This window comes from Lolium perenne, chromosome 6 (assembly GCF_019359855.2).
Source record: "Lolium perenne isolate Kyuss_39 chromosome 6, Kyuss_2.0, whole genome shotgun sequence".
Classification (NCBI taxonomy): domain Eukaryota; kingdom Viridiplantae; phylum Streptophyta; class Magnoliopsida; order Poales; family Poaceae; genus Lolium; species Lolium perenne.
Window position 1 is genome coordinate 44,705,860 of NC_067249.2, and position 144,179 is coordinate 44,850,038.

General features: G+C 43.3%; 1 protein-coding gene and 1 long non-coding RNA gene across 2 annotated transcripts; both read left to right on the forward strand.

Annotated features, from left to right (window-relative positions):
• Positions 1 to 59,843: 59,843 nt before the first annotated feature.
• Positions 59,844 to 60,297, forward strand: LOC139831912 (uncharacterized). The gene is made up of 2 exons (XR_011746306.1): positions 59,844 to 59,880; positions 59,960 to 60,297. It is a non-coding gene; the product is annotated as an uncharacterized lncRNA (long non-coding RNA).
• Positions 60,298 to 73,845: 13,548 nt separating this feature from the next.
• Positions 73,846 to 77,640, forward strand: LOC127321025 (exosome complex component RRP4 homolog). Its single transcript, XM_051350076.2, has 7 exons — positions 73,846 to 74,055; positions 74,178 to 74,279; positions 74,829 to 74,874; positions 75,317 to 75,406; positions 75,676 to 75,741; positions 76,444 to 76,512; positions 76,963 to 77,640. The coding sequence occupies exons 1-7, from the start codon at positions 73,898 to 73,900 to the stop codon at positions 77,392 to 77,394; spliced, it is 963 nt and encodes a 320-aa protein (XP_051206036.1). The 5' UTR covers positions 73,846 to 73,897; the 3' UTR covers positions 77,395 to 77,640.
• The last annotated feature ends 66,539 nt before the right edge of the window (positions 77,641 to 144,179 follow it).

The window sequence follows — 144,179 nt, forward strand, 5'->3', positions numbered from 1 at the left end:
AACATATATTTGCAATAGTTTAGACTAAGTTTATTACAAATTGAGTTCAAATTTTAATTCAACATAATTAAAAACCTAAGTGAACTCCCACTCAAAACAATATCCCTCGCATTGTCTTAGTGATCACACGAACCAAATCCACCGCACCTAAACCCGATCATCACGAGAAAAGGTGTGATTTCAATGGCGAACACTCAAAGTGTTCATCATATCAACCATATGATTCATGCTCTACCTTTCGGTATCACGTGTTCCGAGACCATGTCTGTACATGCTAGGCTCGTCAAGGCCACCTTAGTATCCGCATGTGCAAAACTGTCTTGCACCCGTTGTATGTACTTATTGAATCTATCACACCCGATCATCACGAGGTGCTTCGAAACGACAAGACTTGGTAACGGTGCTACTAAGGATGAACACTTTATTATCTTGAGATTTTAGTGAGGGATCATCTTATAATGCTACCGTCGCGATCTAAGCAAAATAAGATGCATAAAAGGATTAACATCACATGCAGTTCATATGTGATATGATATGGCCCTTTTGTCTTTGCGCCTTTGATCTTCATCTCCAAAGCACGGATATGATCTCCATCATCTTCGGGCATGATCTCCATCATCGTCGGCGTAGCGTCAAGGTCAATGGCGCCGTCTTCATGATTGTCCTCCATGTAGCAACTATTACAACTACTTTGAAATACTACTCAACATGAAATTTAAAGACAACCATAAGGCTCCTGCCGGTTGCCACAATACAATAATGATCATCTCATACATATTCATCATCATATTATGGCCATATCACATCACCAAACCCTGCAAAAACAAGTTAGACGTCTCTAATTTGGTTTGCATATTTTACGTGGTTTAGGGTTTTCGAGAGAGATCTAATCTACCTACGAACATGAACCACAACGTTGATACTAATGTTTTCAATAGAAGAGTAAATTGAATCTTCACTATAGTAGGAGAGACAGACACCCGCAAAGCCTCTTATGCAATACAAGTTGCATGTCGAACGAGGAACATGTCTCATGAACGCGGTCATGTAAAGTTAGTCCGAGCCGCTTCATCCCACTATGCCACAAAGATGCAAAGTACTCAAACTAAAGATAACAAGAGCATCAACGCCCACAAACCATTGTGTTCTACTCGTGCAACCATCTATGCATAGACACGGCTCTGATACCACTGTAGGATAACGTTGCATAGAAAACAAAAATTTTCCTACCGCGAACACGCAATCCAAGCCAAGATGCAATCTAGAAGACGGTAGCAACGAGGGGGTATCGAGTCTCACCCTTGAAGAGATTCCAAAGCCTACAAGATGAGGCTCTTGTTGCTGCGGTAGACGATCACTTGCCGCTTGCAAAAGCGCGTAGAAGATCTTGATCACGATCGGTTCCGGCGCCACGAACGGGCAGCACCTCCGTACTCGGTCACACGTTCGGTTGTTGATGAAGACGACGTCCACCTCCCGTTCCAGCGGGCAGTGGAAGTAGTAGCTCCTCTTAAATCCGACAGCACGACGGCGTGGTGTCGGTGGTGGTGGAGAAGTCCGGCGGAGCTTCGCTAAAGCTACGCGGGAGTTATGGAGGAGAGGGGGAGGCTAGGGTTTGGGAGGGGGTGGCCGGCCACTTCAAGGGGGGCGGCCAGCTTGTGGTCTTGGGGTGGCCGGCTCCCTCCCTTGGCCCCTCATTATATAGGTGGATCCCCAAGTGTTGGTGTCCAAGTCTTCGAATAAGACCCGAACCAAAAACCTTCCATAAGAGGGGGAAACCTAGCCCAACTAGGACTCCCACCAAAGGTGGGGTTTCCACCTCCCATATGGGGGGGGGGTGGCCGGCCCCCTAAGGGGGAGTCCACTTGGGACTCCTCCCCCACTAGGGTTGGCCGGCCATGGAGGTGGAGTCCCATGTGGACTCCACCTTCCTTGGTGGTTTCTTCCGGACTTTTCTAGAACCTTCTAGAACCTTCCATAGAACCTTCCGCGACATTTTATTTCACATAAAATGACATCCTATATATGAATCTTATTCTCCGGACCATTCCGGAACTCCTCGTGATGTCCGGGATCTCATCCGGGACTCCGAACAAATATTCGAACTCCATTCCATATTCAAGTACTACCATTTCAACATCCAACTTTAAGTGTGTCACCCTACGGTTCGTGAACTATGCGGTCATGGTTGAGTACTCACTCCGACCAATAACCAATAGCGGGATCTGGAGATCCATAATGGCTCCCACATATTCAACGATGACTTTAGTGATCGAATGAACCATTCACATACAATACCAATTCCCTTTGTCTCGTGATATTTTACTTGTCCGAGGTTTGATCTTCGGTATCACTCTATACCTTGTTCAACCTCGTCTCCTGACAAGTACTCTTTACTCGTACCGTGGTATGTGGTCTCTTATGAACTCATTCATATGCTTGCAAGACATTAGATGACATTCCACCGAGTGGGCCCAGAGTATATCTATCCGTCATCGGGATGGACAAATCCCACTGTTGATCCATATGCCTCAACTCATACTTTCCGGATACTTAATCCCACCTTTATAACCACCCATTTACGCAGTGGTGTTTGGTGTAATCAAAGTACCTTTCCGGTATAAGTGATTTACATGATCTCATGGTCTTAAGGACTAGGTAACTATGTATTGAAAGCTTATAGCAAATAACTTAATGACGAGATCTTATGCTACGCTTAATTGGGTGTGTCCATTATATCATTCATACAATGACATAACCTTGTTATTAATAACATCCAATGTTCATGATTATGAAACTAATCATCCATTAATCAACAAGCTAGTTTAAGAGGCATACTAGGGACTTCTTGTTTGTCTACATATCACACATGTACTAATGTTTCGGTTAATACAATTCTAGCATGATATATAAACATTTATCATAAACATAAAGATATAAATAATAACCACTTTATTATTGCCTCTAGGGCATATCTCCTTCACTTACTAGATGACATAAGATGACTATGTGCATTGGTTTTTCATTTTTTTGAATTTTTATGCCCATTTGAATCTTGGTCAAATCCTAGGTTTGACCATGATTTAATCAAGTTTAAAACATGAATATGAAAAATTAAGCATCTATCCTTCTTAGTCACTCCAATATGTAGCTCTTGGGAGGGTTTTTGAAATTTCCATGCTTGAAAACAAAAAACCACGTACTTCTCTTCATGCTAGACTTCATAAGACAGAGTTTGGGGTTAGGGGTAGCTTGATACATAAATTTTCTGGTTTGAATATGTCTAGACCTTGTTTATCAAAATAATTGAATGCTTACTATATAACATAAGAAGACCTTGTTTTATTTGAATTTTTATACCCATTTGAATCTTGGTCAAATCCTTGGTTCCACCAAGATTTGAATAAGTTAAAAACATGAATATGAAAAAGTAAGCATGTATGCTTCTTAGTCACTTCAAAATGAAGCTATTGGGAGGGTTTTTGAATTTCCATGTTCGAAACTAAAAACCACATATCTTCATGCTTGACTTCATGAAACAGAGTTTAGGGTTAGGGGTAGATACATGCATGATTTTTCTTGTTTGGATATGTCTAGACCTTGTTTATCAACTTAATTGAATGCCTACTATATAACATAAGAAGACCTTTTTTGTTTTTTTTTAATTTTTATACCCATTTGAATCTTGGTCAAATCCTAGGTTTCACCAAGATTTGAATAAGTTTAAAACATGAATATGAAAAAGTAAGCATGCATGTATGCTTCTTAATTAATCGCTTCGAAATGAAGCTCTTGAGAGGGTTTTTGAAATTTCCATGTTTGAAACCAAAAAAACCACGTACTTCTCTTCATGCTTGACTTCATAAGACAGAGTTTGGGGATAGGGGTAGCTTGATACATGAATTTTCTGGTTTGAATATGTCTAGACCTTGTTTATCAACTTAATTGAATGCTTACTAGATGACATAAGATGACTATGTGCATTGGTTTTTCATTTTATTGTTTTTTTTTGAATTTTTATGCCCATTTGAATCTTGGTCAAATCCTAGGTTTGACCATGATTTAAACAAGTTTAAAACATGAATATGAAAAATTAAGCATGTATCCTTGTAGTCACTCCAAAATGAAGCTCGATCTTGAGAGGGTTTTTGAAATTTCCATGTTTGAAACCAAAAAACCACGTACTTCTCTTCATGCTAGACTTCATAAGACAAAGTTTGGGGTTAGGGGTAGCTTGATACATAAACTTTCTGGTTTGAATATGTCTAGACATTATTTATCAACTTAATTGAATGCTTACTAGATGACATAAGAGTTTTTGAAATTTCCATGCTTGAAAACCAAAAACCACTTCTCTTCATGCATGCTTGACTTCATAAGATAGAGTTTGGGGTTAGGGGGTAGATACATGATTTTCCTGCTAGTTTGAATATGTCTAGACCTTGTTTATCAATTTAATTGAATGCTCACTATATGACATGAGCAGACCTTGGTTTTAATGGCTTGTTCAAAACATTAATATGAAAAGGTAAGCATGTATGCTTCTTAATTAGTCACTCCAAAATGAAGCTCTTGGGAGGGTTTTTGAAATTTCCATGATTGAAACCAAAAACCACTTCTCTTCATGCTTGAATTCATAAGTCAGGGTTTAGGGATATATAGGGGGTTGATACATGATTTTTCTGGTTTGAATATGTCTAGAGCTTGTTTTTCAACTTGAATGCTTACTATATGACATACGAAGACTATTTGCTAACGGAGGGAGTAAGCACTCTAGCTATGAAAAGTACCAAACGATGCATACCAAAATGATTTTTTAGAGGAATACTAGTTCGGATTATATAATTTTATATTAGCAGGCCAAAATCGAACCCCGTAGTTGGATTTTCAGAAATTGATCCGTAGTACTGGGCAAAACCCTAGTTTAGCTTATTTAATAATAGATTCGTAGGTCGATTTTTTTACGTTATTATTATTATTACTAGGCAGCACATGTGTTTGCCCGTCCAGTGAAACTCTTTCATTTCATTTTTCTTTTCCGCAAGGTCGGGAGTCGGAGGAAGAGGGATCACACGGGAGGAGACGAAGGGAGAGCAACACGGGGCCCCACTTATTTATGGTGTCTATCCTTTTTCCGGTGATGTTGGATCGTTGTGCAGGGTTGTCAGTGCGCAGGAGGGTGCGAGCGAGCGAGAAAGGCCGAGAATGAGAGAGATGTTTTTTTAGAGGGACAACCGAACGATCCTGAAGGACCCAGATTTCCAATACGCATCAGAGCGCAGTTTACAGCAGGACACAAAATAAACATGAAATTACGTCTAAATCCCTAAGATTTACATGGTAGACCCCATGCTGAAAGCAAGAAATGCGATCGGGTCCTTAATAGGCACCGTCCGGATTGATCCTCGTCGGAGCCAGGGACGAACCACTTGGCGCGACCAAATCGCCATGGCTACAGAGCCTGCACACCATGGCCTACGAGCTGAGCTAGAAACGACCTGCCAAAACCGGCAGCCAACGGAGGTGGATAATTGGAGAGAGAGAGAGAGAGAGAGAGAGAGAGTTGATGCCTCTATCTTGACAAAGAAGATGGCTGGGAGTTTGCCTACCTAGCGTACGTGACTTGTGCTCACTGAAGTGTGGGACCTCACGCATGGGAACCACACGTAAGTGACAGACTTGTTGCTCTAATAACTCGGGTGATCATTATACTGTATTAGTACATAGTTTCCTATGGATCCTTCTTAGTCACTCCAAAATGAAGCTCTTTGGGAGGGTTTTTGAAATTTCCATGTTTGAAACCAAAAATAAGAAGACTATGTGCCTTGATTTTTCATTTTTTAAAATTTTGCCCATTTGAATCTTGGTCAAATCCTAGGTTTGACCATGATTTAAACAAGTTTAAAACATGAATATGAAAAATTAAGCATCTATCCTTCTTAGTCACTCCAATATGTAGCTCTTGGGAGGGTTTTTGAAATTTCCATGCTTGAAACCAAAAACCACTTCTCTTCATGCATGCTTGACTTCATAAGACAGAGTTTAATTAGGGTTAGGGGGTAGATACATGATTTTCCTGGTTTGAATATGTGTAGACCTTGTTTATCAAATTAATTGAATGCTTACTATATAACATATAAGAAGACCTTGTTTTTTTTGAACTTTTATACCCATTTGAATCTTGGTCAAATCCTTGGTTCCACCAAGATTTGAATAAGTTAAAAACATGAATATGAAAAAGTAAGCATGTATGCTTCTTAGTCACTTCAAAATGAAGCTCTTGGGAGGGTTTTTGAATTTCCATGTTCGAAACCAAAAACCACATATCTTCATGCTTGACTTCATGAAACAGAGTTTAGGGTTAGGGGTAGATACATGCTTGATTTTTCTTGTTTGAATATGTCTAGACCTTGTTTATCAACTTAATTGAATGCCTACTATATAACATAAGAAGACCTTTTTTGTTTTTTTATTTTTATTTTTATACCCATTTGAATCTTGGTCAAATCCTAGGTTTCACCAAGATTTGAATATAAGTTTAAAACATGAATATGAAAACGTAAGCATGCATGTATGCTTCTTAATTAATCACTTCGAAATGAAGCTCTTGGGAGGGTTTTTGAAATTTCCATGTTTGAAACCAAAAACCACATATCTTCATGCATGCGCTTGACTTCATGAGACAGAGTTTAGTGTTAGGGGGTAGATACATGATTTCTCTCGTTTGAATATGTCTAGACCTTGTTTATCATCTTAATTGAATGCTTACTATATGACATAAGAAGACTATGTGCCTTGATTTTTTTTTAAATTTTGCCCATTTGAATCTTGGCCAAATCCTAGGTTTGACCATGATTTAAACAAGTTTAAAACATGAATATGAAAAATTAAGCATGTATCATTCGTAGTCACTCCAAAATGAAGCTCTTGAGAGGGTTTTTGAAATTTCCATGTTTGAAACCAAAAAACCACGTACTTCTCTTCATGCTTGACTTCATAAGACAGAGTTTGGGGTTAGGGGTAGCTTGATACATGAATTTTCTCGTTTGAATATGTCTAGACATTGTTTATCAACTTAATTGAATGCTTACTAGATGACATAAGATGACTATGTGCATTGGTTTTTCATTTTTTTTTGAATTTTTATGCCCATTTGAGTCTTGGTCAAATTCTAGGTTTGACCATGATTTAATCAAGTTTAAAACATGAATATGAAAAATTAAGCATCTATCCTTCTTAGTCACTCCAATATGTAGCTCTTGGGAGGGTTTTTGAAATTTCCATGCTTGAAAACCAAAAACCACTTTTCTTCATGCATGCTTGACTTCATAAGACATAGTTTAGGGTTAGGGGTAGATACATGATTTTCCTACTAGTTTGAATATGTCTAGACCTTGTTTATCAATTTAATTGAATGCTTACTATATGACATGAGCAGACCTTGGTTTTAATTTTTTATACCCATTTGAATCTTTGTCAAATCGTAGCTAGGTTTGTTGACCAAGATTTGAACAAGTTTAAAACATGAATATGAAAAAGTAAGCATGTATGCGTCTTAACTAGTCACTCCAAAATGAAGCTCTTGGGAGGGTTTTTGAAATTTCCATGTTTGAAACCAAAAACCACTTCTTCTCTTCATGCTTGACTTCATAAGTCAGGGTTTAGGGATATATAGGGGGTAGATACATGATTTTTCTGGTTTGATATGTCTAGACCTTGTTTATCAACTTAATTGAATGCTTACTATATGACATAAGAAGACTACGTGACTTGTGCTCACTGAAGTGTGGGACCTCACGCATGGGAACCACACGTAAGTGACAGACTTGTTGCTCTAATAACTCGGGTGATCATTATACTGTATTAGTACATAGTTTCGTATGGATCCTTCTTAGTCACTCCAAAATGAATCTCTTTGAGAGGGTTTTTGAAATTTCCATGTTTGAAACCCAAAACAACTTCTCTTCATGCTTGACTTCATAAGACAGAGTTTAGGGTTAGGGGTAGATACATGATTTGTCTGGTTTGAATACGTCTAGACCTTGTTTATCAACTTTAATGCTTACTATATGACATAAGAAGACTATGTGCTTTGGTTTTTCATTTTTCTGATTTTTTTTTATTTTTGATGCCCATTTGAATCTTGGTCAGATCCTAGGTTTTACCAAGATTTAAACAAGTTTAAAACATGAAAATGAAAAGGGAAGCATTTATCCTTCTTAGTCACTCTAAATGAAGTTTTTGGGAGGTTTTTGAAATTTCCATGTTTGAAACCCAAAACCACTTCTCTTCATGCTTGACTTCATAAGACATAGTTTAGGGTTAGGGGTACATACATGATTTGTATGTTTTGAATATGTCTAGACCTTGTTTATCAACTTGAATGCTTACTATATGACATAAGAAAACTACGTATGTGCTTTGGTTTTTCATTTTTCTGTTTTTTTTTTGAATTTTCCGCCCATTTGAATCTCTGTCAAATCCTAGGTTTGACCAAGATTTAAACAAGTTTAACACATGAAAACGAAAAGGTAAGCATGGATCCTTCTTAGTCACTCCAAAATGTACCAATTGATAGATGTGTTAACTTTGCTTCATGGAAAAAATAATGTCATGTAAATGAGTTAACTTGGATTTCCTACCCTTGAATCCATAGGAAACTTTGTTCTAATGCACTATAATAATCAACTGAGTTTTTACACCAACAGGTCTGTCACTTACGTGTGGTGCCCATGCGTGAGGTCCCACACTTCAGTGAGCACAAGTCACGTGCAATAGGTACGCAAACTCCCAGCCATTTTCTTTGTCAAGAGAAGACGCATCAGGATGCGTATTTGAAGTCTCTGGGTCCTTCAGGATCCTTCGGTTGTCCCTCTCACAAAAAAAACAAATCTCTCTCATTCTCGGCCTCGCTCGACTCGCTCGCTCGCTCGCTCGCTCGCACCTCCTGCTCACTGACAAACCCCCGCACAACAAATAACATCATCACCCGAAAAAGGGGAGACACCATAATGCTCTCCCTCCTTCTTCTCTCCTTCCGAGTGATCCCTCTTCCTCCGAGTTTCACTCGACGGGCAAACACATATGTGCTGCATAGTAGAGTAATAATAAAAAGGTACGTAGAAAAATCGACCTACGAATCTATAATTAAATAGGTTAAACTAGGGTTTTGCCCAAGATTACAGATCAAGGTTCAAAAAAATCCAACTACGGGGTTCGAACAACCCCATTTCTAATCAAAGAATTTTTTCGACGTCATCCAAATGGCCTCAAACTATAGCATGAGCGGATCCAGACTATAGCATGGGCGGACCAAGATAATTTAAACAAGTTTAAAACATGAAAATGAAAAGGGAAGCTTGTATCCTTCTTAGTCACTCTAAAATGAAGTTTGGGGAGGTTTTTGAAATTTCCATGCTTGAAACCAAAAACCACTTCTCTTCATGCTTGACTTCATAAGACAAAGTTTAGGGTTAGGGGGTAGATACATGATTTTTCTGGTTTGAATATGTCTAGACCTTGTTATCAACTTAATTGAATGCTTACTATATATATGACATAAGGAGATCGACTATGTGCATTGGTTTTTCATTTTATTGTTTTTTTTAATTTTATGCCCATTTGAATCTTGGTCAAATCCTTAGTTTGACCATGATTTAAACAAGTTGAAAACATGAATATGAAAAATTAAGCATATGTCCTTCTTAGTCACTCCAAAATGAAGCTCTTGGGAGGGTTTTTGAAATTTCCATGTTTGAAACCAAAAACCACATATCTTCATGCTTGACTTCATGAGACAGAGTTTAGGGTTAGGGTGTAGATACATGATTTCTCTGGTTTGAATATGTCTAGACCTTGTTTATCAACTTAATTGAATGCTTACTATATGACATAAGAAGACTATGTGCCTTGATTTTCCATTTTTTTAAATTATGCCCATTTGAATCTTGGCCAAATCCTAGGTTTGACCATGATTTAAACAAGTTGAAAACATGAATATAAAAAATTAAGCATATATCCTTCTTAGTCACTCCAAAATGAAGCTCTTGGGAGGGTTTTTGAAATTTCCATGTTTGAAACCAAAAACCACATATCTTCATGCTTGACTTCATGAGACAGAGTTTAGGGTTAGGGGGTAGATACATGATTTCTCTGGTTTGAATATATCTCTAGACCTTGTTTATCAACTTAATTGAATGCTTACTATGTGACATAAGAAGACTATGTGCCTTGATTTTCCATTTTTTGTTTTTTCTGAATTTTTATGCCCATTTGAATCTTGGTCAAATCCTAGGTTTGACCATGATTTAAACAAGTTTAATAAAACATGAATATGAAAAATTAAGCATATATCCTTCTTAGTCACTCCAAAATGTAGATCTTGGTAGGTTTTTTGAAATTTCCATGTTTGAAACCAAAAACCATGACTTCTCTTCATGCATGCTTGACTTCATAAGACAGAGTTTAGGGCTAGGGGTAGCTAGATACATGATGTTTCTGGTTTGAATATGTCTAGACCTTGTTTATCAACTTAATTGAATGCTTACTATATGACATAAGAAGACTACGTGCCTTGGTTTTTCATTTATTTTCATTTATTTTGAATTTTTATGTCCATTTGAATCTTGGTCAAATCCTAGGTTTGACCATGATTTAAACTAGTTTAAAACATAAATATGAAAAATTAAGCATCTATCCTTCTTAGCCACTCCAAAATGAAGCTCTTGGGAGGGTTTTTGAAATTTCCATGATTGAAACCAAAAACCACTTCTCTTCATGCTTGACTTCGTAAGTCAGGGTTTAGGGATATATAGGGGGTAGATACATGATTTTTCTAGTTTGAATATGTCTAGAACTTGTTTTTCAACTTGAGCTTGTCTAGAGCTTGTTTTTAATTTTTTTATACCCATTTGATTCTTCGTCAAATCCTAGGTTTGTTGACCTAGATTTAAACAAGTTTAAAACATGAATATGAAAAGGTAATCATATATGCTTCTTAGTTAGTCACTCCAAAATGAAGCTCTTGGGAGGGTTTTTGAAATTTCCATGATTGAAACCAAAAACCACTTCTCTTCATGCTTGACTTCATAAGTCAGGGTTTAGGGATATATAGGGGGTAGATACATCATGATTTTTCTGGTTTGAATATGTCTAGAGCTTGTTTATCAACTTAATTGAATGCTTACTATATGACATAAGAAGACTATGTGCCTTGATTTTTCATTTTTTTAAATTATGCCCATTTGAATCTTGGTCAAATCCTAGGTTTGACCAAGATTTAAACAAGATTAAAACATGAAAATGAAAAATTAAGCCTTGATCCTTCTTATTCACTCCAAAATGAAGCTTTTGGGAGGTTTTTTGAAATATCCAGGTTTGAAACCCAAAACCACTTCTCTTCATGCATAGTTTAGGGTTAGGGGTAGATACATGAATTTTTGGTTTATAGTAAGCATTCAAGTTGATAAACAAGGTATAGACATATTCAAACTAGAAAAATCATGTATATACCCCCTAAGGCTAAACTCTGTCATATATATGAAGTCAAGCATACAAGAGGAATGGTTTTGGGTTTCAAACATGGAAAATTCAAAAACCCTCCCAAAAGCTTCATTTTTTGAGTGAATAAGAAGGATCCATGCTTACTTTTTCATTTTCATGTTACTGACTTGTTTAATTCTTGGTCAAACCTAGGATTTGACCAAGATTCAAATGGGCATAAAAATTCAATAAAGAATTCAAAAAATGAAAAACCAAAGCACATAAGCTTCTTAAGTTATAGTAAGCATTCATGTTGATCAACGGAGTCTAGACATATTTAAACATTAAAAATCATGTATATACCCCAAACCCTAAACTCTGTCTAATGAAGTCAAGCACGAAGAGAAGTGGTTTTCGGTTTAAATTTTTTTTGAATTGTTATGCCCATTTGAATCTTGGTCAAATCCTAGCAGGTTTGACCAATATTTAAACAAGTTTAAAACATGAAAATGAAAAGTAAGTTTGGATCCTTCTTATTATTCACTCCAAAATGAAGCTTTTGGGAGGTTTTTTTAATTTTCCATGTTCGAAACCCAAAATGATATCTCTCCGTGCTTTACTTCATAAGACAAAGTTTAGGGGTAGGGGGTAGATACATGATTTTTCTGGTTTGAATATGTCTAGACCTTGTTTATCAACTTGAATGCTTATTATGTGACATCAAAAGACTATGTGTTTGGTTTTTTTTGAATTTGTTATGCCCATTTGAATCTTGGTCAAATCCTAGGTTTGACCAAGATTTAAACCAGTTTAAAACATGAAAATGAAAAGTAAGCCTGGATTCTTCTTAGTCACTCCAAAATGAAGCTTTTGGGAGGTTTTTTAAATTTCCATGTTTGAAACCCAAAACCACTTCTCTTAATGCTTGACTTCATAAGACAGAGTTTATAGACTTTGTTTATCAACTTGAATGCTTACTATATGACATCAAAAGACTATGTGTTTGGTTTTGATTTTTTTGAATTTGTTATGTCCATTTGAATCTTGGTCAAATTCTAGGTTTGACCACGATTTAAACCAGTTTAAAACATGAAAATGAAAATGTAAGCCTGGATTCTTCTTAGTCACTCCAAAATGAAGCTTTTGGGAGTTTTTTCAATTTCCAATGTTTGAAACCCAAAACCACTTTTCTTCATGCTTGACTTCATAAGACAGAGTTTAGGGTTAGGGGGTATATACATGATTTTTCTGGTTTGAATATGTCTAGACTCGTTGATCAACTGTAATGCTTACTATATGACATAAGAAGCTTATGTGCTTTGGTTTTTTTTTTGATTTCTTTTTTGAATTTTTATGCCCATTTGAATCCTGGTCAAATCCTTTGTTTGACCAAGATTTAAACAAGTTAAAACATGAAAATGAAAAAGTAAGCCTGGCTCCTTCTTAGTCATGAAAATGAGTTAACTTGGCTTTCCAACCCTTGAATCCATAGGAAACTTTGTACTAATGCAGTATAATAATCACCCGAGTTTTTACACCAACAGGTCTGTCACTTACGTGTGGTGCCCATGCGTGAGGTCCCAAACTTCAGTGAGCACAAGTCACATGCGGTAGGCAGGAAAAATACCCGATCAATCCGGGCGGTGGCTGTTAAGGACCCGATCGCATTTCTTGCTTTCAGACTGGGGTCTACCATGTAAAAGTTTGTTCCTTTTGGATGCATCACTCGTATTTGCAAGTTTTTTGGGGGTCCCGCAAATTCAGGGTAGCATCATGCCCCCCTTCCCACGCCAACACAAACAGAGTTCAACACAACCTAATTAAGCAAGGTTCAACACAGACATAGTTCAACAACCCCTAATTAAGCTAATAGGTTCACCACAAACGCTGCCGAAAGCAGCAAACATAAACAGAGTTCAACAAAAGATGCTGCTTTTGAAGCGGTAGGAGAGACAAACATGCACAACAGTTACGGAGTATATTTACCATCTTCTTCCTGTCGCCTCCTCCCGGTCCCGCTTCTTCTGCTTCTTGCTGCCCATACGTTTAATCTTTGGTGGCTTGGGCTTGGGAGGAGGCACACGACCGGTCTCGATAGCTTGGTTCAATTTCTTCCTTAGGAATAGCCCATAGGCCATGTGGTTGGCTATGAAGCCGGATCGGTTAACAGTTTCCCCAACTTTGAGACAGCCGGACCCACCGGCTTCGGCATGCTGCAGGATGCTTCGAAAGTCAACCTTTATGCTCTTTGTGCAGAAGGGGCAGCTGTTCCTGGCACCAGTCCAGGGTTCACTCCAATACTTGTCGAACTTCCCCGCCTTAAGCTTGTTGAGAGTGGCCCTGGCCTTCCTATGACGCGACTCGACATCGTCGTCAACCTCATCGCAGCAACCTGATACATGCCAAATAAACAGGTGAAGCAAATATGTAGCAGTTGCAACTAATAATGAATATGAATCTAAAAAGATTCTGACGCTAATTCAAAACCCTATAGCGCAAAAAAAAGAGGGAGAGACCATAGAGCAAATCGATACAGGGCTATGTTGAATAAGGGAGAGAGGTGAATCGGATGTGAAGCAAATATGTAGCAGTTGCAACTAATACTGAATATGAATCTAAAAAGATTCTACCGCTAATTCAAAACGCTATAGCGCAAAAAAAAGAGGGAGAGACCATAGCGCAAATCGATACAGGGCTATGTTGAATAAGGGAGAGAAGTGAATCGGAACATACTTCCTCCCCCTCGTCGACGATATTCTCGTCGAAGGTCGGCGGCGGCGGTTCAAAGATGAGTTCAACCTCGTCCTCGTCATCTAGGGGATGCTTCCCAAGAGAGTGGACCCATCTACCAACAGCATCAGATGCCGATGAGCGACCGATGGCCCGACCTTCGGCAATGGCCTCCGCTTCGTCTTTGGCATCCGCTGTGGCGATGATCGCCGCCGTTGCGGCCATGCGTGCTGCGGTCGCGGCTCTGGACGCCTCCTCTGCGGCTAAGGCCAGCCGCGCGGCTTTCGCTTTCGCTGCGTTGACGGCGTCGGTTGGGCTCTCCATCGGTGGAATGGGAAGGGGAAGTGACGAGAGGGTTTTTTCCTAGTCCGTGGAGAGAGGGAGAAGTGTGGACGTGAAATGGATAACTAACGATATTTCAAGATTTGGGAGACATAGCACGAACGGGCAGATGACAGCGCGTGGGTGCATTACCTCATACTGCCTCTGTCCTAGAAAGAGCGTACGTGTGGGTTTTCAAGGCATATTAAGGATTTTATTATTACCCACACACATTTATTTTGTACTTCTCTACAGTGTTGACCGTGCTACTACTATTTGTGTTAGTGCGCCAAAAACAAAATGTTATTTTCTAAGTGTCAAATTAATCTAGGGCGTTGGTTGTGAACCGGTGAACAAAAAAGAGATAGCCCAAAAGAGGAACACACCAAGGTACAAAACATTCATATATATGACCCTGGGTGTGTTCCTCTTTTGGGCTATCTCTTTTCTAAGCGCATATATGAATGTTTTTTATCTACAAACCCAGGGTCATATATATGCATGTTTCTATGTACATATATATGACCCTGGGTTTGTAGATAAAAAACATTCATATATGCGCTTACTATTAATATACATAAGTTTATGCTGATTCTCTTGGTTTAGGTATATATATGGTTAGGCATCACTACTAATTCAGAAAAAACAAAAATGTAACCCTTCAAGTGAAGTCATTTTAAGTGACCTAACAACTAAAATTCATATATAGGATTTGTATAGGAATTATGTAGGATTTAGATCACATGTGAATTTTCCCCACACTAGTTGTTTGATTCATAGGAACATATCCTATAGGAATCTTGCAGTGCAAATCCTATAAGAATAAAACATTAGGTCATACCTCATGGAAAATTTCCTTTGGCACAATCAAACACAACTCATCTTCCTATATGATTCAACTAGCCATTAAATCTCAATCCTATGTTTTTCATATTTCTATGGTTTTCCCATCCTATGAATCAAAGGAGCCTTAGGGCTTATATCTTTTTTTAGAAAGGCAAACTATGTTAAGATTGGCCAAGTTTTACGAAAAACCTTTAACATGCAAAATACAAAGTTGAGTCATTTCGTTTGAATCGGAGGGAGTACATTTGACGTTATGGTACTATTTGACAGCTGCTTGGTGACAAGGTATTAACTTGTCAATGCCTATGGATTGTAGGCTAGGGTTTAGTTAGAAGTAGAGGGTAAGTAGATCTCGAAGGTTTCAGCCGAAAAGTACTCGACGATTGTGAAAACTAGGGTTTGTAGACAATGATTCGATGCCTTCCTCGTCCCTCGACTCCCCCTTTATATAGGAGGCGGAGCCGAGGGATTCGTGTTGTACAAGTTACAGAGTCCGGGATGGTTTCTAACTCATCCCGCAAGATTACAAATAACACTTCCTATTACAACTCTAGCCTTCCTTAATAACATCTTGGGCTTCCAAATCTTCTTATTCTTCGGGTAGTGGGCCTTCAGTAAACCCCGGGTACTATCTTCGGCAGGCCCATTTGGGATGCCTATGTCAGTAGCCCCCGAGATTTTGCTTGAATCGTAGGGTCAAGGAAAATCTCCATTGTTTATTTTTATTCGACAGCTTTGACTTTTCTATATTTTTCCTCATTGACATCTATATTGTACAGGGATAATGGCAATTGGGGCTAGTTCATCTGACGGATCAGGTACTAGTTAACTGCTCTAGTGGCAATCCGCAAAAACCTACTTCAAGATCACGTCCCTGGACATGACCTCGGGATACCGGTGTAAACTTCGACAGGTGCCGCTTAAGATCTTACCATTCTGTCGAGTCCCAGTAAAATTTATCGGGTACCTAACACGTCCGTTAGGATTTTTCTTCGTATCTGTTGATACGGATAAAAGTAGCAGAGCGCAGTCTTCGGCGATGCCACGCCCAGCAGAACGGATCTGGGGTCTTACCTTCGCAAACTTGCGGCATTCAGAAATTGATCGCAACTTTGGCGTTCTGAGAATATATTGTCGAGTGCTTTTTCGGCTGTTTGAATGGCACATTTTATCGAGTCAAAGATGACTTATATTGCTCTCCCGATGGGAGTATATGTAGAGTTAATTATAACTCGAAATATACTCTTTTGCTCTTCTATCTTTCTTTTTTCTCTTTCTTTCTTTCTTTTATAATTTCATCGGGTACGCGAGCAGCGTTCCCGATGGGAGTAGCCCCCGAGGCTACAGCCAAGGACTTGTACTTGGGTGGAGGCTCCACGCCTTATGCCGACATATTTCCTTTTTTCTCCCGAAGTTTTATAATTTCTCGGGTGCGCGAACAGCGCTCCCGATGGGAGTAGCCCCCGAGGCTATGAACAAATATTTGTATTTGGTCATAGGCTCACGCCATTCCTATTTTGTCTTTCTAGATATTTTTTCTTTTTTCCAAAGTAGCCCCCGAGCATTTGATCAGAAACTTGTATTTGATCAAAGGCTCAATCATTATTTTTCCGTGTCGCCTTTTATGAAGCTGTTGAGTCGAATTTTTTCTTCTGTCAAGATGACGTTGTTGCTGACGATAGCCACGATTGCCTATCAAAAATTTACGACAAGCCTTTTCTCGCTGCCATGCGGGCCCAATTAATCCACTATCTTGACACGTCGTGCAAGTGGGGGACACACGTCCTCCGCTTTTTCTGGCGCACGCTCCGTAACGTCCCCTACATTGAATTACTTTTTTACCCTTGTTGCCACGTGGCTATCATCTGTCACACATTTTCCTTATCCAACGGTTCGTCGGTTCACCGCACCCCTACATAAGTTCATCTTCTTCTTCCTTGAGCACTTCCGCTCGCGCCGTCCTCCTTCTCTCATCTGCAAATTCCTCCTGCGATCCACAACTTCCTAAGCTCCTCGCCTCCAAGCTGCGAATCCTGCGCCATTGTTGATGCCACCTCGTCGATTGACAAGGCACAGCACGCCGGAGTCCTCCATGGCCGCCGTGGATCTTGGAACGGCGGAGTGGGAAAGATCGAAGATTTCCGCTCAGGACGTCAACATGCTGAGGAAGCTGGGGATCAGCAAGAAACCCTAGGCATTGCGCTTCCCCAGTGAGGAAAGCTACCCAACCCCTCCAATGGGGTACCGGGTAAGTTTTGTCGACCACCTCATCCGCGGTCTTTCCGCCCCCATTCATCCTTTTCTCCGTGGACTTCTTTTTATCTATGGTCTGCAACTCCACCACCTTACGCCAAATTCAATCCTCCATATTTCCATTTTCATCACTCTGTGCGAGGCCTTCCTTGGCGTCCAGCCTAACTGGGCGCTTTGGAAGCGCATTTTCTTCTGCCGCCGTAATGGCTCGCCCAATGTCGCCTATAATATAGGCGGCGTTGTGATTTCTGTTCAACCTACTGTCGACTACTTCAACGTCAAGCTTCCTGACTCAGTTCAAGGATGGCGCAAGAAGTGGTTGTACATTCAGGAGGAGAACCATGGATGTGCGGAGGACAACATCCCTCCTTTTGATGGTGCCGAGAAAATTTTTCGCCGCCGCTCCTGGGACGCGGAGGCTACCGAAGAAGAAAGGGCGTCGACAGAAGACTTGATGGCTCGTATCCACGAGTTGCAAAATACTCGCGGCAAAGAGTTATCGGGTATCCAAATTACTGCATATTTTCTTAGGACTAGAGTGCAGCCGCTTCAGGCTCGCAAATATCCTCTATGGAGATATGCTGGCAACGAGGATGTAGATCGGCTGTCGGTGGATTTGGAGGTCAAAGACTTGGAAAAGCTTGTCCGAAAAATCTCATCTCTCAGCAAAAAGGATCCTGTCCCTGCTTCTTGTCGTGTAAAACCATTCAGCGCCGCCAATCCACTCCCCCAGGTAATCTTTGTCTATTGTCTTGTTGTTGCTTTGCTAACTGTTTTTTGTAACTTCTTTTCTGATGTCTCTCCCTATTTTATTTTGCACATAATCATCCAGACCTTGTCTCGCTTCCTCCTCTTCCTGAGGGTGGAGAAGTCGAAGAAAGGGCCATTGTCACTGATGACAATCAAGAAGCTCCATCTTTTGTGAATGAACCCGTGGATTCTCGAAAATCTGCGGGTTCTTCCGAAGGTACTGCGTCGGCACAATCTCCTCCTCCCGCTGTCTCCCCGAAAGGCAAAAGGAAAAGGGATGATGTCGAAGATTCTGGCACTTCCAAAGCCGAAGAAATTGATCCTTCACATCAGAAGGCAGCTTACGATCCTTATCTTGAATCCCTTGTCAGCTCGTAAGTCATTTGTATTTCTCCTTATTTCTGTACTCGAAATGTTTGTGTTGTCTTACTTTTTATGCTGTCGATTTTTAATCACAGCGATGACGAGGAAGAAGTACCAACTGTTGACGTGGCTCCTCGGACGAGCACGTCACATACTTTACTTGCCTCGGATACGCTAGTTGAAGGAGAAGAATCCTCGCCTCCTCAACGAAACGTCGTCACCACTACTCCGCCATCAAGCCCCCTTGCTCCTTCGCCAAAAAGGACAAGGATTGAAACGATCATTGAGCCTGCCCCTCAATTGGGTGGCTCTTCTACTCTGCTCTTGGACAATGTAAGTTTGTTAATTTTCTTGCCAATATCTATATTTCCTCTATTTTGCTTTTTTACGCCTTCACTCTTTTTCCATACCGATGTTTTTATTTCTTTGTTCTTCTTTGACAGCCCATGATCAAAGAGCTTATCCGCATCGGATCCCAATTCATTGGGTACCGTGAATATGCCAGCAGAACCGAAGGTAATAACTTTTTTGCTGTCGTTGTTTTTGACTTCTTGCTCCTGTCGTTTGTCGCAATTTTTGACCTTTCTTTTTTATTTTGACAGAGAAACTTGCAGAGGCCAACAAACGTGCCGACGCACTTGCTCAAAAACTGGAGCAAAGTGAAGCGGCCCGCAAGAAAGCCGAACTTGTTGTTAGCGAAGCTAAAGCAGAGGCTGATGAAGCCAAAGCAAAAACTGCTAGTGTCGAGGAACTGCAGAAGAGACTTGAGGATGCTGAGGCTGCATTGAATGAGCACAAAGCCGCACAGGCTGCTCGTGAAAAGGGAATCCTCAAGCGCCTGAATTCGCAAAGTCGGTGCTTCAAAGGTTTTTCTGATCTCTTCTATTTTTTATATGACCTGCTTTTTCTTGTTTTTGACCAACATTTATTTCCTGTGGCAAGCCAAACAAACCAAGAGTTTGATCTGGAGAATCCCGACAATGATCCTCTCCTTGACGCACTTTCTTATCTGGAGTTTCATGGATCCGAAATTCGTGAAGGCGTGGCGAATGCTGACGCGGGACTGTCGAAGCTGTTCCCCTACTTCTTCCCGAAGAAAGAGGAACCCACGACTTTTCTTGCCCTTGCCCGGAGCTTCAATTCATCAGAGGACCTTGGACTGAAAATGCGCCAGGAGAACATGAAAATTGCTGTCGAGAGCACTGTTGCCTTGGTTGCGGACAGCCAACAAACTGTTGATTGGATGAAGGTTGGCGACACCGATCAGATAGAGCAATCAAGATGGAGGTCGTTAATTAAGGCAGCCAAGCCCAACACGAAGAAAATCCTGGCCTATCTCGGGATCAAACCATCTTCAACTCCTAGCTCATCAAGGCCGGAGGTCTAGTTGCATGCCTCTTTGTTTTTTGCCTTCTCTGTTTCTTTTGCCCTTGTCGCCAATTTAGCTGTGGCGACAATTATCCTAGTAGTCCTTTAGGAGAAACTTCTTTTGTAATGCCTATGTAAATATTTCTAGAAATTAATGAAATTCCCTCTGGCACTATCATTGATCCTGGCGCTTTCTTTTCCAGTTAATATTTGACAACTATTCGACCAATCCTTGCTCTGCCGATCTTCTCCTGCTTCTTCCTTCTCGAAGAAAATGCTAATCGATGATAACTCCCTCGAAGGTTCTCCAAGCAAACATTCGTCGGAAGATTTGCAAGAACTTCGACAACAACTTCAATCCATGAAGAAACAAACTCTTGCGATGATAGAACAATCTCGGAAAGCATCCGAACAAGAAAAACTTGCTCTCCAACAAGCCAAAGAGGCTATGGCTACCAAGGATACTGCTGTATTGGAAGCAAAAGGAGCCACTACTCGAGAAAATAGCATGCTCGAGCTAATGTTGGTGGCTAGCACAAATATGTTAGGTATGTTTTTCCAACCTCGCAATGCCTCCTCTTTATTTTGCTGTGCCCCCCTTCAAATTTCTTGCCTTGTCGCTTAATAGGCTCGGTTCTTGATGCTGCCGCCGAAGATCGAAGAGTGAACGAGAGAACAAATCTTCTCGTCAATCTTTCCCTCAACCATGGCTCTTTATTCTGGGCCTCCCCTGAACGAACCCAGCAAATTGTCAGGTTTCAAGATCGTGCTTTCCAAGTGCGCGAATTTCTCAATTTTTGCACAACAACATTAACCCTTGTTTACAAAACTTTGTTTCCTCGGAATGAAGTTCCCAAGACTCTTCCTGAATTGCTGGAGGTTTTCAGAGATGCTCCCCGTATTCATAATTTTGTGCGAGCTCAGTTGACTGCTGGAGCAAGGTTCGCCATGATTATGATAAATATTTGCCATCCAAAATTAGACCTGACGAAGATTGTTGCTGATTGCCTGGCCAAGAAGTCGCGGCGAAAAAATGATATTAACTCAATCAATGAGATGGTAACTCCTGTGGCCGAGTCGATGATAGATGAGCTTCTTCGGATGGACTCAGAATTCTTCGTCAAGGGGTCCTATGCTGAGCATAAAACAACCAGAGGTTTGTCCATAGATAGTATTTTAGGCTTTGACTGATTTGTACTATATTGGACAACATTATGTCTGTATCTTTTTTGATTTCCGAAGAAATTTGTTGTATATTGTAAACTGCTCTATATTGTTGGAGCCCCCGAGCCTTCTGGCTAGAGTTTGTACTATTTTTTCCATCTCGAAAACTTTTCCTCTTGTCGTGAGGAAATATCTTTACTTTTTCACCGAGTAGGTTGCAAGCCTCCGAGTATCTTAATGTCGAAGTTCTATATTTTTGTTGCGAGGTATCTAGGACCAAAGCAATAAGATTCTTGACGTGTACACTATATTTATAATTTTGTTAGCTTTCGATATTTTGCGAGGTATTTAGTGTACCAAGGCGAAATATTTTGGTAAGTCTAATTTGGCTATATTGTACGTATTTTGAGACTTGAGGGCGTTGAGCCCCCGAGCGTGTCGAAAAATAAAAATATATCTCCACTATCTTTATTATATTGCAGCACCGCGAGCCCGCCTCATTAAAAACCTTTTCGGCCCCACTCGCTGCCCCGAAAAGGAAAAGAGTGCGTCTGAAAATTCGCGGGCGTTTCAGTACATTGTATTTTTACAGAGAAGGACTATATTTCGACTCTAGGCGTAGAACCGCCTGAGCTGTGCTACGTTCCAGGGGTTTTTCTCGGGAGCCCCTGTCTTCTTGTCCTTGATCCTGTATGCGCCTCCGTCGATGACTTCCGTGACAACGTAAGGTCCCAACCATGGTGATTCGAGCTTCTCAGTACTTTTTTGGTTTAACCGCAAGACCAAATCCCCAACTTGAAAAGATCTTGGTCTTAACCATCGACTGTGGTAGTTTTTAAGGTCTTGCTGGTATTTGGTGACTCGTGAAAGTACTTCATCGCGAGGTTCGTCGAGTGCGTCCATATCATCCTCCCGAGCTTTTTGTGATGTTTCTTCGTCATACTCTGTTACCCTTGGAGAATCATGCTCTATTTCAATTGTTAGTACTGCTTCGGCTCCGTGGACGAGAAAAAACGGAGTTTCTTGCGTCGCCGTATTTGGTGTTGTTCGGATGCTCCACAAAACACTTGGCAATTCCTCTGGCCAAGTATGTCGAGCTTTTTCAAGCAGTCCTAGCAGGCGCTTTTTGAGGCCGTTGCAGATGATACCATTGGCTTTCTCGACTTGTCCGTTAGTTTGCGGGTGCCCAACTGACGCAAAGTGCAATTTAATGCCTACTTCTGCGCAGTATTCCTTGAATTCCTTAGATGTGAAGTTTGAACCATTATCTGTAACAATGCTATGAGGCACCCCAAACCGAAAAACGAGGCCTTTCACAAACTTTATTGCCGATGCTGCATCTGGTGAATTTATTGGCTTTGCTTCTACCCACTTGGTGAATTTGTCGACAGCGACCAGCAAGTACTCATACCCTCCAGGCGAAGCTTTGTGCAACTTGCCCACCATATCGAGTCCCCATTGGGCAAAGGGCCACGACAATGGTATTGGTGTTAGTTCCGCCGCTGGAGAGTGAGGTTTTGCGGCAAACCTTTGACACGCGTCGCAAGTTCTTACTATTTCCTTGGCATCCTCGATTGCTGTCAACCAATAGAATCCTGCCCGAAAAACCTTGGCTGCAATAGCTCGACTACTTGCGTGGTGGCCACATATTCCTTCGTGTACATCCTTCAGAATTATTCTTCCTTCTTCGGGTGTGACACACCTTTGCAGGACACCTGAAATACTTCACTTGTATAATTCCCCTTTGATCACTGTGAAAGCTTTGGATCGTTGAATAACTCGCCTTGCCTCAACTGGATCATCGGGTATTTCTTTCCTGAGGATGTATGATATATATGCTTGCATCCAAGGAATTTGTACCATCATCACAAGCTCTTGGTCCTCTTCATCCTCCATGGTTTCTTTGAGGGGCGTCGAGGTTTTCTCTTCTTTTGCTTTTTTCTGCACCTTTTTTGGCTTCGTGGATCTCTCCGCTATTTCTTCCCAAAATACTCCTGGCGGGATTGGGAGGCACTGCGACCCGATGTTTGCGAGAACGTCGGCTTCATCATTGCTCAATCTACTGATGTGATTTACCTCACATCCATCAAACAGCTTCTCGAGCTCATTGTACACCTCCTTGTATGCCATCATGCTATCATTGACTGCGTCACATTGGTTCATAACTTGCTGAGCCACCAATTGTGAGTCGCCAAAGATTTTTAGTCGAGTTGCACCGCAAGCTTTCGCCATCTTCATCCCGTGTATGAGGGCTTCATATTCTGCTTCATTATTGGATGCATTAGGGAACGTCATCCGAAGGACGTATTTCAATTTGTCGCCTTCAGGTGATATAAGTACGACTCCTGCGCCGGCTCCTTCTGCTCTCTTGGACCCATCGAAGTTCATGGTCCAAGTTCTCGACAAATCTGGTGGTCCCGTGTTTTGTAGCTCCATCCACTCTGCAATGAAATCTGGCAGAACTTGCGACTTGATTGCCTTTCTTTTTTCATACGTGATGTCCCGCGGGGAAAGGGCTATGCCCCACAGGGAGAAACGCCCAGTAGCTTCTGGATTGTTCAGTATATTTGAAAGAGGTGCTTCGTTGACTACTATTATCGGGTGTGCCGAAAAATAGTGGCGCAACTTCCTTGCCGTTGCAATTACTCCATATGCTAGTTTCTGGTACTGCGGGTACCGCTGTTTGGAAGACGATAAAACTTCACTGATGAAATATACTGGCCTCTGCACTCCATGGAGTTTTCCTTCTTCTTCTCTTTCAACAACTAACACCGTGCTAACCACTTGGGGCGTGGCTGCAATATACAACAGGAGAGGTTCCTTTTCTTTCGGCGCCACCAAGATTGGTGGTGTCGAGATTGTGCGCTTCAAATCCTCGAAAGCTCTGTCTGCCTCTTCGTTCCACTGGAATTTCTCTCCTTGCTTTATCAGAGCGTAAAATGGTAACGCTTTTTTCTCCCAGCCTGGCGACGAATCTGCTCAAAGCTGCGACTCGCCCAGTTAACTGATGTATTTCTTTCAACTTTGTTGGCTTCCTCATTGTTACGATAGCTTGTATTTTGTCGGGATTTGCTTCAATTCCTCTTGCTGAAACTAGAAACCCCAGAAGTTCTCCTGCTGGGACGCCAAAAGAACACTTCGTCGGGTTCAGCTTGAGGCAGAATTTGTCGAGGTTGTCAAAGGTTTCCTTGAGATCCTCGATCAGCGGTGCCACCTTTTTTGACGTTATGACGACATCGTCGATGTATACTTGCACGTTTTTCCCGATCTGCGTCGCCAAACACTTCTGCATCATCCTCTGATATGTTGCTCCTGCGTTTTTTAGACCAAAAGGCATTGTTCTGTAGCAAAACACGCCGTAAGGTGTTATGAACGCTGTTTTGGCCTCATCATCTTCTTTTAGTCTAATCCGGTTTATAACCAGAGTATGCATCCAAAAAGGAAAGACGTTCTCATCCTGCCGTGGAGTCGATGATTTGATCGATCCTTGGGAGGGGAAAGTGATCCTTAGGACAATGTTTATTGAGACACGTAAAGTCGACGCACATGCGAAGGACTGTCGTGTGCTTCTTCGGCACCATCACTGGGTTAGCTACCCATGTGGCTTCTGTAGATATCTCTTTGATAAAACCAGCATCCTTGAGTCGATCTATTTCTGATAGCATAGCTTTGCGGTTTGGTTCCGAAAAACGCCGCAAGGGTTGTTTGATTGGTCTCGCGAGAGGATCCAAGTTGAGGTGGTGCTCGGCAAGTTCCCTGGGTACTCCTGGCATGTCGGCTGGACACCATGCAAAGATTTTCCAGTGCTCACGGAGGAACTTGACGAGCGCGCTTTCCTATGCGAGATCCATATTTGTTGCAATGGACGTCGTCTTTTTCGGGTCTGTCGGGTGAATCTGCACCTCCTTAGAATTTTTCTCGGTATTGAAAGTTGATTCTTTATTTGGCCTTCCAACGTCTGGCAGCACGTCGTAGTCAGTCATACTTCTTGACGCCAAATACTCAGCTTGCATCCCGAAAGTTTCTGATATCCGATGAAAATCCTTATCGCACTTATCGGCTAAGGCGAAGCTTCCTTTGACTGTAATTGGTCCCTTTGGTCCAGGCAGCCTCCACAACAGGTATGTGTAGTGTGGCACTGCCATAAATCTAGCATATGCTGGTCGTCCCAACAAAGCGTGGTACTGCGACGGAAAATCCACGACTTCAAATTCTAGCCTCTCGATTCTATAATTCTCTCGGGTTCCAAACTGAACGTCGAGATTGATCTTCCCCAATGGATAACTTGGTTTCTCCGGTGTGATACCGTGGAACCTTGTGTCTGTTGGCTTCAAGTTCGCTAGGGATATGTTCATCTTCCTCAATGTATCTGCATACATAAGGTTTAAGCTGCTGCCGCCGTCTATGAACACTCGAGAGACATCAAATCCCGTAATAACTGCTGGTAAAATAAGTGCTGACTGCCCTGGTCGAGGAACTTGCTGCGGATGATCTGCTATGGTGAAGCCAATATCTTGCCCTGACCAATTAAGATACTCGACAGTTGGTGGAGGCATTTTTTCTGCCATAAACACCTGTCGTGAGATTACTTTCTGAGCTCTATTGGATGGCCTTCCCTTCTGAATCATCGACACCGCTCCGTTAGAGTTAGGATCAACATAAGGTGGTGGTGGAGGTGCTGCCGCTATTCTGAGCTGATGTCGGTTGTCTTCTGTAATCGCGGGAGGAGGTGGCAAGTGAATCTCGCTCCTGGGTTCTCGAGGATTTCTCTGTGCTGCCCGAGCGTTAGCGTGCTCTGCCCACCTTAACATTGCCTGGAAATTGCGACAATCTTTCTGCAGGTGTCCTGACTGTCTTTTTCCGTTGCTGTTGAGGAAAAAGTGCATCTGACACGGCCCATTCATCATTTCTTCGGGGGACACGAAAGGCCTTGGGAACCTAGGCCCGCTATTTTGCCTGTTGTTTCGAGAATCGTCCTTGTTATCGCCTCTCTGCTCACTGCTTCTCTGATAATCATCTCTGTTGTTTCCTTCTATGTTTGCCCGAAAACCTGCCGAAATTTGTCCTGGAGCGTCATAGTTCGGGTACTGCCGAGGAAATCGTCGCCTTGGTTGATAATTTCGACCGCGGTCTTCCTCTGGCGACCTGTGTCGTTTGTTGTGGACAGCATCTTCTCCATCTGCCCATCTGTTGGCTATTTCCATTAACGCGGATACTGTCTTTGGGTTGGTCCTTCCCAAGTCCTCGACAAAATCTCCACGCCTGATTCCTGCGACAAACGCATCTATCGCTCTCTCGTCAGATATATTTTCTGCTGAGTTTTTGATGATGTTCCACCTTTGGATATATTTTCTCATTGGCTCGTCCGGCTTTTGTCGACATGCTCTCAACTCCTCCAACGACGTAGGTTTTTTGCATGTGGACCGGAAGTTCTTGACGAACACGTCCTCGAAGCTTTCCCAGCTGTCGATAGATCCTGGAGGAAGTTTCTTTATCCAAGATCGTGCGGATCCACTCAAATGCACCTGGATGCTTTGCATAGCTGTTGCCCTAGTTCCTCCTGTGAGCTTCACCGTCTCGAGATAATCAACTAACCAGTCCTCTGGATCCTGAAGGCCGTCGAATTTCTTGAAGTTGTCAGGTAACTTGAATCCTGAAGAGACTCGAGTTTTTCGGACTCTCCTCGTGAAGCACGGCAAGCCACACATATCCTCGTCATTAAGTTCTGGGGATTGCCGATGTTCCCTTCTGCCTTGCCGCGCTCTATCGACCCTTGCTTGTGCTGCCGTGTCTCTTGCTCCACTTGGTCCTTCAGGGGCTGCCGCTGTTGCTGCTGCAGGTCGTGGACTATTTTGCCTTGCCGCTCCTTCGGGAGGCGTTGATACAAACGCTGTCCCCATAGCTCCAACTCCTGCTATCGCCATATTATATAGTGTTTCCCTTGGATCTCCTGGAGGTGGTTTAGATGCGAGGATAAAAGCATGTGTCGCCATATACCCAGCCTCTGGTGTCTTAGGGATGATGTTTCCTCTTGTATCTATCGACATAAAGGACATGTCGAGGTTCTGGACCAAGTGCTCTCTTTCTGCTTCGGGTATGTGTTGTAACCTTGATCTTGCTCTGTTCCGAGCCTCCCTGTGGCTATCACCCGAAGTTCTAGATTGTCGACTCAAATCTGCCCTTCTCCTGCTGGATGCAGAAGCTGCCTCCTTTCTTCTGTTTAACTCAGCTGTCTATTTTTCCAATTCTCTTGCAGTTTGTGCGAGCCTATATTGATATGCTTGCAATTCCTCTGGCGTGGCTGTGGTGGCCATTGGTTCTGAGCCGTCCATAGCTCTCGCAGCTCTATCCCACGCTGCTTGCGGGAGTTGAACTCTGTCTCGCGGCTGTGGCCCGACGTACTTATTGCCCAGGCCTCGTCGCAGATCGGAGGGATCGACGTATGGATTTCCCAGATCGTCGAAAACCTCAGATGTTTCCTCTTGATCATTATTTGGCTCTTCAATGGCATAAATCTGATGATATTTTGTATTCAGATCTATGTTGGGTTTGGTGACACCATCGTTGAGATTGATGAAGACCTTGCCCACTGTAATAGATTTGTCGATGAAGTCGTAACTGTCGACACTGCTTGAGCCATCGCTTATATATGAGTCCGCAGATGACTCAAACGACATGTCGCCGAAGATCTTGGCGAGTTTCTCTCTTGCCCTGGTGCTGACGTAGCGTGTCGACGAAGTTTCTTCTTCTCCTGATTCGGTTGACGATGTATAGCTTGAAAAAGCGGAATCGACCGCCGACGATCCCGACGAAATCGGAATTTCGACACGATACGATCCTTCCTTCTCGACGCGAAAGCGAAACCTTCCGAACGTCATCTCCATAGGCTCCGCCAGATACGCATATGCACCCAAACGGGAGGGTGGGTGAGGAACAAAATCGACAGGACCAGCAGCGATCTGTTTACCTCGATCCATTGCGTTGCTTGCGGTTGATGATGTCGAAGATCTTGAACGTGCCATCGAGATCAGATCCTTACGCCTCTAGTTCCCGAAGACTGCGCTCTGCTACTTTTATCCGTATCAACAGATACGAAGAAAAATCCTAACGGACGCGTTAGGTACCCGATAAATTTTACTGGGACTCGACAGAATGGTAAGACCTTAAGCGGCACCTGTCGAAGTTTACACCGGTATCCCGAGGTCATGTCCAGGGACGTGATCTTGAAGTAGGTTTTGATGGATTGCCACTAGAGCAGTTAACTAGTACCTGATCCGTCAGATGAACTAGCCCCAATTGCCATTATCCCTGTACAATATAGATGTCAATGAGGAAAAATATAGAAAAGTCAAAGCTGTCGAATAAAAATAAACAATGGAGATTTTCCTTGACCCTACGATTCAAGCAAAATCTCGGGGGCTACTGACATAGGCATCCCAAATGGGCCTGCCGAAGATAGTACCCGGGGTTTACTGAAGGCCCACTACCCGAAGAATAAGAAGATTCGGAAGCCCAAGATGTTATTAAGGAAGGCTAGAGTTGTAATAGGAAGTGTTATTTGTAATCTTGCGGGATGAGTTAGAAACCATCCCGGACTCTGTAACTTGTACAACACGAATCCCTCGGCTCCGCCTCCTATATAAAGGGGGAGTCGAGGGACGAGGAAGGCATCGAATCATTGTCTACAAACCCTAGTTTTCACAATCGTCGAGTACTTTTCGGCTGAAACCTTCGAGATCTACTTACCCTCTACTTCTAACTAAACCCTAGCCTACAATCCATAGGCATTGACAAGTTAATACCTTGTCACTTGGCACTGTATTTTTTTTCGAACCAAACTTCCCCCTTCATGAAGCTTTTATTTTAGCTTCAGTGACTTGATACATCCATATATCTAGACAAAGTTGAGTCAATTCATTTGAATCAGAGGGAGTACATTTGACTATATGGGTATTGTTTGACAACTGCTTGGCACTGTCTTCTTTTTTGAACCAAACTGCCCCCTTCACGAAGCTTTTATTTTGGGATAGAGCTTCACTGACTTGATACTTCCAAGTCTCACAGTGACTTGGTGCCACCATCCACCATCCATCTCAGATCCAATGTATGCGATCGACTTAGAATTTAAACTAAATAATTATTATAATTGCTCAGAAATATTTCAAGAACTTCCAGTTAATCGTGCATATTTCGATTTATATTTTGGTGAAGTTTCATTCGATTTGAATCAAAGGTTTGTGAGCAAATATATACTCCCTCCGGTTCATATTAATTGACTCTAATATGGATGTACTAGACACATTTTAGTTCTAGATACATCCATATTGAAGTCAATTAATATGAATCAGAGGGAGTATTTAGTTTAAACTAGTGCTCGTATACGTAAAAAGCTCTTTAATCACAAACTAATCGTCCGAGTGGGATGAAATATTCACAGATTTTAGAACAAGGCATCTACATTTCTTTGGATTTTTTCATAATTTTTGTTTTTAGGTTCGAAATAAGAGATAGTTTGGAACGTTGGATCTCAAATGGTTGGTAGATGGTGGCACCAAGTCACAATGAGATTTGGAGACTTCAAGTCACTGCAGCTCTGTCCTTTTATTTTGACAAACTGCAGAGCCGCTGGTGCATCTATGGTTGCGTACGGCCGACGCCGTTTCTTAGCAAGGAAGTTCTTCCTATAAGTAGTAGTATCCATACTCCACTCCAAGGCATGTATAAAAAAAAGAACCCATCCCGTTCTCGTTTTCCCGATCACTCTTCTCTGAAGATGGAGGAGGCCCTCTTCTTGTGCCCCCTCTGCCTGCTGCCCTTCAAACCCCCCATATCCAAGGTCGCTCCCTTCCGATTTCATTCTTAGGTTCACCTGTGAGAAATGTCAATGACAACTGATGCCACGTACGTTGTTCCGTGCAGTGCAAGGGCGGTCATATGGGCTGTCGGCGCTGCGTCGGCGAGCTTGCGCCGAACCCGTGCAAGAAGTGCGAGCAGCCGGCGAGGTTGCCGCCGTCGAATCGATCTGGGGCAAGATTGCCGCCGTCGAATCGATCTGGGGCAATGGTCAAGTGCGTCGGCTGCCAGAGCTTGGTCGCCTCCACGGAGTCCTACAAGCACTATATCGCGTGCCCGCATGGTCCGTGCGGCTGCACAGAGGCCATCAATACCGGCTGCAGCTTCACCGGCCCGCCGCGGGAGCTCCTGGTACACCTCCAAGCATCCCACTCCATCCCAGTGTTTACGTTCCAGTATGGCATACCCGCCTGGTGCGGCAGTGGGGAAGAAGACGGTAGCGTGTTCGCCATCACCGTTGGCGCGCTCGGCCCGACCACCATTGTGTCCTGTGTGTGCATCAGGTCGGCCGCGTGCTTGTTTCCGATGTACAAGGCGCAGCTGCTGGTGATTGGTCCGCCGGCGCCGACGACGGCTGGGACCAGTGACCTCTCGACGGACACCTTGATGGCGGTAATCGAGCCGACGAGCTCCCCGACGCCTAGCTCGATCATGTTGCAGCAGCTCACTTCTTTCCTGGCGGTGCCGCCCCGTTACGCGAAGCAGAATGGAGGGCAGCGTGTGTTGCCTATCTGCGTTTGCATCAACAAGAAGGTTATACAATAATCTTCGTTTAGTCATACTGCAATGTAGTTACTCAAGGATCAGAGGGAGTAGTTTAGTTCGAAGTAGGGTTCGTTCGGATGTATTTTGGACTTGTATAGTAGTACTACTACTCCAGAACTATTAGCTAGCTAGTTGGAGTGCTAGAATGCAGCTCGGAGTATTATAGTATTTTGGCAGTACTACTAGTATATGTATGTGACTGCAAATTCAAACTAAAATGGAGTATTTCTTGCTAATGTTGTTCTTTTGGAGTCATCATTTTTTTTCTGAACGTGTTAACTATGCTATTGTCTAAGGATTCGTTTAGATTTCTTTGGTTGAATTCATATTTCGTCTCTTCCTAATTTGGCAAAACTGCACTGTCATGGGAATTCTTACAAGGTCGCTGAAGTTTCGGAGTTTCTTAATGTATATTGCGTAGGGTGTACCCCCTTAACATGGATCTGTTGCATTTTTGGGTTGTATTTTTTTTTGACAATTTTTAGGACCATAAAATAGCACGCCTTCAGTTGAAATTTGAATTAGTGGCCGATACTAGCATGGAGTAGTAAAGTTTTTTTGTACTCCCTCGGTCCCACCAAAAGTGTCTCACCTTTGTTAAAATTTAGATGGATAGATGTATTTTTTTTGGGTGTGCCTATGTCTCAGTTGACTGAGATTTTCTTAAGTCTCAGTCACCTCGAAAAAGTGTAATCAGTTCAAAGAAAAGTGCAACTCGGTCCAGCTTGCACATTTCTGGTAGAAAAGTGCAATTGCACGTTTTTAACGAGAAAAGTGCAACTCAAAGCACTTTTTTGTAAGTGACTTAGACTTAAGAAAATCTCGATTGATCGAGACATAGCAAAACCGTTTTTTTTTTACAAAGTTGAGACAACTTTGGTGGGACGGAGCCACGGAGTCGTAGTTGATGGCGAGAAGGTTGATGCCTTGCTAGGTTGGTGTACGTTGCAAAAAGAACAAGGTTGGTGTGTATTTGTTTTATTTGTTCACCATAATACTGACATGGCCATCGATTTGATTAGACAACATAACCCTGGGATGTTTCACTTATTTATTGTAGGAAGCACGATTAATGTTCTGTAATGATGGGGCTACTCCTATAGTCCGTCTGCTCCTACTCGGGTGTCGGGTCACAGTCACACTCTCCTCTTTTTTTGAACACATTCACACTCTCCTCGAAACTGCAGTAGGCAGTATATGCATAAGAGGAGGAGCGTCTTGGTTCACCTCCGTCGTCTATCCCCACTCCGCCCAGCTTCCATAGCACGCGCCTGCGTCTCCGCCATGGCGCTTTCGCATCCTATCCAGCAAGGCCCAGCTTTGATAGCCTCTTTTCTCCAACTCAAACCCCCACCTGCCGCCATTGATCGCCATCTCTCTCCCAAAGTTCGAATCGCAGATCTCCCAAGAAAATACCAACCCCATTGTACCACCTGCCTCATTGCGATGGCGAAATCGAGCAGGGTCTGTGGATCTGGGCTGTTTCACAAGGTGTTTACGGAAGGCCCCCTTGAAGTGCTCATCAGCCAGTGTGACGCCATCACCGCCGCGTCCCTAGTCGGTTCCTCCAAAAGTATTCTTCAGTCAGCCAAATACAGTGCCACTCTGCCTGCTTCTCAGCCGTTTGGCCTTCCGTGTGTTCTCTGTTGTGACCCGGCGGATAAACCATGGGTGTTCAAGGAGGATTTGCCGGTGCACAGCAAGTGCAAACTACTGCCGCTGGACAGGTTCTCCTATGATGGCCTAATGCCACACGGTAAGGATGAGGAGCGGGCAGGCGCCAATGGAGATTGGATCGCCATGGTTGGCCCCGAAGGCAAGTGGAACCTCCTCAATGTCTACACTCATCGCAAGATTAAGCTTCCATCTTTGAGGAAGAAGTTGGAAACCACACGCAATCCACTTATATTCGAGTATCAGCGTTTCGCTATTCAACTGCAGAAGATAGCTATTTGCCAAGTTCCTACAGCTGCTAGGGGGTATAAAGATTTCTCCCTTGTCGCAATCTTCGACTTTGCAATTGCCTACCTCCATGGCGAATATCCTCGTACATGGATATTTCTTGAAAACCAGTTTAAGTACGGTGCCATATACTGCGATGCAATTATACATAACGGACTTGTGTTCGCCGTTACTGAGCTTGGAAATATTTATGCATGGGATCCTAATCAATTTGGTAACATTTCCTCCCTATCTTTTTTATATACGTAACTTATATAGTATTTCACCTCTTATTTGTTGAACTGTCTTGGCATCTTTTGGCTTAAAGGAATTCCATAGGCGCACACCATAACCCTCTTGTGGTATGGACATATTTAGAATTTAACATCTATAGGAATTTTAGTATGGTCTAATGTGCATGTTGTTCCTTAGGAAAAAGGCCCCCTAGTAATTAAGTTTCTTTATTATTACTCCCTAGAAAATTTAAGGTAGAGTAGAAATAGAATCAATAAAGCTGCCATGCAATATTGATAAAGACTTTCATTTGTTTATATTCCCCCGGTTCTAGAGAATAAGGAGTACTATATTCAAACCATCTAAAATTTGGACCAATATTTTGGGGAACATGTTTTTAATCCATATGAAGTTTTACCAAGATGTTCGAAATATATTTCAAACCATCTTATGTTCGACCATTATTTTTTAAAGTACTAGTATTGGCATCCCAATATCAAATCAATATCACTAGTAGATAAATCATGAAATATATTTTCATGTGACGTGCTCTTTCCTTTTTCAAGGTCCTATAGTGCTCCCTGCTCCATTCATTCCGCGGACGGCTGGATTTGATGGCTATGATGATTTTGACTCTAATAGTCGTACGTGGTGGCTGGCAAGATCTCAAGATCGTTCTAGACTTCTCCTGGTCTATGCACGTGGCGTAATGGATTTTGACGCTGACGGTGCTCCAATGTATTATTATGATAGTACCCCTTCTGTCCATTGCGGTCGCTACTGTTCACAGCCTATTCGGGGTATACCTGCATTGTATTCTCGAATGACACTAGTCGGTTACTTCCAGCCAACCCGTGGGAAAGGGTTACTAATCTTGGAGACTATTCTATGTTCCTTGGGTTGAACTATCCGATTTTCATGCCAAAGGTGGTGCAACATTTCCCCCAGGATATTTGACAAGAAGAAACTGCATCTACACCACGGCTCAGACCATTGGCTCTCAGTTTGACACATCACATCAAGAAATTTTCCGCTTCATTCTAAATGGCGAAGACCACCAAAGCATCTCTTTCTCAAGCAGCGGTCCAGGGGCCAACTGGCATACGGGGTTTTGGTTCATCCCAAGCTACACCAACGCTACTGGATCGGAACAAAGACAATCGAGTTAGGGATATTTATGTAATAGTAGGATCATACTACTAGCTAGCTCGCTTGGTCTTGACTCCTATTTAACTATTTATAGCTAATGGACTTAGGTGATTAATCGATGCTATTTGCATGAACCGAGGTGCTTCTTTTAATTTGATCAAATACGGTCTATGCACATGCATGGTTGTTTGGCTGTTTCAGTGTCCCTAGATGCATACATATATACCGTTATTTAGCAATCTTTATTACAAGACAAAGGTCTTAACCTCATGGTTCACAGAAAGTATAAACGTAGATCAACCATCTAAACATAGAAGACATTCTAGTGTATGATTCTTACATATACACATCAACATCCTATCAGAAAATCTTAATGTGAATTGTACTGGCTGTACAAACCCGTGCATCATTCTCTAGCCGGTTGCACCCAAAAACCAAATCGTGGTACTTCATAGTTGACTGTATGTAGGACAATATACAGATCCAATGCGAAGCCATGGGTATCACCTGCATGACAGAACCATATTTCACATGGTTGGAGGTACTCCATATGGCATTTAAAATCATTCCTTGTCCTTCATATGGCCCTAAAAATAGTACAGTTGGATTTGTGGGTTTTAATTTTTTATTAACACACTCAATTGATTGCTCAAACATTGATTAATAATATTATTAAGGGGTGTGATGTTGAAAGCCATAAGAACAATGTGCCAAACAATCTTTGCTAGCGGACGATAAATGTATACCCATCAGAAATAATCAGCAGACGTGCATGTTTCTTTGGTCAGAATAACTGCTGCACCATCTTAAAAGTAAATGGCATGACCATTTATATGATTTGATAGCGTGCAACTAGATGGCGTACATTACTATCTCTACTTCCTTGGGTCGCCCAAATCTGGAGTACTAAAAGCAAATCCTGGTGATTCATTTGACAAGACAACACAGATGCGTCCAAATTTCTCCGCCCATATTATTATAGTAATATACGAAATCTGGAGTGCGTTGCCTCGTTGCCTTCCAAGAGAAGCTGCATTCCTTGCCAAAAAAGAGAGAGAGACTGTATTTATAACTACCTCACCGGCCGCCACTAGTACAAACCATCACTCCCTCTCCACCTCCACCTCCATCTCTTCCCTAGTAGCTCCACCTCCATATCGGCGACGGACCACAATCGTGCGGCTTCGACTTCCTCTTCGACGGCGGCGGCGACAGAGGCATGAGGCACCTTCTCCGCGGCGCATCACTCATCCTCGTCCCGCGGCAACAATGGCTGTATGTGAAATCACCATACCCTTGTGTATGGTAGAGATGATGATGTGCGGATAAAATTTTATTGGCGGTTGCTCATCCTTGTTTGAATATTTGGTGTAGATTCACATCTAGGGCAGGGTGTCAAGCGGGGTGGGTAGCAGGCTAGCTAGTTTCAGTGCGAGTGCTTTAAATCTGCTCTAATCTCAACCACTATTTGCTCTAATTTTCTGCTTTGCGGGACGATTCGCGGATGCCGCTTGCAACCCTAATCTAGGGTATTGATCCTAGTTTAGTAGACTACTAGGATTTACATGCCAATTTGTTTTTAGACTAGATCCGGATATTTGTCAATACTACTACGTACTTCTTCCGTTCGTATTTAATTGACTCTAGTTGAAAGCATCGACAGTTCATTTTCTTCTCTCCCTCACGTCGACTAATTAAAACCGAACAGAGGGAGTATTAGGAATCCATGTGCATCCGTACTACCAGTAAGGTATTGCGTTGTTGCAGAGGCTCAGTGTAATCAATATCTTTCGATATTAATATACTCACTTTATCAGAAAATAAATTAGTAATCCATGTTCAAACTTGCTAGTTTGATCGACGTTTGATGATGTTTGATGATGATTTGTGAGGCCATGTATGGGCCTAGTTTGTTTTGCCTGGTGGTCAGTAGGCTGATGATTTATTTTTTTGCTTGGTCGATCTGTGGTCGTTCCATGGCCACTGCTGATTAAGCATTACTAGAATCAACAATTTTTTGCTTGTCTGGTGATTGGAAGTGTATGCGCTAGCACCATCGCACGATGATTAGTCTTAATGGAGATGCAGATGTCGATCAAGAGGGAGAAACATATCTTGATCATGCATTTCTCACGAGATTACTTGGTGATTGGAAGTAGAATCCACAATTTGTTGTGCAAACTTCTCAACATATGCATATATTCAATGAATTGGCTTTATGTGATCAATAGTACTTCTTATTGCAGATGGATGGAGGGGAAAGAGCGAAAAAACCGATACTTAGTGAGATGACTTCTCATTCTGTGACTTCTGATATCCCAGATAACAAGGTAAATATATAGAACGACGATTCGTAGGTGATAAAAGCAGAATCCACAATTTGCCGTGCAAACTTCTCAACATATGCATATATTTGATTAATTAGTTTTATGTGATCAATAGTATTACTTATACCAGATGGACGTAGGGGAAGGAACGAAAAAGCGGATGCTATGTGAAATGACTTCTAAATCTGTGTGTTCTCATATCCCAGATGACAAGGTAAACATATGGACCGACGCTTGTTTTGCCGCTGCCCCTGTTAGATGGCTAGATGCTCTGGTCTAATTTCTGTTCATGTGCTTATTATTGCAAAAACATAGAGTTGAAGAAAACTCTATATTGTCTGATGACAAAGGTGAAATGGCATGCCAGTCTTTTAAACCTCCGACGCCACCTTGTTTACTATCTATGGAGACCGATGCACTGGACCTGGTACCGATGAGCCTATACCGGCATCATCGTGCCACATGAAGAAGGTTGTGGATTGGGTTTACCCCCGCTGTAGAAACTGGTGGTGCAGCTGGAGCTGCTAGTGTAGAGCCTCTAGTGAACGGTGTCGTGCCACGGGAATTCTCTTCCGAATCGGAGCAAAACGGTTTACCTATTGTCAAGGCCGATTTAATCGGTGCCGATGTCCGGAGTTGCTACCGATGATCCTGCACCCGAAGGAGGTTTTGTATTGGTAGAACCCGTCATGACTATGCCCACAAGATCGACCGGTGGTGGACTCCGGAGCTGGTAGGGTAGATCCTCTAGCGAAAGGTGTCGTGCCACGAGAATCCTCTGAAGTGGATATTGGTGGTTTACCCTCCAGAGAGACTAGTGGTCTACCCGGAGCTGGTATTGTAGAGATTTCAGCAAACGGTGCTGTCCCACCCGACTCCTATGAACCGGAGCATGTACCGATGTGCCTTCTCGTAGAACCCGACGCACTGTAAGTAGTGGTGATGATTCCGCTGAATCTGATCAAGAAGGATCTGCATCTCTAGGACAAGATGTCAGCTGTCATTCACACCGAACCTCGAGCTGAAGTCAAGCAACGGTAGCTTATATAGCACGGACTGTCCTTCAAGCTCTAAAGATCCAGCTTGGGTGGTTCACAGGACCAGCTACTCCAAGCCATTGTCACTACAAAGACCAGCCAGCATGCTTCGTCATCTCCTCGCATACTGTTTGACAAGCTGAAGCCACCGCAATCGGCGCATTGTTCAATCCCATCAGCATGGAGAGAGGAGCTATGTTTATGTCAAGATGATTCATGCTGATTTGGTAAGGTTCCATGATAAGATGGATGGGTGGGGTGAGGCAAGAGCCACAGTTTGCAGCATTCACACAGTCTTCGCTCTAGAGCCCCACCCCATGGATGCTTACCCAAGGTGCACTGTCCCGACTTGATATATGTTTTATGATCGGTATCTGTCATTGTCGTGGAACTGTGATGTGGAGCTACCTTTCTTATGGTTTCTAGACTTTTGGTTTCAACATGTATTATGGAGCTTACCTTAGGACTTTCGCATGCGTTTGGCTGTTGACCTGTAATGTTTGTGGTTGGTTGTCTAATCTACTTGGCACAATCACATTGCAAAGGCAAATGTTCCTTTTCTCTTTAATTGTTATTATGACTTATGTGTTATAACCAGGCAAGAATATGCAATCTTGGTTCTCTGACCGATATATATGTACACACAACTTTTGTTCACATAATAACACTTACACGGGAAAAGAGTAGCTTTCTCTGTTGGACAAACACCAAACCACAAAAGGGTAACAACACAATATCCAAACTAGGTACGGCACCTGTTGAGCATACATGACTTTTGGCGTAAAATCACGTTAACCAACACTAGCATCATCTTGTTCTTTGCAAGGTGCTATGCTTATCAGTCTAATCCCAATACACCACCTACTTCAGGTGGCACGATGATGTCAAGTGCAGGCTCACCAAGTACCAACTCTCTTGCATCGCCTCCATTGAATGTACGCCATCACTGCAAGAGACACCATTAGCAATGCAAGCTGAAGGTGTTCTTATCCTCATATCAGGATCACATAATACAGGTGTCAAGCTTCATGCACTAGCCAACACAATAAAAAGTACGAACTAGGATAGCTAGGAAAAAAACATGAAGATCTTTTTTTCGAATCCCACGCTGAACATCTTTTTTTTAACTAATTAGGTAAGCTCCTGCTAACAAACATATTACAGCAACTCCAGCAGTGGCTCTATATTTTGGCGCTGTGGGCTGAATGGCTGATGCTGCGCAAGGAGCCGGCAATAGCTTCACCGGAAGTTGCAAACTGTGGCGGCCAAATGCAGGGCTGAAACAGCGTATTTTCAGAGGCGCTATAAATGCAGCGCCAAAAACAGAATATAATGAAAAATAGAGTGCAGTAAAACAGAAGATCAAACAAAGACTAGAAATAGACATAAAATAGGATAAAATTAGCTTGATAGATACTCCGTAGTTCATATTTTTACAAAGTAGTGCGATAAAACTAAACTAAAACTCGACATCTGATGAGTCCGGTGTCGTGCCCGACACCGGATCCGACGAGAAGAGGTCAATCCAACGGGGGTCGTCCTCGCCAATGGTGGTCGGCCCGGCGAGCTGCGCTTCGATGAAGGCCCGCTTCGTCGCCTTCTGCGCCCTCCGTCGTGCGCGGTCCTCCTTCTTCGCTGCCCGCCTCGTCGCCTTCTCCGCCCTCCATCTGCGGAAGTGCTCGTTCTCGGCGGCAACGTCCTCGGGGAAGCGGGCCGCCCACTCGCGCGCCGCGCGCTCGTCCCGCTCGGCGATGCGCAAACGGCGCTCCGTCTCGCGGCGGCGGTGCTGTTCCTCCCGTCTAACGATGTACGGCGGCGGCGCGAGATCCTCGGCCTGCCGGGCGCGTCCACACGTCATGGAAATTCATCGACGATCGCGGGCGCCCGAGCCGCCACGCCACGGCGTCGTACGCGCGCGCGCCTCGTGCGCGGTCTCGTAGGTGCCGAGGCCGATGCGCTCGCCGCCGTCACGTATCTCCGCGTAATACGTACCTTTGGGGCGAGCGCGGACGCCGCGGTACCCCGTGCCCGAGACGCGGCAGTACCGCGAGCTCGACGCGAGACGAGGCATGGCGGCGGCGGCGGAAGTGGAGCCGCGGCGGCGATATTAGGCGCAGATGGGCAAATTTCAGCAACCCGTGTCCATCTTTTTTTTTGGCAGGATTACGCCATGTACCACCTTCCAATTAGAAAATAGTACTGTTCAGCCTTCCCCTGTTGGGCCCAATATTTCACTTTGGGTTGCCAACGGCCATCTACATGGTAATTGCTCTCGGCCTACTTGCTCCGGCTGTCGAAGCCCAATAACTACAAATGGGCCTTTCTGCTCATGCAATTTCGGCCCTTTTCTAATGAAACACAGATCCTATGAATGGCAAAAGAAAAAAAACGCGGAGATTCTACATAAAAGTTGTTTTTATTTATTTTGAATTATTGGGTTCCAATTTTTGAAACTGCTCATGCCCAATATGAAAATCCTTGTTCGCTCCATACCCACATGGATAACGGTATTTTTAATAATTCATAAAGTGGATTTGAAATTTAAAACATATCCTAATAATTCCATGATTTAATCTATCAACTTGCAAGATCTTGGAGAGAAAAAGCTTGTATTAGTCTGCAGAATCCTCACCGTTTCAAAGGCGGCAGTGGATCAAAAGAAAAAGGAAGTAGCCAGAAATTAGGGGTCAAAAATAACTCCAAGAAATGAAACTTTTATTGTTCGTAGAGGATGACATGCGGGACCCATGAGCCAGCAGCTTACTCAACGTTTCAAAGGCGGTATGAGATCGGAAGAAAAAGGCAAGTGACCAAATATCAGGAGCCAAAAATAATCCAAGAAATGAAACTTATTGTACATAGAGGATGACATGCGGGTCCCATTTTGCAGCAGCGGTTTCAGCATTTCAAATGCGGTTTGAGATCAAAAGAAAAAGAAAGTAGCCAGAAATTAGGGGGTAAAAAAACTCCAAAAAAAGAAAGTTGATTGTACATAGAGGATGACATGCGGGTCCCATGAGTCAGCAGCTTACTCAACGTTTCCAAGGCGGCAGGGGATCAAAAGAAAAAGGAAATAGCCAAAAATCAGAGGTGAAAAAAAACCAAGAAAAGAAATTTTATAGTACATAGAGGATGACATGCGGGTCCCATGAGCCAGCAGGTTCCTCAACGTTTTCAAAGGCCGGTGGGGATCAAAAGAAAAAGGCAAATAGCCAGAAATTAGGGGTAAACAATAAATCCAACAAAGGAAAGGTTTATTGTTCATAGATGCTGACATGTGGGACCCATGAGCCAGCAGCGTCAAGGCAAGTGACCAAAAATCAAGGGTAAAAAAAATCCAAGAAAAGAAACTTTATTGTACATAGAGGATGACATGTGGGTCCCATGAGCCAGCACCTTACTCAACGTTTCAGAGGCGGCTTGAGATCGAAAGAAAAAGGAAAGTGACCGAATATCAGGAGCTAAAAATAATCCAAGAAAGGAAACTTTTATTGTACATAGAGGTTGACATATGGGTCCCACTAATACAAGCTCTTTCGCTCGAAGATCTTGCAAGTTGATTGTACATAGAGGATGACATGCGGGCCCCATGTGTCAAAGAGCTTACTCAATGTTTCCAAGGCGGTTGGGATCAAAAGAAAAATGGAAATAGCCAGAATTTTGGGGTAAACAATAAATCCAACAAAGGAGAGGTTTATTGTCCATGGAGGCTGACATCTGGGACCCACGAGCCAGCAGCGTCCTCTACGTTTAGAAGGCGACTGGGGATCGAAAGGAAAAAGGCAAATAGCCAGAAATTAGGGGTACAAAATAACTCCAAGAAAGGAAGTGTTTATTGTTCATAGAGGTCGACATGTGGGACCCATGAGCCAGCAAAGTCTTCAACGTTTCAAAGGCGGCGGGGATCAAAAGAAAAAGGAATTTGCCAGAAATTATGGCTCAAAAATAACTCCAAGAAAGGAAACTTTTATTGTTCATAGAGGATGACATGCGGGACCCATGCTCCAAAGAGCCTACCTCAACGTTTCAAGGCGGCATGAGATCGAAAGAAAAAGGCAAGTGACCAAATATCAGGACCCGAAAATAATCGAAGAAAGAAATTTTATTGTACATAGAGGATGACATGCGGGACCCATTTAGCAGCAGCGGTCTCAACGTTTCCAAGGCGGCACGGGATCAAAAGAAAAAGGAAGTAGCCAGAAATTAGGGTTCAAAAATAACTCCAAGAAAGGAAACTTTTATTGTTCGTAGAGGATGACATGCGGGACCCATGAGCCAGCAGCTTACTCAACGTTTCAAAGGCGGCATGAGATCGAAAGAAAAAGGCAAGTGACAGAATATCAGAGACAAAGATAATCCAAGAAAAGAAAACTTTATTGTACATAGAGGATGACATGCGGGTCCCATTTAGCAGCCGGTCTCAACGTTTCAAATGCGGCTTGAGATCAAAAGAAAAAGAAAGTAGCGAGAAATTAGGGGTAAAAACTCCAAGAAAGGAAAGTTTTATCGATGAGCCCGCAGAGTCCTCAACGTTTCAAAGGCGGCAGGGGATCAAAAGAAAAAGGAAATAGCCGAAAATCGAGGGTGAAAAAAACCAAGAAAATGAACTTTTATAGTACATAGAGGATGACATGCGGGTCCCATGAGCCAGCAGGTTTTTCAACGTTTCAAACGTGGCATGAGATCGAAAGAAAAAGGCAAGTGACCAAATATCCGGATCCAAAAATAATTCAAGAAAAGAAACTTGAATGTACATAGAGTATGACATGCGGGTCCCATTTAGCAAGAATGTATCACCGTTTGAGAGGCGGCGGGGATCGAAAGAAAAAGGCAAGTGACCAAATATGAGGTGCCAAAAAAATCGAAGAAAAGAAAGTTTTATCGTACATAGAGGATGACATGCGGGTCCCATGAGCCAGCAGGTTTTTCAACGTTTCAAACGTGGCATGAGATCGAAAGAAAAAGGCAAGTGACCAAATATCAGGAGCCAAAAATAATTCAAGAAAAGAAACTTGATTGTACATAGAGGATGGCATGCGCGTCCCATTTAGCAGCAGCGGTATCACCGTTTGAGAGGCTGCACGGGATCGAAAGAAAAAGGCAAGTGACCAAATATCAGGAGCCAAAACTAATCTAAGAAAAGAAATTTTACTGTACATAGAGGATGACATGTGGGTCCCATTTCGCAGCAGCGGTCTCAACGTTTCCAAGGCGGCACAGGACCAAAAGAAAAATGAATTAGCCAGAAATCAGGGGGTGAAAAAAATCCAAAAAAAGAACGATTTCAATTGGGCTGCATGTGGACATCTGGGCATTCGAACTATCCTGCTGGGCCTTTTGACTCGTACAATTTCAGCCCACTCCAAAACAGGATAGTTCGGATTTTTCTAAAAAAAACAGGAAAGTCCTATGCTTCGCAAAAACAAAAACAAGGAGATTCAGCATATAAATTTGTTTATGTAAAAATAAAGATTTAATTTATCCGTTGAAATAGCTCAGAGCGCAATACACTGTTTATTGTCTGCAAAATAATCAAGATATCACATGTTTCTTGTACGGGGAGGCTGATATCGGGGACCCATGAGCCACAGGCGTCGTTTAAAGGCGGCAGGGGATGGAAAGAAAAAATAAACCAAAAATCTGTTGGTAAAAAATCCAAGAAAAGAAACATTTTCGTTCTGAGAGGATGACATGCGGGACCCATGAGGCAGCAGCATCCTCAGCGTTTATTGTTCATAGAGGCTGACATGTGGGACCCGTGAGCCAGCAGCGTCCTCAACGTTTTAAAGGCGGCAGGATATCGAAAGAAAAAATAAGCCAAAAATCATTTGGTAAACAATATCCAAGAAAAGAAACATTTAGCGTTCTGAGAGGATGACATGCGGGACCCATGAGGCAGCAGCATCCTCAACGATTCCAAGGCGGCAGGGGATCAAAGAAAAAAAAAGGAAATATCCAGAAATAAATTAGGGGTTCAAAAAAAATCCATCAAAGGAAACTTTTATTGTTCATAGAGGATGACTTGTGGGACCGACCTGCCAACAATGACGTCCTCATCGTTTCAAAGGGGCAGGAGATCAAAAGAAAAAGGCAAATAGCCAGAAATTAGGGGTCAAAAATAACTCCAAGAAAGGAAACTTTTATTGTTCGTAGAGGATGACATGCGGGACCCATGAGCCAGCAGCTTACTCAACGTTTCAAAGGCGGCATGAGATCGAAAGAAAAAGGCAAGTGACAAAATATCAGGAGCAAAAGATAATCCAAGAAAAGAAACTTTATTGTACATAGAGGATGACATGTGGGTCCCATTTTGCAAGAAATGTCTCAATGTTTGTAATGCGGCTTGAGATCAAAAGAAAAAGAAAGTAGCTAGTAATTAGGGGTGGAAAAAAATCCAAGAAAAGAAAGTTGATGGACATAGAGGATGACATGCGGGTCCCTTGAGCCAACAGCTTACTCAATGTTTCAAAGGGGGCAGGGGATCAAAAGAAAAAGGCAAGCCAAAAATCAGAGGGTGAAAAAAAATCCAACAAAGGAAACTTTTATAGCACATAGAGGATGACATGCGGGTCCCATGAGCCAGCAGGTTCCTCAACGTTTCAAACGTGGCATGAGATCGAATGAAAAAGGCAAGTGCCCAAATATGAGGTGCCAAAAAAAACTCCAAGAAAAGAAAGTTGATTGCTCATAGAGTATGACATGCGGGTCCCATTTAGCTGCAGCGGTCTCACTGTTTGAGAGGCGGCAGGGGATCGAAAGAAAAAGGCAAGTGAACGAATATGAGGTGCCAAAAATAATCCAAGAAAAGAAAGTTTTATAGTACATAGAGGATGACATGCGGGTCCCATTTAGCGAGCGGTATCACCGTTTGAGAGGCGTGGGGATCAAAAGAAAAAGAAATTGCCAAAAATCAGAGGGTGAAAAAAAACCAAGAAAATGAACTTTTATAGTACATAGAGGATGACATGCGGGTCCCATGAGCCTGCAGGTTCCTCAACGTTTCAAACGTGGCATGAGATCGAAAGAAAAAGGCAAGTGAAAAAATATCAGGAGCCAAAAATAATTCAAGAAAAGAAAGTTTTATAGTACATAGAGGATGACATGCGGGTCCCATTTAGCAGCAGCGGTATCACCGTTTGAGAGGCGGCAGGGGATCGAAAGAAAAAGGCAAGTGAAAAAATATGAGGAGCCAAAAATAATTCAAGAAAAGAAAGTTTTATAGTACATAGAGGATGACATGCGGGTCCCATTTAGCAGCAGCGGTATCACCGTTTGAGAGGCGGCAGGGGATCGAAAGAAAAAGGTAAGTGACCATATGAGGTGCCAAAAATAATTCAAGAAAAGAAAGTTTTATAGTACATAGAGGATGACATGCGGGTCCCAGTTAGCAGCAGCGGTATCACCGTTTGAGAGGCGGCAAGGGATCGAAAGAAAAAGGCAAGTGACCAAATTTGAGGTGCCAAAAAAAACTCCAAGAAAAGAAAGTTGATTGCACATAGAGTATGACATGCGGGTCCCATTTAGCAGCAGCGGTCTCAACGTTTCCAAGGCGGCAAGGGATCAAAAGAAAAAGGAAGTAGCTAGAAATCAGGGGGTCAAAAAAAATCCAAGAATAGAAAGAATTTTGGTTCATAGAGGATGACATGCGGGACCCATGATCCTGCATCGTAAACGGCTCGATCGGAGAACGTTGAACGAGATGGCGCGATCTAGAAAAAAAACAATGCCAGAGAGACTGCCATCTGGGCCCTACATCCCTCGGCGGTGCGGATTTGCGTTGACTCGGCCGGCGAACCCGAGATTTCGAGATGCACCACGTCCCGGGCCACCATACGCGAAGTTTTGGCCGCTTTCGTCGGGCTAGGTGGCCTCAAAAACGAGAAAAAAAAAGTTTTGACATGCACCACGGAGGGACCCAAAATCGTCGGCCATGGTACACCAGCAACCACGGCGCGACTTCAACTTCGTCGGCCATGGCAACTTTTCTTGTAGTGCTAGGGGGTCGGAGGGCGTACCAGAGTTCCCGCGGGGCTCTTCTGGGTGCGAGGCGATGTTGTCGACGGTGAAGAAGCGTCTGGTAGCAGTGGCGAGGCTCGGGGCGGCGTGAATCGGCGACGGTGATCTGCGGGCTCCGGCGACCTTCGGCTTCAAATTGGAGCTACTCCGGCGAGGTGGTGTCGAATTAAATGGTCGAGAGGAAGCAAGGATGGGAGGAGAATGAGTTGGTGTGAAGGAGATGTGCTCGGGGCGCCTCTATTTATAGGGCCAAGGTGGTGCCGTGGGGGCTGAGAGGGAGCGTCGACGGCGTGGCTTCTCCGGCGCTCGAAGGGGCAAGGCGAGGACGGCTATGGGTAGGCGTCATCCTGGCGATGCTCGAGGTGCAGCTGGCGCAGAGAAAAGGTGAGAGGATCGATCGGGAGCATGCATCAAGTGCGGCAGTACCCGCGGTACGTTTCCGGCGAGGACGACGGTGACAAGGCGGTCGCAGTCGTTCGAGTGTGTCTACGCGGTAGAGGTGAGGGTGGCGGTGCTCGTTACAGGTATAGGGATGCAGGGGGAGGACGAGGGCGATCGGGCGCGAGATGCTCTGGCGCGCCCCAGAGCGCGCTCACCGCGTGCCTGGCATGTCCTGGCATGATGCTGGGCGCGCGCGTTCTGGCCAATGCCGTGCCTTGGCGAGCTAGGGCCGTGCATGGTAAAGTTTCTGGTGATGAGTAGATGCTCCTGGACAAGGTCTTGCTGAGAGAGATAGGCCAGAGAGATCAAGTGCAAGGAGGCCGGCATGGTACATGCATGAAGCTTTTCTCCCCTTTCCTCCACTTTAATCGACCATGGCAAGTACTGGGCTTGATGCAGGGGTTGCAGTAGAGTCTCATGATCACAAGATAAAGAGGATTTAGGCAAGAAACTAGTGTGTAATTGGGTGTAACTCAAATCTGGAAACATGCCTGCCAACTGCTCGACAAAATGGCCGCAAGAACATTTTGGTGGAATTTTGAAAATCCTTTTGGTGAGTCTCAAACATATAATTAATGTGAGAGAATGGTGGTGGTGGTGTTCATTTTGGAGTTGATTTGCAAAGTTTCCAAAATGTGGTCATCTTCACTTTGTTTCAAAGTCCTCTCTTGTCAAATCATTTCTGGTCAACCTGGTCAAAGTTAGCATGGGTGGTCAACAGCAAAGTTGTTCACTTTGACTTGGTCTTGGATGAGGTGGCAAGTGTTGACCAAGTTTGGTTTATGAAAATTCAAATACAGGGGTGCAAAGATGTGAAGATTTTATAAAGTGGTCATATGACCATTATCATATGTATGTTAAATTTGCAATTTCTTTTGAATTGAATCTGGTTTCTTCTATGCATTTGTGTTTGTTTTTGTTATATAAGGGTTCTACAAACCATAGATCAAGCAATGGTGGCCTATGGTGATGATTTTCATAATTGGCCAAAGTTGTATGTGAGTGAGAATTGAATTAATTTCTATTTCTTTTCTCCTTCTCAATTTAGGGTTGAGTGATCTTAGTTTAGGGTTTAAGCATACTTGATCAACAATAAACACTCATCATGGCAAGATGCACAAGAGAAAATGCACACTATGCATAAAACTATATGTGGCACTATATGTATAATATAAGTTTTTGTTTGTTGCAAATTTTGGGTATTTGAATTTCTCTCCTCTTTATTTATTATTGAAAACTTGGGATGTTACATATTCTGATCAAGAATGCACTAAATAATGTGCCTAATAGCATATGTAGCACAGTACATCATAGTGGTTGATGCGGCAATCTAAAAGTCTTCTAAATGGCATATACCATTCAAAGGAAAATCTCGGTCATCTAATGAAAAATTAAATTATTAGAGTTCTGCATATAACAATATACACTATGGTACTAACTAAAAACAATATACACTATGGTACTAACTAAAGCCAAATAATTTGGTGGCAATAAAAAATGGGAAAAGAACATGACATGGTAGGAAATGTAACCAGGGGAAAAAAAATGGGATTTTGAGTAGTAGAGCTGTAAAAATATATGGAACCTGAATTCAGTTGTACACCGCTGCAGATGCTTGCATTCCTAGAACTTTTTTTTTGCATTCCTAACTTGGCGTACTGCTCATCGTGAGTTAAGTTGAGAGCAAAAACTCAACCACACATCAGAATAAACATAATAATAATAATACCAAGGTGGTCAAAATGTGGAATTTCAAAAGAACAAATCCCAAGTCGTCCAGACACAGGAGCGGACTTCAGAAGCGCCATTCAAAAGAACAAAACTTAACGCTGAAGGACCTGAATCCATGTCTCTATGGTTGACTGCACATTCTCTAGAAGGCTCTAACCGTAGGTTTGATATCTCAAATTTCCCAAGTTGCTGCTTCTCCAACATCCACTTAGATCATAAAAAATAGGGTGTGATTGGTTGCTTGCAATAGATTTCCCCTGTTTCCCCATTTGACCCACCGGATGTCATAAGGAGAAACGGAACTTGTGCTATGTTGTGCACTACGTTCGGATCCCAACAAAGTTTCATGGTGCAGGTTCGGATCCCAACAAAGTTTCATGGTGCAGTTTTGGCTCATCGATTGGTAGGCAACAATGGTCGATATGTTGGCTCACGATGTTTGGTTGTGTGCTAACAAGCGATGTTGCTACCTCCCTCTTCAAGTGGTGCTCTTACCCCTGATCTAGCTGTTACTAACCACACAATACAGGAGAGTACGCAGACATGACATCCATGATCAAAAACAAGGAAGATTACCTCCATATAAGCATTGTCAGGACAGGAAATAGCGCCCTGACCAAAAGCAAGAACGTTCCAATGGTATAGAAGCCAGTAGAACTCCTTGATCCAAGCCACAGTCATTGTCTAAACATCAAAAGTTCACCACTAAAACTAACTAAGGACATCATTAACAGGCATGGAAATAAAGGATGGACGCCGCCTAGCTGTGATCGGGGCAGGTCGAGAGCTTGACGGTGGAGGAGTTGGCTTTGTAGATGATCATCTTCATGACGAAGGCCTGGAGTTTGAACTCCATGCGTCGCCATGATGTATATCGTACTTGTAAACCGTCTGCAGCCAGTTCCTGCTGAAGACCACGTGACCACCATAGTAGGAGACCCGTACCCACTCGTTGCAGAAGCCGGCAGTCAGACAAGGGCACACTGCATGGCAGTGGGATCTTGATCCACTCCCGCAGCGCGTGGTGGAACCATGGCGGCATGACCAGCATGTGGAGGTCGTCCGTGCTAGCTGCACGTAGAACCTACGCGGCATCATCGCCCTGGCGATGTGCTCCAGCTTAGGCTGCCGGCTAACGATGGGAGATGGCATCAGCCCAGCCTCCGCCCTGCCAGGAAGATCGACATAAGGTATTGTAATTAGTTAGATGTGTATCTTTATAATAGTTCAGATAACAATCTTATGTTTAGTAGTAGATTGATTGCCCTGGATACCTTTTACAGGACATTGACAATATAAGCACAGCACTGCCAACTACTTTTTATAATAAACAAAGAGTGTCCTAGGTTCTCTAGTCTCGCTATATATTCTGCTTTGAGTCTTGAAGCCTCTGGCTATAAACGGCAGTGAAGAACCTTGCCAGAGGCAAGATGAGGGCAAAAGCTCCCTACCTGTCTTGAGAGCCTTACCCAACCAAGGTCCTCGATAATACAGGATTCTTAGTGAGGATATTAGTCAAATTACTCAGCAAAGCCATCTCGTGGACAAGATTCAGCGTTAGAGAATCAAGTGTTAGAAAATATGTGTTAACTTATCATGTTGCACCCAAATCATGTCTGATGAAAGCTTCAAGTTGATGCTACGGTCAGCACTACGCAAGGTTTCAAAGATACTAACTGAAGGATTGGGTGACGCTATCTTAGATATATCGTCTGGTGAAAAATTCAGTAAAGGTAAGTACCTTGTCGATGGCATTCTCGTACTTCTGCCAAAGCGTGTTTAAGACCCCTTCCTCACCGATGTCACTGGAAGCATATAACACAGTATTAGGATAGAATGGCCACGTTGGATCATGAACTAATAATACTACAGCCAGCACTGGTGCATTTCATTAAGGCGCAGGCTATGTGATCTTAACAGAAATGGCGAATGGAAATGTTAACAGAGTTTAGTTGTTTGTCTACATTGTAAGGACTCGGCGTGTTATGAGCGCACGATCCATGGATATAGGTGCAGGAAAACAGAGTAGTCCACTCACTCAACTACCCCAATCACCAAAGGTTTAGTGTGTCTGTCTAGAGCAAAATGCTAAGCAAGCCTAGTGAAACGGGAAGTATTAGCAGCAGATTAATCAGCATCCTAAGTCTGTAAGATCATTCTACCATGAGTTAACAAATTAGCATGCGTAGTTAGTTCCACGTAGCTAGGCCATTATCCCACCAGGCAGAGTAGACACGACACCTCGAAGCTTCGTCCGAACAAAAGCATGAAGAACTTGACAGACTGAAGCAAGTTGTGAAATCAGAAAACCTAGCACATTCCAGCAGGAGCTCGAATTCAGCAATGCAACTTGAGCGCATCCCCGCACAGTTCACAAGAGCGAGTAGCGGTCCCCACGGCAAACGAACGAGCCACTGGCAAGTCCGCGCGGGTTGCGAAGTAGGGGTGGGTACCTGAAGCGGACTCTGGGGGACGGCGCGGCGGCGAGCTTGTCGGCGGAGGGGGAGCCGGCCCCGCCCGCACCCCCGCCCGCGCCGCCTCCGCCTGCGACGCCGCCGCTGGCGCTAGCGGCGGCCGGCGAGGAGGGCGTGGACTTGCGGAGGAGATCGGCGACGCCCTTGACGATGTTCATCGGCCCCGATCGGACGCGCGCGGCTAGCAGCGGCAGTTCCAGCAGCTCATCGCCGCGGAGCGCGCGCTGGCGGGGGAGGCGGCGAGCCGGATCCGGCCCCGATCCCGGGGGTAGTGACAGGAGTGGAGACGAGGATGGGAGAGGGAGATCGCGTGAGGGGAACCGGAATTCGGAAAATGGTTTCGGTCTGTAGCGTGCGTGCGTACGCGTGCGCGAAGCCTTTTTTTGGTTCGTCAGTCTGACGGATCTGGATTAATTCTGCAAGGAAGCAACGGGGAGGCGGGGAAGTTCCTCGGGGGCGATCGGATGAAAATGTGAACTTCTACAAGCCCCTTTGTGCAAAAGAAGATACTACTACTGTACTGTGTGCTGGTCGGGGTTTCTTTGCTCTGCTTTGTGCGTGTTTTGCGTTAGTGACCCCGTGGAATATTTTTTCTCTCGTTGCAAGAGTTGACCGGCGTGGTTTGGCGTGCCGATGTCGAGGACGTTTAGGGCTCCTTTGATTTAAAGGATAGGAAAAGCATAGGAATAGGAAAGGTATAGGATTGGAATGGCATATCAACTTGAAACCTATAGGAAGATGAAGTTTGTTTGATTGTAGCAAAAGAATTTTTCCATGAGGTATGAGCTAATGCTTTTTTCCTATAGGAATTACACTACAAGATTCCTATAGGAATTTTTCCTATAGGATATGTTCCTATGAATCAAACAACATGTATAGGAATTTTTCCCATAGGAACCAAATCCTACACAATTCCTATGCAAATCCTTTGAATCAAAGAAGCCCTTAGCGTGCAGTGGTCGGGTACAAGAACACTGTTAGTCAAGCTTCTTCTCGTAGGTACATGTGCAAGATTTCATGTTTTATATTGGATTTTGGAAGCTTTTCTTTTAGTCTTATCAAGAAGTCTTCTTCTATAAAACAGTCTGCAGCGTGAGGAAAATTGGATTTTCGGAAAAATGTTTTTCGTATGAAGGGTGCGAAGCCTTCAGTTTAGGGTTAGTCTCACGGATCGAGAAAGAGTGCGAGGAGAGAGGGGTCTATATTAATCCTTGCAATGAAGCAACGGGGAGACGGGAGGGGTTCCCTATACCACAAGAAAGTAACTATATTTCCTATCTGTTATATTAAACGAGAACTCCCGTACACATAAATGTTGTTTGCTTAAATTCATGAAGAAAAACATGTGGAGCAACGAGGGCAGGCGAAGGAGGTGGGTGGCATCGCATGGTCCAGCTGTGTGTCTCACGGTCGGCGGGTTCATTGGTCATCACCGAGCGACACGAGATGATAAGTAGATACGGCGATCATGATTCATATGAGGCATCGAATTTTTTCTTGAACTTCTGATTGTGGCCTCTGCTCTATAAAATATACTAATGTGGTTGGGTATCCATCCCGCCTCTCATCTGGTGAGTTGGTTTGGTATCTAATGCCAGACGAACTAAGTTTGCAAATTTTCAATTAGGTGTATAGTTTTACACTTCAGTTTATCTTATCAACATTACGTAGACACCTTTGCTGGTTTTATTTTACTAGTTACTCTCTCTGTTCATATATAAGTGTACATTTAGGTTATCTTAAGTCAAAGTTTATTAAATTTGACCAACTTATTAGATAAACATTGCAATATTTATGACACTAAACTAGTATCACTAGATTCATCTTGATATGCAGTTCATAATATACTAATTCGATGTCACACATGTTGTTACTAATGCGTAAAAAACTAGCCAAATCTGAAAAAGGTTTGACTTAAAGAAAAAGCTAAATATGCATGTATGTGTTATCCACAAGCATACGCTAAGAATTACTAGACTAAGCTTGTCATCCAGAATAAATGAGCAATCACGAACACACAACTATGTAGACATGCATCAAACCATGTTTCAAGGATGTGCCAGTGAAGCCGAGGAGCGCCAATTCCATAAAATTTACACAAACGAGTATCACGGACCTAGTGTCTCATGGTGACAAAGAAATCATAACTGATGTGATGTCAACTGGTGTTGGTTTTAGAAGTTGTAAATCCTAAGAAGATATAGATATATTGTGCCCTTGACATAGATTTGGTACACTAGTAGCATTGACAATGTCAGAAGGCTATGCTATGAAGTGCAGCAGACAAAAACCACCTTGAACTATCAAAAGAAAAACTTCTCATCGGCGACGGAATGTACACCGCTATCTTCACAACAACCTCCAGGTAGGACCGGGCTAGGTAGTAGATGCAGAATAATGGAAGGCCGTTCGTTCCATTATGCTCGTGCAAGTCTTGCCGCATGTCCATCTTCTACTTCCATGTTGCTTCCGGCTGAAACCATATAGGGATCGAAGTTTGTATTGTTGTAGTCTGAGAGAACAAACACATCTTGACTTGGACAAGCAGCTTTTCCAATTCGGCTACAACCTCATCTTCCATGCCACTTTCCTTGTAGAGGAATTGTGATGCTTCCTGAAACTCCGGTTGCGCATCATGACAATGTCATTCTTAAGAGTGATGAACGATACATGCAGACCGGCCCACCATCTCACAGATGCCTCAACAACCCTTAGTGTCATGGTGCTACCGATTCCGTTCCCCAACCTTTGTCATAGCGGCCAGCATATCTCTTGATATTTCCTTGTTCTCTTCTGGGACGACCAAGATCATATCTAGAGAGTTGGCCATCTGCTCTTGAGAATCAACAACCCTCTTTTGCGAGTTAGTGATCTTTTTGAGATGCTAGAAGCAAGTGAAACGTGTCATGGGGTTACAGGCAATAGCGGTGAATCAAAGTCTACGGTATTTGCCTTTTACGTAATTTAAGATATGATGATCTATATTTATACTAGACTTTTATACTTTCTATAATTTTTTATAAAGTGCGAAATTATGTAGTATATATTTCTATTTAAAATCACTAACGTTGTTGTTACATATTAGTTATAGTGTTCTAGCATCCATTATTAAGAAGTACATACCTAACACATTAAATTTAAATTATCTTTTGTATTGTATTTATTTTCCTTTTACAAGACAATGTCACTAAAAGAGATTAAGTGTAATTTCCTTAAGTGAGAAAAAATATTTCATATATTTAGCGATTATTATATGACTTACACAAATTATGGTGTATATATGTATGTGTTGTGTGTATTTAATATTATTACATATCTCGGCACATAACTACAAAACATATGGTTCAATAAGTATCTTGACAGTGGTTTCTAGTCGATGATTATTTAGAAGCAAATATAATAATATGTATACTACAATAAATATGTTGATATTTTACCCTCCATACTGGTCACTAAATAGTCACTATTTTCCATTCAGAGAGCGACTAGGAGAAGCGTGCCCTCGTGTGGAAGGACTAGCGGGCGCGCATGGCGCGAGAGGTCTCCTTTTCGTCGACACGTGGCAATTCGGGCTAGGAGATCGTGGAAGCGTGATGTCTCATGGGGGTGAGTACGAGGCGGACAACACGAGAAACTTGCGGACATGTCGAGCAACATGTTTTTTTCATGTAAGTAGTGCAAAAAAAAAGATACTCTCTACGATTCATATTAATTGTCGATAATATCGATGTATCTAGAACTAAATATGTCTTGATATATCCATATTAGTGACAATTAATATGAATCGGTGGGAGTATGCCCAAATTTGGGCTGACCTCGTGGTGGCTACAGAAAGCGCGCATATGTGCATGTCGTCCCTTGGCCTTCCTGGGTCTCACCCATGGTCGTTATTAAATGGGGAACCATCGTTCTCGAGGCCCCATTGTTCTCCCCCCAATCCACTTCACTCCCGGAGCTTCCTCTTCCTCCAAACCCTAGCCAAACCGTAGGCCCCGTCCCAATGGCTAAGAGCATGTCTAACAGGTCCCGTATTTTTCCGCCCCTTAAAACGCGAGTAGAGGACCCTGTATTCGTTTTTCACCGGCCAAAAACGCGTCCAATCTAGCAGAACCTGTAAACTCACCCTGTAAAATGGAATATTCCCAAAATATGCCGAATCAAAAAAAAAAACTCCCCTCATCTTCTTCCTCTAGCCAACTCCCGGCCTGCCACCGTGCTCCCCCGCCCCGGCCATGGCCGCCCCGCCCCCGGCCGCCCTCTCCTCGCCCCGCTCCGGCCCCGGCCGCCCTCGCCCGCCCGCTCCGCTCCCGACCGCGCCACCCTCGCCTGCTCCGGCCATGGCCGCGCCGCCCCGGCCGCCCTCGCCTCGCCCGCCCGGCCCCGGCCACCCTCGCCTCGCCGCCCCCGCCCCGGCCCTGGCCGCCCTCGCCCGCTCCCGACCGCGCCGCCCTCGCCCGCCCCGGCCATGGCGCGCCGCCCCGGCCACCCTCGCCCCGCCTCGCTCCGGCCAGCCCCGCCCGCTCCGGCCGTGCTCGCGCCGCCGGCCGTGCTCACGCCGGCCCCGGCGGTGCTCGCCCAGCCCCGCCCCGGCTGCAGTTCGCCGGAATTTAGCCGGATTCCGGCGAGGCAAATCGCGAAACGGTTAGATTTCCTCCGCCACGAGTGGGGGGGTTGGCCCTGTATTTGCTCTCCCACCCCGTACAAGTAAGGGGCGAAGACCCGCCCCGTAATCGAAAACAGCAAAAATCGAAGCGGGGGCCGTTTTTACGGGGTCTGCTAGACGGCCGGGTAGAGCTCAAACCCGTATTCTGGCAGTTATTATACGGGTTTGCCCCTTTTACGGGGTCTGTTAGACCTGCTCTAAGAGAAACTGTTCATTTTGCCTCTACCGCCACGACCATGAGTAGGCGGATCCGATAGTGACGATCGCAGCTTCTTCTGCGTACCCGCAGACAGGCATGTGCAACCACCTCATGTGTCGCGGCCAGAGCGGCGCGTCTACGTCAAAGTCGAGGTTGTGCGGTGGTTCGCCGAGGCAAGGCCGCTGCTGCCCCTACCAGATGTCCACCTGTCTCATAGGTGGCGTATGAACTAGACTAGTGTAATTGTCCCGGCCATCCCAACTGGAGGCCTAGCTCGCCGCTGCGAGATAATGCGGCGTAGGGCCTTTCAATCACCGGATATGCGGACGACGCCGAGTACGCGGGCGAATTTTTTTTAAATAATACGAATTTTTTATTTAATTCCAGGACTATCACGCGTTTTCAAAATTTTCCAAAAGTGTGACTCGGTCGGACTACAGCAGGCCGATCGTCCGGCAGCAGGCCGATTGCAGGCCCTGCGGTGGCCGACCAGGGGGACAGCACCCCGTCGGACTGCTGCAGTCCGATCGGACGGGAGCAGCCAGACTGTGGCATGCAGCATGCACGCGTCGCGTCGGTCGACCCGGCCGGCCACGCGCAGACGCCCTCGCCCGGCCACGCGCAGACGCTCCCCCGGCCAGCCTTTTCTTCTTTCTTCTTTCTTCTGTCTTCTTCCTCCTCTCTCCTCTCTCCTCTCTTCTTCCCTTCTCTCTTTCCTGCATGCTTTCTTCCCTGGCTGCACAAGAACAGCTCGAAAACTTCAGCATATTTCGCAGATCCCTAGTGATTTAGCCAATAAAAATTCAACATTTTGCTGCTATTAGTTGAGGGAAGCTCGATCTACAGATGAGTTAGGTTTTGGAGAGGATTGGTGGTGTTGTTTAGCAGCAATGGTGATGAAGTGGTGGAGGTTGGTGGTGGTGTAAGGGGCTGAGCTGCTGCTGGTTCGTGGTGGCGCTGAGGTGCCGCGTGCTGTTCTTGCTGCTCGTGCTGCTACAGTTGGAGAGGCTGCTCACGCTACAAGGGTAAATCCTAATCTTTGCATAGTAGTGTTAACTGTGTAGGTTAATGTGGGCTGGTTTTAGTGTTAGTGTATTTATGTGGACTGGTTTTAGTAGTTGACGCGGATGGAATTTTTTTTAGGTGAGCAAAGATGACAGATGTAGTGAAGATAGTAATTTACTATGGTATGGGTAGTGTCCGATCAAATGAAATGGGAGTTGATCTGAGTGAGTTCAAATCTGTAGAGATGAATATGACTGCTCCTAGAACATGGACAATTGAGCAGGTGAAGGACTGGTTGACAGAATGTTTCGGGCTTAATCCTGAAGTGCACACAGTGGGTGTGCATGCATTGTGGACTAAGTCGATATCAAACATTTCGTGGTATCTGAGGCCTGTAGATGATACCTCTAAGTGGGTGAGCTGGTTAAAAGGGTCTGAAAGGAGAGGAACTAACCCTGTGGCATTAGTTCTTCCGGTGGAGAAGGAGGTAGCGCCTCCTGAAGGCGGTTACAGTGGAGGAGGTGGTTACGAATCAGGCCAGAGCAGTGAAGCACCCGGCGGTGGCGGTGGTTACGAGCCTGAACAGAGCAGCCATGCGGAAGATGTTTATAGCGGCCAGGGTGATGGTTACAGTGGAGAAGACGGTGAGGTTGATGGTGACGAAGAAAATGGATACAGCCAGAACCAGATGGAATCATAACTTTTCGTCTGCAATGACAATCAACGATGGTCTTGATTCTAACTGGGAGTATCACCAGAACAATGTCGCCGTAGGGGCCATGTTTCCGTCGAAGCGACATATGCAGGATGCAATAATGAAGTGGGCAATGGTGAGTCAGAGGCAGCTGAGAACAACCGTGTCATCTGGAAAATACCTGACGATGGAATGTGTGGACATCAATTGTCCCGGAAGGGTGCATGGGTATGTTCCTAAGTATGACACAACATGGCGTGTGAGCGACTTTGTGGCACATAGTTGTGAGCTTGCAAGTATCCTCAATGATCATTGCAACCTGTCGTCTAATCTCATAGCTCGGCTGTTGTACACTGAAATAGTGGAAGGGCAAGCCATGAGAGTAAACGCCATCCAGAAGAATGTTAAGAAGCATCATTTTTACACCATATCTTATGGCAAGGCTTGGAGGGCTAAGCAGAGGGCGATGGAGATGAGGTTTGGTTCGTTTCGAGACGCATACGACGCTGTTGTTCGTTTGCTGCAGACGCTGCAGGCGAGGAATCCAGACACATATGTGAACATCCAGGACATGTTTTTGCCGGAGTACCCATCTTACAGGGTTCTGCATAGAGTCTATTTCTCGTTCGGTGTATGCATCGAATCATTCAGACACTGTCGACCCGTGTTATGTGTCGACGGCACGTTTCGATCGGTCAGTACAAGGGTCAAATCTTAACCGCCATTGGAATGGACGGAAACAATCAAATCGTGCCACTCGCTTTTGCTTTCGTGGAGAGTGAGAACACCGAAAGCTGGTTATGGTTTTTCAGGCAGTTGAAGATTTCAATTTGAAGTACTGGCACATACTAATTGGATTCTTATATGATTTTGTAGGTTGAAGTGGGCTGGACTTCTACCTTTTGCACGGTTGGTTGAGGCCACTAGGTCAGAGGTCATCGGTGAGCGAGTAGGCACACCGATCAAGCGCCTTCAGCAGGACCACTCCCTACTGACCAGCCTGGTGGATAGGTGGAGGCCCGAGACACACACGTTCCACTTTCGATGGGGAGAGATGGCCCCTACTCTCCAGGACGTGTCTTTCTTACTGGGCCTACCGTTGGCGGGTCAGCCCATAGGCTCGCTGGCAGAACCAGTGCTTTGGGAGGAAGAAATGCCTGCACGTTTTGAGGGAACTCGTGCGGGCCAGACTGAGTTTCTCTGTGAGGACCACGGTCCAAAGTCTGACTGGTTACTGAACTTCGAGGTAACCATTGTTATAACAAATTTATTTATGGTTATTGCGTTGTTATAACTAACATCTTTTTTTTCATGGTTGTAGGTTTCACAGTTCACACCGCCGATGAGTGAGGCACAAATCACTAGGAGTCTCGACGCGTACATATTGTGGCTGCTTGGGAAGGTCATGTTCACAGAGAACCATCAGACCACCATCAATAGGCGCTTCATCCCCATTGCACTGGAGATAGCAGAGGCACAAACCGCCGACGACATCATACAGCGGAGTTGGGGTTCCGCGGTTTTAGCAGCCACATACCGAGGTTTGTGCAATGCTTGTACACTTGTCTCTCCTGTGTCCGGCTTCTTGGCTGCCCACTGTTCTTGCAGCTGTGGTCCTGGGAGAGGTTCCCGATTGGTCGGCCAGACATAGATGCTGAGCGCCCTTTCGGGGCAAACGAGTTGGCTGATCCGGACCACATCGACATGCCTACTTTCGGCATACTTTGGACACGTCGCGAGGTATGTAGACTGTCGAACATAGTTCCTTCGTAATTTATAGTTTTACACGAGTACTGACTATTTCTCTTCGCAGAGACGATTTGCTCGTGACCAGGTTAGGAACTGCTACCCTGCGTTCACCGAGCAGTTCGACGTGCTCGATGATAGGGCGGTGATCTGGCAGCCCTATATGGCCGCCGCCGTGCATGAAAGGTACCCCGGCGGGATCTCTAACCTCTGTTATAGAGATTGTGCGTACTGGATGACACAGTCGAAGATCATCTTCGATGTGTCCGTGGAGATAATGGCCCAGCAGAGGATCATGAGGCAGTTCGGCTCTCGGCAGCTGGTCGATCCTCCACCACCGATAGCACCTCTCCCTGCCTACGTCCACAAGTAAGTTCTGAGCGTCGCTAAGTTTAAGCCTGTTCATCATGGTTCGACTAACTCTCACAATTATTTTCTGCAGGTACAACAGGAAGGGTACTAGCCACTCCTCGACATGGTGGCTTCAGCGCGTTGGCTCGTATGTTGCTGAGTGGGATGGCGCGACAACACACGTCTGGCCGAACGATGAGCAGTTTGACCCACAGGAGTTTGCCGCATATCTGCAGAGGTACACTGCAGCCACGCGAGTGCGCCTCATCCCGCCGACTGATCCAGCTCAGGCGCCACCTGCGTCTATGTACGATATGTACCCGACTCAGTCCACAGCCGGTAGTCGACAGCATGCGGTACGTACAACTTTCTATTCCACCCTCATACTTGTCGTTTATCTATTGGGTTCTACGATTTATATGCTACCATGATTTTTCAGGGTCAGCTGACTGCGGACTTACAGGATGAAGTCGCTCGGTATACACGTCAAGTGTCCAGTGCACCTCTTCTGCAGCGTGACCAACATGTGTCCTGGTTGAGGCGTCTCGAGGACAAGCTACGCGGGATCTACTCGGCTATCACATGCAGCCGTAGTTCCGACGTCGTTCAGCGCCACCTCCTTCCACCGCGACCCTCCACACAGCAGCAGCGACGGCCACATCTCACACCGACCGCAACACCCAGACCACCACCTCCTGATCGGGCAGGAGGTTCGTCGTGGCAGCAGCACACTCCTTCCGTCGACGACTATCAGTACCAGCACCACGGATCACGGCCACGTCTCACACCGACTCCGACACCCAGACCACCACCTCCTGACCAGGCAGGAGGTTCGTCGTGGCAGCAGCAGCACACTCCTTCCGTCGATGACTTTCAGTACCAGCGTCACGGTTTCTTCGACGACTTTCAGCAGCAAGCTGCTTTCGACCGATGGCGACAAACAGGCCCCTTTCATGGGAGGAGCAGGATACACACAGGGTATGTACTATTCTATATATTGTGTTCCATATAGACTATACTCCACTTAGTTTGACATCACTTATGTTTCGTGGCACAGGATACTCGCAGCACACTGCGTCCAATCCTTCATGGGGAGCTAGTGATCAGGATCCTGAGCACATGGAGTACTACAGCACGCAGCAGAACTATGTCGGTATGCAGACTCCTCCACCACAGCCCACACAGGAGACACAGTACGACCCCGAGTCCGGGTCCTGGATCCCTGCTCGCATAACCAGGGCCCCGGACAGGTTCGGTTGGACACCCCGTACTACGCCGCCTCCACGAAACCCCAGACGCCGTCCATAGTCTCAGACATTTATGTATCTATGTATCAGACATTTATGTATGCATCACCTATGTATCAGACTTCATGTATGAACTATGTATCAGTATGTTGTACCGATTAAAAATGACGCCATAAGTACCTTCAGCTATACCTCTGCTAACCATAAGCTTCATGCAAACGAAGAAAATACATCCATGCAAATAATCGGGTTGTAGCAAACCAATTGGTCTGTAGCAAACCAATTGGTCTGTAGCTGACCAGTTGGTCATCTATCGACCAACGAGTCTGACAACCCGACGGCCAACTGCAGCCGACACCCAGTCGGCCTGCTGCCGGCCGATCGGCCTGCTATAGTCCGACCGAGTCACACTTTTCGAAAATTTTGAAAACGCGTGATAGTCCTGGAATTAAATAAAAAAATCGTATTATTTAAAAAAAATTCGCGAGTACGCGGTGGACTCTCCTTTGTGGGTGCGCTAGTTTGATGCCGAGCACAACTCTCGATCTCAAACCATCGAGGTCCACACGCAAACAAAGTTGCCCGCCGATAGGGGCATGTGGCGCTCGATCTCGTCTGCTCGACATCAGCGGCTTCATGGACGTCTAGAAACTTGCTTTGCTGAAGAAAGCCATATGCTTCGTCAATCTTCATCCACCATCTCGGCCCCGACGACAGCTTATTTATGATTTCTACCAGCTTTGGTCCTGGCGAAGCTAGTAGTGCGGTACTTTATCGCCCAATGGACTGGAACAATTATCGGTGCGGGCTTAGTGTGTGAGCACCGACAAAAGAGTGTTGTTGCAACTCGCAAGCAAGGTTTGTCTATCCGACGGGAAGGATACATTCTTTTTTTGCATGGGAAAGAAAATTCATAAACTAGGTTCATGGGTACATTCATCAACAACAGCTTCAACAACTTCCTCGGGGAAAGTACAGTCAGGAGGCGACGGAAGCCACAAACCCATCTAGCGTTCCGTCCTCCTCGTCGGCGATACGCCGGTCTGCTCCGTCTCCGTGGCCTTGGGGCCTTGGAGGCGTGGTGGGCCATGGTCCCTCGTCGGCGGGGAGTTTTCGTTCTTAATTTAGTTTGCTTTTCAGTGTCTTTTTTGGAATGGTGAGGCAGCGGCTACATCCTGAAGTCAGAATAAAGTCCTCCCCGCCCTATCCTTGCTCTGGTGGTGCATCTAGCGCTGACAGAGGGCGCATGGAGTTGTGTGCACGTCGGATCTCTTGGTGACATGGGTATACCCTTCGGGTACCCATTATTAGTATACCTGGCTTGGCTCGGCCCAATATGGAGAAGGCTGATGTCTACGGGTGCTTCTATTCTTGTAGACAGTGTTGGGCCTCCAAGAGCAGAGGTTTGTAGAACAGCAGCAAGTTTCCCTTAAGTAGATCACCCAAGGTTTATCGAACTCAGGGAGGAAGAGGTCAAAGATATCCCTCTCATGCAACCCTGCAACCACAAAGCAAGAAGTCTCTTGTGTCCCCAACACACCTAATAGGTGCACTAGTTCGGCGAAGAGATAGTGAAATACAAGTGGTATGAATGAATATGAGCAGTAGTACGGCGTAAAAGTGCTTGGCGTGCAGTTGATGGTAGTAATATTGCAGGAAGTAAAGATGCAGTAAAACAGTAAACAAGCAGCGATAACAGTATTTAGGAACAAGGCCTAGGGATCATACTTTCACTAGTGGACACTCTCAACATTGATCACATAACAGAATAAATAGATAGATGCTAGACTCTACACCCTCTTGTTGGATGATGAACACCACTAACTGTGTAGGATTACACGAACCCTCAATGCCGGAGTTAACAAGCTCCACAATATTCAATGTTCATATTTAAATAACCTTAGAGTGCATAACAGATTAACATAACCAAACCAAGTACTAACATAGCATGCACACTGTCACCTTCACACTACGAAAGGAGGAATAGATCACATCAATACTATCATAGCAATAGTTAACTTCATAATCTACAAGAGATCACAATCATAGCCTACGCCAAGTACTACACGATGCACACACTGTCACCATTACACCGTGCAGGAGGAATAAACTACTTTAATAACATCACTAGAGTAGCACACAGATAAATTGTGATACAAAACACATTACAATCATAAAGAGATATAAATAAGCACTTCACTATGCCATTCATAACAGCGAATAAGTATTCTGTGAAATATAGCCTAAGTGTTGTGGGTATACTTCATGGGTGTACCATCGACAGTGCCTAGATCCGGCAAGCCCGGGTGGCCCACGGATGGTGATGAGGCATGTGGCCCATCGGGCGGCCCAGTTGCTGTTGATCCTGACGGGAGATGTCCGGTCCAGGAGCAGGAAGCCGGATCCGACCGACCTTGTGGAGGAACCCGGATCCATGGAGGCCCAGTAAGGACCCGGATCCGGGTGACATAGATGGAAGGGTGGATCCTTGACGTACACGGCAAGTCATTGTACCGTAGTTAGGCAAACCTGTAATCCGGCTAGGACTCTCCATGTAAACCCTAGATCCGTGCGTCTTTATAAGCCGGATCCTGGGAGCCCTAGAGGCACAATCACAACTCATTGTAACAACGCGAAAGCGCCCAGATAATTCCAGACAAGCAGCAGTAGGCCCTGTCATCGTGCAGGTGTTCCGAAGCTGGGTAAATCGCGTACCACCGTCCCGTGTGCACTCCGCCCTATGGCCCCTACTTCTTCTCCCCCTCGTGAGGATCCCTCCTCCGAGGCACCGTCGATTAGGCAACGACAGTTGGCGCCCACCGTGGGGCCAGCGGCGTTTGGAGGCCGGAACCGGGAGGGTTCCGCCATGGGAAGCTACGACGACACGATCGCGGTGGGGCGTGTTCTTTACGCCGGGAATCTTCCGATCGTCCCTCCGGATGAGTGCTGGATTCCGGCTAAGACTAACCCCGTCAAGCTCTCCATCGTCCCAGTTGGCGGCATACACATCTTCATCGGGGAAACCGTCGATTCCGACGGAAACCCACTGGTAAGTAACGCTGATGCGACCGCCGCTGAGCAGGACGCAGTCGCGAAGATCCGATCTGAGTCGCAGGAACTTCCTAAGGAGGATTCCGCCTTAGATCTGAAAAAATCAAAACCCACCCAATCCGCCCCTGAGCAGGAAATAACGGTGGAAGACCAATGCAGATCTGCCTGGGTCTCCCGGGTGTTAGAAAAGCAAAGGTGTCACTTCGTACACTTCATAGCCCATACCGCAGGAGCCGCCCCTCAAGAAGTCGGAGCTGGTCCCGTGCAGGTTGAGGTACCGGAGAACTACGGCGCTCCGGATCAGCAAGAGGCTGTCGGAGAAAGCAACGCCCCGGGTGAAGAGTCGATTCTGGGCAACCTGAGCCCAACTTCCGATGATTCCTCCTCTATGGACACGGAAGAGTTCAATCGCAAGATAGAAGAGCTCGGAGGCGGTGAGCAACCTGAGGTCGATTCCGCCCAGCCTATGCAGGTTCTCGCAACCGTGGCACCGCTGGAACAGCAGGAACGCGAAGATGAAAACACCACCTCCGACCCAGGACCATCTAATGCCGGATCTCCGTTAGATCGGGAACGTCCGTTCGAGGATGTCCTGTCTCCGGAGGAAATAGTTGCACAAGCACGCATGGATTTGGTCGCAAAGTCAGACGTCCTCAACAAGCCAATAACCCCTGGCGACGCCGCAGATCCGGAGGCTTTAGAGGCCACCAGAAAGGAGATGCTGGCTACAGCCAAGAAGTTCGCCAATACCGCAGCTGCTATATTGGATGAGAGGGAAGAAGCTGTGCATATCATGGATCGCTTCGAAAGACAGGATCGCGAAATCACCGCAACACTCGAGCAAGTCAAGAGTATGAGAAAAGAGTGGGAGGTGAAAATGACCTACGCACAGGCGGAGGCTGATAGAATCGTCAGAGAAGCAATCCCTCCCCGCAGGATCAACTTCGCAACCCCTGTCGAACAGCAGCCGCTCGCAACTCCAAAGGATAACATGCAGAAAGCGGCGGAAATCCTGAACAAAAAAGACGAGGAAATTGATATTGATTACGTCCGCAAGCTCGTTGCTTCTGCAATGCAGCAGCAGAGTAAGGCCGATACGTCGCGCAGGTTGGAATCCAATCCGGATCACTGTGTATCCACCGCGCAGAAGGACGCCCGTATCAATCGCCACCCTGATGATGAATCGCGCACCGGATCCACGGAGCACAGAAGAAAAGCAAGGGAGCACCCGAACCCAATCCCCGTGCCGTCGAAGACGCCTCCGTCAGACCCAAAGAAGGGAAAGGATGCAATGTACACTGGTAGGAACAAGTACCGGGATCCGTCACCTCCGCCTAACGGGTACCCGCGTCCCCCGCCACCTCGCCGCCGCAGTCCAGCCGAAAACACCAGGCCCCATGGGGCTGGTGGAATTAACATCCGCGACAATATGATGCCGCCAAGGACCAGGGCGCGCACGCCGGAACCACGTCGGAACCAGAACAACGATCATGAGCCCGAGCCCAGAAGGAGCCGGAACAATGATCGCGAGCAGGAGCCCAGGAGGAGCCGGAACGCGGAACGTGAGCCAGAGCCTCGCAGGAGCCGGAACGACGGAGGAGACTATCACCAAGGTGAAGGTAGCCACCAAAGCCGGAGCGAGCCTCGGGAAGACCGCCGGGATTCAGAAGGCGGAAGCAAAAAATCTTACAGGCCCCCTCGCAGGTCCCCTTCACCGCCACCCAGCGGCGGAGGCGGAGGCGGTGGCCGAAGATCCCGCTCCCGCTCAAAAACCCCAGGCGGCGGCCCACGCGACGCCCGAGAACGCCTCAATGAGTACAGATCTGACTACATTGGCCCAAAATGCTTTGGCAGGATGATTCGAGAGGAACCAAAGCCAAGGATGAATCTCAAGCTACCCGGAAATCTGAAGAATTATGATGGCACGGAAAGGCCGGATACCTGGATTGAGGATTACTATAATGTCAGAACCTTCGCCGGAGGAACCCCTAACATCGCTGCGCATGCTTCGGTTGTACCTTGTAGGTCCAGCCCGGATCGGCTCAGTGACCTCGAGAAGAATTCCATCTTTTGCTGGTTTGACCTGAAGAACGCTTTCGAGAAACACTTCAGGGGCACCTACAAGAGACCTGCCACAACAAGCGACCTGCAGGCATGTATCCAGAAGAAGGGTGAAACATCAAGGAATTTCCTCACCCGATGGTTGGCATGCAGAAACGAGTGCGAGAACGTCGACAACCGCACAGCAATGCACGCCTTCATTGGGGGCTTGCAGCGAGGAGGATTGCTGCGACACAAGCTAACTTGCTTGGTCAATGCAAACAAACTGACGTTGGATGACATGATCACCATCGCCAGCGATCACACTGCCACCGATGACGACGCAGGCGGAGATCTAGCAGCGACGGCAATTCCCCTGCACCAGCAAAAGAAGAACCGTGACAACGGTAACACCAGCGGCCATAAACGCAAAAACCCACCTGATGACCAGAAAAGTGGCGGATCCGAGATGGTCGCCATGGCGTTCCAACGCGGAGGTTCAGGAGGTGGAAGAGGACGCGGCCATGGAGGCGGAGCCGGCAGGGGTCAGCAGCACGGCACTGAGGTCACAGCTGGCGGATCCCGCACCCCGCAAACCTACGAGGAGTACAGAGACATGCCCTGCCTGGCCCACCTGGATCCGGTTACAGGGAAGTCCACTCACACTAACCGCAACTGCAAGTGGGTCAACGATCTGAAAAACGACCCGGAAGCAGGATACAAGCGAGCCCGGAAGCACCGCCCTCGCGGCAAAGGAGGCAAGGGCAAGAACAAAGACAAAGAGGAGGACAGTTCCGAGGCAATGGATGAGGATGATAACTCGCCGGATCCCAAGGCAGGGTCCGCAGGTAAATCCAACCCATTCGAGAAAAAGAGCGTGGGGGCTTACCACACTTTCCTCGGAACCCCAACAGTGTCACCTTTACACACGTGGGACAAGGAGTCTCCGGAGATCACATAAGTAAAACCCACTTGACTAGCATAATGACATCTAGATTACAAGCATCATCATATGAATCTCAATCATGTAAGGCAGCTCATGAGATTATTGTATCGAAGTACATAGGAGAGAGATGAACCACATAGCTACCGGTACAGCCCCGAGCCTCGATGGAGAACTACTCCCTCCTCATGGGAGACAACAGCGTTGATGAAGATGGCGGTGGTGTCGATGGAGAAGCCTTTCGGGGGCACTTCCCCGTCCCGGCGGCGTGCCGGAACAGAGACTCCTGTCCCCCAGATCTTGGCTTCGCGATGGCGGCGGCTCTGGAAGGTTTTCTCTGGTTTCGTCGAACGTGATAGGGTTTTCGCGACGGAGACCTTAAGTAGGCGGAAGGGCAGGTCAGGGGGCCACACGAGGTCCCCACACGACAGGCCGGCGCGGCCAAGGCCCAGGCCGCGCCGCCCTGGTGTCTGGCCACCTCGTGGCCCCACTTCGTAAGTCCTCCGGTCTTCTGGAAGCTTCGTGTAAAAATAGGCCCCTGGGCGTTGATTTCGTCCAATTCCGAGAATATTTCCTTACTAGGATTTCTGAAACCAAAAACAGCAGAAAACAGGAACTGGCACTTCGGCATCTCGTCAATAGGTTAGTTCCGGAAAACGCATAAATATGACATAAAGTATGCATAAAACATGTAGATATCATCAATAATGTGGCATGGAACATAAGAAATTATCGATACGTCGGAAACGTATCAGCATCCCCAAGCTTAGTTCCTGCTCGTCCCGAGCAGGTAAACGATAACAAAGATAATTTCTGGAGTGACATGCCATCATAACCTTGATCATACTATTGTAAGCATATGTAATGAATGCAGCGATCAAAACAATGGTAATGACATGAGTAAACAAATGAATCATAAAGCAAAGACTTTTCATGAATAGTACTCCAAGACAAGCATCAATAAGTCTTGCATAAGAGTTAACTCATAAAGCAATAATTCAAAGTAAAAGGTATTGAAGCAACATAAAGGAAGATTAAGTTTCAGTGGTTGCTTTCAACTTATAACATGTATATCTCATGGATAGTTGTCAATGCAAAGTAATATAACAAGTGCAATATGCAAGTATGTAGGAATCAATGCACAGTTCACACAAGTGTTTGCTTCTTGAGATGGAGAGAAATAGGTGAACTGACTCAACATAAAAGTAAAAGAAAGGTCCTTCAAAGAGGAAAGCATCGATTGCTATATTTGTGCTAGAGCTTTTATTTTGAAAACATGAAACAATTTTGTCAACGGTAGTAATAAAGCATATGTATCATGTAAATTATATCTTACAAGTTGCAAGCCTCATGCATAGTATACTAATAGTGCCCGCACCTTGTCCTAATTAGCTTGGGTTAACACTGATCATCATTGCATAACATATGTTTCAACCAAGTGTCACAAAGGGGTACCTCTATGCCGCCTGTACAAGGGTCTAAGGAGAAAGTTCGCATTGGATTTCTCGCTTTTGATCATTCTTCAACTTAGACACCCATACCGGGACAACATAGACAACAGATAATGGACTCCTCTTTTAATGCTTAAGCATTCAACAACAGTTAATATTCTCATAAGAGATTGAGGTTTTATGTCCAAACTGAAACTTCCACCATGATTCATGGCTTTAGTTAGCGGCCCAATGTTCTTCTCTAACAGTATGCATACTCAAACCATTTGATTGTGAAAAATGCCCTTACTTCAGACAAGACGGACATGCATAGCAACTCACATGATATTCAACAAAGAGTAGTTGATGGTGTCCCCATGAACATGGTTATCGCACAACAAGCAACTTAATAAGAGATAAAGTGCATAAGTACATATTCAATACCACAATAGTTTTTAAGGCTATTTTGTCCCATGAGCTATATATTGCAAAGGCGAATGATGGAAATTTAAAGGTAGCACTCAAGCAATTTACTTTGAAATGGCGGAGAAATACCATGTAGTAGGTAGGTATGGTGGACACAAATGGCATAGCGGTTGGCTCAAGGATTTTGGATGCATGAGAAGTATTCCCTCTCGATACAAGGTTTAGGCCAGCAAGGTTATTTGAAACAAACACAAGGATGAACCGGTGCAGCAAAACTTACATAAAAGACATATTGTAAACATTATAAGACTCTACACCGTCTTCCTTGTTATTCAAAACTCAATACTAGAAATTATCAAGACTTTAGAGAGACCAATTATGCAAACCAAATTTTAGCAAGCTCTATGTATTTCTTCATTAATGGGTGCAAAGTATATGATGCAAGAGCTTAAACATGAGCACAACAATTGCCAAGTATCAAATTATTCAAGACATTTTAGAATTACTACATGTAGCATTTTCTGTTTCCAACCATATAACAATTAACGAAGCAGTTTCAACCTTCGCCATGAACATTAAAAGCTAAGAACACATGTGTTCACACGAACCAGCGGAGCGTGTCTCTCTCCCACACAAGGATGAACTTATTCAAACAAAAACAAAAACAAAAGCAAACAGACGCTCCAAGTAAAGTACATAAGATGTGACTGAATAAAAATATAGTTTCAAGAGAAGAAACATGATAAGTTGTCGATGAAGAAGGGGATGCCTTGGGCATCCCCAAGCTTAGACGCTTGAGTCTTCTTGAAATATGCAGGGATGAACCACCGGGGCATCCCCAAGCTTAGACTCTTCACTCTTCTTGATCATAGTATATCATCCTCCTCTCTTGACCCTTGAAAACTTCCTCCACACCAAACTCGAAACAAACTCATTAGAGGGTTAGTGCATAATCAAAATTTCACATGTTCAGAGGTGACACAATCATTCTTAACACTTCTGGACATTGCACAAAGCTACTGGAAGTTAATGGAACAAAGAAATCCATCCAACACAGCAAAAGAGGCAATGCGAAATAAAAGGCAGAATCTGTCAAAACAGAACTATCCGTAAAGACGAATTTTAAAGTGGCACCAGACTTGCTCAGATGAAAATGCCCAAATTGAATGAAAGTTGCGTACATATCTGAGGATCACGCACATAAATTGGCAGATTTTTCTGAGTTACCTACAGAGAATTCTGCCCAGATTCGTGACAGACAGAAATCTGTTTCTGCGCAGTAATCCAAATCTAGTATGAACCTTGCTATGAACGACTTTACTTGGCACAACAATGCAATAAAATAAGATAAGGAGAGGTTGCTACAGTAGTAACAACTTCCAAGACACAAATATAAAACAAAGCTACTGTAGCAAAATAAACACATGGGTTATCTCCCAAGAAGTTCTTTCTTTATAGCCATTAAGATGGGCTCAGCAGTTTTAATGATGCACTCGCAAGAAATAGTATTTGAAGCAAAAGAGAGCATCAAGAGGCAAATTCAAAACAAATTTAAGCCTAACATGCTTCCTATGAAAAGGAATCTTGTACACAAATGAATTCATGAAGAACAAAGTGACAAGCATAAGAGGATAAAACACGAGTAACTTCAAGATTCTCAACATAAAGAGGGGAAACTTAATATTATTAAGATGCATATAACCATGTTTCCCTCTCTCATAATAATTTTCAGAGGCATCATGAACAAACTCAACAATATAAGTATCACATAAAGCATTCTTATTCACATGCATAAAAGTATCATTACTCTCCACATAAGCATAATCAATTTTATTAGTTGTAGTGGGAGCAAATTCAACAAAGTAGCTATCATTATTATTCTCATCAAGTGTAGGAGGCATAGTATAATCATAATAAAATTTACTCTCCATAGTAGGCGGCACTAAAAGACCAATATCATTATAATCATCATAAATAGGAGGCAAAGTATCGTCAAAGTAAATTTTCTCCTTAATGCTTGGGGGACTAAAAATATCATGCTCATCAAAGCCAGCTTCCCCAAGCTTAAAATTTTCCATATCATTAGCAACAATGGTGTTCAAAGCGTTCATACTAATATGTTCCATAGGTTTTTTAATTTTCGCATCAAACCATCCATGTCTTAAATCAGGAAATAAAATAAGAAGCTCATTGTTGTCCATTATGCCAAACTAGTGTAAACAAGAAACGAAAAGATGCAATTGCAGGATCTAAAGGAAATAGCTTCGAGCACAAACACAACGGCAACAGAAAAGTACTTTACCTGGGACCGGAGTATGAGTGCCTTTTACCTTTCCTCCCCGGCAACGGCGCCAGAAAAGTGCTTGATGTCTACGGGTGCTTCTATTCTTGTAGACAGTGTTGGGCCTCCAAGAGCAGAGGTTTGTAGAACAGCAGCAAGTTTCCCTTAAGTGGATCACCCAAGGTTTATCGAACTCAGGGAGGAAGAGGTCAAAGATATCCCTCTCATGCAACCCTGCAACCACAAAGCAAGAAGTCTCTTGTGTCCCCAACACACCTAATAGGTGCACTAGTTCGGCGAAGAGATAGTGAAATACAAGTGGTATGAATGAATATGAGCAGTAGTACGGCGGCAGAAAAGTGCTTGCTGGCGTGCAGTTGATGGTAGTAATATTGCAGGAAGTAAAGATGCAGTAAAACAGTAAACAAGCAGCGATAACATTATTTAGGAACAAGGCCTAGGGATCATACTTTTACTAGTGGACACTCTCAACATTGATCACATAACAGAATAAATAGATAGATGCTAGACTCTACACCCTCTTGTTGGATGATGAACACCACTAACTGTGTAGGATTACACGAACCCTCAATCTTAGGAGTTAACAAGCTCCACAATATTCAATGTTCATATTTAAATAACCTTAGAGTGCATAACAGATCAACATAACCAAACCAAGTACTAACATAGCATGCACACTGTCACCTTCACACTACGAAAGGAGGAATAGATCACATCAATACTATCATAGCAATAGTTAACTTCATAATCTACAAGAGATCACAATCATAGCCTACGCCAAGTACTACACGATGCACACACTGTCACCATTACACCGTGCAGGAGGAATAAACTACTTTAATAACATCACTAGAGTAGCACACAGATAAATTGTGATACAAAACACATTGCAATCATAAAGAGATATAAATAAGCACTTCACTATGCCATTCATAACAGCGAATAAGTATTCTGTGAAATATAGCCTAAGAGACCCACACGGTGCACACACTGTCACCTTTACACACGTGGGACAAGGAGTCTCCGGAGATCACATAAGTAAAACCCACTTGACTAGCATAATGACATCTAGATTACAAGCATCATCATATGAATCTCAATCATGTAAGGCAGCTCATGAGATTATTGTATTGAAGTACATAGGAGAGAGATGAACCACATAGCTACCGGTACAGCCCCGAGCCTCGATGGAGAACTACTCCCTCCTCATGGGAGACAGCAGCGTTGATGAAGATGGCGGTGGTGTCGATGGAGAAGCCTTCCGGGGGCACTTCCCCGTCCCGGCGGCGTGCCGGAACAGAGACTCCTGTCCCCCAGATCTTGGCTTCGCGATGGCGGCGGCTCTGGAAGGTTTTCTCTGGTTTCGTCGAACGTGATAGGGTTTTCGCGACGGAGACCTTAAGTAGGCGGAAGGGCAGGTCAGGGGGCCACACGAGGGCCCCACACGACAGGCCGGCGCGGCCAAGGCCCAGGCCGCGCCGCCCTGGTGTCTGGCCACCTCGTGGCCCCACTTCGTAAGTCCTCCAGTCTTCTGGAAGCTTCGTGTAAAAATAGCCCCCTGGGCGTTGATTTCGTCCAATTCCGAGAATATTTCCTTACTAGGATTTCTGAAACCAAAAACAGCAGAAAACAGGAACTGGCACTTCGGCATCTCGTCAATAGGTTAGTTCCGGAAAACGCATAAATATAACATAAAGTATGCATAAAACATGTAGATATCATCAATAATGTGGCATGGAACATAAGAAATTGTCGATACGTCGGAGACGTATCAAAGGCCCAACAAGGCAACCCGAAGAAGTAGTCGACTAGGACTCTTGTAAAACCCTAGGCTAGTTGCATATATAAAGCTAGCCAGGGCACCCGATAGGGGGAGGCCAACAGATAGACAGCATAACTCCGCCTACGGCGGCACCCTGTAAACATACATATGATCATATAGTAGATTGCTAGCAGCACGTAGGGATCCTCCACCGAGGGGACCCGAAGCTGGGTACGTCGTGTGCCTAATCTCGTTCCCGGAATCTCCATCGTCGCTCTCTCCCGAAACCCAAGTCTACAATACGTAGGCATTGCCGAGGTGATCCATCGTCACTCGGTTGGACCGGCCTGGGGACCGGTTGGTCCGGCCCAGGGCCCGGTTGGACCGGCCTGTGCGCCGGACTGACTGGCCTGGCAACCGGCCGCTCGGTAGGGCGGCTCAGTACACGGGCCGGTTGGCATCAGCTTCTGGTCCGGTTTGGACCGGGTTGGCCGGTCCAGGGCCTGGTCAACCGGCCTGGGGACCGGATCGCGTCGCGAATCTGCCTCTTCTTCCCGATTCCAGCCTCGATTTTTCGCGATTTTGACCTCCGAAACAGCCATGGATGACCTGCAAACTGCACCACAACTTCATCAAACTTCCTCCAACCAACCTCCTTCGACCGAGAGTCAATCTCCTCCGATCTAGAGCCAACCTTCTCCGATGCAAACCGATCTAGATGCGATCGATCAACAAAACCTCGCCGTGAGCAACCCAGAAATCTGATACCACCTGATAAGGGGGGTTGGCCCGATCTTTCACAGCGAGAACCCGGGTAGATGGAATCTCCCAACAACGCGATGAACGCAGCCTGGAGAAGAGGGAACGAATCCAGCAAGCAACGGATCGATGAACGGTACGCCTCAAACCTTGAGCTAGACAATCCTTGATGAACACAAGAACCTTCACAGCGGATATAATAGATAAACGGCAACGCCGTACTCCCGGAGGGATGATACACGTGAACACACGCAATGGAGAAAACCCTAATCTTTAGTCTAAACTTGTCTATCTTCAACCCTAGCCGCCCCACCTCCTTATATGAGGGGGAAGTGGCCGGCAAGCCTTGCTAGGCTGGGGCGCCCCTACTATGGGCCTAACCTGGTTTGGTTTGGACAGGCCCAAAACCAAACACAACACTAATTTAACCCTAATTGGCTCACCACATGACCTGGCTACATTATTATTTCCTAATAACAATACTATAATAAAATATTGGTACAACCTTAGACCTAATTATCATATCAATGGCTGTTCTAGTGTACCAGGCCTGGATATCCATATCAGTCGAGGAGGACGTACTCGTCCTCCTCGAACTCTTCTTCCTCAGGACCGGCCTGATCGACGCCGTCCTTGTTGTACCGCTCGGCGCCCTACACCGTCTCCAATCGCGTGGTGAAGGAGGAGCCAGCGATGGCCGTCAATCCGAGGCGGGTCTGGGGAGCGTCGTCCCCCAAACACGGCACGAATAAAATACATCCCCAAACGTTCAATTCGGCGGGGTTTGAGGGAAGGTTTGGGGACGCGACTGGAGATGCTAAAGAGCCCAAGCCCAGTTAGCACTCAAGTGTTGGGCCTCCGTGCCCGGCCGTCACCAGCGTCTTTCGAGCGCGCATGGACACGGTCGACTAATAATTGGGAGTTGGGACCCTGGGGTTTTGCCCAAACTTCCCACCGTCGGCCGGGGCCAACGCCGACGACCCCCGACGCTTCCTCCTCCTCCGTCCTCCGATACTCCCGGGACAGCGTGCGGCCATGAGCGCGAGAGACCTCCACCTCCGGCTGAGCCAGGCCCAGAGGGTCCGCCTCGAGGCCGCGCTCCACGAGCTCCACACCCTCAACCCCGCCGCCGCCGCCGCCGCCGTCAACGTCGCGGACAACATCCCCGTCAACCACGAGGACAGCATCCTCAAGTAATAACCCGCCGCCCCTTCCTCGTCTCGCCCCCTCTCTCTGCCCGTTTCTCCGCTCGTGCTTGGTGATGGACTGATTGTTTTTTTTTTTTTGGGTGTGCGCGTGTTCAATTTGGCTGCAGAGGGCATGGTACGTCGGATCGGGACGGGGAGGTTGTGGCCACGCTGTGCGGCGTGGTGGAGCGGGTCCAGAGTCTCGTCAGCGTGCGGACGCTCCGGGCAAGGTGCTCTCTCCCAGCCTAACAACTCGGTCTATCAGTTTCTCCAGGCAGTTCGATCGAATTCTGTTTTCCTGCACTGGCAATACTGTTACATTGCTGTGGTAATTACTGGGTGTAATGAATGGTGTACATATGGATGGATCAGTGGGTCTGCTTGCGACTCGATGCATGGATTAATGTAGCTCTCAATGTAGTTTCATCTCAAATAGCAATTGGGTAATGTTTGATTATTATTTCTGCCGAATTAAACTGTATGTACTCCACTTTGCTTCCCTATAACTAACTATATTAATTGATTTAGTTTAAAGGTCAGGGAGTAAAGGATTAAGTTGGTAATGAGTTCTTCTTGCCACCCTAAAGTTACTAGTTGTTTGTTTGATTATCTCGATTGGTTTCTCAGTTCAAATAATTGGCCTTATCACATGGCACAAACCAATAATTTTATTAGTGGGGGTGGGATGGGGGCCATCTCATTCTACTTTACATAATTTTTTTTCAGTGAATATAACATTTAGGACTGTCAGCTCATTTTGTTCTTTTTGATCTTTTCAGGTATAAGCCAGAGATTGGGGATATCATTGTTGGCCGTGTCAGTGAGGTATGTCACTTGATATCTCAGCGTTCTTCTTATTTTTACAGCATGGTCTATGCTAGGAATGCGCTACAGGCCCCAACGCAATAAAATTGTTCAGTCCATGACGATGATCTCTATATTGGCTTAAAGCTTGCGGTTTAACCTACGAGTATTGTTGGAAGTTGTAAAAAATTGGTGATATGAGAATCTGTTTTGCCCGGCCCTCATAGTAGACACATGGATTGGGCAATTGGTTTTCCCTATGTTTGCTAGGCTAGCATCTCAAATTGTATACGAGTGTAATTTCCACTGCTATTTATTTTATTTTGGTACATTGGGCAATTTGGCTTCAATTATTAGTCATGCTACCACCTTGTGATTCACTGTGTGCTTGTTCAGCATCGATGCAAACAATGTATTCCATTTTTGGCCAATATCAGTTACTATGTTGTTTTTTTCACTCAAGATTGCTCCTAAGCGCTGGAGGTTGGAGATAAACTTTAGCCAAGGTGCTGTTTTGATGCTTTCTTCTGTGAATTTGCCAGATGGAGTCCAGGTAAGCTATTCTGCATCAAAGGTTCAAAGCACCCTTTCTAGTGATATACTAAACACAGTGGCGACCGATAAATTATTCAATTTACTGGTTTGTTGGAAAGTAGGTATACTGCCTTTACTTTCTCGATGTGTAGTTGCAATTTTATTTTAGAATGACAGCTTAAACGTAGCATTATCTTCAAAGAGATCATTGACTGTCATCATTCATAAGTTTCACTAGTTATTTCTCTAATATTCTGGTTATTGGACTCTTACCCTTTCCCCTATTAGAGAAGGAGAACCGCTGTTGATGAGCTTAATATGCGGAGTATATTTGCAGAAAATGATGTTGTCTGTGTAAGTATTGAATTCATTCCCCCTTTTGTATCAATGATTATATGTTATTTACCTATATATCTGTCCTGTGAGTAGCACAAAGCTACCAAATATGCATGACCAGTGCTATAAGCGGTTTAGCTTGGCATATTTAAACGAAACTTGACTAGATACGAAAGGCTGCACCACTTGCCAATACATAGGTGTACCTATGACTGTAGCAGCCAACCTGCAACCAAGTGTTATCAGAACGTGGAAACAACCAAGAGCAGAAAAAGTGCGTGATTATAGGAAGTGCCGTGCTTCCATTTTACAGAGACTTGATGATAATTTTCCATATCTGGTCAATGGACTACCAGCATTATTCACTTTAGTATATCATAGTGGGAGTTGTAGTGTGGAAAATTTTCCTGTGTTGTGTGAACTAGTCCTCTGATGAAATATTTGGAATGTAGGCCTTCTGCCCTCTGACATGCAAGGACTCCCTGATTAGACATTATGTGTTTCATGGCCCTCAATTATTTCATGTATCCAAGCTTCACACTTTTTTTTGTACATTCTGTTCGACTGTTCTTCCCTAGGGAACTAGGGAAGTCCATGATATTGGATACATTGCTTGTGATGCCTTACCATTTTCTATAGTTTGATATCCTTTATTGCTTTTTAAGGGATGAGTACTGATTAAAATCTGATGCTGCTACATTCCATGAAATCAATTATCAGGCTGAAGTTCGTGGATACCTACCTGATGGTTCTCTTGAGCTACATGCAAGTAGTCAAAAATATGGAAAGGTACAACTCTGTGTTTGCCATTGTTATTGTGCAGTGTGGTAGCACTTCAGGTAATGCTACCTTTCGATGTGACGAATCTGTCGATTCAGATTCCCCCCCACGGCAGCTATGCATTATTCTGAAGGTGCTTCCTTTACAATGCCGCCTCTTGCAAATATTTCAAACCTCTTCTTTAATAAATATAGGCAGAGCTCATGTGCATGCAAAAGTTGGTTGATGTTAATTACCGTGCAGTACTGCAAAACATATTGATGATCTAATTCATAGTCGTGTTGTTAAGTTCCGACATCTCATTTTGTTTGTAGTGTACGTTGATGATGAAGTAGATAAGTCAATGATTTGAATTTGACTATTAGAGTTACAACTTCAGCTACTCAGACCTGGATTTGTTTCCCGGGACAGAATTAACGAATGACTTGTTATTGATTTGTTTTGAGGTTTTTAATGCAGCTTCAGAGGGGTCAATTGCTCACGGTACCTGCATATTTGGTAAAACAGTGGAATCAGCATTTCCATCATCTTAAGCAATATAACGTGGACTTGATTCTTGGCTGCAATGGTTTCATCTGGGTTGGTGAGCATGTCGTGGTGGCTGAAAATACAGATGTGAAGGAAGATCAACAGAAGTTGGCCATGGAAGCAGATAACTTTACCCCAATAGAAACTAGAACACATATTTGCCGGCTTGCCAATGCTGTTCGAGTGCTTTCAGCCCTTGGATTCACTCTGACCGTTGAACTGATAATTCAAACCGCTGAAGCAAGTCTACCATCAACTGTCGAGATAAACGAAATGCTCGGAGCTGAATTTTATGTCCAGACTGCAGAGAGAGAGGCTAAGCGTCGAGCTAGTTCCTTGAGGAAGATGAATGGGGCATCGTAAACTTTGTTGGCCCTGCCTGACTGATTTGTCGAGTATAACAGACTAGCAGTAGATGACCCGCACGAGAGCTGTAAAGGAAAATAGTGCCAATCAGTGGCGCCATACTGTAAAACATAGAGACAACGGGTTTCGAGATTCTCTGGGCTTTTGATCCACTCTGTCGCGTGCATTTTTATAGTGAGAGTATCAAAATAGCAGCTGTCAAATGGAGCTGCAATATACCCTGTTCTTCTGGTGTGTGTTTTACTTGCTTTTGGAGATTCATTCAGTATTCTGAACTTCGATTCCTTCAATTTGAGTTCTCATGGTGTTAAAGCCAGGCTCTTTCAACGATGTCAATAGCAAATATTTTAGGGGAGTGGTGTTTTGGAACATGGGAGCATATGCTCCCTATATTTTGAAATGCATCTTACACATATTTTAAATTTAAAAAAAAATTGAAAGAAAAAATTCGCACGTACATCTTCACGTGCTACGCGCTCACAAAGTGGTTTCATAAAAAATGAACTTAGCATGTGACGTGTGTAAAAAAGACAAAATTCAGTGCTGGAAACAATGTTTTTCACAGGATAAGTTTTCTCTTTTTTACATAGGCCACAAAAAATATTATTTTTTCGTGAAACTTGACGTATACACATATATTATGGAGATGTACATGTAGAATTTTTTGTCAAAAATTTTCCACACTTCGAAATATGTTTTGTTGGTAGAGGGAGCATACGCACCCAGGAGCCAAATTGAATTTCCGATATTTTAGCTGCTTTGTATCCGACTATTCGCTTTCTAAAGATTTAATGAAGGTGCTATGTCAGCAGTAGGATTATTTAGTGTGGGGATGCAACTCCAAAAATAGTGATACGAACAGAGTGTACTCTATTCTACTCAGATTAAAGAATCCACTTCTCATACGCCTGTCATATCTCCCCGGTTTCATGTCCCAGATACTGCCATCTGTTTTCTCATGTGGAGAACAGATTTGGTGTTCTTTCAATTATGTGGCACGTGTTTGTATCCGAAGAGTATAACATTTGTAGAATTACATTCAAAACATCTCCCTTTTTCTCAGTTGCGACTTACGAATGACAGTTAGCTATCGCGGGAGCGCCGTTGAAACTAGGTCACTAAATGATACGAATAAGGGCTCACAAGGCAAGAGTGTATGGAGTAACATTGAAGAGAGCCAACTGCCTATCGTGTTCAAGATCCTGAGACTCCAGCTCCTTCTAGTCTTGAAAAGACCCTGAGCCTCTTTCCTTCTTACCCCTTTACTTCGGGCCATCAAGGGTTGTTAGGCTTCCTTCGATGCTTGTACCAGCCGTTAGCAGCAATTTGCCCTTCCTATTTGTTTTACCTTGCTCTATCAGGTTAAAGGCGATCTCCCCGCCAGCAATCAATTCATAACAACTGCGCACTTACTTCTGAATGTCACTTTTCTCTCATGGCACCTTTGCAACATATTTGCATTCGGGTCTTTTATCATCGTGAGAAAGTCCTTCAAATATTCCATGTAAGGAAACATTTAAGCAAGCTATGTAACCTTACGTTACTCCTGCCAGAATAGTGATTATTTGGACACCCATTTCCCTGAAGGCTTCTCCATTGTATTCGCCGTCTAGCCACATCCCAAACGCCAACAGAAACAAATCAAAACACCCCATCTAGTATGGAAAATTCGACAAAAATAACCCTCGCGCAATAGTATTTCGAAGAATGAACTCTCGGCGAAACAATTTCACCGAAAAGATCTCTTTGTGTTGCGCCTGCGACAAGGGCATTGCACATATCCCAGGATTTGGGGTTACAAAAAGAGAGAAAACAAACGTGTGTATTGCATTCATACCCTAGAAAATTTGTGAAATTTTCGCGCTTTCAAATAAAATTTGTCAAAGTAACTGAAGTTCACTCGAGTTGATGGAATTGAAGTAGATCATCAAGTCAAGCACTATAAACTTCAATGTGACCTTTTCTAAAATCATATTTTGGATAGAGTTGATTTGATCTAAGGGGTTAGATCAAATGAAACTAAAACTAGCACCACAATACATTAAGTAAGGATCAAATACCAGATCTTCTAAAGGATCAGAATATGGTATTGCTTACAACAACATGTGGTTACCTATTCAACTATAAACCAATGAACCACAAAAAATACATATATTATTCTTTACTTATCTTTTCCATGTCTGAATCAAATCAATGTTCCTACCATGATCTTCTCACTTCATTCTTGAACCATTACAAGGACATCAAGAAAAGCCTTGCCTATCCTACTTGTCTCTATTCCAAATTCATCTACATCAAAACCCTAGCCAAGGGGGAGTTATATCATTCCATTTGAGCTCACCATCATCCTTCGAGTTAGAACCCTATGATATTATCCATCTCATTGAGAAGTGGTGAGGTAGTACAACTTTAAAGGAATAAACCACATTCTTGACATTAAGAAGTAAAGTAGGAACCATGTAGACAATGTTAGCCAGTTGGATACTTGACCTATATACCTAAAGAGATCTTGTGAGTACATCATAAACCCTATAGTAATCTTACCTACTTAGCTAAGAAAGTCCAAGATTAAGTGTTACCCCAAGCTATATGAGCAAACACTTGTTCTTGGATTTGAGAGCCATGTTTTACTAGTAATACCTTAGAAATTCAATATCATGATCATCACAACCTAGTTATGATCATAAACCCTAAGAACCTTAAGTAAGAAGCTATTGATAATGAGTTGATCATGTCTAATGCATGATCATGCTTTGGAGATATATAAGTATTAGTTAAAACTTTATATGATAAGCATATATCATCCATCACGTAAAATCATAGGGAGACCACTAATAGGTAACCCTAGTCCTTTTCAACATCTTCAGTAGAGAATCATCTGCATTATACTAGAACCTTGCCTAGCCAAGCCTTTGTGACAACCTTAGTAATATTTTGAGATAAACATCCTATCAATGGTGAGGAAGAGAAACCCAAGCCAATTCAACATATATGGTGTCAACTCAAACCTAGAACCAATGCCCATATCTCAACCCTAACTTGTGAATCACTTGGTTATCACAAGTAAAACCCTAGAATCACACCTCCATTCTAATTGTGCTCCATTGGGTGACTATAAGAAAGGCCTAGTGTTGAACCCTATATCTCAATTCCAACTTATGAATATCTTGGTAATCATAAGTAAATCTTACTACATTTCCTTACATTCAAATCTAGGACTAATGATTAATTGGCCATTACTTTAACTAAAATCAAGTCCATGCACCAAGTGACCAATTTAACAAATGTCATAGAACCTAAAGCTTCATGTTCAGTAAATGCATGTCTCATGAGAGGGATAAGGTCTAACCTGGGTATTTCAAGCCAAGAGTCAAGAAAACAATACTAAAGACCTGAGAGTAGCCCTAAATGATTTTACAATCCTTAGAAAAATAGGAGCACATAAGATAATGATCCCTAGAACACTTTTTCAAGTAGTAAGCCATGAACTATTCCTAACACTAGTAAATTACTACCATTATTAGCAAACAAAGTTCCTAAATAATATTATGAGGTTACTAAAACTCTAGGAATAATTTTGAAAGTTCAAAGTAATGGGAATCAGAAATTTTCTTTATTTACCTACCTATTTGCAATATTGAATCGTAATTAAAATATAATAATATTAAAACACATTCCTAGTTCATGAAAATGATCTAAAAAATATATTATAAGGATTCCAACAGAGGCTACAAATTTCAAATCATTTAAAACACATGAAAATTAAAATGGGCATTCAAAATAGAAATACAAAATAGAAAAAAGAAGAGAGAGGCTCACCTGGCCAGCAAGCACCCAGCGGCCTAGCAGTCTAGCGCAGCAGCAACCCACCAAGTGCAGCCCAACACCAGCCTAACACCACCACAAGCCTGTCCAACCCACTTACCGCTTCGTTAAGTTACCGATAGGCGGGACCCAACTGTGGGAAGCATCGTCTTCAACCTCTCCACTGCGTGGAGGCTTCACCGTCGACGAGAGCCACATCCCGGCCACCATTATGGACTTTTCTGGACGGGTTGATCGTTTCAAAAACCCGACCTAATCATGACAAGTCCGTCCACCTCTTTTGCGCCACGATTCGTGCTTGTTGCCCTAACCGTCATCACCGGCACACCCGGAGGCTTGCCGAAACCCTAGCTACCCTCGCCGCTCTATCATTTTCTCTCTAACTCTCTCAATCCCTCAAATCTCTCGGAAAACCACCGCCAACGTCGAGCACGAAGCCGATGACCTGAGCCATCCCAGAGTACATGATGTGGTCTAGGAGAAGCACCTCATCGATAAGATCATCTGGGCGCAAGAAGGCATCAATGGGAGCTTGGAGCATGGCGAATTTGGTCATTCCTTTTCTCTGGTCATCATTGGGAATGGCAAAGTTGAGCTCGCCTCCATCGTCAATCACCACCAAAGACTAGCAGAGAAGCACCAGGGTGAGCACGCACATCTTTAGAGCACATTAATGCATCCTAATTCGTTCTATCGCATCATTTAACTAGTTGGCCGGAGTTCGCCGCCGCAAATATGCTCGTCGGAGCAACTCCGGTGACCATTTTTTGGGGCACCACCACCATCTTGCTCAGGTGCATAGGTGCTTCAAACGCACCAACTCGCGTAGCCCCTGGCCCTCTAAATCGACGACGCCGTCAACCACTGGCGCTCTCGCCAGCAAGGTGACGTGGCATGTGGGTCCGGTCGAGAGTTTGATCAGGTCTTCGTCTGCGTGGCAGTCGACGTGGCCTCAGACCCACTTGTATGTATCTCTAGCAAGGATCTATCCTAGTGTAAAAAGGTATCCCAAAATAAATACAAAATCCATAATTAGCATTTCCTATTTAGTTAGATTCTAGAAAATAGTTTCAACTTTACAAATTCATAGTAAATCCAATTCGACTCAGAAACATCCAAATAAGATACCAAATTAGAAAAATAAACTCTATCCACTAAAAATATAATCTCAATTTTTAAACAAAAATTAAAATTTTAATTATTTACACTTATTATTTAAGTAATTTCTTTTATTCTAAATTCCAAGAAAAATCAATAATTTGTAAATTTTCTAAATAAGTAATATTCATTTAGTACATAAATAAAACATTAAAAGTACTTTTATTTCATCATTAAGATTTTCATTAGTTGTATTTAAATTGTATTAAAGCTAATTATCATTTTCTTTAATGATAAAAATAAGAAAAATGCTAAAATTCAATATTACCTTGCACTTAAGAGTTATTTGTTAAGTTCAACTTTACTCAACAACTTAATTATAATAGAAAAAAATGTGGAACCCTAACTCCATCTTCTGTGAAGCCTCAACAATACCATGTATGAAACCCTAATTCTATTATACAACCCTACCTCCACAAGTTGATGTGAAACCCTCAAATGTTACTTAGCTAATACCTCTAAAACCCTAGGAGCTTATGAAATGTGATCATATGAACTTAAACCTCACTCATAGATCTATACTAAGAAAACAAAAGCATGTGTATGTTCTATTAAGATAATACCATCCCAAATACAAATGAAGTTATTATTCTATGTATTCATGTTGAATAAGACCTTATATGACCAACTAGTACCACCTCATGGTGAACCCTAATTTGATACTTTCATGTCATCATCATTAATCATCATTCATTGGTATAACACCACTATGATCAACTAAAACAACAACCATGTGTAGTACTTTGCCTTATGTGCTAATGCCCCACTAAAACCATGCAAGTACTAGATGCATCTAAATTCATCTTGCTTAGGATCCATATAATACCTACCGAGGAAACTCAATTGAGAATCATAGTAAACCATATAAGCAAATATTTCCTACTTGAAATACTTATTATTTCTTGAGTAACATGTTCTTAAAAAGTTATTATTTCGATGTAAATAACAAGTAATCATTAACCATGTCCTATAGTACAAAAAACTAAGACTAGTGTTATAAATGCTATGTCAACTACTATTTATTGTGTGCTAATGTGATTGCTATACTTTATTACACCACTTGTATATGATACCAAGTTAATCAAAACCTTAATAACAACCTTGTCTGTGAAGCATCTCTAAAAAGTGCAACACACCCTAAACAAATCATTCCAACTCACTAATCTTAAATCATCGGGGTTAGGTTACGCTTAGAGCAATTAAATCTCATATTATGCCTTATAGCAGCCTTGAAAATTCTTTAAACATTATCCTTACCAGATGATGATGCTATTTCAGAATTTGGAGTTGTTCCATATCGAAACTTTTGCCTGCATAATCTTGCAGTCAAGAAAGACAAGTTCATCACTTGCTCATGTCATTTGATTATTTTATCAAATTACTTGCAAATTAGTATTCGTATCATTCCTGCATTGAAAATGGAAGTACTATTTTACAATTATGAATATGACTATGTGGTGGGCAATGGAACCATGGGTTGAGTTGATGGTGGGGGTTCCATTGCAACCGGGAATACATTCACCTAGGACTAACAAAAAATATCGTCTAGTGATTCTAGTGTCGTATATTATGTGTTAACCATAAGATCTATAATAGCGTTGGGGAAGTTAGTTGTACCTTTTTCCACTCGCATATCAACGGACGAAGCATACTGGAGCAGTTGTATCCAGGTGGGAGCTAACATAGGTATGCCTAAGTGGCATGTTGCATGAATACCTCTGGTCCATAATTGATGAAGAAAGCCCATGGACTCGAAGATTTGGGGGCCAGAAGGTTGAAGATGTTCGGATTAGGAAAATAGAGTTATTATAGAAACTTGTATCCATATAGGGAAAGGCCTAGTGCGGCCTGATAGTTTGTACTTGTACGACACGGAAAACCCTCGGCTTTGCCTCCTATATAAAAGGGAAGCTGAGGTCAAAATAAGGATCGAATCATTGCAAACCCTAGCCACCTTGTTTCGTTGAGTTGGACGCCTTTGTTCGTCTGACAACCTTTGAGATCTACTTGCCCTCTACTTTCTAGGAAACGTAAAGTCTACAATCTGTAGGCATTGACGAGTTGATACCTCGTCAGGAGCAACAGAAATGGTGGAGAATGATACGTCTCCAACATATCGATAATTTCTTATGTTCCATGCTACTTTTATGATGATACTCACATGTTTTATACATACTTTATGTCATATTTATGCATTTTCCGGCACTAACCTATTAACGAGATGCCGAAGAGCCGATTCTTTGTTTCTGCTGTTTTTGGTTTCAGAAATCCTAGTAAGGAAATATTCTCGGAATTGGACGAAATCAACGCCCAGGGGCCTATTTTTCCATGAAGCTTCCAGAACACCGAAAGGGAACCGAAGTGGGGCGACGAGGCGCCGCCACACTAGGGCGGCGCGGCCCAGGAGGGGCCCGCGCGGCCCTAGCGTGTGGGGCCCCTGTCAGCCCTCCGACTCCGCCCTTCCGCCTACTTAAAGTCTTCATCGCGAATACTAACGTGGGCACTACCCTTCGGGTAACCGACATTACCCTATCCTGTACTGACTAATTGGAGGCCCATGAAGACACCTGAAGGCGAGATGGGCCACTAGGACGGTGCACCAGAAGGTTCCTTGACGGGCAAGACAAGGAAGCGATCGAACAAGGAAAGATCGGATCTAAAACTACTGTAAACCTAGTCGTACTCGGTGAGACCTCTTGAGACCTGGCCTCCTATATAAAGGCCAGGAGAGGGGTTGCCAAGACACACGATCAATCTTAGCAATCTTAGCCAGCAAAAGCTTAGAGTTAGGTCATCTTAGCAATAGCCATCTCGATGAGATCTCAGCCGAACTATTCGGCACCCCATTGTAACCCATTATCATCATAATCAAGAACAGATAGGCAGGACGTAAGGGTTTTACCTCATCGAGGGCCCCGAACCTGGGTAAATTGCTCTCCCCGCTTGTCTGCGAACCGATGTCTCGTGTCAGCTCACAGGATTCCATCAACCCTAAGCCCCTATCAGAGGGCATTGGCGAGGAGTACCCTCGACAATTGGCGCCGTCTGTGGGAAACCTGTCGGCACAAGATCGGACATCGGCTGAACCCGTCATGTCATCGGCAGCTTCATCAACACCGTCATCGCCTCGTCTGGGAAGCCCGATTTGTTTCGGCTCCTACGAGTTCACCCCACATAGCGATTCGTCTCGCTCGACTTTCTCCGGTCTACAAGGCAACATGGAGATGACCTTCGGGAGTGTCCACTACGACGTCAACTCAGAAGGAATTCTTCGGCTGCTGGAATCTCCAATCTCCAGATCGACGAGTCCAAGTGCATCATCGTCACTCGACCTTTCGGCTGGCCTGACAAGCCCATCGAGTCCGTCCGCGCCCTCGACTCCCCGTTCGGCATCCTCCATGTCGGTCGGATCCGATGATCCCACGTCCTCGGAGCTTACCTCGTACTACTGCATGAACTGTGACACCAGGCACGGGCTAGGGTCGAGCGACACGCCGTTCATCTGCAATGCCTATTATTCGTCGGGAGAGGACAACATCGACAGCATCACCCAAGGAGACACCCGAAGAGTGGCGCCCCTCCAAGTTTATGTTGCTAACAGGGGAGATGGAGATCGCACCCCCCGTTCCAGCAGGCGAGCCAGTTTCGAGAACAGCGCCAGCAACAACAACAGCGACCACACCATCGCAGAGGAGGAGTGGGCAGCAGCCAAGGCAGCCGTGCTTAACAACACACCACTTCCGGCGGGAACCACGGTTGGCACTCTCAACGCTTACCGCTCCAAATTGGAGAAAAATCGGGAGTGCCTATATAAGGAGCAAGCCACCCTCGAGAGACGCCTATCTGCGGCAGATCGATCTAGCGAGCGACAAAGGGGATCGCAGGGAAGTGCCTCTCGAAGTACCCACGGAGGAGGCAAACATCGATCAAGAATGTCTAGGCTTTCGGAAGATGATGCAAGGGAGATAACGTCAAACCTGACCAAGTCCTTTATGACTACAGACACCGCGGGCATGCCACGGCTGTAGGGATTCGTTGCATAGAAAACAAAAAATTTCCTACCGCGAACACACAATCCAAGCCAAGATGCAATCTAGAAGACGGTAGCAACGAGGGGATTATCGAATCTCACCCTTGAAGAGATTCCAAAGCCTACAAGATGAGGCTCTTGTTGCTGCGGTAGACGTTCACTTGCCGCTTGCAAAAGCGCGTAGAAGATCTTGATCACGGCGCCACGAACGGGCAGCACCTCCGTACTCGGTCACACGTTCGGTTGTTGATGAAGACGACGTCCACCTCCCGTTCCAGCAGGCAGCGGAAGTAGTAGCTCCTCTTGAATCCGACAGCACGACGGCGTGGTGTCGGTGGTGGTGGAGAAATCCGGCGGAGCTTCGCTAAGCGTGCGGGATGTGGTGGAGGAGAGAGGCCGCTAGGGTTTGGGAGAGGGGGGCGCCGGTCATCTAGATGGTGCGACCACCTTGGTGTTGTTGGGGGTGGCCGGCCCCCTCCCCTTGACCCTCATTATATAGGTGGAACACCCAAGAGTTGGTCTACAAGTCTTCGAATAAGACCCCAAACCAAAACCTTCCATAACACATGAAACCTACCCAAGCTAGGACTCCCACTAGAGGTGGGATTCCCACCTTCCTTGGGAGGGGGTGGCCGGCCCCCCTTGGGGAGTCCACTTGGGACTCCTCCCCCTTAGGGTTGGCCGGCCATGGGAGGTGGAGTCCCACCGGGACTCCGCCGCCTTCCTTAGTGGTTTCTTCCGGACTTTTCTAGAACCTTCCGTAGAACCTTCCGGATCATTTTAAATCTTATAAAATGACTTCCTATATATGAATCTTATTCTCCGGACCATTCCGGGACTCCTCGTGATGTCCGGGATCTCATCCGGGACTCCGAACAAATATTCGAACTCCATTCCATATTCAAGTTCTACCATTTCAACATCCAACTTTAAGTGTGTCACCCTACGGTTCGCGAACTATGCGAACATGGTTGAGTACTTACTCCGACCAATAACCAATAGCGGGATCTGGAGATCCATAATGGCTCCCACATATTCAACGATGACTTTAGTGATCGAATGAACCATTCACATACGGTACCAATTCCCTTTGTCACGCGATATTTTACTTGTCCGAGGTTTGATCATCGGTATCACTCTATACCTTGTTCAACCTCGTCTCCTGACAAGTACTCTTTACTCGTACCGTGGTATGTGGTCTCTTATGAACTCATTCATATGCTTGCAAGACATTAGACGACATTCCACCGAGAGGGCCCAGATTATATCTATCCGTCATCGGGATGGACAAATCCCACTGTTGATCCATATGCCTCAACTCATACTTTCCGGATACTTAATCCCACCTTTATAACCACCCATTTATGCAGTGGCGTTTGGTGTAATCAAAGTACCTTTCCGGTATAAGTGATTTACATGATCTCATGGTCATAAGGACTAGGTAACTATGTATCGAAAGCTTATAGCAAATAACTTAATGACGTGATCTTATGCTACGCTTAATTGGGTGTTGTCCATTACATCATTCAAACAATGATATAACCTTGTTATTAATAACATCCAATGTTCATGATCACGAAACCATGATCATCCATTAATCAACAAGCTAGTTATACAAGAGGCTTACTAGGGACCCTTGTTGTTCACATAACACACATGTATCAATGTTTCGGTTAATACAATTATAGCATGGTATGTAAACATTATCATAAACACAAAGATATTATAATAACCATTTTATTATTGTCTCTTGGGCATATCTCCAACAGTCTCCCACTTGCACTAGAGTCAATAATCTAGTTTACATTTGTAAAGATATAACACCTTGGCCTTCTGGTGCTTTATCATGTTTTGCTCACGGGAGAGGTTTTAGTCAACGGATCTGACACGCTCAGAAACGTATGTATTTTGTAATTCATTTGCGTCTCAACGCATCACTCATTTCCAAATGAGTCGGCATTAAATATGCTTGGTCTTTTGGTGGAACCTTAATTCCGCGGTCTGAAATATGTCACTAATATTGTCACACACAATATAGCTTCAAAGTTCGGACTCTATCGGAACTACACCAAGTTCTCAAAGAACCTCTTGATTTTAACATCCTTTGTCATTGTCAAAACAATGACATGCTCTGCCTTCTTTTGTAGAATCCGTCACAATATTTAGAACTCTTTCTAAATCTGGCATAGACAACTTCTAGCTCACTTAGTCTAACTAAGATTGAAATTTATTTTTATATGCGACCAAACTAATATCGGTGCAACACATTACATCGATTTGTTTGTCATTACACCATATAAAATTATATATATATATATCCTTGGTTCTTCTAAAGTACTCAAGGATATTCCTACTGTTTGTCCAATAATCATCACATGAATTATTCTGGTATATGCTCCTAACTCTTTAGAGCACATGACATCTGATTTTGTACATATTATTTGTGACCTAAAATCACTCATGTGTTTTTACTCATCGAGTGTCAAATACACTCAAGTCTTGTTAAACCTTCACATGAAAAGAACACCTTCTTAATATTTCTATATTGAACTACTTCAATATCCATTCTATGTACTTTGACTTAAACTTATTATGTATTCTAATCTATCTTCATAGATCTTGACACTAAATATGTTTCAGTCCATATTCTTTCATTGGAGTTAATTTCTCAATGAAACCTTTTAATCAAGTATATAATTACATCATTTATAACCAACTATATGTCATCTACATAAAGTATTATAAATATGTATCAGCGCTCCCACTTAATTTCTTGCAAATGCAAGCCTCTTCATCGTCTTTGATGAAATCAAAAACTCTTTGACTATTTCATCTGGTGAAGATTCCAACTCCGTGATACTTACTTCATCCAATTGAAGTTTGTATACCTATCTAGTATTCCACGGATCAGCAAAACTCTTGGTTGTATCTTGTATACACTTTTAATACACACTTCTGATAAGTAATGTATTTTGCCATCCTACTAACATATCTTATAAAAGAAATATGTAGTGATTACTAGAATAATCCACATATACTATAAGCATTGCTACGAAAGATCTAATCTTATTGTAGTCAACTTTTTGAACTTTGTCGTAAACATCTTTTCGACAAATCGAGCTTCTTCAAGGATATTCCATCCAAGTCCATCAATTTTATAGATCCATTTTCTTTCAAAAAATATTCATCTATCATGGATTTTATGGCGTATAGCCATTTTAACGGAGTCAGGGCCCATCATAACTTCTTTGTTTGTAGTTGGTTTATCATTGTTCAAAATCAATCCTTTGTCCACAAATCAATTATTTGATCACAAAGTAAACCATACCTACAAGGTTCAATATGTACTTTGATCTTCATGGCTAAAACACTTTGTAGTCATGGGAGCCATGATCGTCGTGGTCGCTTCCGGAACCAATTCCGATGCTGCGCTACTCTGATCATTATGCTCAGGTTCATAAACCTTATCAAGTTCTATTTTCCTCCCACTCAAATACTTCGCTAGAAACAATTTCTCGGAAATAAGAAACATTGACAAACACTTTTGTCTTTGTCTTCATAGTGGGAAGAATTCCCAATCAATTCTCTGGAATAACCAACAAAGACATTCATCCGATTTTGGTTGTAAACTTATTTACTTATGCTATGCATACCAAAATTTTAAGAAAAGACTATTAGGATTCATACCCATGCCATAACTCGTATGGTGTCATTTCAATGGATCATGATGATGCTCTATTAAGTGTAAAAGCGGTAGTCACTAAAACATAATCCACAAAAAAAATATAATGGCATCAATATTTTATCTCATCATTGATCCAACAAGGTTTGGATACGTCTTTTGGATACTTCATCATCACTATGATACTCCAAGAAACGTGAGTTGTAGAACAACTTCATAACTCTCTTAGATGTTCGCTAAAACTCGTAATTCAAATATTTCCACCATGATCCAATCATAGATATTTGACTTTTCTATTACGATGATTTCCACTTCATGCTGAAATTTATTTGAATCTATTCAAATGTTTCAAACTTCTTCCTTATTGAATATATCCACATATATATATTCAATTCATTGTTTGAAGTTTTCATGAAGTAGAAGAATCTCCCGCACACAACTATGTCCAGTGAACCACATACATCATCATGTATGTTTTCACTAAGTTAGTTGCCCATTCAACTCTTGGCCTATAAACGGTATTTTAGTCATTCTCTTTAGAAAAGATTTGCAAGCGCCAAATGATTCAAAAATCAAATGACTCCAAAAATCCATTTGCATGGAGTCCTTCATGCGTTCCTTTCTAACATGACCTAAATGGCGGTTCCACAAATAAGTGGAATTCAAATCATTTGCCTTATGGCATTTTAGCGTCAGTGTTATGTATGTGTGTTTCACCATTAAGATTTATAATAACTTATCCATCATACATGGAGTAATGTCATAATTTGAACAACTCATTGTTTTCATTTGACCAGAGCAAAATAACAATTATTAAGTTCTTTATTATAAATTCTAAGGGCTAGATAGAATGCCAACGATGAACATAATAACACTTTATTTTTGTTTCAGACGTGCATTCCTGTCATATTCCTTGTCAGTCATTTAGGCCATTGTATTCTTGTATTACGTTGTTTTGTATGACATCTCATACCAACCAATCTGGTACAAATACCCAAGAATTTCATTATGTGACCAAACAAGGAATACATCCATAACATGTATATCATTTATATACACCTGAGCTAGACTTTCTAGTCTTTTCTTTCTTTCTGCCAATAAACTTTTGTAGTTTCTCTTTTAGCTTTCCTCTTTATTCAGAAAAACACTTCAACATTAATAACTTCTAGGTTTGTTGGTCAAATACCAATAACCTTGAGGTTCTTACTTTGAAGTTGATCATCATATGACAAGTGTTCCGGATTTCATTATTAGTAACCTTTTAATATGATGAACAATTTCACTCATAATTTTATCCATCATATCATGACGACTTTTCGAGACCATGTCTGTACATGCTAGGCTCGTAAAGTATAACCTTAGTATTCTCATGTGCAAATCTGGCTTGCACCCGTTGTATGCACACGTAGAATCTATAACACCCGATCATCACGTGATGCTTTGATACGACGAGTCTTAGCAACGGTGCATACTAAGGACAATTACTTCATGGATATGCGAATATTGTTAGTGCCCCAATAGTTGGAGGATTGGGACGCCTTGCGTCTTCAACCTTCGTACATTCCCATAAAACTTATGAGTTTATGTAGTCTCACCAAATTATATTCTATCATCTTGCAATAAGGTCTTAGATATCACATATATCTCATACCTTGATTATTTCTGAAAACTAAATTTTCAGCTCCTTACTTTTCAAACAGATTTGAACTTCAAGTTTCATGGAGACAAGATAACTTTAGGTACTAATTGAAACCATAGCTCTCTGAATCAACAAAGTGAGGTTTACTAAAAGTTTGCAATAGGACTTAATCATTTCTTGATTCATTAACAATATGGTACCAGTCCGTAAAGTTACTTGTCAGATTTAACAGTATTTCTATCTCAATTACAAGACTAGCGCATGGTAGAAAACGGATGCCAATTCTATAAATTAATTCAAAATACTACTCAGACTATGTTCATGATAATTAGTTCATGTTTTAATCTAATTACTAATGAACTCCCACTTAATACAACATCCCTCATAGTTCTTAAGTGGTACACGATCCAAATCCACTACACCATAACCGATCATCACGTGAGATGATGTAGCTTCAATGGTGAACATCAACATGTTGATCATATCATCCATATGACTCGTGTTCAACCTTTCGGTTTCCGTTGTCCCGAGGCCATGTCTGTACATGCTAGGCTCGTCAAGCAAACCCAAGTATTCCGCGTGTGCAACATGGCTTACACCCGTTGTATATGAACGTTGAATCTATCACATCCGATCATCACGAGATGCTTTGAAATGACGAACTTTGGCAACGGTGCAGACGAGGGGAGAACACTTTATTATCTTGATATTAATGTGAGGGATCATCTTATAATGCTACCGTCGCGTTCTAAGCAAAATAAGATGCATAAAGGATTAACATCACATGCAGTTCATATGTGATATGATATGGCCCTTTTGTCTTTGCTCCTTTGATCTTCATCTCCAAAGCACGGACATGATCTCCATCATCTTCGGGCATGATCTCCATCATCGTCGGCGTAGCGTCAAGGTCCATGGCGCCGTCTTCATTGTTGTTCACCTCATGTAGCAACTATTACAACTACTTTGAAATACTACTCAACATGAAATTTAAAGACAACCATAAGGCTCCTGCCGGTTGCCACAATACAATAATGATCATCTCATACATATTCATCATCATATTATGGCCATATCACATCACCAAACCCTGCAAAAACAAGTTAGACGTCTCTAATTTGGTTTGCATATTTTACGTGGTTTAGGGTTTTCGAGTAAGATCTAATCTACCTACGAACATGAACCACAACGGTGATACTAGTGTTGTCAATAGAAGAGTAAATTGAATCTTCACTATAGTAGGAGAGACAGACACCCGCAAAGCCTCTTATGCAATACAAGTTGCATGTCGAACGAGGAACAAGTCTCATGAACGCGGTCATGTAAAGTTAGTCCGGGCCGCTTCATCCCACTATGCCACAAAGATGCAAAGTACTCAAACTAAAGACAACAAGAGCATCAACACCCACAAAACCATTGTATTCTACTCATGCAATTATCTATGCATAGACCTGGCTCTGATACCACTGTAGGGATTCGTAGCATAGAAAACAAAAAATTTCCTACCGCGAACACGCAATCCAAACCAAGATGCAATCTAGAAGACGGTAGCAACGAGGGGATTATCGAATCTCACCCTTGAAGAGATTCCAAAGCCTACAAGATGAGGCTCTTGTTGCTGCGGTAGACGTTCACTTGCCGCTTGCAAAAGCGCGTAGAAGATCTTGATCACGGCGCCACGAACGGGCAGCACCTCCGTACTCGGTCACACGTTCGGTTGTTGATGAAGACGACGTCCACCTTGATGACCCACAAGTATAGGGGGTGTATCGTAGTATTTTCGATAAGTAAGAATGTCGATCCCAACGAGGAGCAGAAGGTGTTGACAAGCAGTTTCGATGAAGGATTCACTGTAAATGCTCACGGACAAGTATTCAGGGGGTTTTGATGTAACAGTTGAATAAAGTACGAGTAAGTAAAGTGCGAGAGTAATAATTGCAGCGAGTGGCCCAATCCTTTTGAGCACAAAGTACAAGCCGGTTTGTTTACTTATAATTACCAAACGTTCTCGAGGACACACGGGATTTTAGTCTAGTGCTTTCGCTACATACGGCTAAATAATCTTCATTGTTATGATAAGTGTTGTGTGGGTGAACCTATGCTAATGTACCGCCCTTCCTAGGACTAATACATACTTGTGATTATACCCCTTGCAAGCATCCGCAACTACAAGAAAGTAATTAAGAATAAATCTAACCACAGCCTTAAACTCTGAGATCCTGCGATCCCTCCTGCATCGATATACCAACGGGGGTTTAGGTTTCTGTCACTCCGGCAACCCCGCAATTAGCAAACGAATACAAGATGCATTCCCCTAGGCCCATAAATGGTGAAGTGTCATGTAGTCGACGTTCACATGACACCACTAGAAGAATAACACCACAACTTAAATATCACACCATTGAATATTACTCAACCATAGTTCACTACTAACATTTAGACTTCACCCATGTCCTCAAGAACTAAACGAACTACTCACGAGACATCATATGGAACATGATCAGAGATGATATGATGATGAATAACAATCTGAACATAAACTTGGTTCAATGGTTTCACTCAATAGCATCAACAACAAGTAGAGATCGATACCGGGAGAGTTTCCCCTATCAAACAATCAAGATCAAACCCAAATTGCTACGGCGGTGACGGTGTCCAGCGGTGGAGACGGCGGTGATGATGGTGGAGATGATGATGATGGCGATGGAGATGATGTCCAGCTCGATGACGGTGACGATGGCGTCGATTTCCCCCTCCCGGAGGGAATTTCCCCGGCGGATTCCTGCCCGCCGGAGAGCTCTTTTCTCTCTGGTGTTCTCCGCCCCGCAGAGGCGGCTGTAACTCTTCGTGAGGTACCCTCTGTGGCTTAGGTTTTCGGGACGAAGGATTTCGCGAAGAAAAGGAGGCGAAAGGGGTCGTGGGCCCCCCAAACCACATGGCGGCGCGGCCAGGGCATGGGCCGCGCCGCCTAGGGTGTGGGCCCACCACAGGTCCTCCTCGCCCCTCCTTCGGCTTCCTTCGTCATCTTGAAAAATAGGATTTTTGGTATAATTTCCTCCCACAGTTGATCTTCCGAAATATTGCGTTACGACGGTGCTTTTTCCAGCAGAATCCACAGCTCCGTGCTTGATCCTCCAATAATGATGAAACATGCAAAATAGATGAAATAACATAAGTATTGTGTCCCAATATGAAATATATCAATGAATAACAACAAATTATGATATAAAATAGTGATGCAAATTGGACGTATCAACTCCCCCCAAGCTTAGACTTCGCTTGTCCCCAAGCGAAACTGAACTCGATAGACAGGACCACATGTTTATGGAGTGAAGAGTCGATAAATAAAATACGGACAAGAAGCATCATATTCATTCACACAGGACATTATAGTAAACAACCTCTTATAATTCATCTTGAAACAAGTATAAGGTAATCACAAGTAAAGGTGCATAAGAAATCATAATTGGTGATGGCAAACTTCGTTCTTGGTCAGAGAACAATTAACAGATTATATTTATCTCATTGAGCAGCGCTCTCATGTTAAAGTTTATAAGGCACAACTTGCATACTCAATCATAATGGTCTTTTCATGATCATTGATAACTTGCAAAGCTATATTCATTCAGATAAAACTTGTACTAAACAAGGAAGAATAAAAGACATGATGTAGCAAATCACAATATAATGGTTTGATCACAACTACTCAAATGCTTGCTTGAGATGGAGGGAAATAGGTTTACTGACTCAACATAAAGTAAAAGACAGGCCCTTCGCAGAGGGAAGCAGGGATTAAATCATGTGCTAGAGCTTTTTCAGTTTTGCAATCATATAAAGAGAATAAAAGTAACATTTTGAGAGGTGTTTGTTGTTGTCAACGACTGGTAGCGGGTACTCTAACCCCCTTGCCAGACAACCTCCTAAGAGCGGCTCCCATATTATTTTCATTTTGTGTGGCACTCCTTCCAACCTTTCTTTCACAAACCATGGCTAACCGAATCCTCGAGTGCCTGCCAACAATCTCATACCATGAAGGAGTGCCTTTTTATCTTAGCTTTATTATGATGATGACACTCCCCCCAACCTTTGATTACACAAGCCATGGCTAACCGAATCCTTCGGGTGCCATCCATCAATCACATACCATGGAGGAGTGTCTATTTAGTTTAATTAATTTGGGACTGGGAATCCCATTGCCAGCTCTTTTTGCAAAATTATTGGATAAGCGGATGAAGCCACTAGTCCATTGGTGGAAGTTGCCCAACAAGATTGAAAAATAAAACACCACATACTTCCTCATGAGCTATGAAACATTGACACAAATAAGAGATACTAAGTTTTGAATTGTTTAAGGGTAGCACATGAAGTATTTACTTGGAATGGCAGAAAATACCATGTAGTAGGTAGATATGGTGGACACAAATGACATAGGTTTGGGTTAAGGTTTGGATGCACGAGAAGTATTCCCTCTCAGTACAGGTCTTTGGCTAGCAAGGTTAATTAGCAAGCATAAGAGTCGAGGGAAACAAACAAATATACATATGATAGAAACAATCATGCATCTTCCTTGTAAGCACAAACAATCTTAACTTCAGAATAATAAGCTATGAGCTAACAAGAAAGAAAGACAATGAAACATCTACATGTATTTCTCTTTTCTACTTAAACTTCAAGGTGTTGTTGCTATTGACCAATGCTAAGTTTGCCAAAACCAAATAGATTTATTCAATGCTCCCAAAGTGGTACCAATACTAACAACAAGGTAAATCATATAGTAGAGATTGCAAACTAAAATAAGATGTGCAATATGTAAATGATAAGACTTCCCATTAATATTCCATAACGATAACTCACACCAAGGGATACATAGACAACCAACTAAAGGAGAGATACTTCCAAACGCAACCCATCTTATATGATAACTTCCCTACTCATGATATGACACTACTTGACAAATAAAAGTAAAAGGTAGTGATAATGTGATACCGCGGCACTCCCCCAAGCTTGGAACAAACCAAGGGGATGCCAATACCGATGATGAATTACTCCTGCGGAGATGGTGGTGATGAATTCCCGTCATCAAACTTCCAAGGAAGAGGCTCTCCATCAAGAAACGACATCTTGGTCTCGGGGATCCTGAAACTAGCAGCACGGCTTATGTATTTAAACCTGTTTTCATACTCACAGTTCTGATTCTGAAAATCATAGAGTTGTGCTTGGAGCTTGTTGGTGGTGTCGTGAAGTGAGAGGATGTCGCTCCAAAGCTTTGCAGTTTCCTTCTCATGTTCAGCAATGAGTTCAGACACAATCCTGTGGAAGATATCCACCTCACGCTCAGCCATCTTCTTGTATTTGAAAACCTCTTGTTCTAGCTTCTCCATCCTGTCTTCCAGGCTTCCTTCTCCTTTAGGACCCTGGACATCCTTGACCTGCAGTTCTCCTTCAATGAGCAGCAACTCCTTGGGGTGCATCCTCAGCTCCTCCATGTACAAGTTGCCAACATCCTTGCTGGAGCTGTCCTTCGGAGTTTCCGACGAAGACATGATGGCTCTAGATCCGAAGCAAATCCTGGCAGAAACAACTCGAAACAAAACACATCGAGAAAACGATATACGGACCTCCAGGGGTCCGGGGGATTATATAGCAAAATTTTTCACGACAAACGGAAAGTACCAGATCGAACCAGAGTCGGAAAGGAGCGACGGGGCGGCCAAACCATAGGGCAGCGCGGGCCCTGGTCAGGCCGCGCCGGCCTATGGTGCCACGCCCTCGTGCGTCCTTTCCACTCCGTTTCGAACTCGTAATTTTTCATATTTTCCAAAAACAGCGAATATATTGTTCGGAAAGTAAATTGCGTACTTTTCATTACCAGTACTGTTACCTATTCAAATTCGAGTTTTGGCGGACTGTCAATTTGCCCTTTGATGAAAGCTTCCGGTGTTTCCACTTGAATAATATCAATATCAACATTATAAGAATCACCCGAGATATAATGCTTGAGTCTTTGTCCATTCACCTCTTGCGTAGCATTGCCTTGGAGAGAGCTAATTTTGATTGCTCCTGAACGATACACCTCCTCGACAACATACGGTCCTTCCCATTTCGAGAGTAATTTCCCTGCAAAGAATCTGAGACGAGACCGATACAATAGGACTTTATCCCCAATATTAAATTCTCTTTTGATAATCCTCCTATCATGCCATTTTTTAACTTTCTCTTTAAAGAGTTTAGCATTTTCATAAGCTTCACTTCTCCATTCATCTAGAGAACTCAATTGCAACAACCTCTTATCACCGGCAAGTTTAGGATCTTTATTTAATTCTCTAACAGCCCAATAAGCTTTGTGCTCTAGTTCTAAAGGTAAATGACAAGCTTTCCCATAAACCATTTTATAAGGTGACATTCCCATGGGATTTTTATAACAGTTCTATAAGCCCATAGTGCATCCTTCAATTTACTAGCCCAATTCTTTCTAGTTTTATTAACGGTCTTTCCCAAAATAGATTTAATCTCTCTATTTGATAATTCTACTTGACCACTTGTTTGAGGATGATAAGCGGAAGCAATTCTATGATTAATACCATACTTAGCAAGAGTTTTTCTAAAACCTCCATGAATAAAATGAGAACCTCCATCAGTCATAATATATCTAGGTACTCCAAATCTAGGAAAAATAATATCTAAAAGCATTCTTAAAGAGGTCTCACCATCAGCACTTTTTGTAGGTATAGCTTCCACCCATTTAGTAACATAATCAACAGCAACAAGTATGTGAGTGTTACCTTCTGAAGACGGAAAAGGTCCCATGAAGTCAAATCCCCAACAATCAAACGGTTCAATAACAAGAGTATAATTCATTGGCATTTCATTGCGTCTGGAGATATTACCAACCCTTTGGCATTCATCACAAGATAAAATAAACTTTCTCGCATCCTTGAAGAGAGTTGGCCAATAAAAACCTGATTGTAGAACCTTTTGCGCGGTTCTTTCTCCGGCGTGATGTTCTCCATACGCACTACCATGACATTTACTCAATATCTCCTGTTGTTCATATTCGGGAACACATCTTCGCATAATACCATCCACTCCTTCTTTATATAAGTGTGGGTCATCCCAGAAATAATACCTCAAGTCATAAAAGAATTTCCTCCTTTGCTGAGCTGAAAAGGTTGGAGGCAAGTACTTGGAAACAATAAAGTTAGCATAATCAGCATACCAAGGACTGTCTCGCGAGCTCACCTTTATTACAGCCAATTGTTCATTTGGAAAACTATCATTAACAGGAACAGGATCATAAGCAATATTTTCCAATCTAGACAAATTATCAGCAACAGGATTATCAGCACCTTTCCTATCTACAATATGTAAATCAAATTCTTGCAAAAGAAGTACCCATCTAATAAGCCTCGGCTTAGCATCTTTCTTTGTCATTAGGTATCTAATTGCAGCATGATCAGTATGAATAGTAACTTTTGAATCAACAATATAAGATCTAAATTTATCACAAGCAAAGACTACAGCTAATAATTCTTTTTCAGTTGTAGCATAATTTCTTTGAGCAGCATCAAGAGTTTTACTAGCATAATGAATAACATTCAGTTTTTTATCTACTCGCTGTCCAAGAACAGCGCCTACAGCAAAATCACTAGCATCACACATAATCTCAAAGGGTAAGTTCCAATCAGGAGGTTCAACTATAGGAGCAGTTGTTAAGGCTTTCTTAAGAGTTTCGAAAGCTTCCTTACAATCATCATCAAAAACAAATGGTACATCTTTTTGAAGAAGATTAGTAAGAGGTTTTGAAATCTTGGAGAAATCTTTAATAAATCTCCTATAAAACCCACCATGGCCAAGAACACTACGAATACCTTTAACATCCCTCGGATAGGGCATCTTCTCAATTGCTTCAACTTTAGCTCTATCAACTTCAATACCTCTCTCAGAAATTTTATGTCCCAATACAATTCCTTCATTAACCATAAAGTGGCATTTCTCCCAATTAAGAACAAGGTTAGTTTCTTCACATCTCTGCAAAACTTTATCAAGGTTTCGCAAGCAACTATTAAAAGAATTCCCATAGACGGAAAAATCATCCATGAATACCTCTACAATACTTTCACAAAAACCATGAAAAATAGCAGACATGCATCTTTGAAAAGTAGCAGGAGCATTACATAAACCAAAAGGCATGCGTCTATAAGCATAAGTTCCATAAGGACAAGTAAAAGTGGTTTTCTCTTGATCTTTAGCTTTAACAGCAATTTGTGAAAACCCAGAATAACCATCAAGAAAGCAAAAATGAGTATTTTTAGACAATCTTTCTAGCATTTGATCAATAAATGGTAAAGGGTAATGATCTTTCTTAGTAACTTTATTAACTTTTCGAAAATCAATGCACATTCTATACCCTACAACTACTCTTTGAGGGATGAGCTCATCATTATCATTAGGCACAACAGTCATTCCTCCTTTCTTGGGAACGCAATGCACAGGACTAACCCATCTACTATCAGCAATAGGATATATAATACCAGCTTCAAGAAGTCGTAATACCTCATTCCTTACCACTTCCTTCATCTTCGGAATTAGACGACGCTGATGTTCAACAACAGGCTTTGCATCATCTTCTATATTAATAGCATGTTGGCAAATAGAAGGAGAAATCCCTTTCAAATCATCAAGAGTGTAGCCAATAGCTCCTCGGTGCTTCTTCAATATTTCCAATAACCTTTCTTCCTCAATCTCTGAAAGCTTAGAACTAATAATAACAGGATATATTTTCTTATCATCAATATGAGCATATTTAAGATTATCAGGTAAAGGCTTTAAATCAAAAACAGGATCTTCCTTTGGTGGAGGTGTTGTACCCAAATCTTCCACCAGTAAATCATGCTTGAGAATAGGTTGGCGAAGAAAAATTTCCTCAAGCTCATCTCTTTCTTTCCTAAAAACTTCACTCTCGCTATCCTCCAAATGTTGCTGCAAAGGATTGTTAGGAACAAGAACGATAGATGCACACTGTTCCATTTTAAAATCATTACTAGGCAAATAAGCTTTATAAGGAGTTTTAGTAAATTTAGAAAAGTTAAACTCATAAGATTCACCAGCAAATTTAGTCAAAATTTTCTCTTTCTTGCAATCTATAATAGCTCCACAAGTATTTAGAAAAGGTCTACCAAAAATAATAGGACAATAATCACTAGCAGCAGAACCAAGTACCAAAAAGTCAGCAGGATATTTAATCTTACCGCATAAAACTTCCACATCTCGAACAATACCAATTGGAGAAATAGTTTCTCTATTAGCCAGCTGAATAACCACATCAATATCTTCAAGTTCACAAGAATCAATTTCGTGCATAATCTCCGTGTAAAGCTCATAAGGAATAGCACTAACACTTGCACCAATATCACATAATCCATAATAGCAATGATCACCAATTCTAACAGATAGCATAGGAACACTAGCTTGTTTGGGTTTATTAGGATGTGAAACAATATTAGAAGCATCTTCACAGAAAATAATATGACCATCCTCCACATTTTCAGTCACAAGATCTTTAATTATTGCAACAGCAGGTACAACTTTTATTTGTTCTTCGTGTTCTACAGGTTTCTTTTTCACTTTTATGAACCGCACTATTTATAACAGTACTCCTTCATTTTAGCAGGGAAAGGAGTTTTTTCAATATAAGCTTCAGGAATAATATGATCAGCAGTTTCAACTACAACACATTTATTAATAGATGAATCAATTTTATCTTTATACGGTTCATGATACTTATCAAAATTCTTCTTTGGCAATTCATAATGAGAGGCAAAAGCTTTATAAAGATTTACAGCAACTTGAGAATCAAGACCATATGTAGCACTCATATTACGGAATTTATCAGTATCCATAAAAGCTTCAATGCATTTATAATCATAAATTATACCTGATTCTCTATCCTTGTCGTTCTCCCAACCTTCAGTATTTTCTTGGATTCGATCAAGAAGGTCCCTTTTAAACTCTTCTTTGTTGCGTGTAAATGATCCAGAACAAGAAGTATCCAGCAAGGTCTTGTCTTGAAAAGAAAGTCTTGCATAGAAATTATCAATAATAACATTACCAGGAAGCTCATGAATGGGGCATTTGAGCATTAAAGACTTCAATCTCCCCCAAGCTTGGGCAATACTCTCTCCATCATGAGGCCAAAAATTATATATGCGATTCCGATCCTTGTGAATTTCACTTGGAGGATAGAACTTAGAATAAAACCGGGGCACAATATCATTCCATTCAAGAGAATCCCCATTATCCAGTAATTTATACCAATGCGCCGCTTTACCAGACAGCGATAAAGAGAATAGTTTCTTCCTCACTTCATCCATAGCAATACCTGCACATTTGAATAAACCGCATAATTCATGCAAAAACAGTAAATGATCACCGGGATGGACAGTTCCATCCCCTTCATAGCGGTTATCCATAACACGTTCAATAATTTTCATAGGTATTTTATATGGTATTACTTCCTCACCTGGCGCCTCATCCACTACCGTTGCAGTAGTAGTAGATTTCCCAAATAAAAATTGAAGAGAAGATCTCTCCATAATGATTTATAGCAGCAGGCAGAAATAAAATCAGCACAACGATGAAAAGGTTTTCCTTACCAATTCCACTTACCAATAGCGCTTCACTCCCCAGCAACGGCGCCAGAAAATAGTCTTGATGACCCACAAGTATAGGGGGTGTATCGTAGTATTTTCGATAAGTAAGAATGTCGATCCCAACGAGGAGCAGAAGGTGTTGACGCAGTTTCGATGAAGGATTCACTGTAAATGCTCACGGACAAGTATTCAGGGGGTTTTGATGTAACAGTTGAATAAAGTACGAGTAAGTAAAGTGCGAGAGTAATAATTGCAGCGAGTGGCCCAATCCTTTTTAGCACAAAGGACAAGCCGGTTTGTTTACTTATAATTACCAAACGTTCTCGAGGACACACGGGATTTTAGTCTAGTGCTTTCGCTACATACGGCTAAATAATCTTCATTGTTATGATAAGTGTTGTGTGGGTGAACCTATGCTAATGTACCGCCCTTCCTAGGAATAATACATACTTGTGATTATACCCCTTGCAAGCATCCGCAACTACAAGAAAGTAATTAAGAATAAATCTAACCACAGCCTTAAACTCTGAGATCCTGCGATCCCTCCTGCATCGATATACCAACGGGGGTTTAGGTTTCTGTCACTCCGGCAACCCCGCAATTAGCAAACGAATACAAGATGCATTCCCCTAGGCCCATAAATGGTGAAGTGTCATGTAGTCGACGTTCACATGACACCACTAGAAGAATAACACCACAACTTAAATATCACACCATTGAATATTACTCAACCATAGTTCACTACTAACATTTAGACTTCACCCATGTCCTCAAGAACTAAACGAACTACTCACGAGACATCATATGGAACATGATCAGAGATGATATGATGATGAATAACAATCTGAACATAAACTTGGTTCAATGGTTTCACTCAATAGCATCAACAACAAGTAGAGATCGATACCGGGAGAGTTTCCCCTATCAAACAATCAAGATCAAACCCAAATTGCTACGGCGGTGACGGTGTCCAGCGGTGGAGACGGCGGTGATGATGGTGGAGATGATGATGATGGTGATGGAGATGATGTCCAGCTCGATGACGGTGACGATGGCGTCGATTTCCCCCTCCCGGAGGGAATTTCCCCGGCGGATTCCTGCCCGCCGGAGAGCTCTTTTCTCTCTGGTGTTCTCCGCCCCGCAGAGGCGGCTGTAACTCTTCGCGAGGTACCCTCTGTGGCTTAGGTTTTTGGGACGAAGGATTTCGCGAAGAAAAGGAGGCGAAAGGGGTCATGGGCCCCCCAAACCACATGGCGGCGCGGCCAGGGCATGGGCCGCGCTGCCCTAGGGTGTGGGCCCACCCTGGGTCCTCCTGGCCCCTCCTTCTGGCTTCCTTCGTCATCTTGAAAAATAGGATTTTTGGTATAATTTCCTCCCACAGTTGATCTTCCGAAATATTGCGTTCTGACGGTGCTTTTTCCAGCAGAATCCACAGCTCCGGTGCTTGATCCTCCAATAATGATGAAACATGCAAAATAGATGAAATAACATAAGTATTGTGTCCCAATATGAAATATATCAATGAATAACAGCAAATTATGATATAAAATAGTGATGCAAATTGGACGTATCACACCTCCCGTTCCAGCGGGCAGCGGAAGTAGTAGCTCCTCTTGAATCCGACAGCACGACGGCGTGGTGTCGGTGGTGGTGGAGAAATCCGGCGGAGCTTCGCTAAGCGTGCGGGATGTGGTGGAGGAGAGAGGCCGCTAGGGTTTGGGAGAGGGGGGCGCCGGCCATCTAGATGGTGCGGCCACCTTGGTGTTGTTGGGGGTGGCCGGCCCCCTCCCCTTGGCCCTCATTATATAGGTGGAACACCCAAGAGTTGGTCTACAAGTCTTCGAATAAGACCCCAAACCAAAACCTTCCATAACACATGAAACCTACCCAAGCTAGGACTCCCACTAGAGGTGGGATTCCCACCTTCCTTGGGAGGGGGTGGCCGGCCCCCCTTGGGGAGTCCACTTGGGACTCCTCCCCCTTAGGGTTGGCCGGCCATGGGAGGTGGAGTCCCACCGGGACTCCGCCTTCCTTAGTGGTTTCTTCCGGACTTTTCTAGAACCTTCTAGAACCTTCCATAGAACCTTCCGGATCATTTTAAATCTTATAAAATGACTTCCTATATATGAATCTTATTCTCCGAACCATTCCGGGACTCCTCGTGATGTCCGGGATCTCATCTGGGACTCCGAACAAATATTCGAACTCCATTCCATATTCAAGTTCTACCATTTCAACATCCAACTTTAAGTGTGTCACCCTACGGTTCGCGAACTATGCGGACATGGTTGAGTACTTACTCCGACCAATAACCAATAGCGAGATCTGGAGATCCATAATGGCTCCCACATATTCAACGATGACTTTAGTGATCGAATGAACCATTCACATATAATACCAATTCCCTTTGTCACGCGATATTTTACTTGTCCGAGGTTTGATCATCGGTATCACTCTATACCTTGTTCAACCTCGTCTCCTGACAAGTACTCTTTACTCGTACCGTGGTATGTGGTCTCTTATGAACTCATTCATATGCTTGCAAGACATTAGACGACATTCCACCGAGAGGGCCCAGAGTATATCTATCCATCATCGGGATGGACAAATCCCACTGTTGATCCATATGCCTCAACTCATACTTTCCGGATACTTAATCCCACCTTTATAACCACCCATTTACGCAGTGGCGTTTGGTGTAATCAAAGTACCTTTCCGGTATAAGTGATTTACATGATCTCATGGTCATAAGGACTTGGTAACTATTTATCGAAAGCTTATAGCAAATAACTTAATGATGTGATCTTATGCTACGCTTAATTGGGTGTGTCCATTACATCATTCAAACAATGATATAACCTTGTTATTAATAACATCCAATGTTCATGATCACGAAACCATGATCATCCATTAATCAACAAGCTAGTTATACAAGAGGCTTACTAGAGACCCTTGTTGTTCACATAACACACATGTATCAATGTTTCGGTTAATACAATTATAGCATGGTATGTAAACATTATCATAAACACAAAGATATTATAATAACCATTTTATTATTGCCTCTTGGGCATATCTCCAACAACGGCCAGAAACCGTTGCGGGAGCAACAGCCAACCTTGCAGCATATCTCATTAACCAGCGTCCCGAAGGATCCATGGCTCAGGCTCACCGTGGTCCCTTAGAAAGTCTCGCGATATTAGGAGATAATCTAGTTCCACGGAAGGAGAAGACCACGTTGCAGGCCAGCGGCTCAAAGCACCGCGCAAGAGACGCTCGGGATGAGATTACTCAGAGTAGGATCGACAAAGCAAGGCGACGACGCGCCGATAGAGAGGAATTCGACAACGATTCTTCGGATGAGACCCAGGAGAACGACGGCGAGCTTAGGGGAGCCGATTGTTTAAGCTACAAAATTCGGGAGGCGATGCCACCCAAGAAGTTCAAACCCACCCCTACCGACGCCGCCAAATACGATGGGCAGCAGGAGCCGAGATCCTGGATAGAGGATTATCTGCAGACAGTAATTCGGCAAAAAGGAAACCAGATAGCAGCAATGCAGTGCCTACAGCTTTACCTAAAGGACTCAGCGCGAGCCTGGCTAAGAGGTCTGCCGAAGGGTTCCATTAAGTCATGGGACGACCTAGTAGAAGCCTTCGTCGCCAACTTCCAAGCAACCTACAAAAGGCCCGTTGGGATCGAGGAGTTACGGCATTGTCAGCAAAAGCAGAAGGAGTCGATGTGCGCATACATCGGGAGATTCACCAAGCTCCTGAACGCTGCGGAAGACGTATCTGTCGACAGAGCAATCGACGCCTTCAGCGATGGCATCCGACGTGAAAGCTATATAGAAGAACTTGGGCGCAAGAAGCCGAAAACCATAACCAAGTTAATGGAAATCGCCAATAGCTGGGCCGATGGCGAAGACAATGTTCGAAAGCCACGACAGCGCAGCGACGACGAAGAAGATGACAAGCCGAAGCATGATTCGGGTGGTCGAAGGGATCGCAACAAGAGAAAGAAGAACCGCAGTTACGATGACAATAACTTGGTGGCCGCAGGTTACTCTGATCGACAGGATGATCGGTGCGATGACATGCGAGATGATCGACAGGACGGTAATCGGAACAACTCTGGGAACCGTGGCAACTATAAGCCACGACAACATAGAACTCCCGAACTACCCTACGCTGAGCAGATCAACGCCCCTTGCTATCTGCATTCATATACCGATTCCAAGGATGGTAAAATAAAGTCTAGCCACCTGCTCAGGGACTGTCGGCAGTTCATCGATATGCATAAACTCATCCAGCAGGCAGGCCAGCAACAGCTACCACCGCCACCACCACCACCCCCACCACAACATCAGGTCCAGCAAGCTCAACCTCATCAACCCAACGAGGCATTTCCACCACCACGTGGGCAGATGAGTATGATTCACAGGACAGGCGTCTCAAGGAGAGAAATGAAGAAGCTCACCCGAGAAATTAACCTGGCAGAAAGCGTCATGGCGAACATCCCTGAGTATGTCGAGTGGTCGTCTCAGAACATCACGTTCAGCCGAGCGGATCACCCGATGACTATACCAAAACCAGGGCACGCTGCCTTAGTGGTCGAAGCACAGATAGGAGGGTTCAAGATGAGCAAAGTCTTCATGGACGGAGGAAGTGGACTCAACTTGATATTCCTTGACACAATTCAAAGTATGGGGATCACCATGAGAATGTTAGAAGAATCATACACCCGCTTCCATGGGATCCTCCCTACTTCACCGGCGTACTCTCTTGGCAAAGCGTACCTGAACGTCGTCTTCGGTAAACCTGACAATTTCAGGAAGGAGAAGATCGAGTTTGAAGTTGTGAACTAGGAATCACAGTATCACGCCATACTCGGGAGACCAGCTTATGCCAAGTTCATGGCTGTGCCGCACTATGCATACCTCAAGCTGAAGATTCCTGGGAACAACGGGACGAACATCACAGTCTATGGAAGTTTCTCACGCTCGGACAATTGTGATCGTGATTTTCAAAGGATTGCTGCAAAGTTTGGGCCACAACGAGAAACTGTCGACCCTCCGCCCAAGCTGATGATGGCGTGTAACTCACACGTTCGTTGGGAACCCCAAGAGGAAGGTATGATGCGCACAGCAGCAAGTTTTCCCTCAGAAAGAAACCAAGGTTTATCGAACCAGGAGGAGCCAAGAAGCACGTTGAAGGTTGATGGCGGCGGGATGTAGTGCGGCGCAACACCAGGGATTCCGGCGCCAACGTGGAACCTGCACAACACAACCAAAGTACTTTGCCCCAACGAAACAGTGAGGTTGTCAATCTCACCGGCTTGCTGTAACAAAGGATTAACCGTATTGTGTGGAAGATGATTGTTTGCGTAAAACAAGAGAACAGATTGCAAGATGATTGTATTTCAGTAAAGAGAATTGGACCGGGGTCCACAGTTCACTAGAGGTGTCTCTCCCATAAGACAAACAGCATGTTGGGTGAACAAATTACAGTTGGGCAATTGACAAATAAAGAGGGCATGACCATGCACATACATATTATGATGAGTATAGTGAGATTTAATTGGGCATTACGACAAAGTACATAGACCGCCATCCAACTGCATCTATGCCTAAAAAGTCCACCTTCAGGTTATCATCCGAACCCCCTCCAGTATTAAGTTGCAAAGCAACAGACAATTGCATTAAGTATTGCGCGTAATGTAACTAGTGACTACATCCTTGAACATAGCACCAATGTTTTATCCCTAGTGGCAACAGCACATCCATAACCTTAGAGGTTCTTGTCACCCCTCCAGATTCACGGAGACATGAACCCACTATCGAGCATAAATACTCCCTCTTGGAGTTACTAGCATCAACTTGGCCAGAGCATCTACTAATAACGGAGAGCATGCAAGATCATAAACAACACATAGATATAACTTTGATAATCAACATAACAAGTATTCTCTATTCATCGGATCCCAACAAACGCAACATATAGAATTACAGATAGATGATCTTGATCATGTTAGGCAGCTCACAAGATCCGACAATGATAGCACAATGGGGAGAAGACAACCATCTAGCTACTGCTATGGACCCATAGTCCAGGGGTAGACTACTCACACATCACACCGGAGGCGACCATGGCGGCGTAGAGTCCTCCGGAGATGATTCCCCTCTCCGGCGGTGCGGAGGCGATCTCTGGATCCCCCGAGATGGGATCGGCGGCGGCGGCGTCTGCGGAAGGTTTTCCGTATCGTGGCTCTCGATGCGGGGGTTTCGTCACGAAGGCTCTTTGTAGGCGGAAGGGCAGGTCAAGAGGCGGCACGGGGGCCCCACACCACAGGGCCGCGCGGCCAAGGGGGGTGCCGCGCCGCCCTAGGGTGTGGCCCCCTCGTGGCCCCTCTTCATCTCCTCTTCGGACTTCTGGAAGCTTCGTGGCAAAATAGGACCCTGGGCGTTGATTTCGTCCAATTCCGAGAATATTTCGTTACTAGGATTTCTGAAACCAAAATCAGCAAAACAAGAATCGGCACTTCGGCATCTTGTTAATAGGTTAGTTCCAGAAAATGCACGAATATGACATAAAGTGTGCATAAAACATGTAGATAACATCAATAATGTGGCATGGAACATAAGAAATTATCGATACGTCGGAGACGTATCAGCATCCCCAAGCTTAGTTCTGCTCGTCCAGCGAGTAAATCGATAACACAGATAATTTCTGGAGTGACATGCCATCATAATCTTGATCATATTATTTGTAAAGCATATGTAGTGAATGCAGCGATCAAAACAATGTATATGACATGAGTAAACAAGTGAATCATAAAGCAAAGACTTTTCATGAATAGCACTTCAAGACAAGCATCAATAAGTCTTGCATAAAAGTTAACTCATAAAGCAATAATTCAAAGTAAAAGCATTGAAGCAACACAAAAGAAGATTAAGTTTCAGCGGTTGCTTTCAACTTATAACATGTATATCTCATGGATATTGTCAACATAGAGTAATATAATAAGTGCAATATGCAAGTATGTAGGAATCAATGCACAGTTCACACAAGTGTTTGCTTCTTGAGGTGGAGAGAAATAGGTGAACTGACTCAACATTGAAAGTAAAAGAATGGTCCTCATAGAGGAAAAGCATCGATTGCTATATTTGTGGTAGAGCTTTGATTTTGAAAACATATAGAGAGCAATAAAAGTAAAATTTTGAGAAGTGTTTGTTGTTGTCAACGAATGGTAGTGGGCACTCTAACCCCCTTGCCAGACAAACCTTCAAAGAGCGGCTCCCATTTTATTTTATTTTTGTGTGGCACTCCTTCCAACCTTTCTTTCACAAACCATGGCTAACCGAATCCTTCGGGTGCCTGCCAACAATCTCATACCATGAAGGAGTGCCTTTTTATTTTAGTTTTATTATGATGACACTCCTCCCCACCTTTGCTTTCTCAAGCCATGGCTAACCGAATCCTTCGGGTGCCGTCAAATCAATCACATACCATGGAGGAGTGTCTATTTTTATTAATTAATTTGGGACTGGGAATCCCATTGCCAGCTCTTTTTGCAAAATTATTGGATAAGCGGATGAAGCCACTAGTCCATTGGTGAAAGTTGCCCAACAAGATTGAAAGATAAACACCACATACTTCCTCATGAGCTATAAAACATTGACACAAATCAGAGGTAATAAATTTTGAATTGTTTAAAGGTAGCACTCAAGCAATTTACTTTGGAATGGCGGAAAATACCATGTAGTAGGTAGGTATGGTGGACACAAATGGCATAGTGGTTGGCTCAAGTATTTTGGATGCATGAGAAGTATTCCCTCTCGATACAAGGTTTAGGCTAGCAAGGCTTAGTTGAAACAAACACAAGGATGAACCGGTGCAGCAAAACTCACATAAAAGACATATTGAAAACATTATAAGACTCTACACCGTCTTCCTTGTTGTTCAAACTCAATACTAGAAATTATCTAGACCTTAGAAAAACCAAATATGCAAACCAAATTTTAGCATGCTCTATGTATTTCTTCATTAATGGGTGCAAAGCATATGATGCAAGAGCTTAATCATGAGCACAACAATTGCCAAGTATCACATTACCCAAGACATTTATAGCAATTACTACATGTATCATTTTCCAATTCCAACCATATAACAATTTAACGAAGAAGAAACTTCGCCATGAATACTATGAGTAGAAACCAAGGACATACTTGTCCATATGCTACAGCGGAGCGTGTCTTTCTCCCATAAAGTGAATGCTAGGATCCATTTTATTCAAACAAAACAAAAACAAAAACAAACCGACGCTCCAAGCAAAGCACATAAGATGTGATGGAATAAAAATATAGTTTCAGGGGAGGAACCTGATAATATTGTCGATGAAGAAGGGGATGCCTTGGGCATCCCCAAGCTTAGACGCTTGAGTCTTCTTAGAATATGCAGGGGTGAACCACCGGGGCATCCCCAAGCTTAGAGCTTTCACTCTCCTTGATCATGTTGCATCATACTCCTCTCTTGATCCTTGAAAACTTCCTCCACACCAAACTCGAAACAACTCATTAGAGGGTTAGTGCACAATAAAAATTAACATATTCAGAGGTGACACAATCATTCTTAACACTTCTGGACATTGCATAATGCTACTGGACATTAATGGATCAAAGAAATTCATCCAACATAGCAAAAGAGGCAATGCGAAATAAAAGGCAGAATCTGTCAAAACAGAACAGTTCGTATTGACAAATTTTAAAATGGCACCATACTTGCTCAAATGAAAATGCTCAAATTGAATGAAAGTTGCGTACGTATCTGAGGATCATGCACGTAAATTGGCTTAATTTTCTGAGCTACCTACAGGGAGGTAGACCCAGATTCGTTACAGCAAAGAAATCTGGAACTGCGCAGTAATCCAAATCTAGTACTTAATTTTCTATCAAAGACTTTACTTGGCACAATAAAACACAAAACTAAGATAAGGAGAGGTTGCTACAGTAGTAAACAACTTCCAAGACACAAAATAAAAACAAAGTACTGTAGGTAAAAACATGGGTTGTCTCCCATAAGCGCTTTTCTTTAACGCCTTTCAGCTAGGCGCAGAAAGTGTGCATCAAGTGTTATCAAGAGACGAAGTGTCAACATCATAATTTGTTCTCATAATAGAATCAAAAGGTAACTTCATTCTCTTTCTAGGGAAGTGTTCCATACCTTTCTTGAGAGGAAATTGATATTTTATATTACCTTCCTTCATATCAATGATAGCACCAACAGTTCGAAGAAAAGGTCTTCCCAATATAATGGGACAAGATGCATTGCATTCAATATCCAAGACAACAAAATCAACGGGGACAAGGTTATTGTTAACGGTAATGCGAACATTATCAACTTTCCCCAAAGGTTTCTTTGTAGAATGATCAGCAAGATTAACATCCAAATAACAATTTTTCAATGTGGCAAGTCAATCATATTATAAATTTTCTTAGGCATAACAGAAATACTTGCACCAAGATCACATAAAGCATTACAATAAAAATCTTTAACCTTCATCTTAATGATGGGCTCCCAACCATCCTCTAGCTTTTTAGGAATAGAGGCTTTGCGCTCTAGTTTCTCTTCTCTAGCTTTTATGAGAGCATTTGTAATATGTTGCGTGAAAGCCAAATTTATAGCACTAGCATTAGGACTTTTAGCAAGTTTTTGCAAGAACTTTATAACTTCAGAGATGTGGCAATCATCAAAATTCAAACCATTATAATCTAAAGCAATGGGATCATCATCCCCAATGTTGGAAAAAATTTCAGCAGCTTTATCACAGGCGATTTAATAGATTTTAGCAATTTCAGGCAGTTTCTCGCGCTTTGCATTAGAAGTGGAAACATTGCTAACACCAATTCTTTTATTATTAATAGTAGGAGGTGCAGCAACATGTGTAGCATTAGCATTACTAGTCGTGGTAATAGTCCAAACTTTAGCTTCATTCTTCTCTTTAGCTAGTTTTTCATTTTCTTCTCTATCCCACCTAGCACGCAGTTCAGCCATTAATCTTATATTCTCATTAATTCTAACTTGGATGGCATTTGCTGTAGTAACAATTTTATTTTCAATATCCCTATTAGGCATAACTTTCGATTTCAAAAGATCAACATCAGCAGCAAGACTATCGACTTTAGAAGCAAGTATATCAATTTTTCCAAGCTTTTCTTCAACAGATTTGTTAAAAGCAGTTTGTGTACTAATAAATTCTTTAAGCATAGCTTCAAGTCCAGGGGGTGTGTTCCTATTATTGTTGTAAGGATTCCCATAAGAATTAGCATAACCGTTACCATTATTATAAGGATATGGCCTATAGTTATTACTAGAATTGTTCCGATAAGCATTGTTGTTGAAATTATTATTTTTAATGAAGTTCACATCAACATGTTCTTCTTGTGCAACCAATGAAGCTAATGGAACATTATTAGGATCAATATTAGTCCTATCATTCACAAGCATAGACATAATAGCATCAATCTTATCACTCAAGGAAGAGGTTTCTTGACGAATTTACCTTCTTACCTTGTGGAGCTCTTTCCGTGTGCCATTCAGAGTAGTTGATCATCATATTATCAAGAAGCTTTGTTGCTTCACCAAGAGTGATGGACATAAAGGTACCTCCAGCAGCTGAATCCAATAAATTCCGTGAAGAAAAATTTAGTCATGCATAGAAGGTTTGGATGATCATCCAAGTAGTCAGTCCATGGGTTGGGCAATTTTTAACCAAAGATTTCATTCTTTCCCAAGCTTGAGCAACATGTTCAGTATCTAATTGTTTAAAATTCATTATGCTACTCCTCAAAGATATAATTTTAGCAGGGGGATAATATCTACCAATAAAAGCATCCTTGCATTTAGTCCATGAATCAATACTATTCTTAGGCAGAGATAGCAACCAATCTTTAGCTCTTCCTCTTAATGAGAAAGGGAACAATTTTAATTTTATAATGTCACCATCTACATCCTTATACTTTTGCATTTCACATAATTCAACAAAATTATTGAGATGGGCAGCAGCATCATCGTAACTAACACAGAAAATTGCTCTCGCATAACAAGATTCGATAAAGCAGGTTTAATTTCAAAGAATTCTGCTGTAGTAGCAGGTGGAGCAATAGGTGTGCATAAGAAATCATTATTATTTGTGGTTGTGAAATCACACAACTTAGTATTTTCAGGGTTGGCCATTTTAGCAACAGTAAATAAAGCAAACTAGATAAAGTAAATGCAAGTAACTAATTTTTTTGTGTTTTCGATATAGCAAACAAGATAGCAAATAAAGTAAAACTAGCAACTAATTTTTTTGTATTTTGATTTAGTGCAGCAAACAAAGTAGTAAATAAAACTAAGCAAGACAAAAACAAAGTAAAGAGATTGAGAAGTGGAGACTCCCCTTGCAGCGTGTCTTGATCTCCCCGGCAACGGCGCCAGAAAAAGAGCTTGATGGCGTGTAACTCACACGTTCGTTGGGAACCCCAAGAGGAAGGTATGATGCGCACAGCAGCAAGTTTTCCCTCAGAAAGAAACCAAGGTTTATCGAACCAGGAGGAGCCAAGAAGCACGTTGAAGGTTGATGGCGGCGGGATGTAGTGCGGCGCAATACCAGGGATTCCGGCGCCAACGTGGAACCTGCACAACACAACCAAAGTACTTTGCCCCAACGAAACAGTGAGGTTGTCAATCTCACCGGCTTGCTGTAACAAAGGATTAACCGTATTGTGTGGAAGATGATTGTTTGCAGAAAACAGTAGAACGATGTGCAGAGATTGTATTTCAGTAAAGAGAATTGGACCGGGGTCCACAGTTCACTAGAGGTGTCTCTCCCATAAGACAAACAGCATGTTGGGTGAACAAATTACAGTTGGGCAATTGACAAATAAAGAGGGCATGACCATGCACATACATATTATGATGAGTATAGTTATCATCCGAACCCCCTCCAGTATTAAGTTGCAAAGCAACAGACAATTGCATTAAGTATTGCGCGTAATGTAACTAGTGACTACATCCTTGAACATAGCACCAATGTTTTATCCCCAGTGGCAACAGCACATCCATAACCTTAGAGGTTCTTGTCACCCCTCCAGATTCACGAAGACATGAACCCACTATCGAGCATAAATACTCCCTCTTGGAGTTACTAGCATCAACTTGGCCAGAGCATCTACTAATAACGGAGAGCATGCAAGATCATAAACAACACATAGATATAACTTTGATAATCAACATAACAAGTATTCTCTATTCATCGGATCCCAACAAACGCAACATATAGAATTACAGATAGATGATCTTGGTCATGTTAGGCAGCTCACAAGATCCGACAATGATAGCACAATGGGGAGAAGACAACCATCTAGCTACTGCTATGGACCCATAGTCCAGGGGTAGACTACTCACACATCACACCGGAGGCGACCATGGCGGCGTAGAGTCCTCCGGGAGATGATTCCCCTCTCCGGCAGGGTGCCGGAGGCGATCTCCTGGATCCCCCGAGATGGGATCGGCGGCGGCGGCGTCTCTGGAAGGTTTTCCGTATCGTGGCTCTCGATACTGGGGGTTTCGTCACGGAGGCTATTTGTAGGCGGAAGGGCAGGTCAAGAGGCGGCACGGGGGCCCCACACCACAGGGCCGCGCGGCCAAGGGGGGGGCCGCGCCGCCCTAGGGTGTGGCCCCCTCGTGGCCCCTCTTCGTCTCCTCTTCGGACTTCTGGAAGCTTCGTGGCAAAATAGGATCCTGGGCGTTGATTTCGTCCAATTCCGAGAATATTTCGTTACTAGGATTTCTGAAACCAAAAACAGCAGAAAACAGCAACTGGCACTTCGGCATCTTGTTAATAGGTTAGTTCCAGAAAATGCACGAATATGACATAAAGTGTGCATAAAACATGTAGATAACATCAATAATGTGGCATGGAACATAAGAAATTATCGATACGTCAGAGACGTATCAGCTGACGATACGAGAAATCAAGGAGGAAAAACACGACAGAGAAATCAAGAAGAAGCCAGCCAACCTTGCTCTTGAAGCCTCGGCAGCAAAAGCTTCGGCAGCAAAAGCTTCGGCAGTTGCCGATGCAGAAGATATAGGAGACAGCAAGACACTGACAATCGCTGCCCAGACCCCTGGTGAAATCAACAATGCTGCAGCAACCACTAGCATGGCAAAAAAGTCAGAAGAGGCTGGTGAAGATGAGAAGAACCCCTTCTTTGATAAAGCACTTCCTTAGCCTTTAATTTTTTTCCTTTACTTTACACAGGGCCTCCCTTTTTCGCCCTCTAGTTTCGTATTTACCCTATTAATGAGCACTTAAGTTTCGATTCCTTGTTGAGCATTGCAGTAATTTAAAGCATCTATGACCGCACCACCGTCAACCTTGCTTACAAGTAACGGTACAACATAACGCGCGGCAGAAGATTGCGCCCCAAGGGAAAAGCCTCTACGAGTGCTGCAAAGAAAACAAGGACATTAATCCTTCCCTCTGCTTCAGATGCCTCTACGAGTGCCGTACAAAGCAAGAGTTTGGAAAACTTAAACACAACCCACGTTCGATATTTTACTTATGAAAATATCAGAGAACAACGGGCTCATCGGCAGAATCATTGCACCCGAAATATTCGGGAGTGACTGTCGAAACTTACAATTGGTTGAAAGCAAAGTTGCGCATACAACAGGTTTAGCAAAACCTGCAACACGAGCTGATCACTCATAATGATTTGCTGACCAACTAGTATACATACATCTAACGGGCAATTAAGATTTGCTCCTTCAAATATTTGCCAACGGCACGGTAAAAGTACATATTCATGTATTTGCCAAATAAAAAGTTTCGGCTTAACAATCCTAACACTTGGATGGACTAGCCAATACAATTCATTTTACAAAAGCAACTTTACACCCTGATATCACCCTTGCGGAGTTTCCCTTTCTTCAGGTACCTTTGACTCCTCCTCAAGCCTGTCGACAATTATATTTGCAGGCACTAAAACCTTCGGGTACAGTTCTTCAAAATCACCAGTTGCGTTGGCGATAGATAGCAAACATGTTGAGGGATAACGAGCAAGCACAAGGGCAAGCGTACACTTGGCCCCTGCGAAAACTTGAGCTCGTACCAAGTCCCGAATCTTCTTGGCGTTTCCAAACTCGGACATCAAAGTCAAAAGCGTAGGGCGAACTGCATTCAAAGGAAACATTGTCTTCCAAACCACCATCATAGCTTTGTAGCACTTGTCAAAGAACTGGTGGACTTGTTGGACCCGATCCTGAAATTTCGCAACAGCCGAAGCCTTCGAGTGTTCCCGCCAGAAAATCTCTTCGGATGAGGAAAGCTGGGTTAAAGCATGCACTCGCTCGTGTATCCGCTTGTTCTCTTCCGCACGGTTCAAAGCTATGACTGACAAAAGAATCAATAAAGAGTCAGACAAGGCGTTGTTGTCAAAAGGGCAAAGGAATCAGGAAACTTACAGTTCAAACTCTCGGTAGCTTTATGCAGCTCAGTAAGAGTGTACTGTTCCACGTCGGCTGCAATCTCGCTCTTTTTATTGACAATGGCAGCTAAGGCATAAGTGCTGCGCAGGTCCTTTTCCATCTGCGTAATCCGGTCCTTCATACGCTGGATCCGATCACTTTCAGGAAGGGCACCCGAAGAGTCATCAACAAACGAGGGCACTGGGAAGACCTGCAGGAAACACCGTTACAAAAGGATGATGGATATAGCTGAGCATCCGAAGTAACTCCCATCGGGAGAAGTACAAGAAGAAATATCATAACAAAAGTGTGCTAACAACATTGCTAGCACGGAGTTTATTACAAGCATAAGTTTTGCGGCAGAACAATGTTTCACATCAGTTCAAGCATAAGTTTGCTACAAAAATCAAGGGGCTTGGGTCTGAGTCGATAAACTGGGTCCAGCCGACGACTTCCTTGATGAAACCAGTTCAAGGAGTTGGCGAGCACAAGTAAGGGTAGACGCTTTAAAGGCGCTTAAGTCAACAAGCTGCCCGTCTTGTTCTTTCGGTAGCTCCTTAGTCATCTCTTCGATGTCGCCCTTAAAGTCGTAACCCATCAAAAGCTGGAAGGCAAGGACAGCACCATAAGTGCGTGATGTACGCTTGAATACCTCGATAACCTCCTTGGTGTCAACCGCGAAGGCATCGATCAGCTGCCCAGGGTCTTCTCCTGCTTGATCTTGGGGAAAATCATCGAGTGCATCCGCGCCAGGGCACCCTTCCCCTTTACAAGAAGCTCCCGCGTAAGCTGGTGAGAGGCAAGAATCATCGACATAGCATTTGCTGGAGAGTTGTTTGGAACTCTGTCCAGGGCTTCAGCAGGGATATTCGCCGCTTCTGCAGAAAAAAAAAAAAGAAAAAAATACATTGGCAAAAGGATCGAATCCATAAGTGCATCAATCGACAGAGGTGTATAAAAATTACCAAGTAAGGCCAAAGAAGACTGATGAAGGACTTCATCCTTTTCGGCTGCCCGAGCTTCAGCCACCAGCCTGGATGCTTCCTCCTCCTTCAGCTTCTCTTTCAGCTTGCCCAGTTCCTCCTTCAGAGAGTCAACCTCGTGGCGAGCCTCAGCAGCTATCTTGACTGCGCCATCCAATTTCAAGGAGGAAGATTTGACTTCCTCTTGTAGCGAGCCTTGTCAGCTTCCAGAGAAGTGAATTGGGAGGCTGAGGCCTCCAAAGAGGAAATAACGCCTTGCAAGTCCTGAAGAAAGAAGGATGTTTTACCAGAAATTGTCAAGCAAAGCACTCTCCAAGAGATTTGCATCACAATTAGAAAAAGACTTACAGAAGGAGGAGTCGCGGTGGCAGCAGTTGGAGAGACGTCTTTCCCTTATGAAAGGGAAGAAGCAGTCGATGCTTGAGCCATAGGGGCAGCCTTAGGAGCCGAAGCTTCGGAAGCCACTACAACCGGCGAGGCAGCATCAGATTTGGCTTTTTAAGACGGAGGCTCGATAAAGCCTTCATCGCTGCAAAGGTGAAAGGTCGACAATGGTTATAAAAAGAGTAAGAAAAATAAAAGGGCAAAGTATAACTTCAGAAAAGAAACTGCTTACATGTCGAAGAGATCATCTTCATCGGCAAAGCCACCGGTTGATCTCTTCACAGGTGAAGCCCTGGCCTCCTCCGCAGCTGCATCAACAAAGGTATCACGATCAGCATCGTCATTACGCACTGATCCATCTGCGACTCCAGCGTCATCGGCTGAGGAAGGAAGATCGGTGTGGGCAACTTCAAAATCTATCGGACCATTATATTCGTCCTCTGGGCCTGTATGCTCGGCAGTGTGAAAATCTACGGGGATTGAGGAGCCTCTCCCCTCAGAAGTATCACCTCGCGAATCATGCATATTTCCAGAAACTATGGGGATCTGTCGAAGAAAACAGCAAGTAAGAACAGTGGTAATTATGTCGGCTAAGTAAAAGCAACATAGTAGGAACGAGAAAAAAGAAAAATACCTTTGATGGTGGATGGCCAGCATCTAGGGGAGCATAAGAAGAAATCAGCGGAATCGAATCTTCCTGGCTAAAAGAAGTAAGGCGACGGACTTCGTCAAGTAACTCCTTTTCCAACAGATCGGCAGCATTAATCCTGGTTTCATCCTTTGGACCTGAGTACAACCACATCGGGTGAACTCTGGCCATGACTGGTTGGACTCGGCGTTTCAAGAATAAAGCCGCCACCTCTGTGCCAATCATAGTTTGGCCGTCGGCCTCTATGATTCGAAGGAATTTGGCGAATAGTTCTTCGGCTGTTGCTCTTTCATCGGGTGAAAGAATATTCTTCCAGGAATTCTTGGGCTTGGCTTCGGAGACATCGGCAAAGCAAGGAAGCTGAGATTCGGGTGACAAGGAGTCCTTGATGTAAAACCATTTCAGCCTCCACCCTTGCACGGACTCTCTCATTGGGAAATTGAAATAATTGACCTCCGAACGAGCTACAAACCCCACTCCTCCGATGACAAAGTATCCATTACTGCTGCTGTATCTCTTTACATAGAAGATCTTTTTCCACAGCCCGAAATGAGGTTCGATACCCAGAAACGCCTCGCAAAGGGTGATGAACACAGCAATGTGGAGGATTGAGTTGGGGGTAAGTTGCCATAGTTGGATTTCGTACGTTCGCAAGAGATGGAGGAGGAATCTATGAGTGGGAAGTGAAAGGCCTCGGTATAGGAAAGATAAGAACATCATGGTAAAGCCAGCAGGGGGATCAGGCTGAGAAATCGCACCTGGAAGGATTACGTTTCCCGCGTCAGAAGATATCAATCCCAGGCTTCGGGATCTATTTTCGTCACGCTTGGTGACGGTTGATGCTACCCAGTCTCCGGGCTTGACCATTGAGCTCGACGGCGCTGGCGGCGCCGGAGCTGGGGGAGGAGCGCTCGGAGCGCTCCCCTTCGGAAGAGAAGAGGAGGACTTGGCGGCGGCACCTCCGCTGGTGGAACTGGCGGCGGCGGCAGGATTCTTCTTCTTCACCATTGTGAGATCTGATGAAGATTAGAAAAGCAGCGGTGGCAGCGCAGCAACGGCAAAGGAAGGAAGAAGGGGAAGAATGAGGAGATGCTACGGGAACCGTGGAGGAGATTAGGGATTTCTCGCCCTTTGGAGATTTTGAGGAGAAGTTAAGAGCTGTGTAAGCACGTGGCGCTTGAAGAAGGGGAGGAACCGGCGGCCCACTATTCCCACGTTGTGCGAAAATCGAGGAGGCACCTCGGTCACCACGCGTGCACTGATCAAGCCCTAAAAACTGCCCGCGCAGAGCTAGGGTGGGCCCGTCAGGTCAAGTCTTGTCCATCAACCCACAGCAGTTACACGTCAACAGTGACGTCATAAAAAAAAGCTAGAAGCATTCGAAGGAAAAATGAAAAGTTATCGGATGAAGGACTTGAGTCTACGCACGGATTGCAAGCATCCGTACCTAGACTCGGGGGCTACTCCCATCGGGAGCGCTGACGCGCACCCGAGAAAATGAAGGCTCGACAGAATGAGCAGTCGAAGGAAAAAGGAATTGAAGAAATATTGTTTGAATAGCTCGAGTCTGCACTCGATTACAAGCACTTGCACCCAGACTCGAGGGTTACTCCCATCGGGAGAGCGCGGCGTGCACCCGATAGAAGTTTTTTGCACTCCAGGATCATGCCCGGGGACTTGAACTGTGTAGGGTAACGTTGTTTTGCCATCGGCAGTTAACCAACAAAAGTTGGGCACATTACTCATTATCCTTTGCATAAAGAAAATATATCGGATGACCTATGAAGACCTGTGGAAAACATCGGCAGAGGAGAATATTCGAGTGGAACAACTTGAGTCTACGCACGGATTGCAAGCATCCGTACCTAGACTTGGGGGCTACTCCCATCGGGAGCGCTGACGCGCACCCGATAAAATGAAGACAGAGCAGATTCGAGATGAACAACGACAATGAAGGAGAAGAACATCAGGAGAAGACATGTTTTAGTCTCTACCCGAACTATCTTCGGCTAGACACTCGGGGGCTACTGACGTGGGCACTACCCTTCGGGTAACCTACATTACCCTATCCTGTACTGACTAATTGGAGGCCCATGAAGACACCTGAAGGCGAGATGGGCCACTAGGACGGTGCACCAGAAGGTTCCTTGACGGGCAAGACAAGGAAGCGATCGAACAAGGAAAGATCGGATCCAAAACTACTGCAAACCTAGTCGTACTCGGTGAGACCTCTTGAGACCTGGCCTCCTATATAAAGGCCAGGAGAGGGGTTGCCGAGACACACGATCAATCTTAGCAATCTTAGCCAGCAAAAGCTTAGAGCTAGGTCATCTTAGCAATAGCCATCTCGACGAGATCTCAGCCGAACTATTCGGCACCCCATTGTAACCCATTATCATCATAATCAAGAACAGACAGGCAGGACGTAAGGGTTTTACCTCATCGAGGGCCCCAAACCTAGGTAAATTGCTCTCCCCGCTTGTCTACGAACCGATGTCTCGTGTCAGCTCACAGGATTCCATCAACCCTAAGCCCCTATCGGAGGGCATTGGCGAGGAGTACCCTCGACAAATACCCCAGTACCGAGAGCCACGATACGGAAAACCTTCCAGAAACGCCGCCGCCGCCAATCCCATCTCGGGGGATTCAGGAGATCGCCTCCGGCACCCTGCCGGAGAGGGGAATCATCTCTCGGAGGACTCTTCACCGCCATGGTCGCCTCCAGAGTGATGTGTGAGTAGTTCACCCCTGGACTATGGGTCCATAGCAGTAGCTAGATGGTCGTCTTCTCTTAATTGTGCTATCATTGTTGGATCTTGTGAGCTGCCTAACATGATCAAGATCATCTATTTGTAATGCTACATGTTGCGTTTGTTGGGATCCGATGAATATGGAATACTATGCTATGTTGATTATCTATCTATCTATGTGTTGTTTATGATCTTGCATGCTCTCCGTTATTAGTAGAGGCTCTGGCCAAGTCGTTACTTGTAACTCCAAGAGGGAGTATTTATGCTCGATAGTGGGTTCATGCCTCCATTAAATTTGGGACAGTGACAGAAAGTTCTAAGGTTGTGGATGTGCTGTTGCCACTAGGGATAAAACATCAATGCTATGTCTAAGGATGTATTTGTTGATTACATTACGCACCATAATTAATGCAATTGTCTATTGTTTGCAACTTAATACTGGAGGGGGTTCGGATGATAACCTGAAGGTGGACTTTTTAGGCATAGATGCATGCTGGATAGCGGTCTATGTACTTTGTCGTAATGCCCAATTGAATCTCACAATACTCATCATAACATGTATGTGCATGGTCATGCCCTCTTTATTTGTCAATTGCCCAACTGTAATTTGTTCACCCAACATGCTATTTATCTTATGGAGAGACACCACTAGTGAACTGTGGACCCCGGTCCATTCTTTACATCGAATACAATCTACTGCAATACTTGTTCTACTGTTCTCTGCAAACAATTATCATCCACACTATACATCTAATCCTTTGTTACAGCAAGCCGGTGAGATTGACAACCTCACTGTCACGTTGGGGCAAAGTAATTTGGTTGTGTTGTGCAGGTTCCACGTTGGCGCCGGAATCCCTGGTGTTGCGCCGCACTACACTCCGCCGCCATCAACCTTCAACGTGCTTCTTGGCTCCTACTGGTTCGATAAACCTTGGTTTCTTACTGAGGGAAAACTTGCTGCTATACGCATCACACCTTCCTCTTGGGGTTCCCAACGGACGCGTGTTGTACGCGTATCAAGCTCTTTTTCTGGCGCTGTTTCCGGGGAACGAAGAAAAGTTACACCACAAAGATTTTCAAGTCCCACGTCAACAACTCTTTTTCTGGCGCCGTTGCCGGGGAGATCAAGACACGCTGCAAGGGGAGTCTCCACTTCCAATCTCTTTATTTTTTTTGTCTTGCTTTACTTTTATTTACTACTTTGTTTGCTGCACTAAAACAAATCACAAAAAAATTAGTTGCTAGCTTTACTTTATTTACTATCTTGTTTGCGTTCTCCATATTAAAAAACACAAAAAAATTAGTTACTTGCATTTACTTTATCTAGTTTACTTTATTTACTATTGCTAAAATGGGTACTCCTGAAAATACTAAGTTGTGTGACTTCACAAACACAAATAATAATGATTTCTTATGCACACCTATTGCTCCACCTGCTACTACAGCAGAATTCTTTGAAATTAAACCTGCTTTATTGAATCTTGTTATGAGAGAGCAATTTTCTGGTGTTAGTTCTGATGATGCTGCAGCCCATCTTAATAATTTTGTTGAACTATGTGGAATGCAAAAGTATAAGGATGTAGATGGTGACATTATAAAGTTAAAATTGTTTCCTTTCTCATTAAGAGGAAGAGCTAAAGATTGGTTGCTATCTCTGCCTAAGAATAGTATTGATTCATGGACTAAATGCAAGGATGCTTTCATTGGTAGATATTATCCTCCTGCTAAAATTATATCTTTGAGAAGTAGCATAATAAATTTTAAGCAATTGGATACTGAGCATGTTGCCCAAGCATGGGAAAGAATGAAATCTTTGGTTAAAAATTGCCCAACCTATGGACTGACTACTTGGATGATCATCCAAACCTTTTATGCAGGACTGAATTTTTCTTCGCGGAACTTATTGGATTCAGCTGCTGGAGGTACCTTTATGTCCATCACTCTAGGCGCCGCAACGAAGCTTCTTGATAATATGATGGTTAATTACTCTGAATGGCACACGGAAAGAGCTCCACAAGGTAAGAAGGTAAATTCTGTCGAAGAAACCTCCTCCTTGAGTGATAAGATTGATGCTATTATGTCTATGCTTGTGAATGGTAGGACTAATTTTGATCCTAATAATGTTCCGTTAGCTTCATTGGTTGCCCAAGAAGTACATGTTGATGTGAACTTCATTAAAAATAATAATTTCAACAACAATGCTTATCGGAATAATTCTAGTAACAACTATAGGCCATATCCTTATAATAATGGTAACAGTTATGGTAATTCTTATGGGAATTCTTACAACAATAATAGGAATACACCCCCTGGACTTGAAGCCATGCTTAAAGAATTTATTAGTACACAAACTGCTTTTAACAAATCTGTTGAAGGAAAGCTTGGTAAAATTGATATACTTGCTTCTAAAGTTGATAGTCTTGCTGCTGATGTTGATCTTTTGAAATCGAAAGTTATGCCTAATGAAGATAAAAATATTAAGTAATTTTCTACAGCAAACACCATCCAAGTTATAATTAATGAGAATATAAGATTGATGGCGAAATTGCGTGCTAGGTGGGAAAAAGAAGAAAATGCTAAAGAGAATAATATAACTAAAGTTTGGACTATTACCACCACTAGCAATGCTAATGCTTCACATGTTGCTACACCTCCTACTATCAATGGTAAAATAATTGGTGTTGGCAATGTTTCTAATCCTAATGCAAAGCTTACAAAACTGCCTAAAACTGCTAAAACTGCTGAATCTGCTTGTGATAAAACTGCTGAAATTTTTCCAACATTGGGGACAATGATCCCATTGCTTTAGATTATAATGGTTTAGATTTTGATGATTGCCACATCTCTGAAGTTATAAAGTTCTTACAAAAACTTGCTAAAAGTCCTAATGCTAGTGCTATAAATTTGGCCTTTACAAAACATATTACAAATGCTCTCATAAAAGCTAGAGAAGAGAAATTAGAACGTGAAGCTTCTATTCCTAGGAAGCTAGAGGATGGTTGGGAGCCCATCATTAAGATGAAGGTCAATGACTTTGATTGTAATACTTTATGTGATCTTGGTGCAAGTATTTCCGTTATGCCTAGAAAAATCTATAACATGCTTGACTTGCCACCATTGAAAAATTGTTATTTGGATGTTAATCTTGCTGATAACTCTACAAAGAAACCTTTGGGGAGAGTTGATAATGTTCGCATTACTGTTAACAATAACCTTGTCCCCGTTGATTTTATTGTGTTGGATGTTGAACGCAATGCATCTTGTCCCATTATATTGGGAAGACCTTTTCTTCGAACTGTTGGTGCTATTATTGATATGAAGGAAGGTAATATTAAATATCAATTTCCTCTCAAGAAAGGTATAGAAAACTTCCCTAGAAAGAGAATGAAGTTACCTTTTGATTCTATCATTAGAACAAATTATGATGTTGATACTTCATCTCTTGATAACACTTGATACACACTTTCTGCGCCTAGCTGAAAGGCGTTAAAGAAAAGCGCTTATGGGAGACAACCCATGATTTTACTACAGTACTTTTGTTTTATATTTGAGTCTTGGAAGTTGTTACTACTGTAGCAACCTCTCCTTATCTTAATTTTGTTGCATTGTTGTGCCAAGTCTTTGATAGTAAGGTTCATACTAAATTTGGATTGCTGCGCAGAAACAGATTTCTTGCTGTCACGAATTTGAGCAGTAGCCTCTGTAGGTAACTCAGAAAATTCTGCCAATTTACGTGAGTGATCCTCAGATATGTACGCAACTTTCATTCAATTTTAGCATTTTCATCTGAGCAAGTCTGGTGCACCTAAAAAATTTGTCTTTACGGACTATTCTGTTTTGACAGATTCTGCCTTTTATTTCGCATTGGCTATTTTGCTATGCTTGATGGATTTCTTTATTCCATTAACTTTCAGTAGCTTTGTGCAATGTCCAGAAGTGTTAAGAATTATTATGTCACCTCTGAACATGTGAATTTTGATTATGCACTAACCCTCTAATGAGTTGTTTTGAGTTTGGTATGGAGGAAGTTTTCAAGGATCAAGAGAGGAGGATGATACAATATGATCAAGGAGAGTGAAAGCTCTAAGCTTGGGGATGCCCCGGTGGTTCATCCCTGCATATTTCAAGAAGACTCAAGCATCTAAGCTTGGGGATGCCCAAGGCATTCCCTTCTTCATCGACAACATTATCAGGTTCCTCTAGTGAAACTATATTTTTATTCCATCACATCTTATGCGCTTTACTTGGAGCGTCTATATGTTTTTATTTTTGTTTTGTTTGAATAAAGTTGGATCCTAGAATTCATTGTGTGGGAGAGAGACACGCTCCGCTGTTGCATATGGACAAATATGTCATTAGCTTTACTCATAATGTTCATGGCGAAGGTTGAACTGCTTCGTTAAATTGTTATATGGTTGGAAACGGAAAATGCTACATGTGGTAATTGGTATAATATCTTGAATAATGTGATACTTGGCAATTGTTGTGCTCATGTTTAAGCTCTTGCATCATATACTTTGCACCCATTAGTGAAGAAATACATAGAGCTTGCTAAAATTTGGTTTGCATGATTGGTCTCTCTAAGATCTAGATATTTTCTAGTAAGGGTCGAACAACAAGGAAGACGGTGTAGAGTCTTATAATGCTTACAATATGTCTTTTATGTGAGTTTTGCTGTACCGGTTCATACTTGTGTTTGTTTCAAATAACCTTGCTAGCCTAAGCCTTGTATTGAGAGGGAATACTTCTCATGCATCCAAAATCCTTGAGCCAAACACTATGCCACTTGTGTCCACTATACCTACCTACTACATGGTATTTCTCCGCCATTCCAAAGTAAATTGCTTGAGTGCTACCTTTAAATTTCCATTCTTCGCCTTTGCAATATATAGCTCATGGGACAAATAGCCTTAAAAACTATTGTGGTATTGAATATGTACTTATGCATCTTATCTCTTATAAGTTGCTTGTTGAGCGATAACCATGTTCCTGGGGACGCCATCAACACTTTGTTGAATATCATGTGAGTTGCTATGCATGTTCGTCTTGTCTGAAGTAAGGGCGATTTACCATGAGTTGAATGGTTTGAGTATGCATATTGTTAGAGAAGAACATTGGGCTGCTAACTAAAGCCATGATCCATGGTGGAAGTTTCAGTTTTGGACAACAATCCTCAATCTCTTATGAGAATATTATTTGTTGCTAAATGCTTATGCATTAAAGAGGAGTCCATTATCTGTTGTCTATGTTGTCCCGATATGGATGTCTAAGTTGAGAATAATCAAAAGCGAGAAATCCAATGCGAGCTTTCTCCTTAGACCTTTGTACAGGCGGCATAGAGGTACCCCTTTGTGATACTTGGTTAAAACATATGTATTGCAATGATAATCCAGGTAATCCGAGCTAATTAGGACAAGGTGCGGGCACTATTGGTATACTATGCATGAGGCCTGCAACTTGTAGGATATAATTTACATAATGCATATGCTTTATTACTACCGTTGACAAAATTGTTTCTTGTTTTCAAAATAAAAGCTCTAGCACAAATATAGCAATCAATGCTTCCCTCTGCGAAGGGCCATTCTTCTACTTTCATGTTGAGTCAGTTTACCCATTTCTTTCCATCTCAAGAAGCAAACACTTGTGTTAACCGTGCATTGATTCCTACATACTTGCATATTGCACTTATTATATTACTTTATGTTGACAATATCCATGAGATATACATGTTACAAGTTGAAAGCAACCGCTGAAACTTAATCTTCCTTTGTGTTGCTTCAATACCTTTACTTTGAAATTATTGCTTTATGAGTTAACTCTTATGCAAGACTTATTGATGCTTGTCTTGAAAGTACTATTCATGAAAAGTCTTTGCTATATGATTCAATTGTTTACTCATTGTCTTTACCATTGCCTCGAATCGCTGCATTCATTACATGTGCTTACAATAGTATTGATCAAGATTATGATGGCATGTCACTTCAGAAATTATCTTTGTTATCGTTTACCTACTCGGGACGAGTAGGAACTAAGCTTGGGGATGCTGATACGTCTCCAACGTATCGATAATTTCTTATGTTCCATGCAACTTTTATGATGATACTCACATGTTTTATACATACTTTATGTCATATTTATGCATTTTCCGGCACTAACCTATTAACGAGATGCCGAAGAGCCAGTTGATGTTTTCTTCTATTTTTGGTTTCAGAAATCCTAGTAAGGAAATATTCTCGGAATTGGACGAAATCAACGCCCAGGGACCTATTTTTCCATGAAGCTTCCAGAACACCGAAAGGGAACCGAAGTGGGGCGACGAGGCGCTGCCACACTAGGGCGGCGCGACCCAGGAGGGGCCCGCGCGGCCCTAGCGTGTGGGGCCCCCGTCAGCCCTCCGACTCTGCCCTTCCGCCTACTTAAAGTCTTCGTCGCGAATACCCCAGTACCGAGAGCCACGATACGGAAAACCTTCCAGAGACGCCGCCGCCGCCAATCCCATCTCGGGGGATTCAGGAGATCGCCTCCGGCACCCTGCCGGAGAGGGGAATCATCTCCCGGAGGACTCTTCACCGCCATGGTCGCCTCCGGAGTGATGTGTGAGTAGTTCACCCCTGGACTACGGGTCCATAGCAGTAGCTAGATGGTCGTCTTCTCCTAATTGTGCTATCATTGTTGGATCTTGTGAGCTGCCTAACATGATCAAGATCATCTATTTGTAATGCTACATGTTGTGTTTGTTGGGATCCGATGAATATGGAATACTATGCTATGTTGATTATCTATCTATCTATGTGTTTGTTTATGATCTTGCATGCTCTCCGTTATTAGTAGAGGCTCTGGACAAGTCGTTACTTGTAACTCCAAGAGGGAGTATTTATGCTCGATAGTGGGTTCATGCCTCCATTAAATCTGGGACAGTGACAGAAAGTTCTAAGGTTGTGGATGTGCTGTTGCCACTAGGGATAAAACATCAATGCTATGTCTAAGGATGTATTTGTTGATTACATTACGCACCATACTTAATGCAATTGTCTGTTGTTTGCAACTTAATACTGGAGGGGGTTCGGATGATAACCTGAAGGTGGACTTTTTAGGCATAGATGCATGCTGGATAGCGGTCTATGTACTTTGTCGTAACGCCCAATTGAATCTCACAATACTCATCATAACATGTATGTGCATGGTCATGCCCTCTTTATTTGTCAATTGCCCAACTGTAATTTGTTCACCCAACATGCTATTTATCTTATGGAGAGACACCACTAGTGAACTGTGGACCCCGGTCCATTCTTTACATCGAATACAATCTACTGCAATACTTGTTCTACTGTTCTCTGCAAACAATCATCATCCACACTATACATCTAATCCTTTGTTACAACAAGCCGGTGAGATTGACAACCTCACTGTCACGTTGGGGCAAAGTAATTTGGTTGTGTTGTGCAGGTTCCACGTTGGCGCCGGAATCCCTGGTGTTGCGCCGCACTACACTCCGCCGCCATCAACCTTCAACGTGCTTCTTGGCTCCTACTGGTTCGATAAACCTTGGTTTCTTACTGAGGGAAAACTTACTGCTATACGCATCACACCTTCCTCTTGGGGTTCCCAACGGACGCGTGCTGTACGCGTATCAGAGAACCCTAAAGTCCTCACAGTATTGTGGTCTACGATCGATGGGTTGTAGAAGACCGGTAAAGGTGCTGAGGTCGGAACATACCTAAGGGGGTATGTGGGCTGGCGGGAGCATATAATCGATGTCGGACGAACCAACGAGGATCCAAGACCGAACTACAATACGGGTGGGTATGCGGGGCCGCGGAAAAGGATAATGATTGGCTTGGATATTACACCTGGACTCACACCAAGGAAGTGTGGACGAGCTCGCGGCTCAGTTGGTAACAAGGATGAGTTCTCTTATGGGTAAAGTAACACACCTCTGCAGAGTGTTATCAAATTGTGGCTTGTCACTCCCTGTTCCGGGTTTGGAACTGCGAACGTGGGCGGAAAGGAACTACGTGAAGTTCTAGACACTCGGTGAAGGCTGGCGGACATAGCTTTTCAAAACAAAATCAACCTTTTGAAGAAATGATTACGAAAACTTGCATTTGCCTACGACTTTCTTGTCTATGGCTGTAGCCAGTGCATGATACACCTATTTATATTACAGTATTGAACTTGTTGAGTATGCTCGTACTCACCCATTCCCTCTTGAACCCCCTGCTTAGACCGGGAGGCATCGAAGGACGATCTATAGTGGAACCCGAAGATGGAGGAGCCACTGCTACCAGGGATAGGATCATGCCAGTGGAGTCAACAAAGTCGACTGCTACACACACCATGGTGGAAACCTAGACTAGCAATAAAAGGGAACCAATTTCCTAATCCTAGAACCTAAGTAGCTAGAGCTCACCTATAGTTCTTTAGTAAGCCAGATATCTCTATAGGTAGAACCAGGATAAGTCTAGTCTACGAGTTATTCTTCTGGAGTTTATTTGAAGTTTGCCTCACTGTAATTAGAAGGATATGTTGATCTTTTGTAAAGAGTTCGTGTTGTAATTCTATAGCCATGTCTTGGACCCGCAATATTTATGTTGTACCACTCTAAGGGATGTAATACTAGTGGAACGGTGTTTCATTGGTGTTATATCAATGGATTGCATACTACACCATGCAGTGGTATGCTAGTTCACCACACACACCTCGTTGCCGCGTCGCGGTGCACGGCGTTGCACCTGCGCCAGCGTGGCATGGCGGGCCACATGGCTCGCAAGTGCGGCGCCCTAGACAACGGCGTTGCTCAACACCCTGTGGCGCCGGAATCCGGGATGAGGCACAACTACATTGTTTAGTCGTCTCGAGCCGGCCCAGCGAAGCACTTCATCTCTTAGGCGCGGGATTTGGTTGGTTGAGAGCATGGCAGTGGGCCACTGGCTAGGGTTCCTCTCCCCCTCTTCTAATCCCCCACCAAAACTTCACAAATTTGAAGCCTTTTCCGTGGATTTTGAGCACCCCAAGTTCCTAGACCTCATTTCTGTTGTTTTTAACCCATTAGATTGTTGTTATTGTTGTGGCACATGCCCAAATCTTGGAATTGTAGGATAACGTTGCATAGAAAACAAAAATTTTCCTACCGCGAACACGCAATCCAAGCCAAGATGCAATCTAGAAGACGGTAGCAACGAGAGGATTATCGAGTCTCACCCTTGAAGAGATTCCAAAGCCTACAAGATGAGGCTCTTGTTGCTGCGGTAGACGTTCACTTGCCGCTTGCAAAAGCGCGTAGAAGATCTTGATCACGGCGCCACGAATGGGCAGCACCTCCGTACTCGGTCACACGTTCGGTTGTTGATGAAGACGACGTCCACCTCCCGTTCCAGCGGGCAGCGGAAGTAGTAGCTCCTCTTGAATCCGACAGCACGACGGCGTGGTGTCGGTGGTGGTGGAGAAATCCGGCGGAGCTTCGCTAAGCGTGCGGGATGTGGTGGAGGAGAGAGGCCGCTAGGGTTTGGGAGAGGGGGGCGCCGGCCACTAAGGGGTGCGGCCACCTTGGTGGTTCTTGGGTGGCCGCCCCCCTCCCCTTGGCCCCTCATTATATAGGTGGAAGCCCCAAGTGTTGGACTACAAGTCTCCGAATAAGACCCGAACCCAAAACCTTCCATGTGATAGGGAAACCTACCCAAGCTGGGAATCCCACTTGGGGTGGGATTCCCCCCTTCCATGTGGGGGGGTGGCCGGCCCCCATAGGGGGAGACCACTTGGGACTCCTCCCCCTCTAGGGTTGGCCACCCCCCCCACATGGAAGGGGGGAATCCCACCCCATGGAGGTGGAGGTGGAGTCCCTCCGGGACTCCACCTTCCTTGGTGGTTTCTTCCGGACTTTTCTAGAACCTTCTAGAACCTTCCGGATCATTTTAAATCACATAAAATGACTTCCTATATATGAATCTTATTCTCCGGACCATTCCGGAACTCCTCGTGATGTCCGGGATCTCATCCGGGGCTCCGAACAAATATTCGAACTCCATTCCATATTCAAGTTCTACCATTTCAACATCCAACTTTAAGTGTGTCACCCTACGGTTCACGAACTATGCGGACATGGTTGAGTACTCACTCCGACCAATAACCAATAGCGGGATCTGGAGATCCATAATGGCTCCCACATATTCAACGATGACTTTAGTGATCGAATGAACCATTCACATACGATACCAATTCCCTTTGTCACGCGATATTTTACTTGTCCGAGGTTTGATCATCGGTATCACACTATACCTTGTTCAACCTCGTTTCCTGACAAGTACTCTTTACTCGTACCGTGGTATGTGGTCTCTTATGAATTTATTCATATGCTTGCAAGACATTAGACGACATTCCACCGAGAGGGCCCAGAGTATATCTATCCGTCATCGGGATGGACAAATCCCACTGTTGATCCATATGCCTCAACTCATACTTTCCGGATACTTAATCCCACCTTTATAACCACCCATTTACGCAGTGGCGTTTGGTGTAATCAAAGTACCTTTCCGGTATAAGTGATTTACATGATCTCATGGTCATAAGGACTAGGTAACTATGTATCGAAAGCTTATAGCAAATAACTTAATGACGTGATCTTATGCTACGCTTAATTGGGTGTGTCCATTACATCATTCATATAATGATATAACCTTGTCATTAATAACATCCAATGTTCATGATTATGAAACTAATCATCCATTAATCAACAAGCTAGTTAAGAGGCATACTAGGGACTTCTTTGTTGTCTACATATCACACATGTACTAATGTTTTGGTTAATACAATTATAGCATGATATATAAACATTTATCATAAACATAAAGATATATAATAATAACCACTTTATTATTGCCTCTAGGGCATATCTCCTTCAGGAATCCCTAAAAATATGAATTGATCCAAAATGCATGTTTGATTCTTGTTGCGCTCATCGTAAGGCATCATCGTCGATGTATGTGCCTCGTGACATTTCTATTACCTCCTTCTTCTCAAACATCATGTAGGAACCGTGTTTAACATCATAGTGAGGATCGAGAAGCGTCATCCTACACAATTGAGCATATAACACGACTTGTGTGAGCAAATGTGATAATATGAAACCTAATATATGAGCAAATGTGACCTACAAATTCTAGATCACACACTACAAAATATACAAGTTCTATTCACATAGTACACTTAAATTTTAATCACAACATCTAGATCACAGAAAATCAAAATTTGATATCAATTTATAAAATTTCCAATCATTAGGGTTTCAATACAATATCAAAATTGTAGGACATAAGATAATTTGTTTCCTACATCACATAGTCACACAAGTTATATATATTCCAATGGTAGAAGAACAGACCATATAAATATTGATTTTTTTTAGGAAGAACTAGGGTTTCCCTAAAATAGCATGAATAGAGCAAATGTGAGAGAAATTTCGCAAGAAATTGAGAGGGTTGAGGGAGAATACGTGGTGGAAGAGGTTGACATAAAAATCTCTGGAGAAAGTCCTTAGATTTGTGGGTTTGGGAGGAAGGATTGGAGGCGGAAGAGAGAACCAAGCACCGGCGGCCGCTTTTGTGAGGAACCCTAGCCACACACGCCTGGGAGGATGAAGTGGTCGGGCCGGGCCGGCTCGGGCCGACTAACTTAATCGAGCCGTGCCGCTCCCTAGAGCTCGACTCAAGGGCGCCACACTCGCAAGCGCTAGGACCCGCTTGTCCACGCTGACGCATGTGCAGCGCCCCGGTCCATGGCGCGACAACGTTGTCTGCGGCACCCTAGACACCGACGCTGCAAAAAGGGTTACTTCCGTAAATTTGTTTCGCCAAAGGTTTTTTTCGTGAAATACTTTCACACGAGGGTTATTTTTGTCAAATTTGGCATGGAAGTGTTAAACTAGGTCAGCCCGCTTTGGTATCAAAGTATCCCATACGACGCGTGGGGTTTCGTCCTGCTCGCCCTTGCGGGCGAGAGGAGCAGGTCGGAGCGTTTTCGTTTCAAAAAACCTCTCCAGCAAAGAGAGGAAAAAACCAGAGTCACTAGCCAATAAAACTTTAATACATCGAAAGTGTTTACACAACGCTGATGACCCACAAGTATAGGGGGTGTATCGTAGTATTTTCGATAAGTAAGAATGTCGATCCCAACGAGGAGCAGAAGGTGTTGACAAGCAGTTTCGATGAAGGATTCCCTGTAAATGCTCACAGACAAGTATTCAGGGGGTTTTGATGTAACAGTTGAATAAAGTACGAGTAAGTAAAGTGCGAGAGTAACAATTGCAGCGAGTGGCCCAATCCTTTTTAGCGCAAAGGACGAGCCGGGTTGTTTACTTATAATGACCAAACGTTCTCGAGGACACACTGGATTTTAGTCTAGTGCTTTCGCTACATACGGCTAAATAATCTTCATTGTTATGATAAGTGTTGTGTGGGTGAACCTATGCTAATGTACCGCCCTTCCTAGGACTAATACATACTTGTGATTATACCCCTTGCAAGCATCCGCAACTACAAGAAAGTAATTAAGAATAAATCTAACCACAGCCTTAAACTCTGAGATCCTGCTATCCCTCCTGCATCGATATACCAACGGGGGTTTAGGTTTCTGTCACTCTGGCAACCCCGCAATTGGCAAACGAGTACAAGATGCATTCCCCTAGGCCCATAAAGGTGAAGTGTCATGTAGTCGACGTTCACATGACACCACTAGAAGAATAACACCACAACTTAAATATCATACCATTGAATATTACTCAACCATAGTTCACTACTAACAGTTAGACTTCACCCATGTCCTCAAGAACTAAACGAACTACTCACGAGACATCATATGGAACATGATCAGAGATGATATGATGATGAATAACAATCTGAACATAAACCTTGGTTCAATGGTTTCACTCAATAGCATCAACAACAAGTAGAAATCGATACCGGGAGAGTTTCCCCTATCAAACAATCAAGATCAAACCCAAATTGCTACGGCGGTGACGGTGTCCAGCGGTGGAGACGGCGGTGATGATGGTGGAGATGATGATGATGGTGATGGAGATGATGTCCAGCTCGATGACGGTGACGATGGCGTCGATTTCCCCCTCCAGGAGGGAATTTCCCCGGCGGATTCCTGCCCGCCGGAGAGCTCTTTTCTCTCTGGTGTTCTCCGCCCCGCAGAGGCGGCTGTAACTCTTCGTGAGGTACCCTCCGTGGCTTAGGTCTTCGGGACGAAGGGTTTCGCGAAGAAAAGGAGGCGAAAGGGGCTGTGGGGCCCCCACACCACAAGGTGGCGCGGCCAGGCCATGGGCCGCGCCGGCCTGTGGTCTGGCCCCACCTTGGGCCTTCTCAGCTCCCCCTTCTGGCTTCCTTCGTCATCTGGAAAAATAGGATTTTTGGTATAATTTCCTTCCACAGTTGATCTTCCGAAATATTGCGTTCTGACGGTGCTTTTTCCAGCAGAATCCTGGCTCCGGTGCTTGATCCTCCAATAATGATGAAACATGCAAAATAGATGAAATAACATAAGTATTGTATCCAAATATGAAATATATCAATGAATAACAGCAAATTATGATACAAAATAGTGATGCAAATTGGACGTATCAACTCCCCCCAAGCTTAGACTTCGCTTGTCCCCAAGCGAAACTGAACTCGATAAAACAGACCACATGTTTATGGAGTGAAGAGTCGATAAATAAAATACGGACAAGAAGCATCATATTCATTCACACAAGACATTCTAGTAAACAACTTCCTCATATAACTCAACTTGAAACAAGTATAAAGTAATCACAAATAAAGGTGCATAAGAAATCATAGTTGGTGATGGCAAACTTCGTTCTTGGTCAGAGAACGATTAACAGGTTATATTTATCTATTGAGCAACGCTCTCATGTTAAAGTTTATATGGCACAACTTGCATACTCAATCATAATAGTCTCCTCATAATCATTGATAACTTGCAAAGTTATATTCATTCAGATAAAACTTGTACTAAACAAAGAAGAATAAAAGACATGATGAAGCAAGTCACAATATAATGGTTTGATCACAACTACTCAAATGATTGCTTGAGATGGAGGGAAATAGGTTTATTGACTCAACATAAAGTAAAAGACAGGCCCTTCGCAGAGGGAAGCAGGGATTAAATCATGTGCTAGAGCTTTTTCAGTTTTGAAATCATATAGAGATAATAAAAGTAACATTTTGAGAGGTGTTTGTTGTTGTCAACGACTGGTAGTGGGTACTCAATCCCCCTTGCCAGACAACCTCCAAAGAGCGGCTCCCATTTTATTTTTATTTTGTGTGGCACTCCTTCCAACCTTTCTTTCACAAACCATGGCTAACCGAATCCTCGGGTGCCTGCCAACAATCTCATACCGTGAAGGAGTGCCTTTTTATTTTGGTTTTATTATGATGAGGACACTCCCCCCAACCTTTGCTTACACAAGCCATGGCTAACCGAATCCTTCGGGTGCCGTCCATCAATCACATACCATGGAGGAGTGTCTATTTAGTTTAATTAATTTGGGACTGGGAATCCCATTGCCAGCTCTTTTTGCAAAATTATTGGATAAGCGGATGAAGCCACTAGTCCATTGGTGAAAGTTGCCCAACAAGATTGAAAGATAGACACCACATACTTCCTCATGAGCTATAAAACATTGACACAAATAAGAGATAATAAGTTTTGAATTGTTTAAAGGTAGCACACGAAGTATTTACTTGGAATGGCAGAAAATACCATGTAGTAGGTAGGTATGGTGGACACAAATGACATAGGTTTGGACTAAGGTTTGGATGCACGAGAAGTATTCCCTCTCAGTACAGGTTTTTGGCTAGCAAGGTTAATTAGCAAGCATAAGAGTTGAGGGAAACAAACAAATATACATGTGATAGAAACAATCATGCATCTTCCTTGTAAGCAAAAACAATTTTAACTTCAGAATAATAAGCTATGAGCTAACAAGAAAGAAAGACAATGAAACAACTACATGTATTTCTCTTTTCTACTTAAACCTCAAAGTGTTGTTGCTATTGACCAATGCTAAGTTTGCCAAAACCAAATAGATTTATTCAATGCGCCCAAAGTGATACCAATACTAACAACAAGGTAAATCATATAATAGAGATTGCAAACTAAAATAAGATGTGCAATATGTAAATGATAAGACTTCTCATTAATATTCCATAACGATAACTCACACCAAGGGATACATAGACAACCAACTAAAGGAGAGATACTTCCAAACTGCAACCCATCTTATATGATAACTTCCCTACTCATGATATGACACTACTTGACAGTAAAAAGTAAAAGATAGTGATGATGTGATACCGCGGCACTCCCCAAGCTTGGAACAAACCAAGGGGATGCCAATACCGATGATGAATTACTCCTTCGGCGATGGTGGTGATGAACTCCTGTCATCAAACTTCCAAGGAAGAGGCTCTCCATCAAGAAACGACATCTTGGTCTCGGGAATCCTGAAACTAGCAGCACGGCTTATGTATTTAAACCTGTTTTCATACTCACGATTACGATTCTGAACGTCATAGAGTTGTGCTTGGAGCTTGTTGGTGGTGTCGTGAAGTGAGAGGATGTCGCCCCAAAGCTTTGAAGTTTCCTTCTCATGTTCAGCAATGAGTTCAGACACAATCCTGTGGAAGATATCCACCTCACGCTCAGCCATCTTCTTGTATTTGAAAACCTCTTGTTCTAGCTTCTCCATCCTGTCTTCCAAGCTTCCTTCTCCTTTAGGACCCTGGACATCCTTGATCTACAGTTCTCCTTCAACGAGTAGCAACTCCTTGGGGTGCATCCTCAGCTCCTCCATGCACAAGTTGCCAACATCCTTGCAGGAGCTGTCCTTCGGAGTTTCCGACAAAGACATGATGGCTCTAGATCCGAAGCAAATCCTGGCAGAAACAGCTCGAAACAAAACACGTCGAGAAAACGATATACGGGCCTCCAGGGGTCCGGGGGATTATATAGCAAAAAAATTCACGACAAAAGGAAAGTACCAGATCGAACTAGAGTCAGAAAGGGGCGACGAGGCGGCCAGACCATAGGTCGGTGCGGGCCCAGGTCAGGCCGCGCCGGCCTATGGTGGCACGCCCTCGTGCGTCTTTTCCACTCCGTTTCGATCTCGTAATTTTTCATATTTTCCAAAAACAGCAAAAATATTGTTCGGAAAGTAAATTGCGTACTTTTCATTACCGATCTTATTACCTATTCAAAGTCGAGTTAAGTGATTTGTCAATTTGCCCTTTAATGAAAGCCTCCGGTGTTTCCACTCGAATAATATCAACATCAACATTATAGGAACCACCTGAGATATAATGCTTGAGTCTTTGTCCATTCACCACTTGCGTGGCATTGCCTTGGAGAGAGCTAATTTTGATTGCTCCTGAACGATACACCTCCTCGACAACATATGATCCTTCCCATTTCGAGAGTAATTTCCCTGCAAAGAATCTGAGACGAGACCGATACAATAGGACTTTATCCCCAATATTAAATTCTCTTTTGATAATCCTTCTATCATGCCATTTTTTAACTTTTTCTTTAAAGAGTTTAGCATTTTCATAAGCTTCACTTCTCCATTCATCTAGAGAACACAATTGCAACAACCTCTTATTACCGGCAAGTTTAGGATCTTTATTTAATTCTCTAGCAGCCCAATAAGCTTTGTGCTCTAGTTCTAAAGGTAAATGACAAGCTTTTCCGTAAACCATTTTATAAGGTGACATTCCCATGGGATTTTTATAAGCAGTTCTATAAGCCCAAAGTGCATCCTTCAATTTACTAGCCCAATTCTTTCTAGTTTTATTAACAGTCTTTTGCAAGATAGATTTAATCTCTCTATTTGATAATTCTACTTGCCCACTAGTTTGAGGATGATAAGCGGAAGCAATTCTATGATTAATACCATACCTAGCAAGAGTTTTTCTAAAACCTCCATGAATAAAATGAGAACCTCCATCAGTCATAATATATCTAGGCACTCCAAATCTAGGAAAAATAATGTCTAAAAGCATTCTTAAAGAGGTCTCACCATCAGCACTTTTTGTAGGTATTGCTTCCACCCATTTAGTAACATAATCAACAGCAACAAGTATATGAGTGTTACCTTCTGAAGAGGGAAAAGGTCCCATGAAGTCAAATCCCCAACAATCAAACGGTTCAATAACAAGAGTATAATTCATAGGCATTTCATTACGTCTGGAGATATTACCAACCCTTTGGCATTCATCACAAGATAAAATAAACTTTCTCGCATCCTTGAAGAGAGTTGGCCAATAAAAACCTGATTGTAGAACCTTTTGCGCGGTTCTTTCTCCGGCGTGATGTCCTCCATAAGCACTACCATGACATTTACTCAATATCTCTTGTTGTTCATATTCGGGAACACACCTTCGCCGAATACCATCCACTCCTTCTTTATATAAGTGTGGGTCATCCCAGAAATAATGCCTCAAGTCATAAAAGAATTTCCTCCTTTGCTGAGCTGAAAAGGTTGGAGGCAAGTACTTGGAAACAATAAAGTTAGCATAATCAAGATACCAAGGACCTGTCTCATGAGCTCACCTTTATTACAGCCAATTGTTCATTTGGAAAACTATCATTAACAGACAGGATCATAAGCAATATTTTCCAATCTAGACAAATTATCAAACAGGATTATCAGCACCTTTCCTATCTACAATATGTAAATCAAATTCTTGCAAAAGAAGTACCCATCTAATAAGCCTCGGCTTAGCATCTTTCTTTGTCATAAGGTATCTAATTGCAGCATGATCAGTATGAATCGTAACTTTTGAATCAACAATATAAGATCTAAATTTATCACAAGCAAAGACTACAGATAATAATTCTTTTTCAGTTGTAGCATAATTTCTTTGAGCAGCATCAAGAGTTTTACTAGCATAATGAATAACATTCAGTTTTTTATTTACCCGCTGTCCAAGAACAGCGCCTACAAAGAAAATCACTAGCATCACACATAATTTCAAATGGTAAGTTCCAATCAGGAGGTTCAACTACAGGAGCAGTTGTTAAGGCTTTCTTTAGAGTTTCAAAAGCTTCCTTACAATCATCATCAAAAACAAAAGGTACGTCTTTTTGAAGAAGATTAGTAAGAGGCTTTGAAATCTTGGAGAAATCTTTAATAAATCTCCTATAAAACCCAGCATGACCAAGAACACTACGAATACCTTTAACATCCCTCGGATAGGGCATCTTCTCAATTGCTTCAACTTTAGCTCTATCAACTTCAATACCTTTCTCAGAAATTTTATGTCCCAATACAATTCCTTCATTAACCATAAAGTGGCATTTCTCCCAATTAAGAACAAGGTTAGTTTCTTCACATCTCTGCAAAACTTTATCAAGGTTTCGCAAGCAACTATCAAAAGAATTCCCATAGACGGAAAAATCATCCATGAATACTTCCACAATACTCTCGCAAAAGCCATGAAAAATAGCAGACATGCATCTTTAAAAAGTAGCAGGAGCATTACATAAACCAAAAGGCATACGCCTATAAGCATAAGTTCCATAGGGACAAGTAAAAGTGGTTTTCTCTTGATCTTTAGTTTTAACAGCAATTTGTGAAAACCCGAATAACCATCAAGAAAGCAAAAATGAGTATTTTTAGACAATCTTTCTAGCATTTGATCAATAAATGGTAAAGGGTAATGATCTTTCTTAGTAACTTTATTAACTTTTCGAAAATCAATGCACATTCTATACCCTACAACTACTCTTTGAGGGATGAGCTCATCATTATCATTAGGCACAACAGTCATTCCTCCTTTCTTGGGAACGCAATGCACAGGACTAACCCATCTACTATCAGCAATAGGATATATAATACCAGCTTTAAGAAGTTTTAATACCTCATTCCTTACCACCTCCTTCATCTTCGGAATTAGACGACGCTGATGTTCAACAACAGGCTTTGCATCATCTTCCATATTAATAGCATGTTGGCAAATAGAAGGAGAAATCCCCTTCAAATCATCAAGAGTGTAGCCAATAGCGCCTCGGTGTTTCTTCAATATTTCCAATAGCCTTTCTTCTTCAAACTCTGTAAGCTTAGAACTAATAATAACAGGATATATTTTCTTATCATCAATATGAGCATATTTAAGATTATCAGGCAATGGTTTTAAATCAAAGACATGATCTTCCTTTGGTGGCGGTGTTGTACCCAGATCTTCCACCGGTAAATCATGCTTAAGAATAGGTTGGCGAAGAAAAATTTCCTCAAGCTCATCTCTTTCTTTCCTAAAAACTTCAGTCTTGCTATCCTCCAAATGTTGCTGCAAAGGATTATTAGGAACAAGAACAATAGATGCACACTGTTCCATTTTAAAATCATTATTAGGAAAATCAGCTTTATAAGGAGCTTTGGTAAATTTAGAGAAGTTAAACTCATATGATTCACCAGCAAATTTAGTCAAAATTTTCTCTTTCTTGCAATCTATAATAGCTCCACAAGTATTTAGAAAAGGTCTACCAAAAATAATAGGACAATAATCACTAGCAGCAGAACCAAGTACCAAAAAGTCAGCAGGATATTTAATCTTACCACATAGAACTTCCACATCTCGAACAATACCAATTGGAGAAATAGTTTCTCTATTAGCTAGCTGAATAACCACATCAATATCTTCAAGTTCACAAGAACCAATTTCGTGCATAATCTCCGTATAAAGCTCATAAGGAATAGCACTAACACTTGCACCAATATCACATAAACCATAATAGCAATGATCACCAATTCTAACAGATAGCATAGGAACACTAACTTGTTTGGGTTTATTAGGATGTGAAACAATATTAGAAGCATCTTCACAGAAAATAATATGACCATCCTCCACATTTTCAATCACAAGATCTTTAACTATTGCAACAAAGGTTCAACTTTTATTTGTTCTTCAGGTTCTACAGGTTTCTTTTCACTTTTATGAACCGCACTATTTATAACAGAGTACTCCTTCATTTTAGCAGGGAAAGGAGTTTTTTCAATATAAGCTTCAGGAATAACATGATCAGCAGTTTCAACTACAACGCATTTATTAATAGATGAATCAATTTTATCTTTATACGGTTCATGATACTTATCAAAATTCTTCTTAGGCAATTCATAATGAGAGGCAAAAACTTTATAAAGATTTGCAGCAACTTGAGAATCAAGACCATATGTAGCACTCATATTACGAAATTTATCAGTATCCATAAAAGCTCCAATGCATTTATAATCATAAATTATACCTGATTCTCTATCCTTGTCGTTCTCCCAACCTTCAGTATTTTCTTGGATCCGATCAAGTAGGTCCCTTTTAAACTCTTCTTTGTTGCGTGTAAATGATCCAGAACAAGAAGTATCCAGCAAGGTCTTGTCTTGAAAAGAAAGTCTTGCATAGAAATTATCAATAATAACATTACCAGGAAGCTCATGAATGGGGCATTTGAGCATTAAAGACTTCAATCTCCCCCAAGTTTGGGCAATACTCTCTCCATCATGAGGCCAAAAATTATATATGCGATTCCCATCCTTGTGAATTTCACTTGGAGGATAGAATTTAGAATAAAATAAAGGCACAATGTCCTCCCAATCAAGAGAATCACCATTCTTCAGCAATTTATACCAATGCGCCGCTTTACCAGACAGCGATATAGAGAATAGTTTCTTTCTAACTTCATCCATGGCAATACCTGCACATTTGAATAACCCGCATAATTCATGCAAAAACAGTAAATGATCACCGGGATGGACAGTTCCATTCCCTTCATAGCGGTTATCCATAACACGTTCAATAATTTTCATAGGTATTTTATATGGTATCACTTCCTCACCTGGCGCCTCATCCACTACCGTTGCAGTAGTAGTAGATTTCCCAAATAGAAATTGAAGAGAAGATCTCTCCATAATGACTTATAGCAAGCATGCGAAATAAAATCAGCACAAACAAGAAAGGTTTTCCTTACCAATTCCACTTACCAATAGCGCTTCACTCCCCGGCAACGGTGCCCGGAAAATAGTCTTGATGACCCACAAGTATAGGGGGTGTATCGTAGTATTTTCGATAAGTAAGAATGTCGATCCCAACGAGGAGCAGAAGGTGTTGACAAGCAGTTTCGATGAAGGATTCCCTGTAAATGCTCACAGACAAGTATTCAGGGGGTTTTGATGTAACAGTTGAATAAAGTACGAGTAAGTAAAGTGCGAGAGTAACAATTGCAGCGAGTGGCCCAATCCTTTTTAGCGCAAAGGACAAGCCGGGTTGTTTACTTATAATGACCAAACGTTCTCGAGGACACACGGGATTTTAGTCTAGTGCTTTCGCTACATACGGCTAAATAATCTTCATTGTTATGATAAGTGTTGTGTGGGTGAACCTATGCTAATGTACCGCCCTTCCTAGGACTAATACATACTTGTGATTATACCCCTTGCAAGCATCCGCAACTACAAGAAAGTAATTAAGAATAAATTTAACCACAGCCTTAAACTCTGAGATCCTGCTATCCCTCCTGCATCGATATACCAACGGGGGTTTAGGTTTCTGTCACTCCGGCAACCCCGCAATTGGCAAACGAGTATAAGATGCATTCCCCTAGGCCCATAAAGGTGAAGTGTCATGTAGTCGACGTTCACATGACACCACTAGAAGAATAACACCACAACTTAAATATCATACCATTGAATATTACTCAACCATAGTTCACTACTAACAGTTAGACTTCACCCATGTCCTCAAGAACTAAACGAACTACTCACGAGACATCATATGGAACATGATCAGAGATGATATGATGATGAATAACAATCTGAACATAAACCTTGGTTCAATGGTTTAACTCAATAGCATCAACAACAAGTAGAAATCGATACCGGGAGAGTTTCCCCTATCAAACAATCAAGATCAAACCCAAATTGCTACGGCGGTGACGGTGTCCAGCGGTGGAGACGGCGGTGATGATGGTGGAGATGATGATGATGGTGATGGAGATGATGTCCAGCTCGATGACGGTGACGATGGCGTCGATTTCCCCCTCCGGGAGGGAATTTCCCCCGCGGATTCCTACCCGCCGGAGAGCTCTTTTCTCTCTGGTGTTCTCCGCCCCGCAGAGGCGGCTGTAACTCTTCGTGAGGTACCCTCCGTGGCTTAGGTCTTCGGGACGAAGGGTTTCGCGAAGAAAAGGAGGCGAAAGGGGCTGTGGGGACCCCACACCACAAGGTGGCGCGGCCAGGCCATGGGCCGCGCCGGCCTGTGGTCTGGCCCCACCTTGGGCCTTCTCAGCTCCCCTTCTGGCTTCCTTCGTCATCTGGAAAAATAGGATTTTTGGTATAATTTCCTTCCAGCTTGATCTTCCAAAATATTGCGTTCGACGGTGCTTTTTCCAGCAGAATCCCGGCTCCCGCTTGATCCTCCAATAATGATGAAACATGCAAAATAGATGAAATAACATAAGTATTGTATCCAAATATGAAA

Excerpts from the sequence above, each read along its gene's own strand:
- LOC127321025 (XM_051350076.2), top strand. The coding sequence starts at position 73,898 with ATGAGCGCGAGAGACCTCCACCTCCGGCTGAGCCAGGCCCAGAGGGTC. Across the intron at positions 75,407-75,675 it reads ATTTGCCAGATGGAGTCCAG|AGAAGGAGAACCGCTGTTGA; the intron begins GTAAGCTATTCT and ends TTCCCCTATTAG. Across the intron at positions 76,513-76,962 it reads GTAGTCAAAAATATGGAAAG|CTTCAGAGGGGTCAATTGCT; the intron begins GTACAACTCTGT and ends TTTTTAATGCAG.